Source organism: Neofelis nebulosa, chromosome 3, assembly GCF_028018385.1.
Source record: "Neofelis nebulosa isolate mNeoNeb1 chromosome 3, mNeoNeb1.pri, whole genome shotgun sequence".
NCBI lineage: Eukaryota > Metazoa > Chordata > Mammalia > Carnivora > Felidae > Neofelis > Neofelis nebulosa.
In genome coordinates, this window is record NC_080784.1 from 106129753 (window position 1) to 106273931 (window position 144179).

General features: G+C 36.0%; 3 protein-coding genes, 1 long non-coding RNA gene and 1 other non-coding gene across 7 annotated transcripts; 2 read left to right on the forward strand and 3 right to left on the reverse strand.

Annotated features, from left to right (window-relative positions):
* The first annotated feature begins 505 nt into the window (after window positions 1-505).
* LOC131507145 (uncharacterized) lies at window positions 506-2984 on the forward strand. Its single transcript, XR_009259356.1, has 3 exons — window positions 506-794; window positions 1198-1327; window positions 2544-2984. It is a non-coding gene; the product is annotated as an uncharacterized LOC131507145 (long non-coding RNA).
* Window positions 2985-3813: 829 nt separating this feature from the next.
* On the forward strand, window positions 3814-6844 carry C3H4orf3 (chromosome 3 C4orf3 homolog). 2 transcript variants are annotated; one of them, XM_058721507.1, is made up of 2 exons: window positions 3814-4022; window positions 5455-6844. In XM_058721507.1, coding segments are annotated over exons 1-2 (207 nt in total). In that variant the 5' UTR covers window positions 3814-3816; the 3' UTR covers window positions 5456-6844. The 2 variants fall into 2 exon arrangements, with proteins under 2 accessions (XP_058577490.1, XP_058577491.1); XM_058721508.1 differs by having other exon boundaries at window positions 5475-6844.
* Window positions 6845-7705: 861 nt separating this feature from the next.
* Window positions 7706-74316, reverse strand: USP53 (ubiquitin specific peptidase 53). 2 transcript variants are annotated; one of them, XM_058721498.1, is made up of 16 exons: window positions 74128-74315; window positions 58658-59339; window positions 46751-46843; window positions 43107-43241; window positions 41661-41774; window positions 41422-41504; window positions 38243-38348; window positions 37097-37243; window positions 36158-36307; window positions 28228-28390; window positions 26735-26887; window positions 25123-25269; window positions 23282-24017; window positions 21896-21972; window positions 13193-13289; window positions 7706-11209 (listed from the first exon to the last, which is right to left on the reverse strand). In XM_058721498.1, exons 2-16 carry the CDS (start codon window positions 58799-58801, stop codon window positions 10222-10224), a joined length of 3333 nt encoding a protein of 1110 aa, XP_058577481.1. In that variant the 5' UTR covers window positions 58802-59339; window positions 74128-74315; the 3' UTR covers window positions 7706-10221. The 2 variants fall into 2 exon arrangements, with proteins under 2 accessions (XP_058577481.1, XP_058577482.1); XM_058721499.1 differs by lacking the exon at window positions 37097-37243 and having other exon boundaries at window positions 74128-74316.
* On the reverse strand, window positions 51089-51153 carry LOC131508245 (U7 small nuclear RNA). Its single transcript, XR_009259945.1, has one exon. It is a non-coding gene; the product is annotated as a U7 small nuclear RNA (small nuclear RNA).
* Window positions 74317-90393: 16077 nt separating the features above from the next.
* MYOZ2 (myozenin 2) lies at window positions 90394-131970 on the reverse strand. Its single transcript, XM_058721509.1, has 6 exons — window positions 131803-131970; window positions 131154-131242; window positions 115238-115407; window positions 109670-109799; window positions 104278-104461; window positions 90394-90830 (listed from the first exon to the last, which is right to left on the reverse strand). The coding sequence occupies exons 2-6, from the start codon at window positions 131227-131229 to the stop codon at window positions 90596-90598; spliced, it is 795 nt and encodes a 264-aa protein (XP_058577492.1). The 5' UTR covers window positions 131230-131242; window positions 131803-131970; the 3' UTR covers window positions 90394-90595.
* Between the last annotated feature and the right edge of the window lie 12209 nt (window positions 131971-144179).

Sequence of the window (144179 nt, forward strand, 5' to 3'; positions counted from 1 at the left end):
ATAATGTTTGGTCACTTTATTCCTATTAGCATCCCTAAACCTTCTATTCCTGGATTGAGTGAACATTATAGGGGCTTAAGTGAAAAATTCGATGCTATTGATGTGATATGGGCCAGGAGTGAAAGATCAAGAAAGATTTCTTGAGATGGTACAAAAAAAGTGTTTTTATTATACCATGGTACAGGACCTGGGGGCAGAAGAGCTGCAATGTGACTGTGAGAAGTGATTATACTTTAAATTGGGGGGGAGGGGGCAGAGATAAAGGAAGTTTCCAAAAGGATTTTCATATCTTAAAGAAGACTTATAGGATTGTACAGGTCGGGCCAATGTCAAGCTAAGGTTGCTTTTTGCCTGTAGCAAAGCATTAACTTAAGGCAGCTGTGAGTTCCTGAGGAATGTCATACTCTGCCTGCCTCAAGTATTTTCAATGGGCTGCAAGTTCTAAGGAGATTTCATTTTATCTGCATTTCTTTTGCCTTTGTTCTCCACATCACCATGACTAGCTATATACAAGAACTAACTAGTTTAATTGGAGGATATCATCAGCAAGTTACAATGGCATGGCCTCTGCTGGCTGGCCATCCCTTTTGACCAGAAGATTAGATGTACATCAAGGCTTTTAGAAGAAAGCATTGTCACCTCACTGAGAAGACCATTATGATGTACTGCTAACCACTCACACTGCTATCAAAATAAAAGAAAAACCCTCCTAGACTCACACAAACCATGCCAAGTTAGACCAGGATTAGCACTCCCAAGACAACTGGAAGACCACCCCTTAAGTTGACCTTAAAGTAAGAATTTCCCGGGCAAATTCCCAGGCACCAGAAACAGACAGAATCACCAAGTACACAGCTTTTCCCAAGGTCACAGATCAAGAAACATTCACTTCCACCTATTTTCTCCCCCAATGGGTCTCCCTACTCCCAAAGGGAAATTTTAAAAGATCTTCCTTTTAACAAAGCCTCCCCCTTCTTTAGCCATTTATTAAAAGGCTGGCTGGAGATTGCTTGTCTCAATCTATCCCATTTTCACCCTGATCCTCCATTATGGGCTCTCTTTCCAGCTGGTGTCTCACTTACTAACCCTTACTGTTTTCTCAGCAAGTTATGCACAGACCTGACACCCCCTAAACCACTTTTCAAACCCTGGCCACATTAACTAATCAATCTGATTGCTGATTATATCAACATCTAGATCATGCAAAAGAACTTGAAATTAATTTTTATTCCTGCCAGTAAGACCAACTGGTGGACCAACTCTGGAAAATGGATGCATGACAGGGTATGGCATCCATGACCAGAAAAACACATCACTTCTCTTTTTGGTGAGTAAATTGTACACGGGAAAGCCTCTACAGAAGCTCAAGGACCGTCCTTTGTTCAAAGACATTAGAAGGGATCTCTCCCCCCTTAGCATTGAAAACTGTGATGGTACTGGGCTTTTCCCACCTGACATACCAAGACAATATTACAATCAAACCTTGTGGTGCACTTCCACAGGTAGCATCCTCAAGCCTCTCGTGAAGGTCAGAAATGGTCTCAATACTTACTGGCTCTTACAGTACAGACCCTTGCCAAACCACCAGATATTACAGCTGGCTCACAAGCCACCCTTGCTGAGCTGCCAAAGGCCAAAGATTACATATGGGGAGACCAAAACATTGCACTAAGTTGGTCAGGTAACAAGACCAAGCCTTACAGCGGCCAAGGCCTAACTGCAGGTCTCCTACATCAGATATTTCACAACCTGTTCTGCTCCTATGGACTGACAAGGATACACAGAAGACAAAGATGTGCAGATAACAACATGACAGGTGACAAGATACACCAAACCCCAATTTAGTAAGTCACAAGTTTCATTGTGACCTTAGCCATGAACAATACTGGTTTTTTTTTTTTTAATCTTATGTGATGATAAGGTATATATAGAGTTCCACCTAGACGGCCAAGATGATGGGGCCTCGGATTCCTGATGCCCTCTGTCATCAGGTACTCCACCTTAAATGCCAGCCAAATTACAAACTTGGGTTCCTTTGGTCATAAAGTAGTGCCACATAAATATACTAGACAAGATGTTACAGAATACTGGCTTGTGTATCACAATTCTAAGTTTTTTCTCAATACTGAGCTCCCTTTTCCCAGGCTTTGGAACTTGAGTTGGAAAAGATCGTTCTAAATCTTTCCATAGTAACAGAACAAGAGTTTAGTTATCACTACACAAACACTGGAAGCCATTCTACCAGAAGTTAGTAGTTTAGGCTCTATTGTACTCCAAAGTTGCCTTCCTCTATGCACACTGACAGCCCAAAAAGAGGAGCTTCGTCACTGGCGAAGGAGGCTGCTTCTGTGTAAATTGCTTGAGACAAACAGTGTCCAGAGCTGCACACTCTCGGTCAGACAAATGAGGTTCAGCCATTCTATACGAGGGACGTATTCCCAGATGGGAGACTGATTTAACAGGATATGGGGAAGTGTGCTTAGATTTGTTATTTCTTGTTTATTCATTCTTATTCTAATTTATGCTCTTCTTTCCCTTTGCAGATAGACTCTTGGTTGCTAATCCAATTCTTCCTTCCAGTGCCACAAATGCAGCTTTTACGTGAAACTTCTAAGAAACTTTCAGAGGAAATGAAGGAGTTCAGAGCATGTCACCCCAAAATATGCTGTTTTAGCATATCGATTATTTTAAGTTAAAGGAGCTTGAGAAACAGCAGGTACAAGAGGGGCACTCTGACCTTCCTTATTCTTCCTGGCAGGAGATAAAACTCCCATGTGAAAGATCCCCTCCCTCTACCAGGAGGAAGAAAATCAGTCCCCTCACCAGAGATGGGGAATCAGGCTGAGAAATCTGTACAAACAAGACTTGTTACACTAATGCTTATCCTCCTAGTCATTTCTCCACAGTTTACTACCCCTGGCCCAAACTCCTTGGCCTTACTTGGTTCTTTGTCTAAAAGATATAAAAGCGTTCTGTTCTGGTCACTTCCTCAAGTCTTCATTCTCTTGTGAAGGTTCTCATGTACATGTAAAAAAAATAATAATAAAACGTGTATGCCTTTCTCCTGTTAATCTGTCTTACGTCAGTTTAATTTTTAGGCCCTGCTGGAAACCCAAAGAGGGTAAGTATTGGAGAATCTTTCCTCACCGACAATGGTCAATAATTTTCTTTCTGCTAGCACTGTAATCTCGCAGGGGATCACATTCCCAAACCTTTGGGTTATTCTTATATTCACTCCCATGAGATACATGCAAAATTCTCATGATTTGCTCTCTGGCCCCCTTAGAAACTCACGCTCGTAATTACGACTTCCATCTCAGTATAGTGTTTCAGGATTAAATAAAGTAAGTGGAACGTGCTATATACACAAAACCCATCAGAGGGGGCCCCAAAACCTTGGCATATGGACCCATGCAGGGATAAGAAAAGGCGACCGTGGGGAGTTCCAGGATGGAATCCATCACCTGACAGGAATGGGACGTGAGGGTGACTTCCGGTCCGGCCAGAGAGTTTTTCTTATAGCGAAACTAGTTTCACCAGCTTTCCCCGAGGGCGCAGCAGGGCGGAGCGGACGGGCCCTCTTACTCCGCTTCCGGGTGGAGGCCGAGCTGCCTGCTGGCAGTCACGGAGACAGCGGACCGCCGGGCGGCGCCTGCGCGCTAGAAGAGGAGGGTGTTCGGGAGCCCTTTTCCGGGGGCGGGGAGCGCGCATGCGTAGGCAGCCAGACTGCGGCCAGTTTAAGGCCAGGTGAACGCGGAAGTACGGTACGTGAGTGTTTTCCAGCTCTTCTGACTGCGGCCGGGTGACGGGTGCGAGATGCAGGCGGGTGCGGCGCCTGAAGATGGGCGAGACGGTCCCCGGGAGCGGCTAGCCTTGGGTGAAGCTGGGAGGCAGCAGCAGAATCATGAAGTGCGGTCTCAATCGAGGGCAGAACGGTTTCCAAAACATTCCTACTGGTTGGATCTCTGGCTCTTCATCCTCTTTGACCTGGTGTTGTTTATCTTCGTGTATCTTTTACCCTGGTGAGTACTCTGAATACAACGTTGAACTGGTAGGGAGCTTACCACTTCTCCTTTTGGGGGTAGGCAAGGTAACTGAATTCCAGAGAGTATGGTATGTCCAAGGTAATAACGTAGCTGGTGAGCGGCAGGGTCGGTGGGTGGGTGGGGAGATTGGGATAAGGCTGGAATGAAAATGTTCTTCCTTGGCACCTCAGTGAGGGTCTTCAAAGAGGTAGAAACTTGGCTCCATGATTTTTTTTCTCATGTTATGGAATGAAACCAGCTAGGTTTGAGTTCCTGCACCACCACAAAGAAATCAGAGAATTTATTTCGCTTCTCTGAGCTTTATTTTTCCATTTACCATTGGAACCATAGGTGTGGAATGAAGATTAAATGAGATAGTAATTTATCTAAAAGCGATTTGCATTTTCCCTGGCTGCAGTAAGCGCTCGACTGAAGCTACTGTTCCTATACTACAGTTGGGCCATGAGTAGGCCACGTAGGTATCTCAAACAGGTCCAAACCTGAACTCTTAATAACTTATTACAAAAAATGCACTTTTGTGCCGCCATTTCAGTAAGTAACTTTTTTCACTCAGTACTCCTCCCAGAACCCTAAGGCTCTTTGACTCTCCTCTCTCTTTTATACACACCCACACAGCCCCAAACACCAAATTCTGTAGGTTCCACTTGCAAAATCCTTGCTCTGCATTTTCCTTGCCACTCAGTCTGAAAAGACAATTTTGGAAGGGGAGAAGGAAAGGAAATGTAGAGAAGGAGTAGGGGAGCAGAACAAGAAAAGGACACAGAATTGAGTTGATGAGGGAAAAGTTCAGGAGAGAAGCAGTGACCTGAAGATAGAGCCCGTGGAAGAAAAGCAGTGCAGCTCATTTAGACATTGAGGAGCTTTCTTGGAGTTTGGGGTTGTTTTCTCACCAGGAGTTAACCTCTCTCAGTCATGCTTATGAATTTGCAAGCCTTGATAGGCAATTTTATCTTCTTTCCCCATCCCCAAATTGTGGCAAAGATTTGCATAAGGTCATTGTATTTAAGGCCCTATCGCTGCTGAGTTGCTGGGTAGTGTGGTAAATTAGAAGGCAGAGGTTTGAGTGGGGTGAATGGAAGAGATGGGTATTTCTATAAAATCCTCTGCCAAGCCATTTATATTTATAGAGTTTCCACTCTCCTCTACTTCCCCTCCTGTTTTGGGTAGAGACTGATACCTCAAATATAGTGATTTTTTTTGTTTTTTTTTTTAAGTTTTCATTCCTGGGTAGAAAATGGAAGCCTTAGGAGAAATAGTCCAGGCCTTTTTTTTTTTTTTTTTCTCTGTCTCATCAATACGTAAATCGTTTAGGAATGTGCAAGTGACTGAGACAACCTAGATTTTCAAATATTAGGGTAAGTATTAAAATGGGAAGGAGACATTGTTGACAAGTATTTGGTTTTTACAGAATGGTTTGCCTATGTCTAGATTAAGAAGTTGGTTCCTGGAGTGAATTCTGAAAATGACTACAAACCTCTTGGAGAAGAAAGGATTGTGCAACAGAACTTCAAACTCTAAGCGACTTTTCTTTCATTTTACATACTCTTCATTTTGGGGACTACATAAAATGGGTGATGATCTCACCCATTCATATAGCTAAGTTCTTAAACTAGACTCTGATTGATGTTTAAAAACTTTTTAAACATCTGATGGCTTTACAGGGGCTGAATATTGAAATATTTATATGTAAGGGTTTATTGTATCCATTAAGAAATACAGTACTGTCTAGCCTATAACATCTTAAGGGTTAGCTAGGGTTTCATATGATGCAAAAATGATTAAATATTAAGGTGAAGTATTTAAAAATAAATTACTGAAAAGCAAGGGAAGAAGGGTTTTGAGAAAAAGGAGTTAAGAGCTGTACAGAAAATGCAGGTCCACGATATATTGGCTGTAAGTACCAGTTTAATTTTAGATTAAGTGGTCCTCTGTTATGGTTGCCAGTTTGATACAAGTGCAGGCAAAGTATGTAATATCCAACATTGGAAATCTAGAGTGCATGTCCTCTCACCTGGATGCTTCCTGCCGTTCATTCCCTTTTAGGCTTTTGAACTTCCCTAAGATAAGACTGTGTTTCCAACCTATTTTTTGTTGTTGTGGTTGCATTAAGAATGCTTGTGGCCTGAACATGTTTTTTAAAAATGTTTGTACATTAAATACGTCCGCAAAGTCAGCATATTTACTCATTTCAACAAATATTTGAGCACTTAACTCTGGGCCAGGTACAGCGGTGAGCAAAACAGACAAAAAAAAATCCTTGCCTTCATGGAGCTTACATTCTCTTACTTATCTAAATGTTAACAAGAATGTACATTCTAGGAGGATCAGAATTGTATTTAATCAGAAAGTCACACTCCCAAAACAGCTACTTTAAAAGCCCTTCAGAAGCCTTTCCTCTTATCTAACAGATACTCCTTTATGTAACGTTAGAAATGGGCTCTTGTTGAAATTGGTGACATTTGATACATGTGTATTGCCTCAGTATTTTGAGGATATTCCCTTCCCTTAGAAACAAGGCATAAATCTGGTAAACTCTACATCCTCTCCCTTTTAGGATGGCAGTTAAGAGTGAAATCTGGGACTGGTTTGGGGGGATTTTAATTGCCTGTTGCTGACTATGAGGTTAATAATTATACCTTCAGGATATTGTTGCATCTGCATGGAGAGAACCTTTTATGCAAAGGTTGAAGCATCTAAAGAAACATAGAACTGGGATTTCATTGAGCATACCAAGTGTGAACGATTTTTCTGCTGCTTGCTAATAATTTTGTCCAATAAACGTTTATTACATAATTAAATTTGGTCTGATTTGGATTTTGCATTTGTTTAAACAAATTACTTGATAGTATTATTTTGAGAGGATTAAGTTACCATGTAGCTTAATGGTAGGTTACACACAAAGATTTATGATCCTTACTACCTTTCTGAGCCTAAAATCTGAGCCCAGTACCACAACTATTAGATACTCTGAAAATTCTGATAGAGGGAAGGCAGTAAAGTCCTAGTGTTGTGACATGACTCTAAATGGTATACAAAAATGGTGGCAGCGTGAGGGTTGAATCTTTTCTATAGCTGATGAATAAGAAATTATGCCTACCACTGAACTGTGCCACCTCTAGTACAGTGACTGCTTACAGTACCCACACCTGAAGGCTAATTGGGTAAAAGGGGAAACGGGTAAGGCTAAAGGATGAATGGGGCACCAAGAAAAGTTGGCAAACTTGCTAAGACAAAAACAAAGACATTCAAAGAATAACATTAATGTGATTTTAATCTGATAGATTCCTTTATAAATTTCAAAAACTTAATTTCATATAAACCAAATGATTATTTTAATAATCATTTGAAATGAACTAGCTGACTAGCAGTTGTGAGGAAGTCATTAGGAGTCCATTAACCTGAAAATTTGCAATAGAAACTTCTTCTCCACGCTATCTAGTCCCTAAATGGCATGGGAATACATTCAGAGACTACAGGATATTTAGAGTCATTGAGGTTACTTAATGTAAATTATGTTCCAGGACAAGGGTCATCAAACAATGGCCAGTGGGCCAAATCTAGGCCATTACTCAGGCCTGTGAACTAAGAATGATTTTTACATTTTAAAATGGTTGAAAAAAATAAAAAAATTTCATATGAGAATTATATGAAATCCAAGCTTCAATATCAATAAAGTTTTATTGGAACACAAACATGCCATTCATTTACATACCATTTAGGGCTGCTTTACTTCTTTAACCAGTGGCAGAGTTGAGTAGTTTGTTACAAACACCCTATGGTCCACAAAGACCAAATTATTTACTATCTGGGTCTTTACAGAAAGTTTGCCAACTCCAATAGGAGCCCAATTTTAGACTTCACTACAGTTACATTCTTAGGAGCCTCCAGTGATAACACTTTATGATTAGTGATATTCCAAGTACCCTGAACTTTAAGTTGACTTACATTTCTTATAAAATAATAATCAACATGGGGGAAATCCACAGAATGTTCATAAATGCACAGAAAAGTCCAACCATGTTAACTTAAAAATCGGTTTATCTTTAAAAAAAAATGCTGAACCAGAAAAAAACTGATTTCACAGAAAAATAGAACAGTCTGAAGATACGTAATTTGAACATTATAACAATTATTGTTGCATTATTTCAGAAGTTATAATTTTATAACCAGAAGAAAACATCTATAAAAATTAGATACCCTAGCAGTAAAAATTTTACATGTGAATGATTAGTTAGTAATTATGTATTCAAATCTATATTTGGAGTGTTGAATCAACAAAAACAGTTCTAGTTTGTTAGTACTATGACAATTCAGGTGGTTTCAACTGAATAGTACTTTAAAAAGAGCCAAAATTAGATGTTGCAACTCATCTGAGTTGAAAATACAAATCTATGAGACTGCTGTTAAATATCAGAAATATGTTTATGTTTCAAATAATACATTTAAAATAAAAGCTACACAAAGTTTTTGAAAGATATTAAAAATACTTGAAGTCCATTTTCTAGTATTTTACAATGTTATAAAAGCAGTAATTAAATACAGACATTTCAAATACAATTTAAAAAACTTTACAGTATTTACAAACCCTCCATACTAAAAGTTATGTTAAAAATAAGCTTTCTTAAAAGATAAAAGTTTAACACAGTTCATATTCAAGTATTTCTAAAGTAAGAGAATATAGAGTAATAATCACCTACATTTACAGTTACGCTATTTAAAAACTTCTCTAGGTTTGATAACTGGGTGCGGTTATGTTTTTACAAGCAATTATTTTATATTTATCTAGAAATACTCATTTTAAATCATTTACATTTTGCAATATTTTAACAGTTTAAGGAATTGGTCAAAATGTTAAATTTATTCATCAGTTTACAGAATTAAGTTATATGTATAAAGTTTATTAATGAATGTAAGAAAAATTTTAATTATGTAATTCTTTATTTTAAGTGGACAATACAAAAACTCCTAAACCACAATAAGTTTACCAACTTAGTACAAAATAAAATGACAACTAATGAAATAAGGCAATTAAAGTAACTTATAAGCTCATCCTGATAATGGAAATCTTTATTTTTAAAATAAAGCCCTCTCCATGAAAGTAGTTAGGGTAAAATGACTATCCGTTTAGAGTAGAAAAATGGGAGAGCTGCTCAAATTAATACATTTCATTAAAATTAAACCCTCTATGAAAGGCAGCAATTAAATCTGGAAACCCAAAAATATTTTCAGATTCAAGAATCTGAAGATCACTAAAATGGGTTGACAACCTATAAAGATGTAAGGTTACAGCAGGGGAAATTTAGGCAGTCACAGTGAGATTCCCAATAAGAGGGCCCTAACTTAATTCCTAACACTGGTTATTAGCAGCCCAATGTAAACCAAACCAAAATAAAACCTTTCACATTTCATATAAAGTTAGAAAAAGTGTTAACAAATAAATATACTAAAGTTAAGAATTTCACTTATTTTTAGCTTACATGGCTGAAATCAGTTTATGAATACATACAGCAAAGGCCTAATTTATGTTAACTAGGCATTCTGTAGATAAAAGTTCTAGGAGCAAAATTAAGTTTCTTCTCTTCTGACCTTAAGAATTTAATTTAAAAATTGCTTTATCATTAAGGCTTTTTTTTTCTTTTTCAAATGCTATCAATTTCATGGGTTGATATTTTTTAAGACACTTAAAGGGATTGCATGTAATAGACTATCACAGAAGTCAAAAACAAATGGGTGAAGCCCTCTTTTGGTTCCTTACCCATTAGAAAGTGCTTCTTAGTAAAGCAAATACTGCTTTGACTACACAAACTATGTATCACCTGGTATTTTTCCATTAGCATAGTTTTATCAATCTACATATGTGAATATTGGTTAGTTTAATACTTATGGGTCTGTTAGCCACACATAAAGGAACAAAGTACATTTTTATTCAATTGCAGCAGTGACTTTTTGCATACCACCCAATTTTCTATTTTGCAGGCACGCCAAGGCTATTCAAAGGGAATTTCTAAAATATCCAATAAGTTGATCACAAAATAAAAAATATATATAGAAAGTTAAAGCGATTAATGACTTTAAAAATGCCATGGTTTTAATTTCATGTATTACCAGGTTTGGTCAGTCAATTCCTATTATTTTTAATGGCCTCTGAGAAGTATAAGCTTACCGGTTTCATCATTTATCTACTACAATGTATACTAGGTTTATATCTTTGCTCAGAAGGGCAGTTTGAACCAAGACTATTGTGTAACACCGGTCCTAGCCCTCTTTCACTCTGGGATAGCGAATTATCATTACAAAAACCACTGCTCTCCGGAACACAGAGCTTGGGTCTCTGATGGTATTTCAGTCTGTATGTATCAGTCATGCAGCTATCAACTGAAAAATAGGTAGTTAATGAAATGGTCTCATTTGGACAAGTAGAACTAGAGTCTATTTCTGGTTGGCAAAACGCATCAACAACTGTACCCAAGTCTGCCTGAAAATCTTTAGTTGAAGAGCCGGACAGGTAGTTTGGTGTGTTGCCAACATGCTCTTTTACTTGAAATGTTTCCTGAAGTCTTTCATCATTCATGTATGTACCCACTTCTGAACCTGGTTCTGGATCCGGACTTAAACTGTGCTTTGGAAGACTAAAAGAATTAGCTTTAAATGTCTCTGTAAGTTTGACATTATGTGTGGAACCATTTTTCTCTGACTGTGGCACACTGGTTATAGCATATTTCTTTGGTGGCAAAGGAGGCGGATTATGGCTAACAAAGTTTGGCATCTGACCATCAGATCTGCAGGCTGACTGAATTATATGTTCCCTGGATAGAGACTTCTCAGAGGAACACTGTTCCATCATAGTTTGCTGCTCGATGAGGGGAGCAGTTTCTGGCTTTAACCCGACAGGTCTCATGTGTGAGGACCACAAAGAAGATGGTAACACTATTTCGTTACTGTTCATTATCTTTCCAGAAGCAGAATTATCATCAATGTGAAGAAGTAAACCTGTTCTCTCAGAATTTTCTGTATTAAGCCACTCAGAAAATTTGCATTCACTTGATGTTTCAAGTTTCTGTTCATTTGACTGGTGGATATGCTCTCTTGCTGCAGTGTCCTTCAGTATCTGTGGACCTGACGAAGGGAACAACTTTCCATTCGTTTCATGTATAATATGTGACCTGAAACATAAAAACAAAGCTAAAACACCATATATAAATAGGCAAAACTGGGGGAGAAACAAACATTTGTCCTGCAGTTTAATTTCTCAATATACACTTTATGTTATTTTTGTAACAGAAGTGGGAAGATATTTATAACCATTAACATTTTACACTCTCTTAGTCCGAAATTTATGCTAAAATATATGAATGCCAGAAACACCTATCATTACCAAAATCAGATTTCTAATAATTAGAAGCATAATTTAAAAAAAACTCATTTCAACTTACAAGCATGGAAATTGCATTTATTTGTGATAAAATGTAGCACAGACTTAAAAAAAAAATGTTATAAGCAAACACTTCAATTCCCTAAAACACTTCTCAACCAACATCACAAAGTTTATACCAATAGAGACAACTTTAATTTTGACATGTAATGCTATAAAAGGCTGGCATACTAATTAAAAATAATTTGATCAGGAGTACCTTTAGGTAATGATTTTTTTTGGAAACCAGTTTTAGAATTTTTAATATATATGTATATCTGTTATTCTGTTATTATATATTATATAATACCAAGAGCTTCAAAAACAAATAGAGGAACAAAAGAGAAAAAATGGTCTGAGCCCTCTCTCAATTTCCAAGAGACCCTGTCTACAAAGCCATGATTTTTTGCTAATGACAAAATGCTATACATTCGACTCTAATTTGTTTCAATTATTAATCAGCCCTTAAGATCTTAAGTTGCACAGATAACAAAAGCAATCTGTAAGTAAAAATAATAGTTACTATTTAGTAAGCACTAACTACATGCTGGCCACTATACTAGAGCTTTTCTGTTACTTTCTTTGATCTACAACAGTATTCAGGTAAAGATTATTCAAGTAAAGACTACTATCCCCCTTTACCTGCATGTGGCCAAAATCACCTGGATGATAAACAGAAGAACTAGGAATTGAACCCAGATCTGTTTGTCTCCAAAGGCCATGTTCTCAGCCACTACTCAAAGATCATTTAAATGGCAGTTACCAATTTTACAAGAAAACTATAAGACACAACTGACACAACATTCCAGAGAGCATCTCCCTGAGTCAGTACTAGACAAATACTGTCAAACTCTTGGCCTCCCTTTTCTAGACCTCATGCTGACCAGCCCCTATCTAGCAGCTCAGTCTTCCTTCAGACAGGTAACTATAATATGGCTAAATAGACTTCAGCTTTCAATTTTTGTGTTCTCCTGAGGTTAGGCCTTGACGGGGGTTTGAATAATTCAGAAATTCCTCAGCACTCCTCAGCAACCCTTCAAAGACCACTGTTAGAGTGATAACCTTATAGGTAACGATTTTTTTTAAGTTTATTTATTTTGAGAGCGTGTGAGCAGGAGAGGGGCAGAGAGAGGGAGGAAGAGAATCCTAAGCCAGATGTCTGTGCTACTGTCAGTGTCAGCATGGAACCTGACGTGGGACTTGAACCCACCAACAGTGAGACCATGACCTGAGCTGAAATCAAGAGTCAGATGCTTACCTCACTGAACCACCCAGCTGCCCCTAGGTAATTAACTTCTATGGTGAAGATAAATGATATTACATTGTAAATTTTATTTTGCTATATGAAAATTATTTTTCTCATGTGAATTGCATGGAATTGATGAAAAGAGGCTCTGTAAGATAAGAGCTATATTCAAATTTCAGCTCCATTGCTTCAGGCAAATTACTTAATAAAAGCCCTTAATTTTCTCTTTGGTATAATACCATCTACCTCCTAAAAGTGCTGTGAGGATGACAACAATCATGTATTGTACCAGGTACTTTGTAGGCCAGGCTTTCTATTCTCTCAGGTCCTTTTAATGATCACTTTTAATGAACAGACAGGCATCAATAAAATTGTAGACCCATTGTTTTCAGAGCAGTAATATGAATGTACAGCCTATCTGATAAAGAGTTCCTATAATACATGCATTTAGTACAGAAAATTTTAGTTTTTCCAAATATTTTTGATTACCTCTTTATCAAAGGATTTTTTAGTTGTAGATGTGACTCTGGGTGGAACTCAGGAGATTTACAGCCTACTTCCAAATTCTTGAGTTCTTTTCTGAAGTCTGAGGTGGGGAGAGAGAAAAATTAAATTATTTAAGTGATCTTTTATAATTTACTCCACTTATACTTCTCCATAATTTACATAAGGTTTCCTATAAATAGGTAATTCTCTTACAACTAACAGAAATTAATTCTTCAAGGCCCAGCTCAAATAATACCTCTTTTCTGAATGCTTTATACAAAATAAATGGCTACTTCTACTACCACTTGGAAATGTTAGCAATGTTATTGGGGCTACACTGCGTGGAGCTATGTTGTTTCCCCAGTTATGTAAGACATATTCTTTGCCGACAAAGTGGTGGGGAAATCGTGCATCTGAAGACAGATGGCTTGGGTTGAAGTTTAGATTTGCTAGTTATGGGCTAGTAACTTTAAACAAACCTCTCAATCCCTTACAATCTGTTTCCTCATTTATATGAGATAATGACACCTCTTTTACCTTCCTCACATGAACATTAGGAACATCAACTGAATTAAATATGTGGGAAGGTATTATGATAACATGTAAGATGTTATGTCATCATCACTAACTAGCTACCATTTACTGACTGCTAAGTTGTTAAGAGGTTGATAATAATTATTTCATTTAATCTTTACAAGTGAACCCCATTTTTACTTGAAAGACAACAAACGCTGGTTACTCAGAGTTGGGTACCTGGCAGAAATTTTCTTAAAAATTAAAGACATGAACCTATCATTTCCAAGAAAACAACTAGCATTATTTATTGCCAATGATAGAATTCAAGCTTTTGGATGAAAATTAGAATTTTGGAAAACAGGTATCCACCATCATGAGTTTTGTAGCTTCCCGATAATTATACTTTCTGCTAACATCTGTGGCAATATTAACAAATGTGCTTTTTTAAATTATATAAAGAAATGTGTCAACATTTGGAAGACTTGCAAATTTAGCAAATCAATATTTTCCAAATGAGGTTAGTAAAAAAAATCATGCATGAGTAAAGTAAATCATTCTTTAAATACTTAAAATTTTCCATTTTAAAGCCTAATACAGTAATTATTAATATATATTGCCCATAAAAACCAAAGCTCTTTGAGGGCCTTAATATTTTTTAATAGTATAAAAATATCCTGAGATCAAAAAGTTTGAAAACTACTGCTACAATTGATTGAAAATAGTTGTCTTTTAAAATCTCAGTCACAACTAGGGGCGCCTGGGTGGCGCAGTCGGTTAAGCGTCCGACTTCAGCCAGGTCACGATCTCGCGGTCCGTGAGTTCGAGCCCCGCGTCAGGCTCTGGGCTGATGGCTCGGAGCCTGGAGCCTGTTTCCGATTCTGTGTCTCCCTCTCTCTCTGCCCCTCCCCCGTTCATGCTCTGTCTCTCTCTGTCCCAAAAATAAATATAAAACGTTGAAAAAAAAAAAATTTAAAATCTCAGTCACAACTGTTCTGTGAAATGATTCCCTCCCCTTTTTTTTTCTTTTCAAATTTTTATTTTTTAAAGTTTATTTGAGAGAGACAGAGCATGAGTGCGGGAGGGGCAGAGAAGGAGACACAGAATCTGAAGCAGGCTCCAGGCCCTGAGCTGTCAACATAGAGCCTGATGCAGGGCTCAAACCTACCAGCTGTGAGATCATGATCTGGGCTGAAGTCGGAGGCTCAACCAACTGAGCCACCCAGGTGCCCAAAATTTCCCTTTTTATACCCCAAGGAGGTTAGGTGACCCAACTGATGCTATGTAACTGGTGACAGCATTCAAACAAATCCAGGGTTAACTCCAAAGTCAGTGCCCTTTCCCCTACCTGCAAGCTCTCTTTCACATATGCTACTAAAATCTGAGATCATCATACAGAATCTCCTGTGATGAAACTAGGCCACTAGTTTGAACATCGAATAACATGATCCACTTTAATGTGCTGATGCCTACAGAAGATATCAGAATATATGGCATTAGCTTGAATTTTCAATTAATTGCCTATACCTCTATACAATTCTACTTAAGTTTTTCCTGTATCCTCCCTTATTTTTAGATGGCATTGTTATCACATTCATTTATGTTTTCTTTCATTCTCATGCTTTTAATTGTACTCCAAACCTATGAATTGAAGATTACAGAGAAGGGGCGCCTGGATGGCTCAGCCAGTTAAGCATCTGCCTTCAGGTCATGACCTCACGGTTTGTGAGTTCGAGCCCTGCACCAGGCTCTGTGCTGACAGCTAGGAGCCTGGGGCCTGCTTCAGATTCTGTGTCTCCCTATCTCTCTGCCCCTCCCCTGTTCCTGCTCCCTCTGTCTCAAAAATAAACAAACATTTAAAAAAAAAAAAAAAAGATTTCAGAGAAAACAAAAGTTATTAAAGCAACAACTTTATTTTTTAAACAATAACAAAGAACTTTATCTTAGATGGCTTTTTATCCCTAAGTTGATCTTCTGGGTGTCACTCAAAGTTCAGCTGGAATCTATAGTTGATTAAAACATCTAACTATTATCCTATGGAAAAAAATCTGTATTTGATTACCATCAGGCTTTGCAAATTAAATCTTCAATTTCTAAGAAAGAGTTGTGTAATATATATGAGAATTTAATACCCCATATGCAATATTGCTCACACAGTAAATGTTAGCTTCCAATAAAACCTAAGATAGTAGAACGAGAGGAACTACAGGTCTGGCATTCATTGGTTTAAGACTTAACACTCCTACGTCCTCTAGACTGCAGTAAGCTCTTCATTATTACACAATACATTCCCTTTTTGTTATTGTTTCCCTTAGTATAATATCTAACATATAAAATACATTCAATGAAAGTCTAGAAAATGAATAAACAATTACATGCAAAACATACTGTTTTTCTTCTCTTAAATTACCACCACCCTGTCCACAACGTTCCCAACTCACAGAACCAGAACTAGATAAGTATAAACTGAGTCAAATTCTTACCTTTCCTCTTGACCTATTTCAACTTTAACAAGTGCCACACTAATAAAATCTTAAAAATAAAAGGCAGTATCATTGATCCCAGGGAGTGTTAGTTGCTTGTAAGCCTGAAAGATTGCTGAGGCTCAAAAACAGCCTCTCTCTTCAGCAGCTACTTTATGATTATTTAAAAAAAAAAAAAAAAAAAAAAAAAGAAGGTAATGTCAAAAAGAACTGATAATTTTTTGGACTTGAAAAATTAGAAAGTTGAAGTTACATTATGATTTTCTACTCACTTTGATTTTAACTTCAGAATGTTTACTTCTTACCCTAATTTCAAGTTTATTATTCACAAACACCAGAAAAAATACTTAATTCTTAAAGAACTCTTTACTATTATTAAAGTATGTACAACAGACAGCAGGAGGCAGCAGAGGTCTTATAAATATGTTTGAAATTTTCATGTCACTATGGCAGGCATTCAACCAAGTGGTTTGACTTCAGAATTCCAACTAACTTAAAAATAGATGTGTTATTTTTCTCTTCTGCTGACATAGACATCCATGTGTCTTTACTGGGAATTTTGGCTCCAGGTCCTTTGCAAACCAAAATAGTTCAATTTTTACACTTGGCACAGAAGACAACACCAAGGTTTGAACTAATAATGCTAATTTTGATACTGTATTTTTAAAAAGCCCAACAGTCAAGAAATCAAAATATATACTTCATCTGAAAAGATGACCCTGGTTTAAAACAGGCTTAGGTAGCAATAAAACCAAACTGCTGGTCTAGACAATGTAATCTTCACTCTTGTTGTATGGGGAGATTTCAAAATATAACATGAGCACTACTATTACAAAGCCTAAACACATTCAAGAGCAATAATCCAATCAATGATCTGATTTACAATAAAACAAAAATTTTGGGGCGCCTGGGTGGCGCAGTCGGTTAAGCGTCCGACTTCAGCCAGGTCACGATCTCGCGGTCCGTGAGTTCGAGCCCCGCGTCAGGCTCTGGGCTGATGGCTCAGAGCCTGGAGCCTGTTTCCGCTTCTGTGCCTCCCTCTCTCTCTGCCCCTCCCCCGTTCATGCTCTGTCTCTCTCTGTCCCAAAAATAAATAAAAAACGTTGAAAAAAAAAATTTAAAAAAAAAAATAAATAAAAAATAAAACAAAAATTTTGTAAATAAAATTTGAATACTTTGGAAAAATCACAAAACTTTAACTGGCCTGTTTCTTTACCTTTGTTTCTTTTTCCACTCTGCCTCCAGAGATCTTATTCCACCAATTACTGTTCTGTTCTATTCTTATCTTCACACCTTTTTCTTCCTCTGTACATCATTAGTTCCTTACCCTCCATAACCTAAATGCAAAACTAAGCTCTTGGTTTCATCTTTCTCCTCTAGGTACTGCTTCTTCGCTATTCACAGCAAAGGTCTGGAGAGACATGTGCTAAATCCATTTCTTTACTTCTCTTTTATTAACTTATTATTCTACTGTAATTTCTTAAGACGTTTTATTTGAAAATGTCAAAAAGTCCAGAAAAATTGAAAGATTAAAACTAGTGCAAAGAATACCTGTATATCTTTACCCAGATTCACCTATTATTAACATTTTGCTCCATTTTTTTCTGAGCAATTTTTTTTTTACATTTATTTATTTTTGATAGAGAGAGACAGAGCACAAGTGGGGTAAGGGCAGAGAGAGAGGGAGACACAGAATCTGAAGCAGGCTCTAGGCTCTGAGCTGTCAGCACAGAGCCCAACGTGGGGCTTGAACTCACAAACCGCGAGATCATGACCTGAGCCGAAATCAGATGCTTAACCAACTGAGCCACCCTGGCGCCCCTGAGCCATTTTAAGTTAGAAACATCATGGCCCTTTACTTCTCAATAATACTTCAGTCCTACCTCAGCTTGCTTCTATTTCGAATGTCCTTCTAACACTGCTTTCTACTCTTTCACTAATGACTTACCGCTAAATCAAACCTGTGCTTTTTAATCCTTATTCTGCTTAATTTGTGACCACTTGTTTTCTTGAAGCTCCCCATTTTCCTGGTTTCCCTGTGATAATCTTATGTCCTGTATTTTCTCATACCTTTAGCTCTTCCCCATACTTTCCCAAAGTTGCTCCTTCTCTCTATCCTTAGTTCATCTCTCTTAGCAAACCCCAACTTTTTTCCTCTACTTTTTGCTCTGAAATCTCCAGTTTTCCTGAGTGATGTCAACTCCCATATATGTGGCTGGTTACCCAGTACATAATCTCTCCTAAATTGTAGACGTATGTCCCTAACTGGCTAATACATCTATTTAACCCAGATGATAAACAAAACAATCCCAAAATACTTTGGGCATCTCCTTTCATCCCCTGAAAGTTGTTTCTTCTTTCTATATTCTTTGATTTGGAAAGTGGTGTAACTATTTATGTAAGTCCCAAATACAGCTTCCTCCTTTTCCTCCCTTTTGTATATCTGTCATAAAAGCTGACTCCATTGTCTATAAATTCTTACAAACTCAAATCTTCTCTTCTGACACTGGTACTGTCTTAGTTTATGTCCTCACCCTTTCACTCCAGGCTTTAAAGTAGTCATCTAATTTTTCTCCCACTGCTCCGAACTCACCCTCTACATTGCCACCAGAGGTTTTCTAAAATGCAGACTGGAGTGTATTACTCTTCTTGTCCTCTGCTGCCTTTCCACTTACTGTAGAATTTAAAAATAGCATAAAAGTTTCATCATGATTTGGCTTCTATCTACCCTCTATCTGTCATCTGACAACTTCCACACATGCACTCAGCCTTGCATACACTAAACTACCTGTATTCTTCCAATGTGATACTTTCTCCTGACCATGTGAACATATAATTTCTTCTGCCTTGAATGTAATTTAAGGCATTTGAAATTCTCCTGATTAGTGACCCATTTTAAAAGAGGAGCTAAAATAATCTAAATGGCACTGTGAAATTCCAACAGTGTATCTGGACAATAGCTTTAGGCAGCAAAAACCATGACATAGGCAGAGAAATCTATGTATCTTTGTCAATGAAAAAACATCAATGAAATAATTACGATGGCATGGCACTACTGTAGATTCTTGGTTCTCTAACATCAAATAAACTTGTACAGGCTAATATTAAAAACTGACTTAAATATCATAAATAAGTAAAAATTTTCTAAAGCTCCTTAACTTTCTAAGTCTTATAGCATGTAACAGAAAGCGATTCTTTAGGTCGATACTGTAAGTGTGCCCCCATTTTATAAAGAAATAGGACAAAGCCAAGGAAATCATACCAAATCACAAAGAATTAAATTAAACTGTGCCTTACTTAAAACAAAAATCCACACAGGGAATGTGTTTAGCTTGGGGAAAAAACTCCTATACTATTTTAACATGTTCTCAAAGAGTAGGGAAGGGGAATCCATAGAGACACCATGGGCAGGGGCATTAACAAAGATCCTCAAGGCAAAGACCAGGTGAGAGAACTCTGGTAGACTCTGAAGTTTGTTAAATAAGAAATAATTTTAACATAATACAATTCATGAGTTAAATAAGTGGGTTACATAAAACCACAATAAGAAACCTACTTCATACCCATTAGTGATGGTAATTATCAAAACAAAACAAAACCCCAGAAAACAACAAATGTTGGTGAAATATAGAGAAGTTGGGACCCTTGTGCATGGCTGGTGGGAATGTAAAATGGTGAAGCTGCTGTTGAAAACAGTGTGGTGGTTCCTCAAAAAAAGAAAACAAACCACAACAACAACACATAATTACCAAAGAATCCAGCAATTGCACTTCTTGGTATATACTCAAAAGAACTGAAAGCAGGAATTCTCAGATATTTGTACACCAGTGTTCACAGGAGCATTACTCACTATACCCAAAAGATAGAAACAACCCAAATGTCCATCAATAGATGAATGGATAAACAAAATGTGTTGTGTTATACAATGTATTATTATTCAGCCTTTAAAAAGGAATAAAATTTTGACACGTGCCACAACATGGATGAACTTCAAAGACATTATGTTAAGTGAAATAAGCCAGTCACACACACACACACACACACACACACACACACACACACACACAAATACTGTATGGTTCCACTTATCTGGGGTACCCAGAGTAGTCAAATTCATAGAGATAGAAAGTAGAATGGTGGTTGCTGGGGGCTGGGAGGGAGGGGGAAATGGAGAGCTTTTTACTGAGTACAAGAATTTAAGTTTGAGAAGTTGAAAGAGTTCTGCAGATGGATGATGGTGATGGCTGCACAGCAATGTGAACGTTCTCACTACCACTCAACTGCCACTTCAAAATGGTTAGAATGGCAAACCTGTAATGTGTATTTTACCACAATAAAAAAATATTCTCAAGTAGGTTATATACATACTCTTTGATATTAAATGGGGAAACCCACTACAAAGCTCTTACAGCAATGCATTCTTGACCATCACAATCTCTATGACCTTGTGTTTTTATTACTATCAGGAAGCAAGCATAATTTTGTAAAAAGTACTGAACTTGCACTTATTGTTCAATTTCACCAACTTCTGCTGTTGATTTCTGGCCAACCCTTTACTGCTTCCTGTAATACTTGGTTACCAGACTTTTATCAGATTTTTAAACAGGCGAGACATTTTATATAGGAAAGGAAGGTTATTTCCTTAATATAAGTGTTTCCTTCTGATATTATACCATTTGATAAAAACAACATAATTTAACATTTCATCATATTCAATGTCTGTAACCTTAAAATAATCTCCACAAAAGCCTTAAGAATGATAAAGATTAAAAAACAAACTAAAAATTTGTTCTTCATGGCTATTTTTTATTGTGAAAAATTACCTTTTCTAATCCTCTGAATTCTAACATTTGAAAATATGGTCTTTGATTGCAACCTCAATAATCCCCTTGCTTATCATTTTCCTTGATCCTTCTCCCCCAGATCCTTCAGCTATATCCTTTCAATAGCAACCTGAATTCTACACACATTCATAACATCTAATTTTGTTTCTGGGCTATGTATGAGTAACAGATCACCTATAATAATGCCCCACACCATGAATATAATTACTGTTTCCAAACTGAACTTTTCTAACAGGGTGTTTCTCCATTTTTCTATCCTGTCCTTAACTCCTGTGGTAGACATCAGGACTGTTCACGCATATTTCAGTTCACCTTCCAGGCACTAGTAAGACTGCTTTTTTCCACCCTCTTTGAAATTAGGTTTGGCTGTAAGACATGCCTTGGCCAAGATGTGAGTGAAAGTACATTCATCATTTCTGGGTTGAAGTTTTAAGAGCTCAGGCGTGATTCTTGTGTCCTCCTTCAATCTCCTCTCCCCACAATACTGCAAGGATCAGAGAAGCATCTGTGGAGATGTAGTCTCATTAACCTGGGACCCTGAGTGACTTCTAGGAAGGACTCCATACTGACCTCCACTGGTCATGTATCATGAGCAAAACACAAATGGGTGCTGGCACACTGAGATCTTGAAGTTGTTACCACTGTGTAGCCTAGAGCTTAGCCTATCCTGACTGACACATTCCCCTCTTGGCCCAGTCCCTGAACTAGCTATCCCCATCCTTTAAAAGCCTTCAAGCATGAATTCTCCCAACTTGCTCATTACTCATAACCTTTCCAGTAATAGCACTGTTCCTAGCTTCTTTACTCTTATTACCACAACTTATTCTTTACAGCCACTATTACAATATATTTAAATAAAATTTTACCTTCCAAGTAGTTTTTGCTCTGTTGGGAGGAACAGTTGATATATTCTATATTTAGGTTGCTTGTTTTAACCTGGTCACTAGAAAACAGAACAAAACACACACCAAGTGTATCAGCTATCGTGGATTATTTTAGTTAGAATCTAAGAAAAAGGAAATAATACTTGTTAAAGAATTATTATATGCCATGTGCTGTTCTAGGGGATTAATGTACATTATTTAATTTACATCTCACAGCAACACTTAAAAGTAGCTATCATCCCCATTTTACAACAGAAGATTAAGGCTGTCACAGTCAAATTAATTTGCCCAATACTTAAAATCCAAGACTACCTGGTTACAAAGTCCTGACCTTTCTACTACCCTAGGCTACCCCTTTCCAAGAAGTGTTATGAAATTGCCCTGCCATCCTAAGTCTTTATGGCAATGATTATTTAATATAATACAAGCAGTTGATTTTTGTGAATCTGGCTTTTTAATAATAAATGTGGTAAAACACCAGCTAATAACAAATTAAGATGTTTTACTTGGATTAAAAGCAGAAATTGTGGCTAGACTGATGTAAGAAATCCACCATTTAAGCTGTGGATGTGTTTTAGAGGTTACACAGGAAAGGGCAAATGTGCTTCTAACAGAAACATAAAAATGTATTCAGAATTAATTGAACACAAACTTAGTTATTTGGCTGTATTCTTTTATACTTGCTAAAGGAAAAATATCTCTTCCATGGAATTGGCTATGAAAGTAGAAAATATCCCTATTTCTGAGTTATAGATGTTAGAAATGGGATAATGAACATTAAATAGATTGAAGAATTAAATAATTAGCTTGATGACAGAGATGCAACCAATTTAAATCTACACTTGAAAATCTGTAGTATAGAGGCGCCTGGGTGGTTCAGTCGGTTAAGCATCCCACCTCAGCTCAGGTCATGATCTCACAGTCCGTGAGTTCGAGCCCCGCGTCAGGCTCTGTGCTGACAGCTCAGAGCTTGGAGTCTACTTCGGCTTCTGTGCCTCCCTCTCTCTCTGCCCCTCCCCTGTTCATGCTCTGTCTCTCTCTGTCTCAAAAATAAAAACATTAAAAAATTAAAAAAAAAAAAAGAAAAAGAAAACCTGTAGTATATATTAATTCTTATCAGTGGCAACAATGATAATGTATTTCTGCACTTCTAAAATTTCCTAAAAATAAAGTTATTTTCAGAATCAGGAGGTAACTATTAAAAACAGAAACCTGAAATATCAAATAACTTGTGATATCCCAGGTTTCTTCATTCTAAAGTCAAGCTCTTTCCATTACACTTTATTGACCTCAGACTTTGAAAATCACTTCATATAACTAACAAGAGAAAATGATGGGGGAAAGGCATTCATTTAATTTGTGCATTACCTGCAGGATGCTGTTTCTTTAACACCACTGATATCCATTACTGTACCATTTCCATCGATAACAGGTGAATCCAAATTAGCAGATCCATTACTGACATGATCACTACTTTCGTATCCAGACTCAGTCCTCTGCATCTGCCAATTGTCACCGTAAACTTTAGTCTCTTTGAGGCCTTTATTTTTCTCTGCTCCTTTTCCATTTGATTCAAGGGAACTCCTGCCTATTTCCTGCTTCATTTCATCTTCGTATATGGTCATTAAACATTTCTGCTTTGGGTTCTCCTTTGGCCAATTGTTAAAACTCTGATCTCTGCTACATTTAGGTTTGTTACTGATATTTGATTTATGTCTTGGACTATGTTGCCTTTTTTCACTTTCATTAAAAATACTATCAACATTTAATGTTTCCCTCATGGGTTTCCAACCACGGTTCCGGCTTTTACTGCTGCCATTGTAACTGCTTCCTTTATCCCTAGAATCTTGGCTGCTGTCTGTATCATATCCAGTGCCACTGTCACTCTTAACTTTGCCAGTAACTTTCTCTCCTGGGGCAAGAATCTGGGATTTACTTGAACTCAGTATTTGTGCAGAAGCTCGACTCTGATGGGCAACTCGGTCATGCTTATATGGACCTTTTCCTTGACTATGATATAGATGTGGATTTCCATATTGCCTAAAGCCATTTGGGGCAGGAGGTGATCCAGACTTGAAATGTGGAAGGTCTTCATCAATCAAATCTTTAAAAATAAATAATCAAATGAAGATACAAATGAGTACTCTTCAGAGACATTTCTCAGTCACAAGTCAAACACCTTGTTTGTAAAGAAATGTTAAGCAGTAATAAGTAAACAATAAGATTTATAGGATATCACATAGAGGTTTGAAGTTAAAAAGTGTTTTTTTTCATTATCTTTCATGAGAGGCATTTATAAGATAAGTGGTTATATATTGATTTTAAAAAATGATCTCTAAGGTAGATCATAAGATCTAAAAAAAAATTTTAATACTTTAATGTAATTTAAATATTTTTTTTTAAAAAACAGTATTTTGTCTCATTCATAATTAATGAAAATCATAACAACAAGAGTATTTTCTACTTCTTATATTGGTAAAGGTTTAAAAGTTTGTTAAACCAACTGCTGCTGAGGGTGTGAAAAAACAGACATCCAAACAATGTCAGTGAGAGTGCAGAATGGCTCAGGCTTTTAGGAGAGCAATTGAGCCACATCCAGCAAAATTAAGAATAAACATACATACCTTAACCCAGCTATTCTCCTAAAAGAATTTTATGCTATTGCTATACATAAAAAAGTATACAAAAGTGTATGTAAAAGGATATCACTGCAGCAAAAATCTCAACTCAAGTTTTAAAGTCTAGCAGTATCATTTAAGTTAATGGCATGTCCATAACGAAAAGAGGATAAAACCATAAAGTGTAAGGCACGCTCATAATGAACTGGACACTATTAACGATGAAACAGAAGAAAGGTGAGGAGCTGCAAGAAAAGAAGCTCTCCTCACTTAATTTTATAACCTTCCTTCTTGTTTGAATGTACCATATGAGTGAAGTGAATCTATAATTACAAGGGAAGTTAAAACATCTAAACAACCACAAGTATTCCAGGCTAAAATTAAATAAGAACACTCCAGAATTTATTTTTATAGATTTAATAGGTGTATTAAAGAAATCATATTAAGATATATAACATAATATGTACATAAGTATATATGATAAATAATAAAGAAATTATATTAATTTGTATTAAGGTTACAAAATTTAGTTTAAAAGTAAGATTTTAGCAACCCCTTTTCTCAAATGAACACTATAAGCTCTTAGCTTACCTCTATGTCGGCCCAAATCTTTTCTTGGTCCCCTTTCCAAATCCTTCCTTTGTGACGAAAGTAAGTTTCTCTGTTCAATGGCCTTTAAAGCACATTCTCTGGAAATGTCTTTTATTTTTTCCCTTTGATCACTGTGACTTAACTTAACTGTAAAATAAACCATTCTTATAAATGATACAGATCATTTTTCAAATTGCTCAATAAAAGTACAAATTGAACTATATAAAATTTTTAACATGTTATATATTAAAAAGAAAATAAGAAGTATACAATGAACTCATTTTTATCCTTAGCCAAAAAACTCAGTGTGCTTTTATCCTGACACTGGAGATGCCTGTTGGCTTTAAGAACTTCTTATATAGCTCCTAAAAACTTGTGTAAAGAGATCTTATATTGAAATACTAAAAGCTAAAGGTAACTGAGTGATCACTATGTGTCAGACACCATTCTAAGTCTTAACTCATTTAATTCTTTGAGGTGGGTACAATTACCATCTCCATTGTGGATCAGGAAACTGAGGTACAGAGAAGTTAAAAACTTTCCCAGGTTCACATAGCTTGTAAATGTAGAACCAGGATTATGAACCCAAGTTGTCTGGTCCAATGTTTGTGTTTGTAATCACATACAGTTTTGGGGCTTACAAGTAGTTATCTTTTGACAAATAGGTAACAGCTTAATCTAAGAGTATGACCAATACAGAGGGTAAAAGATGGTCTCATTCAGAACTTTTAAAAGCATTTACTGTAATTCCTTGTTTTTGTTTTTTTTAATTTATTTATGAGAGAGAGAGAGAGAGAGAATATTCCAGGCAGGCTCCACACTGAACCCGACACAGAGCTCAATTCCATGGCCGTGACATCATGACGTAAGTAGAAATCAAGAGTTGTATGCTTAACCAACCAAGCCACGCAGGCATCCCTGTAATTCTTTGATGACAACTGTTAATTCGGGATCCTACCACCCTTGATTAAATGGGTTACTTTTATAGTTAGACATTATTTCATTAATGTACTTTAAAGCTGCTTATAAATTCATCCTGAACATCCACCCAATTCAAGTTTTATGTATTTCTAAACCATAACTACACACACCATGTGGCAATGTCTCGTTGTGGACCCAAGTCACAGAACCTGGTTTGTGAAAATTAAATCTGTGGTATGATGTAACAACAGAGAGTTGAATAAAAATGAAGTTAAATATAAAGTACAACTATAATAACTCTGAACTACTGCTATATTCACTAATGGTAAATTTAATTTTAGCCTATGAACCAAATTATTAACTCATGTTTTTCCTCTCCAAGTTAATATTTAACTCCTAGATTATGACTTTCTTTGGTAACAGTCCAGATTGCCTCCAGCCTATTACAGCGGTCAATATATGGAGAAACCCAAATAGTAGTCAATTGTTCAGATAAAACCACAAGTCTGAGAGAAATGCATTAAGTTAAAAGACAAAATGTTGTTATCTAGTTATTTTCTCTTCATGGCCAAGAATAGTTAAACACCCTCCTTCTGTATGGTACTTACCAGGAATTACAGATTCAGTAAACGAGAAAGGGGGAAGCATAATTACTCAGGGACAATATAAAAATGATAACTTAAACACATACCTGGCCCTCTACCACCACTTGTTTGAATGTGGTTCCGATTAAATGATGAAATATTATCTGTTGGAAATTTCTGAATTTCTTTCTGTTTTGCCTGATCACCAAATCCATTCTCTTTTGAATTATCTGACTTATAAATTATGGGCTTTTCACATCCTTAAAAGACAAACAAAAATGTATTATTCCCATCCTCCTCCCCACCAGAAGAAGTGAAGTTTGAAATTTTTTTATAGATTTTATTTTTAAGTAATCTCTATACTCAATGTGGGGCTCGAACTCACAACCCTGAGATCAAGAGGTGCATGCTCCCGACTGAACCACGCACCCCTGAATCATTTTTTTTCTTTTTTTCCCCCTGAATCATTTTTTTTTTTTTTAATTTTTTTTTTCAACATTTTTTATTTATTTTTGGGACAGAGAGAGACAGAGCATGAACGGGGGAGGGGCAGAGAGAGAGGGAGACACAGAATCGGAAACAGGCTCCAGGCTCCGAGCCATCGGCCCAGAGCCTGACGCGGGGCTCGAACTCACGGACCGCGAGATCGTGACCTGGCTGAAGTCGGACGCTTAACCGACTGCGCCACCCAGGCGCCCCCCCCTGAATCATTTTTAATACTGTAGACAATCACTTACAAACTCAAAGGATTGACATTGATATATATACATTTTTAAAGAGAACACTTGCCAGACTTTTTTTTTTAATTTTATTTATTTTTGAGAGGGGAGAGCGTAAGGGCAGCGAGAGAGAGGGAGAGAAAGAGAGTCCCAAGTAGGCTCTGTGTTGATAGCACGGAGCCCAACTTGGGCCTTGAACCTACAAATGATGAGATCATGACCTGAGCCGAAATCAAGAGTCAGACACTGGATCAACTGAGCCACCCAGGCATCCATATTATTATTATTATTATTATTATTATTATTATTATTTGAGAGAACATGTGTGCGTGGGGGAGGGGCAGAGAGAGAGAGAGAGGGACTGCAAGAATCCTAAGCAGGCTCCAAGCTCAGCATGCTCAGCATGAGCCCAACTTGGGGCTTGATCTCACTACCGTGAGATCACAACCTGAGCTGAAATCAAGAGTCAGACATTTAACTGACTAGGCCACCCAGGCATCCCAGGAGACATTTTTAAATGATTTCTGTATGTTTTGTAATGTATCCAAAAATGGGCGTAAGCTCCTTTGGACTTTTCCTGTGTATGACTCACTTTAAATCTCAACATTCACTGTTAGAAAGAGCTTCCAGCCAAGTATCCCCTTCCGTGCTTGTGTGACCACACAAGTGGGTAACTCCTGAGGGTGCTTTAGAGGCCATTGGTGAGGAAAGCCTTCTTTATAAAGATTAACTCAAAGTAATAAAATTTTCCTGAACTCTGTTTTACTGAAACTAAATTTTGAAATTATCCTCAAAATTCATTTTATCTTCAGTATATTAATATTCTTAGTGTGATTGTGATACTATTAAAAAAAACACTAAAAAGAACTTTTGAAAATTACCCATATTTTCTGCAACAGATTTATAATGTGACCAGTTGATGACCTGCCTAAGTGCATCTTCAGTGGAAACTGCTGTGCCATCTGGGTTTGCGTAAAACAAAAGCAGTGGCTGGAAGTGGCATCGGATACACTTGGAGACCACATCCTTCCATCTAGTTCCAACCTTCAAAAAAAAACCACAATGAAGAAAAACAAAACAAAATCTTTTAATCAATGTGTTACATAAATAGCAGAGACTGAATAAATTTGTATATTAAAAAATTTTTAAGAATTCAGTCATTCATCATGTTATCTGATCACTTTTATTTTAAACTAGTCTAAATAAAAATTTTTTAAACATTACTAAAAAATTGATGGGTAAAATTGTACACCTGTTATATCAAGATTTAGGCTATCAAATTTTAAAAAGCTTTTCCACATACATGGTTGATTGACTTTTGACAAAGATTTAAAGGCAATTTAATGGAGAAATACAAGAGTCTATTCAACAGTGGTGCTAGAACAAAGGGATGGTCATATGAAAAAATGAACTTCGATACCACTACACACACACAGCACAAAAATTAAATCAGAATGAGTCATACAAAAACCATAAAACTTACAGAAGAAAATAAAGATAAAATCTTAACAATGTTGGAGAAGTTAAAGATTTCTTAGGACATCAAACATACCACAGAAGAAAAGTGATAAAATGGGCTTCGTATCAAAATAAATTAACAACTTCTGCTCTTTGAAAGATACCATTAAGAAAATGAAAAAAATAAATAAATAACCAAGCCACATACATCTAATAAAGGACTGGTGTGCAGCACAAAGAATCTCTACAATTCCTTAATTAGTTAGATACTCCCATTTAAAATGGGCAAAACATCTGAAGACACTTCACCAAAAAAATATAAGAATGGCCAACAAGCACACAAAAATGTACTCAAAACATTATTAATCATAAGGGAAATGCAAATTAAAACCACACTGAGCTAACATTATACATTCATTAAAAGGGCTAACATTAAAGATTAACAATGTAAAATGCTACTGAGAATGCAGAGCAACTGGAACGCTTACACTGCTTGATGGGAAGGTAAACTGGTGCAAACACTTTGATGATCAATTTGCCAGTTCCTTGTAAAGTTTAACACACACTTATACCAACCAGAAATTCCACTTCTGAGCATTAGCTAAGAGCAATGGGATAAAAAATTATGTTCACATAAAAACTATTCATACTTCAGCAGGTAAGTAGATAAAGTGTTATATAGCCATACAATGGAACACAACAATAAAAATGAAGCGCAGACAGAACATGAATGAATCTTTTTTTTTTTTTTAACACAAATGAATCTTAAAAGACATTATGCTTGGTAAAGAAAGCCAAACACAGGGACTGTAAGACACCATTCTTACAAAACTGTAGAATGAGCAAAACTAATCTATAGTGAGATCAGTGTTCTTCTGGGGCCCAGGGTATTGACAGTAAAGGGACATAACAGAATTTTCTGGGTGATGTAAGTGCTCTATATAATGACTGTGTAGGTTACATAAGTATGTACACACTTGTCCCAGCCCCAACTATACACTTAAAATGGGTGTATTTTAATGTTTATAAATTACACCTCTATAAATTTCATTTAAAAATAAAACCAACCGAATAAAAAGAAAAGCATTCTAGAATACTGGCTTTGTAGAGAAGGAAGGGATCTTTAAAAAAAAAACTCCTGAGGAGTTTTTTCAAACTACACATATTTAGCTGTTTACCATCCTTACCCTGGATTCTGAGATACTTGAGGAACTAGGAACTTGTTTGAAAACCAAACAAACATAAAGCTCACAGGTAACTATATACCCAATTCTTCCTTCAAATTTTGACCAGTTAAACTATGTGGATGGAACGTAAGAGTGTCAAAACGTTGCTACACATGGACTCAAGGTGGAACTGGTTAATAAACTGCTATATCAAAGTACTAACTAATATGAGCAAAGTAATACCAAAAATTTTTCATTGGCTTTATTGAGTATACTTTACATGAAACAAAACTACCCAGTTACAGTATACAAGCCAGTGAATTCTGACAAATGTATACATACAATCATGTATCTCCCCCCCCAGAAAGAAAACTTCCCTGTACCCTCTTTGCAGTGACTGGCAACCGATGATTTACTTTCTGTCACTGTTTTTCCTTTTCATGAATTTTACATAAGACTCATAGTTGTTTATGTCTCATTCTCTAACATACAGCTTTTCAGATTTCACATTGTTGCATCTATCAATAAATAGTTCATTACTTTTTACTGTTGAGCATTATATTCCATTGAATGCTTATACCACAATTTGTTTATCCACTCACCTATGGATGGACATGTGAGTTGTTTCCAGTTTTGGTTATTATGAACAAAACTACTATAAACATTAAAGTACAAGTTTTGTGCGGACATGTTTTCAAAGGAGTGGAATTACTAGTTTGTATGGTAACTACATGTTTAAGTTTATAAGAAACTGATAAGCTGTTTTCTAAAGTGTTCATTTTCCATTTCCATCATTCTTCTGTGAGAGATCTCATCACCAACTCTTGGTATGGTCAGTCTTTTCAATTTTTGCTATTCAAACAGGTAAGTAATCAAACCTCATTGTGAACTGAAGGTCTATTTTCTTTGTACCTAATAATTTACTGAATACCACTTTTTTTTTAAGGGCGAGGACATAACTTCCTATGACTCTCCACTCTCAGGCTCTTCTAGAACCAAGTCCATGGATTTTTTTAGTTCCAGGATTTTTTAAATAGGAAAGTAAATTAAACCTTTATTTTGGTTATCCCAAAAAGCAATTATAGCCAATAATTCATGCACACAAAAATCTTGCAATTCCTTTTTTCATTTTGCTCTCTTTCCTTCTTCATACCTATGGCTGGGACCCCAAATTCTCGTTCATCCCAAACTCCAAAAAGACACTGTTTTACAAACTCAGACCTGGAAGGATCTCCAGTCTCTCACCCTTCTCATCCTTCCACTCCTGTTCTCTTTCTACAGTCAGTGCCTCTTTGCCTTCCACTACATTCTCTGGCTACTCAGGTCCTGATGTATTAGAAAGGTTCAGGAGCTGATGAGGTAAAACAGAATGCACATCATGTCACAGGAGAGAAGGAAGGCCCCTGAGAGGATTCTCCTAACTGTGGGGCAAGAAAGATACTGTGAGCCCTCTTCTCACCTTATCACTCTAGCCTTCCAGATTGCCCCTAATGCATTCCCATGAGCCATCAGGGCACTATGCAATGGATACACTCAAAGACCCAGGAGTCACTGTGGGTTGCAGAGTCACTCACAGCTAAATGAGCTCTTCAGTCCTCCTCCTAAGTCCTTGTACAGTACTATACACTTCCTCTGCTGACATTAAGACACCTTGGTCAGATTTACTTTTCTCATGATTTTCTTTAAAGGTAAATAAGGTGAGTAACTACAATACTGTGTGACCCTCAGGAGCTCTCTGTAGGGCTCCCCAGACCACAAATTTTCCTTTTATTTGACCTTGCTGCTAAAAATATTTTGATAGAGCCAAAAAACAAAACAAAAAACAAACAAAACCAATCCTGCAAGTAAACCCGTTAAATTCTTTCTGGAGCAAAGCCTCAAGAGTTTTGGAGTCATAGGGGAGAAGAGCTCTCAGGAACAGGCACACATCATGGTTGGGGAAAAAGTGAAGAAAAGGGATGCTGAAGTCTTCAAGCTAAATTTTACACGTCAAAGCTTTGTCTGAGAGTGCTTATTTTTTCTTTTTCTGTCCTTCTGTTTCTGAATTAGTATCACAAGTAAAAGGCTAGGCAAGTCACATGTGTATTGTGAGCATATTTTGTGTATGTGGGTGTGCTTTAGTTTATGTAATTAATTTTTTTAAGTGTTTAAATTCCAGTTAGCTAACATACAGTGTAATATTAGTTTCAGGTGTTCTCCTGTGTGATTTTTATGTTTTCAAGCCTCACATTTAATCCATTTTATTTTTGTGTATAGTATAAAAAAGTAGTCCAGTTTGATTCTTCTGCATGTTGTTGTTCCAATTTCCAAACACCATTTGTTGAAGAGACTATTTCCCATTGCATATTCTTTATTGCTTTGTCGAAGATTAATTACTCACATAGTTGTGGACTCCTTTTGGAGTTTTCTATTCTGCTCCATTGACCTACTTGTCTACTTTTGTGCCAGTACCATATTGTTTTGACCACTGCAGCTTGGTAATATAATTTGAACTCTAGAATTACGATGCCTTCAGCTTTGCTTCTTTTTCAACGTTGTGTTGGCTATTCAGGGTCTTTTGTGGTTCCACATAAATTTTAGGATTGTTTGTCCTAGCTCTGTGAAAAATGCTGTTGGTTTTTTGATAGGGATTGCATTAAATGTTTAGACTGCTTTGGGCAGTCTAGACATTTAACAGTATTTGTTTTTCCAATCCATGAGTGTAGGATGTTTTTCCATTTCTTTGTGTCATCTTCAATTTCAGGTCTTTCGCCTCTTTGGTCAGGTTTATTCATAGGTATCTCATGGTTTTTGGTACAATTGTAAATAGGATTGATTCCCTGATTTCTCTTTCTGTTGCTTCATTATTGGTGTATAGAAATGCAACAGATTTCTGTACATTGATTTTGTATCCTGCAACTTTACTGAATTTGTGTGTCTGGCAATTTTTTGGTGGAGTCTTTGGGTTTTCTATGTAGAGTATCACGTCATCTGCAAATAGTGAAAGTTCTACTTCTTCATTGCTGATTTGGACGTTTTCTTCTTGGTGTCTTATTACTGTGGCTAGGACTTCCAGTACTATGTTAAATAGTAATGGTGAGAGTGGACATCCCTGTCTTGCTGCTGACCATAGAGGAAAACCTCTGTTTTTTTTCCCATTGAGTATGATGTTAATTGTGGGTTTTTCATATATGGCCTTTATTATGTTGAGGTTTGTTCCCTCTAAATCTACTTTGTTGAGGGCTTTTATCATGAATGTATATTGTACTTTGTCGAATGCTTTTTCTGCATCTATTGAAATGATCATGGAGGTTCTTATCCTTTCTTTTATTAATGTGGTGTATCAGGTTGATTGATTTGAGACTATTAAACCACCCTGGCAACCCAGGAATAAATCCCACTTGATCACATGGATGATTTTTAACATATTGTTGGATTCAGTTTGCTAGTATTAAGTCCTACTGGTTGTAAGAACTCGTGAAATTTGGCCTTTTCGTTTTCAAAGCCAAATGTTATGGGGATAGTTTGTTTCTCTCCCTTCTCCTCACCTCCATGTCTCTGCCCTTCCTCCCCTATTCAATGTGGCCTCCTCTCTATCTTTGGCTGTGGAGTTTGTTCTGCCAGTCTTTGGGTAGTTTTCTGGTTATTTATACTGATGTGAGTATTATCTAGTTATATCCATGGGACAAGGTGAGCTTAGGGTCCTCCTACTCCATCATCTTCCCCTATTATCTTTTAATTATTGAGTTTATCTTTTAAATCTATCTTATAAATCTACTGATTTATCTTTTAATTATTGAGTTTTAAGAGACTTTATATATTCTGGATATAATCTTTATTAAATATATGCTTGACAAATATTTTGTCCCAGTCTGTCTTGCCTTTTTATTCTAACAGTATCTCACTGAAGAGTAAAGGTTTTGATGAAATCCAATTTATTGCTTATTTTTATGGTCCATGTTTATCGACTGTATCTAATCAATGTCTCTATACTGACACAGCAATCATCACACTCTTGTCTGATTATTTCCATCTCTGTCACTTTGAGTCTTTCTGACCTTGGAGATCACCTGGTTATTATTCAGAACCCTCTTTTTTGAGGGTAGGAATAGTGAAGCTGATGAAGTTCCTGACAGAAGAGAAGGTGTGCTCCATTTCCCTACCTTGCTTTCTCACCCCTTACCATGTGATCAGAAGAAACGGGAGTGGTGGAACAGGTCTGTTTTTATTAATATTCCTTCAGGGTATGAGTTGCATTTTTCTTCTTCTCTGCATAGTTGGTAACTTTTTATTGAATGCTATCTTGAAACAGCATATTGAAATTTAATTGAAATTTATATTTTTGAGTGAATTTTGTTGTGTTCCTTTAAAAAGTGCTGGGACTTCATTCTGGCATTTGTTAAGTTATGTGGGATCATCTTTGTCCTTTGAAGGCTTCATTTTAAGCTTTTTATGTCAGGTGCAGAGCAGTATTCAGTCTAGGTATAATTCAGGTGGTACTATTCTAAGGATTCTACTTGATGCTCCCCGCATTACAATATCTTTTTACTCTTACTGGTGTAAAGGCAAACTGGTCCTAGCCATATATGAATTTTTAAAATTGTCTGACTTTCTGTTTTCCAGTAATTCTCCCCCCCCCGCCCCCATCTTGTGCAGATCTGCCCCACACATGTCAGATCACTATTCAGGTAAAGATTAAAGGGGACCCCTTTAACAGTCTCTAGCACTTTCCCTCTGTGCAGTGTTTTTTTCTGGTAATCTGTCCAGCAATTTTAGCCATCTTCGCCTCTCTGAATTCCAATTTTGGTTTCCTCAACTCTGTGATACTACTAGGCTTTGTTTGAGTCCCCCTCCCTGAATTGCAACCTAAAAACAATCTATAGGCAGTAAGCAGGAATAATTGTAGGGCTTGTCTTGTTTGTTTTCCTTTTTTCTGTTCAACTGCCTACTACTTAATTTCTTAAAAAGTTGTCTCATCTATTTGGTTTTCTAATTTCTAATATTGGAGGGTCTATTTCCACTTTTTTTCCAGCTTATTTATTTTTGAGAGAGAGAGAGCGTGAGTGAGCACATGCACAAGTGGGGGAGGGACAGAGAGAGAGAGAGAGACAGAGAGAGAGAAGGAGACACAGAATCTGAAGTGGGCTCCAGATTCTGAGTTCTCAGTGCAGAGCCCAACGTGGGGGCTTGAACCGCAAACTGTGAGAGCATGACCTGAACCCAAGTCAGGTGCTTAACCAACTGAGCCACCCAGGTGCCCCTAGAGGGGCAATTTCCATAGCAGTTCATTGTTCATAGAAAGAGACAGAAAGTCACTACATACTAAATATATGAGCTTCTATTAACTTAGTAATTCATAATGCTGATAAATGGCCCTTTGTTATATATTAAAATGAAAGCAAATGGAACTGTACACCATTTGCTATAACAATGAAATAACTTACATTTTTAAGTCCATTTACTGCATAATAATAGGATTCTCAAAGCCCCTAAGCCTAGAAACAGTATGCACAAGATCAAGTTTTCAAACGTGGCAAAATCTGAATCTCCTGTAGAACTTGTAAAAAATTAAGATACCTGCCTCTATACTACTGAATCAAGAATTTAAGAATCCAGGCATGTACGTTTTTTCAAAAGCTCCAAGGGTGATTCTGATACATACTTCTTATTATAAACTATTATTCACTAGTTTGGTAGATATTATAATGTTTGAATAAATAATTCACCAAAGATAATAGTAGGCATATCTAATTCTGAATACCACGAAGTTTGAAAAGGGAGTCCTAATAATTAAAAAAACAAGCAAATTTTCATCACTAATTATACAAAGCAATTGTGAATCATTCACAAAGAAATACACAGAGCAACTATGCATCAGACAAAAGGGAATACATATGGATCACTGACAGTTGTGTATTTGCATTCTAACATTTATTAGTCACGTTTTTATTATTCTGGAAATAGACTGGTTTAAAAGGTGGCTTTAAAATAAACCAGGTTTCAAAAATTAACAAAAGTATGAACTTAACAATGCTATTATAAAGGTCATTTATTATTTTATATAATAATAATTTTGTAATAAGTGTTTACATACAGTCATTACTTCACATAATTATATTATGTGATATACATTGTATATATCATTATCTTCATTTATTCCTAAAAAGTAAAAATCACACTTATCCCAGTTAGTGAAAATCTCACTTACCTCTTTCACGGTTGCATCATCAAAAAATACCCACTTGGAACTCTTGGTATGAAAAGCAAAGGCACAATAATGTCGGCTGGTGTAGCAGATCATACCAACGAGGTGAAGTTCACTATTTTTGGCATTTTCATCAGTAACCCTATAAAAAAGCTGTTTAAAAAAATAATAACATGTAATTTAATACTGTATCTTTTTAAAAATGAGGAATAATAATTTGGTGAGTCATATATTAGACTATCTATGAAAAATACTTCTTATATAAGCTTCCCCAATCCACTATTATATTAGTACAGAAGGTACACTGACATTGTACTGAACAGAATTACTATTAACTATTAATTACTATTAACTATATAACTATTAATATTATTAGTCCAATAAAATCACTACAATTTAGTTCAGTAACACATTGTCTCCAATAACACAGAACTGACACTTTATATACATAAACTGGAAATGGGGGATAAATTACACAATTCCTAATAATTTTTTTACTGAATCACATATTTGAACAAACATTAACATACTTATAAAAGATAATTATCTAAAAGATTAATGGTGATATAAACCAATTCAAAATACATTAAGATGTTAATATGCATATTAAGAGATCAGTGCTATAGATGAATTTTGTATCTTAAACCTTTCTAGGTTAATATTTATATTGGTCATTACCCTACACACACACATATTTATCATCAATATCACCATTCTAGAGTGATATCGAATTAGAACACAAGATTTTTTATAACTAAAAGCCGTTCCTAGTCTACGCAAGAAAGGCATTCCACTTAGCCTGATTTGATGAACTTTATCAGCACTACATCTTTCCTTTAGAAAGATAATTTAATTCTGAAAAACAAAGTATATTATAATATATGAGTATGTTTTAAAAGAATTTAAAAACAAAAAGGAAGTGAATGAAAACAGTTGAGATACCCCAGGAAGATAAAGATGTGTTGCTAGATTCCGAACAACATCTTCAGTCAAGTCAGAATGCTCAGAATCCCAGACTAAACCAATTGTAACAATTTCTGGGCAATTCATTAAAACACGGCGAATTTTTATTTTTTGGCCACAGTTACTCTAAAGAAAAACACAAAAGGCAAATTTTGAAATTACTGAAACATATATACCATAGGTGATGCCTGACAGTTTGTACTATACATTAACAATCTTTACATACATCAGAAATCTATTTTTTCAGCATACTAAAATGGACTTTTATCAAACTAGTTGTCTTAATTATTGATTAAACAGGAAGTTTATTTTAAATCAAAGTACTTTGGTATCTTTGTAATTTTAAAGCAAGAAATCAATCTTAAAAAATGAGCCCTAAAACACTTGAAGTAATATTACATTAGAAAAAAGAATGATGCCACTTGTAATGTTTAATTTTTTTTTTTAATGTTTATCTTTGAGAGAGAGAGACAGAGACAGAGCATGAACAGTGGGAGGGGCAGAGAGAGCGAGACACAGAATCCGAAGCAGGCTCCAGGCTCTGAGTTGTCAGCACAGAGCCTGACGCGGGGCTCAAACCCACAAACTGCGAGATCATGACCTGAGCCGAAGTCGGACACTTAACTGAGCCACCCAGGCGCAGGGAAAAAAAGAAACTAACTTTCTCTTTAGTCAAATGACAGATGTCAGAACTTAAAAAAATTAATCAGCATACACTAAATCCTTCACAAAGAGTTTTTAATAGTGCTTAAATAAATAGCTCACATGGTATAAAGAGTTGCCTAAAATAACACTGAAAAAATAACATTTTAAAAAGCGTTTATTTATTTATTTTGGGGAGAGGGGTGGAGAGGGGCAAAGAGTGAAGGGAGAGAGAGTCCCCATCAGGCTCCACTCCATCAGCACAGAGCCCAATGTGCGGCTTGATCCCACAACAATGAGATAATGACCTGAGCCAAAATCAAGAGTCAGGCGCTTAACCAACTGAGCCACCTAGGTGCCCCTGAAAAATTAACTCTTAAAATTAATTCCATGTAGAATTACTATTTACATGGTAATTTCTGAATGTTTATTTTCAAGTTTGCAAACATATAAGCATACTAGCTTTCTCCAAATTATACTTACAGGACATTTCCTATAGTCATCAGTTGTATTTGCTGCTTGTAGCAACTCTGCAAACATTTCAGGCTTAAAACGTTCATGCCTTTCCATCATTCTTTCCACTTCATTGCTACAAAAGAAAGAAGCAGTCCCAAATGTGTCCTATGAACTTTAAAAAGATCTAACAAACTATGCATGAAAAGAAATTAAGTTCTCAATATGGGTATGATCATTTTTTCTGTTTAAGACAGGTTTTGTCTGAAAAATTAACCATAAAGTAAATTTCCATAAAGTGAAAAATTATGGAATTTGGCAGGTGCATGATGAAAAACATTTATTACCATGGTCTGGAACTACATGAACAAGATAATAAGATGCTCCAAGTTTTAAGTCAAATGTTTCTTTTACATTATTGTTTAACAAGTAGGGACTTGAGTTTAAACTCTGACCTAACCAGAACAACAAATTGTGGGAAAGGCTCCCTCTCTGGCCTCAAATTCTCAGAAACGAAGTTATCATTTTCAGCTAATAGAAGGGCCTTTTGCTGATTAATGCAGAAGTCCAAACCAAAACTAGTTAGGTCAGGTTTGTGCCTTATGAATGCTGACCATTTCATTAGAACGTAGGCAGGATATCTATGCCACTTTTTGTGTAGTCTCTCTTAGAATCTAATTTTTATATACCAAAATATTAAGTATCTTTAAACAACCATTTAAATATTTCCAAAAAGAAATGCAATGTAACCTTAAATATCCTTACTAGTTTCCATTCTAGATGTTCTGGTTCTGCTTAGTAATGTGAACTGTCCTAGAGTTGGATATACTTTACAGTTTCATGATTTAAATAATGTATAATATTCAGTAACAACTAAGAGCACCCATTCTTCTAAAGTACTTCATAAATGTATTAAAATGCACTAAATCTGACAAGCTCATTCAAATTGTACATTTAAAATAGTGTTTTTGTTAACATTTAAAATGACAATTTTTGGGGCGCCTGGGTGGCGCAGTCGGTTAAGTGGCCGACCTCAGCCAGGTCACGATCTCGCGATCCGTGAGTTCGAGCCCCGCATCGGGCTCTGTGCTGACAGCTCGGAGCCTGGAGCCTGTTTCCGATTCTGTGTCTCCCTCTCTCTCTGCCCCTCCCCCGTTCATGCTCTGTCTCTCTCTGTCCCAAAAATAAATAAAAAACGTTGAAAAAAAAAAAATTTATAAAATGACAATTTTTGTTAAGCCTGGAATTCAGTAACTGGTATTCAATACTTATTACCAATGAAAAGAAAGTGACTACAGTTAAACCTTAAATAACATGGAGATAAGGGGCGCTAACCTTCATGCAGTCCAAAATCCGCATACTAACTTCTGACCTGCCCCCAACCTAACTACTAATAGCCTACTGTTGGCCGGAAGCCTTACCAGTAACAGTTGATTAACACATATTTTATGTTATATGTAGTATATACTGTATTCTTACAAAAAGGCTAGAAAAAAGTAAATGTTATTAAGAAAATCATAAGGAAGATGTAATACATTTACAGTACCGCACATACATTTATTGAAAAATCTCCATCTAAGTGGACCTGTGCAGTTCAAACCTGTGTTACCGAAGGGTCAACCATAATTACCATTTAAAGTCTGGTTTCTTGCAATTTGTGGTGTAGACCTCTACAGAGAGACTGATGGAGCTCTAACTCTGTTACATAAGATACTGCCTCAGAGCATTGTCATTATATAAGAGTTTCAAAATAGACTTAAAGTTTTATAGTTTTTAATTTGTGGCCTATCCTTGTTCAGACACCATCCTACTTTTCATAAAAAGTGAAAAAAATGAACCTATAATTGACTGAAGTTTAGGGAATGTTTCCTTAAACCAATATCCCCAACTCTATATACTAAGAAAGATATTAAACACACTCAAATAACCAAATTGATATTATTCAATAGTCTTTAAGTAATATTGTGTTATATCAAAAAAAGCCAGGTAGTTTAATATTATAATGAAACAGATAAGCACCTGATATTCACTTTGTACAATGATTAAAATATTGATAGCATTTAAAAAAAAATTTTTTTTTAACGTTTATTTATTTTTGAGACAGAGAGAGAGCATGAACAGAGGAGGGTCAGAGAGAGAGGGAGCCACAGAATTTGAAACAGGCTCCAGGCTCTGAGCTGTCAGCACAGAGCCTGATGCGGGGCTCGAACTCACAGACTGTGAGATCATGACCTGAGCTGAAGTTGGACGCTTAACCAACTGAGCCACCCAGGTGCCCCTTAAAAATTTTTTTTAATGTTTATTTATTTTTGAGAGAGAGAGAGTGTGAGTAGGGGAGGGGCAGAGAGGGAGGGAGACACAGAATCTGAAGCAGGCTTCAGGCTCTGAGCTGTCAGCACAGAGCCCGACACAGGGCTCGAACTCACGAAGTGGGAGATCATGATCTGAGCCAAAGTTGTATGCTCAACCGACTGAGCCACCCAGGCGCCCCAATAGCATTTAGTAACTAACTGTTGAACTGATTTATTCTGATTAATAATTATTGATCCATGCTTTATTTTTTTGTATTAAAATACCTATAAACATTTATTCAATGTTTACCGTATATCAAATATTTATATTCTCAAATACCTGTTAGAAAATGTTCAAACAATTCTTATGTAAAGTCTAGGGATCATATGGATCCCTAATTAGTAATGTTTCATGCACAGGGAGGGAGGGGACAGCCAAGCATAGGCAAATTTTTATTTCAGGTTAATGTTGAGGCCTTAAACTCAATAAATCTAATGAAGAATTAATGTCACCATCCCCCCACCCCCCCTTTCTGCTTACCCTAGTTTCCATCACCATGATGGGATATGGAGCTGATGGGTCACTACAAAGATAGCACCTTAGCAAAAATGAAGAAATAATGTGCAGCTCCATTTACCATTGAGCTTGTCATTTTAAACTCTGCTTCACAATTCCAAAAACTTGGTGTAAATATAAACAGATACAAATTTTCACTAATATTTGGTACATTTCATTAAGTATACATTTTAGGCTAAAACAGAAACATCCAACTGAGACAGACGTCACTTAGTACTTCTGATGGCAGCATATTTTTTAAGTTTAAGACAGAGAGTAGATATTCACATATGTTATGGTTTTATAAAATAAATGCTCAATGTGCTTAAATGTATTATTAACGTCTCTGGTAAGGTTCTTACCATAGGGCTGTTGTAGAAATGTACCGCACAAATTCTGTAAAAGGTAGAGGATCTGATGATGCTCCACAGCTACGACACACACACTACAGGTAAAAACATGTTTAATTTATCAATCATAAAACATAAATGTAATACATATATTACATATATTTATTTATGTTATATATTATACCAAAGTACAAATGAATGAAATAAATATAACAAATACAATATCTAATAAGGTGGTTAAGCCATCTCACCTGTTCATACAGAGTCATGGCAAACTTCTGGTGAGTGATACAAGATTTAGAGGTACACATGTCTGCATCTCTGCTTGGCACTATATGAAAATGAATCCTCTCCAATATATTTTCCTAATTTAAAAATTAAAAGACAAATGACTTGTGAATCTTACAGAAGATACTTCATAATACAACTATTTTTAACTTTATAAATTTAAAAATCTTTTTAGGATTTTCCAAAGTGTTAAATTTAACAGCACCATATATATTGTCAGCTTTTCAGCTTTCCTCTTTAATCAACCCTTCAAATACCGTTCAGTTATTCACCTTTTGTAGTATTAGCTTTTTTAAAAAAATTAAATAAAAGAAACATTAATTTAATAAATATCTTTAATACCCTTTAAAAAATCAATTCATAGTGGCTGACATGTAGAATTTAATAGAAAACATAAGTTTCCCATATTTGCAGCATTCTCACATTGAAAAAAACAGTTGATCTTTTAAAAATCCTACTTGGGATATTTTAATAGTCTGTATAACTCACATTCAAATAGCAATGACAAAGGCTTGCAATACCTACACTAACATCCTAATGCAAGAAATCTGCTCTGCAAACAAATTTCATATTAAATTTCAAATTTATAATACAGATCAATAAGGAATATTTCTTTAACAATCCTTTTTAGCAAAAGCCTATCGAATGGATTCTTTATTTTTATCTAATGTTAATATTGAGAGACAGAGGGAGACAAAGCATGAGCAGGGGAGGGGCAGAGAGAAAGGGAGACAAAGAATCTGAAGCAGGCTCCTGGCTCTGAGCTGTCAGCACAGAGTCTGACTTGGGGCTCGAACCCACAAATCGCGAGATCATGACCTGAGCTGAAGTCGGATGTTAAACCGACTGAGCCATCTAGACACCTCCAATGGATTATTTTAATTAGCTAAACATCTGCCTCCTCTGCCCCAGGAAATTTAAAACCATTCAATTATTTAAGCCTAAATTTCTAGATATTCTATGAATTATCAAACCATGTACTAGGACATTTCACTTAAGTGAAAATAAACTATAAAATTTGGTATTGTACAAAATATATTTATATTTTAAATAATGGATCTATTATGAACATGAGAATTATGAAAAGTATATTTTAGGACTGTGTATGCTGTTTCGGACACACTTTAATCAACATGGAAAGTGTGTTAAGCAGTGCATTAGTCAAAGAGCTTTCCACCTGTCTGAGAAAATAGTAAAGATACTCATTAAAAAAATGATAATAACATATAAATGTCAAATCAAAAGTCATGAAACACACAGAGTTTTGAAGGGCGGGTAAGACAAGGATGCACTAAGCAGTATGGATTCCTTTCTATTGTTATAAATTTATGTTTCATTCCTCTCAAAATTCACATCACTTAAGGAAAACAAGCTAGTATCCTGATTTAGGGATTATCAAAAATACTTACAAAGCATTCTGCAGCATCATCCATAAGGCCCAGCTGAAATCGCTGCTCATCTTTGAAGCTTTCTGCTAGAGCGTGTCTTATATTATCCGAAGGAAGTGCTTTTTCTCGACTATGTTGAAACTGTGCAAATATTGTCTGGGGATCAACAAGTACATCAGTAAGCTTAAAGCCAACAACTAAAGAAACACTTAAGTAATTTCACTATAACAGAGTGAAACTCACACTATACCTAGAAATGGATATAGTCTTTTGCTCTACAATTCCATACAAAATTTATTTCTATCAACAATGCATAGAAATGGTTGCCCCAGTCTCTAAATTAAGTGTCAGTGTGCACAGAATTAAATGAGTTCTCAGTTCCCATCCTCAGAGATTCTGATTGAGTATGCTGAAGTCAGAAGTCAGGGCAATTTTTAAACTGTTCCCCAGCTAATTCTGATCCAAGTTGTTTAAGGAAAAGTTCTAAGTTGCTATAAATCTAAAAGTATGCTATAGGAATTAAAATTATGTTAACCAAAAATAAATAAACCTCAGAAAATGACAAATGCTGGTTTAAAAAGAAACAAAAGTTAGGTAAGTTCAATGGGATGACAACTTCCCACTAATTAAAATTGTCTTTAAAAACTGACACTGTACAATTTGTATGAAGTCAGACAAAAGATGATGACTTTTAATTTTTTGAAAAATGTTTTAATTTTCAAATTATCAGTTTTCCTCACTTGGAGCATTATTTCTAACCTAAGCCTAAAAAACGGTGGAAACACTCACAGAAACATGATTTAGGTATTAACCTGGTTTTCCATTTTCCTTATTGAATTTAAGGAAGAAAAACTAATAAGTTCCAATTTTATGACAATCACTTTAGGTGAGAGAAAGTGGGGGGAAAAAGGTTTTCAGTGACAACCCCACCAAGTAAGAATTGGTCATATTAAGTTCTTAAATAATTAGCTCAAGGGGTATGTCACCTCAAAATCAATTTTTTTTTCCAGATCAACATCTGATAGGCTAGGAAGATATTTCAAAAACCTGTTCCACTACTGTAAGAAAAATCTAATTTATAAATAAATAAGAAATTGAAAAATAAAGATGCCAAATGATATTAGATATCTAGAACTATAATTTTTAGGTATAATTACAAATATGAAAAAGCAAAAAATATTTTAGATATCATTTCTTATGTAAGTAATAAACTTTTCAAGGTAATGTTTAAGATATTAATCCTACACAAGAGTGTCATTTGTCATCTGTTTTTTGACTGCCTAGTGTATGTGAGGCATCTTCACTAGAATACAGACAAAAACACTGCCTTCGTGGAGTACACATTCTGGTTGTAGTAAGGGGAAGGCAAGTAACTAATTATATGTTGGAATATGATAGACACAATAGAGAAAAATAAAGACATAAAATAGAAGAGAGAAAAATAAAGTATTATAATAGAAATAGGGATGCTGAGAAAAGGGAGGTTAATTATTACCTAGGGTGGTCAGGGAGGGCCTCACTGATGTCCTCATTTGAGGACTGGCATAAAAGAAATAAGGCAGGGGGCGTCTGGGTGGCTCAGTCAGTTGAGCATCCGACTTGGGCTCGGGTCGTGATCTCACGGTTCATGAGTTCGAGCCCCACACAGGCTCGCTGCTGTCAGTGCGGAGCCTGCTCCGGATCCTCTGTCCCTCCCCCATTCATGCTCTCTCTCAAAAATAAATAAAAACATTTAAAAAAAAGATTTAAAAAGAAGAGTGTAAGCTACAAAAACATCTAGAAGAAAAGCATTCTAGACAAAAGGAGTAACAATGAAAACACTCAGATGGAAGCCAGCTCTGAGAAATTGGAAGGAGGTAGCCAGTTTGGCTAAAATGCAGTATGTGAGACAGGGAGTACGTTTTGGAGGCAGGTAAGTGATTATGTAAGGCTATGAAAGATTTAGGCTAGACATTTTAACTATACTAGTTTTTACAACTGGACAAAATATCCAAAATTTACTGTGGTGTAAATAAAATGCGGTATTGTAATTTGATCTAAGGTAATTCTTCATCCCCTAACAATAACCCTATTTTGCCATGTTCTAAAAAAGAGAGTGTAAAATTGCCTTCTTTGGTGATTTATATTCAGGAATATAAATCAAAATAAAGCATGAAAATCACTTTTTATTTTCTTGTATGTATGTGTGTGTAAAAATATTCAAGAATGTAAAAGAATGAAATGTTTCTCTCTGAAACATGTTAATAAAATCTTAATAATAATCTTAGTAATTTTTAGGTAAAAATCTCAACGACATAAATGAAATGCTACTATATACATGATTCCCTGTTTCTGTCTTTGTCTCTCTTCCATCTATTTTCATCCAAGTAGCCAAACAGATCCAGTTGAAATATTACATCTAATTAAAACAGATTATATCACTCTTCCACTCAAAACAATCCTGAGACTTCCTAAATCGCTCAAGAGGAAAGCCAAGGTTCTCACAAAGGTCTAGAAGGACGTACACAATATGGACTCCTGTTCCAGTTATTTATTGCTCCGTAGCAAACCACCACAAAATGTAGATACTACAAATAACATTTATTTTGATCACAAATCATCAATTTGGGTGAGAACAGCTCGATTCTGCTCCACTGGGAGTTATCTAGGACAGTTTGAATGCTGGAACCCAGAATCATCCGAAGGTTGCTCATTACATAGAGCAGTTGATGGTGGCTGTTGGCACTACCAATCAGCTTGGGACTTCTGATATAGCTGTGGCCAGCTTGGCCTTCTCGCAGCATGGGGGCTCACTCCCAAGAATGACACCCCAACAGACAGAGCCAGATAGAAACTTTACCAGCTTTTCTAATCTAATCTAATCTCAAATGTCTGCAGCATCATTTCTGCTACATTCTATTTCATTGGGATGAATCCTTAAGGCCAGCCCATATTCAAAGAATTAGACTCCACCTTTTGATAGGAAGAGTGCAGAAGAATCTGAAGATATGTTTTAAAGCCACGAAAATTCACCTTACTTCTGAGCTCCCCTCCTATCATTCTCCCCCTTGCTCAGAAAGCTTCCACCACCCAGATTACCTTGAATGTGTCACACATACTCACCTTAGGACCTTTCCAGTTACTGTTTCCCTACTTCCCTGGAATATTCCATTCCGTCACCTCTTCCAGGTTATAGTTTAAACTTTCTCAGTGAGGCTTTCCTGGCTACTTAACACTCTCTATTCCCTTTCCCTGATTTACTTCCCCTCCTTTTTTAATTATTACCACCTAACATACTTTATATTTTGCTTACTTATTTTCCCCTGTCCTACAAGAATATATAAGCTCCATGAGGTCTGACGCTTTATCAGACTGTTCATTGCTGTATCCTCAGTAACTAGAGGTGCACAAAATTCAGTAGCTCAAACGTTTTACAAAATGAATAAAGAATTGTTTCAAAATAGTGAAAAATATAACATTCCTAATATTTTATACTATTTAGAATATTAATTTTCACTGTTCTTCCATAAAAGGGGGGACCATAAAGCTGAATAAATCATATTTTAAGAATTCACCTTCAAAGCTCTAAGTCATCTTGACAATGAACTTTAATTTCAAATAAACTAACCAAATCTGTCAACTAAACCAAACAAGCTATCAAATACAATTAAATTTTAAAAGGTTACCTTCAATGCACAAAATATACAGGCATCTCCCTGACAAACATGTCCAGTTAGAACCCGTAAGCTTCTTCGGAATATATCCAATTGCCATAAAACCTAAAAAATTGTAAGAAAAAAAAACAGTGAAGAAAGAAATATAATAAAATTTTTCTTACTAAGATAAAAGACAGATTTCAGTATTTTTTTAATTGTAGAAGGCTAATAACTTCTTTTAATCTCTTGTGCACAGACATATACAACCCCTAAAACTAACAGCAACTATTAAACTGCTACATACATGTAGTGAATATATATAAAATGGGTTTAGAAGACATTCCTGTTGATTCACATGCAAAAACTGACAGACACAGAATAAGAAAAAACTAATTCCTCAGTTAAGGATTTTATATGAACAGGAAACATGCGACACTGAATGGAGAACTTGGCAGTGACATGAAAAAGGAAGTGATTATAATACTTGGAACAAACTGAACTTTAGCAAGGAAAAAAATTGGAGTTGAAAGGTAGGGTGTATCAAATAAGGGTCAGTATGTAACAGCAAGAAAAAAAATGAGGAGGCCTCTGGTCACTGTATACTGAATGAAAAAAGGGCCAGCTGTGTGGTAACGGAGACAGCACAGTAAAAAGCATCAATTAAGGAGTAATATGAATATATTTGCTGCAATTATGCATTTGTTAGTTGTTACTAAAAGACAAGGACAAATAAAAACCACTGTAACTGTTTCAATAAATCAATCCAGTACTTAAAATCATTCTAAAAAAATCTGAAAAATGTACAGTGAGGATAATTTTGCCTGCTTCATTGCTGTTCTTGTAAGGATTAAATAATATGTAATAATACATAAAGTATTTAGAGGAGTGCCCAGTACATAATTGGCACAAATGCCAGCTGCTATTTGTTGCTATAATTACTATTACAAGAAACAGATAAGATCTCCAAGTTTCCCTTTAACTTTCATTTTCTCAAATAATAGAATTTAGAAAACCCATTAACGAGCACTTATTTCTCCCAACTAGAAACAAAGATTAATAAAAACAAATGATTTTAATAAGTTCCTATATTTTCAATTACTCAATAACTAAAGGTCATTTCAGAATTTCCCTTTGACAGTTGCTTTTTCTTAAAGAAAACTAATAGAATCCATTTATCTATAATAAATAATTAGGTGTTTTACAAAGCACATGAAAATGTTTAATAATTTTCTTGCATATCATACGTATCAAATCATACCATAAAATACATGGTGTTGGAATTCATTCATTCATCCACCAAGATGAAGACCATGACAGTACAACCTCGGGATGTGTCACAGCACTTTGCTTAATAATATAACATCTGAAGGTGGGCTACCTGGGTATTAATTTTGGATTTACTGCTTACCAGCTCTTGGGCTGACTTGAATAAAATATTTTCTGAAACTCAATTTTCTCATCAGTTAAATGAAGATAAAAGCAGTATTTACCTCTTAGGATTGTTGGAGGAATTAGATAAGAGAGAACATACAGTGTTCAGGTTAAGTACCAACACACAGTAAGAACACAATAAATGTGAGCTATTAAAGATTATAACTTTGTTTTCAGAGAATTTAAAACCATACCATATGTCATAACTACTTAATTGTAGTTACATCATCAGATAAAATTCTAAACTATTCAGCCAAAAGAGAATACCTTCCATAATCTGCTTATAAGGCTAGTGATGTGATTCTTTTAAATGTAACTGGAATGGGGGCGCCTGGGTGGCTCAGTCAGTTAAGCGGCCGACTTCGGCTCAGGTCATGATCTCACGGTCCGTGAGTTCGAGCCCCGCGTCGGGCTCTGTGCTGACAACTCAGAGCCTGGAGCCTGTTTCAGATTCTGTGTCTCCCTCTCTCTGACCCTCCCCTGTTCATGCTCTGTCTCTCCCTGTCTCAAAAATAAATAAAACGTTAAAAAAAATTAAAAAAAAAAAATGTAACTGGAATGTTTTCCGGGTTAGCAAAATGTTTAAATTACACTAGATCTAAACTATAGAAAAAATACTTTGTGTGACTTCTCTATACATTATTCAGTGTAATAGTTTAACTCTTATTTTAACAAAATAGCAAAAATTATTCTAATTGTAGTTAATCCTTATCCTACTTCATTTTAAAATGTTGACTACAAGCAACCAATGGATCCAGGGAGAAATCAAAGAAAAAAATTTAAGTGATATCTTGCCATCTGCAACAACATGGATGGACTTAGAGGGCAATAATGCTAAGTGAAATAAGTCAGGGAGAGAACAACAAATACCATATGATTCCACTCATATATGGAGTTTAAGAAACAAAACAAACAAGGGAAAAAAGAGCCAAAATAAAAAATAGACTCTTAAATACAGAGAACAAACTGATGGTTGCTACCAGGTCAATGGGTCAGGGATGGGTGAAATAGATAAAGGGGATTAAGAGTATATTTATCTTGAGCACTGAGAAATGTACTGAATTGTTGAATTCTTATATTGTACCCCTGAAACTAATATGCAAGTTAATCACACTTGAATAAAAAACCAAGGGGAATGGGGCACCTGGGTGGCTCAGTTAAGTGGCCCATTCTTGATTTCAGCTCAGGTCATGATCTTGTGGTTTGTGAGTTCCAGCCCCGCATCGGGCCCTCTGCTGACAGCTCAGAGCCTGGAGCCTGCTTCAGATTCTGTGTCTCCCTCTCTCTCTGCCCCTGCCCCATTTGTGCTCTGTCTCTCTCAAAAATAAATAACATTTTTAAAAAGTTAAAAAAAAAAAAGGGGGGGACTGCTTAGAAATGTGGAGTGGGCGGAACCCCTAAGACAAATGAAAATGGAAACACAATGTTCCCAAATCTAGGGTATGCAGCAAAAGCAGTTCTAAAGACATTCACAGCAATACAGGCCTACCTAAAGAAACGAAAGTCCAAATAAATTAACTTTACATGTAAAGACTCTAGAAAAAGAACGAAACCCAAACTTAGTAGAAGGAAATATGATAAAGATCAGAGTAGAAATAAATAAAAGACAGACTAAAAAAAAATTTTTTAGAAAAGACCAGTGAAACTAAAAGCTGGTTCTTTGAAAAGAAAAAAAAAAAACAAAAACCAATAAACCTCAAACCCCAGAATTAGTTTAACAGGTGAATTCTACTAATCATTTAAAGAGTTGGTAATTATCTTTGTCAAAAATTAAAGAAGAAACACTTCCAAACTCATTCTACAGAGCCAACATTACCCTCATATCAAAACCAGACAAAGATACAGCACACAAAGAAAGAAAATAACAGGCCTATAGTTCTGATGAATACAGATGCAAAAATCCTCAACAAAATACTAGCAAACCAAATTCAACAGTACACGAAAAGGATCATACACCATTATCAAGTGAGATTTATTCCAGGGATCCAAGGGTGGTTCAATATCTGTAAATTAATCAACATTATGCTACATTAACAAAACAAAAATCTTATGATCTTAATATATACAGAAACAGCATCTGACAAAAATTCAACATCATTTATGATAAAAACTCTCAACAAAGTTAAATGTAAAAGAAACATACCTCAACATAACAATGACCATATATGACATAGAATAACATACTCAACAGTGAAAAACTGACAGCTTTTCCTTTAAGATCAGGGACAAGACAAAAATACCCACTCTGGTCATTGTTATTCAAGAAGTCCTAGCCACTACAATTAGATAAGAAAAGAAATAAAAGGCATCTAAGTTGAAAGGAAGTGAAACTGTCACTATTTGCAAATGATGTGATAATATACATAGAAAACCCTAAAGACTCCACCAAAAAACTTAGAATGAATTTAGTAAAGTCACAGAATACAAAATTAACATGTGGAAATTAGTTGTTTCTATACACTAATAATGAGCTATCAGAAAGAGAAATTAAGAAAACAATACCATTTAAATTGCATCAACAAAAATAAAATACCTAGGAATAAATTTAACAAAGGAGTTGAAAGACCTGTACAGGCATACTTCTGAGATATTGCAGGTTCAGTTCTAGACCACCACCATAAAGCTAATACTGCAATAAACCAGTCAAATAAACTTTTTATTTTCCCAGTGTATACAAAAGCTATGTTTACCCTATACTGTCATCTATTACATGTGCAATAGCATTAGGACTAAAAAACGATGTACATACCTTAATTTAAAAATATTTTATTGCCAAAAATGATAACCATCATCTGAGCTTTCAGAAAGTTGTAATTATTCTATTGGTGGAGGGTCCTGCCTCAATGTTGATGGCTGCTCACTGATCAGGGTAGTGGCTGTATAAAGCTGGGGTGGTTGTACAATTCTTTTTTTTTTTTTTTTTTGGCAGTGGTAGGGTGGGGTTGTCTTCCAGTAAGGACTGGAAACCCTGCCAGACAAATTCTAAAAGAGCTGTAACACTCACAATTTCTTAAAATAAGACCATAAACCTTGCCACATTGCCTTCCTTTCGCCAACTATTTTTATGTAGCATGCAATACTGCTTGACAGAATTTTACCCACAGTACAACTTTCAAAATTGGACTCAATCTTCTCAAACTCTGCTGCTGCTTTATCAACTAAGCTTATGTAATATTCCAAATCCTTTGTTGACATTTCAACAATCTTCACAGCATCTTCCAAGAGTAGATTCCATCTTAAGAAACTACTTTCTTTGCTCATCTGTAAGATGTTCTCATCCACTGAAGTTTTATGAGATTGCAGCAATTCACATCTTCAAGCTCCACTTCTAATTCTAGTTCTCTTACTTTTTCCACATCTGCAGTTACCTCCTCTACTAAAGTTGTAAACCCCTCAAAGTCATCCATGTACTTCTTCCAACCTATTAATGTTGATATTTTGACCTCTTTCCATGAATCATGAATGTTTTTAGTAACATCTAGATTCATTAGTCTTCAAGAATATTTTTTTTTTTTTTTTTTTTTTAAATTTTTGGGACAGAGAGAGACAGAGCATGAACGGGGGAGGGGCAGAGAGAGAGGGAGACACAGAATCGGAAACAGGCTCCAGGCTCCGAGCCATCAGCCCAGAGCCTGACGCGGGGCTCGAACTCACGGACCGCGAGATCGTGACCTGGCTGAAGTCGGACGCTTAACCGACTGCGCCACCCAGGCGCCCCTAGAATTTTTTTTTTTTTTTAATTTTTTTTTTTTTCAACGTTTTTTAATTTATTTTTGGGACAGAGAGAGACAGAGCATGAACGGGGGAGGGGCAGAGACAGAGGGAGACACAGAATCGGAAACAGGCTCCAGGCTCCGAGCCATCAGCCCAGAGCCTGACGCGGGGCTCGAACTCACGGACCGCGAGATCGTGACCTGGCTGAAGTCGGACGCTTAACCGACTGCGCCACCCAGGCGCCCCATCCCCTAGAATATTTTTAATTTACCTTGCCCAGATCCATCAGAGGAATCAATGCCTATGCCTATAGCCTTATGAAAGCTGTAGCCTTATGAAATGTTTTTTTGTTTGTTTTTTTGATGGAGTGCCCAAGCAGGGGGAGGAACAGAGAGAGGGAGAGAAAGAATCTTCAGCAAGCTCCATCCCCAGCACGAGCCTGATGCAGGACTCAATCTCACCACCCTGAGATCATGACCTGAGCCAAAATCAAAAGTCAGATGCTCAAATGATTGAGCCACCCACGTGCCTCTGAAATGTATTTCTTAAATAGCAAGACTTGAAAGTGAAAATTACTCCTTGCAGAATGGATGTTGTGTTAACAGGCATGAAAACAACACTAATCTCACTGTACATCTCCATCAGAGCTCTTGGGTAACCAAGTGCATTGTCAATGAACAGTAATATTTTGAAAGGATTCTTTTTTTCTGAATAGTAAGTCTCATTAGCAGGATAATTTGATAAACCATGTGGTAAACAATGCGCTGTCATCTTTGTTGTTCCATTTAGAGGGAATGGGCAGAGTAGATTTAACATAATTTTTAAGGGCCCTAGAATTTCTGAAATGGTAAATAAGTACTGGCTTCAATTTAAAGTCACCACCTACATTAGCCCATAACAAGATATCCTGTCCTTTGAAGCTTTGAAGCTGGGCTTTGACTTCTCTTTTCTAGCTACGAAAGTTCTAGGTGGCATCTTCTTTCTATAGAAGGATGTTTTGTCTACACTGATAGTCTGTTGCTTAGCGTAGCCACCTTCATGAGTTATCTTAGCTAGATCTTCTGGGTAACTTGCTGCAGCTTCTACATCAGCACTTGCTGCTTCATTTTGCACTTTCTGTTATAGAAAAGGCTTCTTTCCATAAACCTCATAAACCAACCTCCACTAGCTTCAAACATCTCTTCTGCAGATTCCTCACCTCTCTCAGCCTTCATAGAATTGAAGATAGTTAAGGGCTTACCTCTGGATTAGGTTTTGACTTAGGGGGATGTTGTGGCTGATTCGATCTTCTATCCAGACTGCTAAAACTTTTTCCATTTCAGCAAGAAGGCTTTTTCACTTTCTTATCATTTGTATTTTCACTGGAGTAGGACTTTTAATTTCCTTTGAGAACTTTTCCTTTGTATTCACAACTTTGCTGTTTGGCACAAGAGGCCTCACTTTCAGCCTCTCTCGACTTTTGCAATGCCTTCCTCACTAAACTTAATCATTTCTAGCTTTTGCTTTAAAGTGAGATACATGAGGCTGCCTTTCACTTGAACACTTAGAGGGCACTGTAGGTTTATTAATTGGCCTAATTTCAATGTTGTTATGTCTCAGGGAATAGGGAAGCCCAAAGAGAGGGAGAGACATGAGGGAACAGCCAGTCAGTGAAGCAGTTAAAACACATACAACATTAACCAATTAAGTTTGCTATCCCATATGGGTGCAGTTCGTGGTGCCCCAAAACAATTACAATAGTAATATCAAGGCTAGTAATTACAGATCACCATCACAAATATAATAATGAAGAAGTCTGAAATACTCCAAGATTTTAAAAAATGTGACTAAGCCACACAAAGTGAGCAAATGCTATCGGAAAAATGGTGTCCACAGACGTGTTTGATGTAGGGTTGCACAAACCTTCAGTTGGTAAAAAAAAAAAAAAAAAAAAAGAAAAAAAAAAAAGGCAGTACCTGCAAGGTGTAATAATGTGAAGCACAATAGAGCGAGGTATGACTGTACTCTGAAAGCTGCAAGACATTTGTTGAAAGAAATCAAAGATGACACAAATGGAAAGATATTCCATGCTCATGGATTAGAAGAATTAATATTCTTAAAATGCCCATACTACCCAAAGCAATCTACAGATTCAATGCAATGCTCATCAAAATAGCAATGACATTCTTCACAGAAATAGAACAAATAATCCCAAAATTTGTATGGAACCACAAAAGACCCTGAGTAGCCAAAGCAATCTTGAGAAAGAAGAACACAGCTGGAGGCATTATGCCTCCTGATCTCAAACTATACTACAAAGCTATAGTAATCAAAATGGTGTGGTAAACACAGGAATACAGAGACACATAAGTCAATGGAACAAAGAGCCCAGAAATAAACCCATGCTTATACGGTCAATTAATATATGACAAAAGAAGAACATACAATGGAGAAAAAAACAGTCTATTCAATAGTGTTGGGAAAACTGAACAGCTACATGAGAAAGAATGAAACTGAACCACATTTACACAACATACAAAAATAACTTCAAAATGGATTAGAGACTTGAATGTGAAACCTGAAACCATAAAATTCCTAGAAGAAAAGATACGCACTAAGCTCTATCTGATATCAGTAATACGTTTTTTTTGGACCAATCTCTTTAGGCAAGGGCAAAAAAGCTAAAATAAACAAATGGGATTGCATTAAGCTAAAAGCTTTTGCAGAGCAAAGGAAACCATCAACAAACCAAAAAAGGAGGACACCTGACTGGCTCAGTTGGCAGATCATGTGACTCTTGATCTCAGGGTTGTAAGTTTGAGCCCCACACTGGGTGTAGAGATTACTTAAAAATAAAAAATATTTAAAAAACAAAACAAAAAGGCAGGGGCACCTGGGTGGCTCAGTCAGTTGGGCGTCCAACTTCGGCTCAGGTCAGGATCTCACAGTCTGTGAGTTCAAGCCCCACATAGGTCTCTGTGCTGACAGCTCAGAGCCTGGAGTCTGCTTAGGATTCTGTGTCTCCCTCTCTCTGTGCCCCTCCCCCACTCGTGTTCTGTCTCTCTCTCTCTCTCTCTTGCTCAGAAACAAACACAAAAAGAAACAAAAAGAACAAAAACAAAAAGGCAACCTAATTAATGGGAAAAGAGATTTTCAAATCATACATATGATAGGGGATTGTTATACAAAGTATATAAGGAACTCATAAAACTTAATATCAACATCAACAACAACCCAATTAAAAATTGGGCAGAGGACTTGAATAGATATTTTTCCAAAGAAGACATACAGATGGCCAACAGACACATGAAAAGATGTTCAACATGGAAATGCAAATCAAAACAATAAGATATCATTTCACAAGTATCAGATTGGCTATTATCAAAAAAGACAAAAGAATAACAAGTTTTGGTAAGGATGTGGAGAAAAGATAACCGTCATGCACTGCTGGTGGGAATGTAAATTAGTGCGTCACTACTGAAAACGGTACATTTTAATAATGTCTACTTTTAGGGGCGCCTGGGTGGCGCAGTCGGTTGAGCGTCCGACTTCAGCCAGGTCACGATCTCGCGGTCCGTGAGTTCGAGCCCCGCGTCAGGCTCCGGGCTGATGGCTCGGAGCCTGGAGCCTGTTTCCGATTCTGTGTCTCCCTCTCTCTCTGCCTCTCCCCCGTTCATGCTCTGTCTCTCTCTGTCCCAAAAATAAATAAAAAATGTTGAAAAAAAAAAAAAATTTAAAAAAAAAAAAAAAAAAAAAAAGTCTACTTTTAGTAATTTCTTACAAGACATACTCCACAATTTATTTCTCAGTGGTTTTTAAAAGTATTCATCAAACTGCATAACAATATTTACATTCTGAATTCTTAAAAATGAAGTCAGGCTTTTTCTAACAAAATCTATTTGAATAATTGTTTTGTTAGTAAGGATTGGTTTTGAAAATTAGTTTACATGGCACACATTTTAACATCCGGGACAACAGATCTCCTGAATTGAAGAGATAGAGGTGGAAGTTCAGGGACACCAAAGCAGCTAGAATTGGCAGGGCAGAGAACTGCAGAGGAGAGAGCTGCACAGAGCAAATACCAGAGCTCTACAGAGGGTCCCCTTTGAGTATCCAGGCAATACTGTGAGAAAACCACCTATGGCTGGGGAAAGAAGTATTCCAAAAGATTAGAGGGGATAGTGCCCAGAACTCAAACCCACGCAGGACAGTGCCTGCTCCCAACAGCCGAAGTTGAGTGCTTCATAATTCACAGATAATTGATTAAAGAAAGAAGGGTCTTGTCCAGTAGTAGATAAATTAATCCTAGGTTAAACACAACTCTGGGACTGCCTGACAAAGCTTAAAAGTAAAATGATCAGGGGCGCCTGGGTGGCGCAGTCGGTTAAGCGTCCGACTTCAGCCAGGTCACGATCTCGCGGTCCGTGAGTTTGAGCCCCGCGTCAGGCTCTGGGCTGATGGCTCGGAGCCTGGAGCCTGTTTCCGATTCTGTGTCTCCCTCTCTCTCTGCCCCTCCCCCGTTCATGCTCTGTCTCTCTCTGTCCCAAAAATAAATAAAAAACGTTGAAAAAAAAATTTTTTTTAAAAAAATAAAAATAAAAAAAAATAAAATGATCAAACTGTTTCCAAATAAAGTATACCAGAACGAAGTTCAAGAATATTTCTAGGAATATAAAAATATCCATCACCCAACAAGATAAAACTCAAAATGTCTTACATCCAATAAAAAATCACTAGACATTAAAATAAACAAGAAAACATATTCCCAAATGAGGATAAAAATCAGTTGAAACCCATAATTTGCAGAATGACAGAATTAGTAGACAAGTACATTAAAACAATAACTATATTTCAAATGTTCAAGATGCTATAGAAAAGACTGAACATGTTAAGTATAGACTTCAAAAAGATTTTTAAAAGACCCAGATCAAACTTCTAGAGGTAAAATTACAATGTCTGAAATCAAAATACGCTGGATGGGATTAATAGATTAGACACTGCAAAGGAAAGGATTAATGAAGTTGAAAACATAGTAATAGAAACCATACAAAATGAAATCAAGAGAAAGAAAAAAAGATTGAGAGTGAAAATGAAAAGAGCATCAGTGGGCTGTGGGACAACCTGAGGCAACCACTTTTATATATAATTGGAATCCTCCAAAGGAAGAGACAGACAAAAAAGTTTGAAGAAATAATGGTTGGGGAGCCTGGTAGCTCAGTCAGTTAAGCATCCAACTTCGGCTCAGGTCATGACTTCATGGTTCATGAGTTCAAGCTCCGCGTTGAGCTCTGTTCTGACACAGTCAGAAATAATAGTCAAAAACTTTCCAAGTTTGATTAAAATCATAAACCCACAGATCTAAGATGCTCAATAAGCCCAAACACAAGAAACATGAAGAAAACTATGTTGAGGCACATCAATATCAAATTGCTTTAAGCTAGTGAAAAAAAGAAAATTTTATAAGGAGCCAGAGAACAAGGACACATTACATACAGAGGTACAGAGAATGACAGTTTTTCATTAGAAATAATGCAAGCCAGAAGATAAAGGGCCAAAATCTTTAAAGTACTGAAAGAGAAAAACTGCCAACTTAGATAGACTTCTTTAATGAGTAAAAATATCTTTCAAAAACAAAATTGAAACATTTTTTTCCAGACACACAAAAGCTGAAAGAACTCATTAACAACAGATCTGACCTACAAGAAATGTTAAAAGACTACCTTCGAGGAGAATAAGTGATACCAGGATCTACACAAAGGAGTGATGAGCAACAGAAACGGCAATAACTATGTAGAGGAGTATAAATAACCTTCATGGTAAAGAGCAATGGAATGTTCATTTAAAAAAAATATATTGCCACTGGAATATTTATCCATTTTCTGTACCATGTGAGTATGCTTTACACAACTACATACTGCATTTTGGAAGCCAGAGAAAAGGACAGAAATAGAAATATATATACATATATGTTTAAAAAAAAAAAAAAGACCTAGAAAAGGGTTAACAGAAAAATATTTGTGATAGAAGCCCTTTCTCACAGCTGATTTAATTAAAAGCATTTCATTCCACGTTTTTTTGGTATACAGTATTTCCCTATATCCAGTGCCATTCAATAAATATTTTCCTGCACTTCTCATAGCACTTAATGCCAGTGGGATCTTTAGGCCAGGGAAGAACAGTGACTGCCATTTAAGGGTCCCAATGTATATCAGAATGCTGATAGAAAAGCAAGGTTAGTACATATTTGCTAATTAAAAGAATTTCAACAAGGACTGAAGCAAAATGGATTAATTTTCAATTCCACTAAAATAGTGGTGTCTAAATTATGATACCACAGAGACGATTTAAGGCCGCAGTGGAAGGCGAAGGGAGTTTGAATCCTGAGAATTAACTGTGCATTCTCATCTCAACCCAGGCTATCTATGGGGATTCCACTAGATTCCTTTTAAAAGAACGGGAGGGGGGGGGGGGGGAAGAGATTAGTTGATTCAAAAAAACTATTTTATGTATTTCAGAAACATATTTTTAACTTACTAAATAAACATTTTAAGTCAAAAGATGTTTTTATAGCGTAGATATGCATTATTCTGTTGCAAAAACATTCCCATTTATATTAAACAAATAATATTCACTTCTGTTTATAATAAAAAAACAAAATGCCAAGCCAAAATATTTTTGATACAATTAAAAGTAATATTAAAAAGGCTTTCCAGTCAATAATAACTTTACTCTTAATTTACAGTATAAGAAACATTAAACAAAGGACTTCTTGAAAAGCACTTTTGAAAATTAAACAAGAAATTATGGTCTCACCTGTACAGCACTATTAAGAAAGCAGCTGTTTTGTCCTGGTTCATTTAACAAGCCTTTGGTAGGGGCTAGGGACAGCATACTTCCAGGTTGATAAGCTTTTCCAAGATTGCCACCAGGTTTCCGTAAGAATTTCACCCATGCCATTTTCAAGAAACTCTGTTTACATTAAAGCTAAGAATTATATATTTTACATGATGTTTCTGATGATAAAAGGGATGATGTCTTGAATTGTCCACCTAAATTCAATGCAGTCAATTATAATAACATAAGTTTCCAAGTCCATATCTTTCCTGTTGCTGTAAATTTTTGATGACTTTGTCAAGCAAAAATAGGGTACACAAACACTGAAGTTCTAAAAAAGAAAGCTATTTTAAACATGACCTTAAAATTTTTATATGTGTTTAATTTTATAAGAGAGTTGTATAGTTACGGTAAAAAAAAGATTTTTTTTTTTAAACTTCTAAAAACAATGTCAATGAACAAATAATTTTCTTTGAAGTACAAGCCATTTGTCTTGATGATTTAAAACCCAGATGATACAAAAAGATGTTGAGTTCGCATTTGGCACGATTCCTTTGGTCATCTGTTTTCCTTATGTTTTTTTAATAAGAAGATTCTCTTTTCCAGGTGAAGTTATCAAAGGTGACTCCATATTTGTTATCAACGTGACTTCAAAGCAAATCTACAAGAAAGAAAATAGATGTTTAAATAAAAGTAAAGGCTAATCAAGAAAATTGCTACCTTACTATTTGAACACAAATACCGAATATATACCCAAGGAAGATTATAATAATGTTCTAAAATATAAAAATGAAAACATTATTCTTCATTAAAAACTTTAAAAAAATATCCATGTGACATCAATCACAACCTACTTGAACATTTCAATGGTGAGTGGTTTCATAAGGCAAATATTTTACAGAAAACTAGAATTAAATTAGATCTCAGGTAGTATTTTCAAAAGTACTAACTTTGTTGTCAACACTAAATTGCCTTGTTTATTAAAACAAATACTTATACAGACATTCTATGTTATCTTTCTTACACAGAATCATATCATTTTCCCAAGAAACCCAGGAGATTTTACACAAATTGATATGCATTAAATAACTCAGAAGAGGGGCGCCTGGGAGGCTCAGTCGGTTAAGCTTCTGACTTTGGCTCGGGTCATGATCTCGCGGTTCGTGGGGTTGAGCCCTGCGTTGGCTCTGTGCTGTCAACTCGGAGCCTGGGGCCTGCTTTGGATTCTGTGTCTCCCTCTCTCCCTGCCCCTCTCCCACTCATGCTGTCTCTCAAAAATAAGTATTAAGAAAAAAAATTTTTAAATAAAAAATAAATAAAATAACTCAGAAGAAACCTTAAATTGATAAACAAATCTTGGTGAACTAAAGTAAATTTCTACATTATTCACAAATGCATGTTCTTGACTAAAAGGACTTTAAATTTAATCAAAAGCAATTATCACTGAGGTGCCTGGCTGGCTCAGTCAAAAAAGCGTGCAATTCTTGGTCCCAGCGTCATGAGTTCGAGCCCCAAATTGAGTGTAGAGATTAGTTAAATAAATAAAATTTTAAAAATAAAACAAGTATTATTAATAAGTTTTGTTTAATCAATTAAACTTCCTTCCTATATTCATTCACTCAACAAACATTTACTGAGCCAGGTATTCTGCCAGGCACGGGGACTAATAATGAGGAAAGGCAGACAATAATACAATGAGTAACAACTTGTAACTTGTACTAGAAGAGCTATGTGCTGAGTGCTAACAGAAAAACAATGCAAGGAAAGAGGGTGGAAAATGCATATAAGGTGAGACAGTTTGCACTTTTAAACAGGATAGTCATGGAAAGTTTAGTTGCGAATTGTTACCTTTGCACAAATGTTTGAAGGAGGTGAAGATACCACCCGGGAAAAAGACATCCCGAACAGAGTGAATTTGAATAGCATGCTTAGCATGTTGGGAAAATGGTAAGCTATTCAATGTGGCAGAAGAAATGTGAACAAAGAACAGACAAGATGAAAAGGAGGGATGGGAACAGATCATGTGGGGCACTGAAAAACCTCTGTGAGGACTTTGGCTCTAAACTCTTTTTCAAAGCACAAAAACCTACGAAAGAATGAGATAGATCAGTTCAATACCAATGGTCAAATGCCCACTAAGGAAAGCATTGAGGAATAAAGAAGCATCTTATCTAAAGAATTAAAGCCAGGGCTTACTTCCAGCCCAACATATTAGCTCATCACTTATTAGCTGTTCGGTCTTAGATAAATCCTTATCCTCTCTGATTTACAGCTTCTTCATCTATAAAATGGAGATAACAATAATAGCCCCAATTAACATAGATTAAATGTTTCAAGAATTCTAAAACACTATACTATGTTAGTTGTTTCCTTTTTAACTCTGTGGATTGCAACCTTCCCTAAAGTGATCTAAATGATCCCCAAATATTTAATATAAATTAAGTTTTTAATAAATGCATATTACAACATTAAAGGAGCTCTACATTGGTAGTAAATTTGTATTTTTAATGAAAGAATCCTATTAAAATGATACTCTTTCATCATTTACTAGGCACCAGGTTTGCATCATGAACTGTGCTGAAGTATATAAAACAACCCCTCCCTTTAATGAGCTTACTTTGGTGAAGGGCAAACACACAAACAGATAATTTTAAAATACTGTGGCTTCCACTCTTGTGCAAGATGTCAAACTAGTATATGCCCTCTGCTCCCTAACCCCAGCCCAAGTCTGGAGATTATACAAAAGGAATAGGTAGCCAAATGAGAAACAGGAAGAAACCTTAAGGACACCAAAGTAACTGGCTTCTAAAGTGGGAGGGAAACAGCAGCCAAGAAATAGAGAGGGACAAGAGCTACAGACTGGAAAAGAGCTTTCAAGTTAGGACCTTTTCCTTTCTTCACATTGCTCTCGGCAGAGAATTCCCACCCCACACAATGCAATGAAACAGGAAAGTTCAGCTACCCCGCTAGTGCCATCTGGAGTGTAAGGGAGATTATAACATTATAACAACAGGAAAGCACTAGAGCACAACCAGTTTGGTTACCAGTTTGGGAACTGGTAACAAGTACGGGGACCTGCAAGGGCCCTGTGTGTTCTCTCATGCCTACTTCACAAATAGAACAGAGATTAGTAGGATCTGGAAAAAATCATGCCGCTAGGCTGGGTAACAGTCTCAGGCTGCATCACTCCAGATCAAGCCCCTCTACTCACATCCTACCTCTACTCACTGAAATCATTTGAATAAACACAAATGAGAGTTCACCCTTCTCATGTAAACATTATTAGTTTGTAATTTGGTTGTACTCCAGGAAAAAGACAACCAGACACTTGAGGAGTAGGAGCAAACTGAACATTTTACAACATAGGAAACAGAATAAACAGACCGAAGGAAATACAAATTTAAAATAAACAATAAATATCCACCAACTGAATATGGCAGCTTTTTAAAATACTGCAATTTTGCAAAAGAATGACTTAACTAGCAAAATGGATAGAAGTGAAAACCATATTAAGAAGCAATAAGCTCAGATCAGGAAATTTTCCTGCAAGTACTAAAAAAGGAGTAAAGAAGTGGAAAATATAAACATTTCAAAAAAGCTAAAAGGCATGAGTGAAATCTAAAACTATCAATACTATCTAAAAGAATTCCCAGAAAAACTAAATTGAGTGAACACTTTTAAAAATGACTATGATTTTTCCACAATTAAAAGCCAAAAAACTCACAGACAGAGAATACATAACTCAAATAAATCCACACATGATGTGGGGAAGGAAGTAGGATGAAAGTTATGAAGCCTTAAACTGAAAAGAGAGAGAAAAAAGAGATTTTCAAGCCCATTTATTGGCAAACAATAGAAATAGAGACACCTGGGTGGCTGAGTTAAGCCTCTGACTCTTTATTTTGGCTCAGGTCACGATCCCAGGGTGGTGGGATTGAGCCCTGTGTCAGGCTCTGTGCTGAGTGTACAGCCTGCTTGGGATTCTGTCTCCCTCTCTCTCTCTCTGCCCACCCCAACCCCCCCCCCCCCCAACATGCAAGCTTGCTCGTTTGCTCTCTCTCTCTCTCAAAATAAACATTTTAAAAAGAAAGAAAACGTGAATCAAAAAATAAACTTTTGTAAAAACTAATATAACAGACAAAATTTTCACAAGCTTGATTAAGGAAAAAAAGAAACATATATAAACACCAAGGAAATTGATAAATGAGAAATGACCACAGATACAGAAGCAACCAAAAGAACTATAAACGAATATCACTTAAGTTTTATGGCAATAACTTCCAAAATCTAAAGGAAAGGGTAATTTCCCCAAAAAATACAAATTAACAAAATCAAGCCAAGAAAAAGTAGAAAATATTTTCGAAACCTAGAACAATGTGGAAACAAAAGTTCTCCCACTGCAAATGCCATCTGGATCACATGGATTCAAAGTTCAATTTTATCTAAAAGTTAAAGAACTGTTAATTCTAATGGTATATTATTGCAGGGCACAGGAAAAATAATATACAAAGTATCCCAAATCATTTCATGAAGCTAACATAACCTGAATATCAAAACACGATAAATTTCAGACTAATGTGACTTGGATATAAAACTCATAAATAAAGCACTAGCAAACATAATGCATCAATGTGTCAAAGAATAATATACACTATTGAAAAGAATAGTCAAGGAGGGTTTATTCCAGGAATGCAAATGTGATTCTATATTTATGCTTTCAATAAATATTCGGGAGGTTATGCAGAAAAGAGCTAACAAAGCAATGTTTGCAACAGCCAAAAGGTGGAAACCCAAATGTTCATCAACTAACGGAAGGGATAAACAACATATGGTATGAGCATGTTACATGTGTATACATACTCTAACAGTGGAATATTATTCAGCTATAAAAAGAAATGAAGTTGGGGCGCCTGGGTAGCTCAGTGGGTTAAGCGCCTGACTTCGGCTCAGGTCATGATCTCGCGGTCAGTGAGTTCGAGCCCCACGTCGGGCTCTGTGCTGACAGCTCAGAGCCTGGAGCCTGTTTGAGATTCTGTGTCTCCCTCTCTCTCTGACCCTCCCCTGTTCATGCTCTATCTCTCTCTCAGTCCCAAAAATAAATAAATGTTAAAAAAAAATTAAAAAAAAAAAAAAGAAATGAAGTACTTTTCATACTACCATATGGATGAACACCGAAAACACTTTGCTAAGTGAAAGAAGTCAGTCATGCAGGACCACACGTTATGTTTCCATTGATACAAAATGTCCAGAACAGAGAAATCTAGAGACAGTCAGTGATTGCTTTGACTGTAGAAATGGGGGTTATAGAGATGAGAAGGGAAGAGTAACAGCTAAAGGATACAAGGATTCTTCTCGAGATGATGAAAATGTTCTAAAATTGTGGTGATAGGTCTGCCTAAAAACTACTGAATTGTACTCTTTCAATGAGTAAATTGTATGATATGTGAATTATATTTCAATAAAACTACGTAAGAAAAAAGAAAAAAGACAACATAGCAAGACCAGAGATTGCCATCTCAGAAAGGCCTGTTTGCAAGGTTTTAGGCTTTTGGAATTTAAATTTTTGAGAGGATTCCCACCACAATAACTAGTGAGTGCTGGTTACTGTGCCTGAACTGTGTTTTATCCTGAACACCTGTTTTCCTTCTGGAAGTATGGAATCTTGATAACCTATGAAGCAGAGGATAACTATGTGACTACTCCAATAAAACCCTACGCACTGAGTCTCTAAACAGCTTTCTGACAGACAACACTACTTGTCACCACAATTTGGTGCTGGAGGAATTCGTGTGTTTTTTGTAACTCTGCTGGAATAAAATTGTGAGAAACTTGTGCCTGATTTCCATCAGACATCACCCCATGATCGCTCCCCATTTGCTGATTTTGCTTTATTTCTTTTTGCCATAATTAATAAAGCATACCAGGAAATACTATATGCTGAGTACTCGGAGTTTTACAAAATCACCAAACCTGGGAATGAGAGGGATCTTGGAGACCTGAACACAGAGGCATTATGAAAGTACTTTGTTTCTATCAGGCTTGCAAAGTTAAAAGAGACACTGTTGGTTGGGATAAATGGAAAGAAGTGCTTTCTCTTCTTGTTGACTAATAAAACATGTGATTATACTGTACTACCCTTGCAGAAATATTATATCAACCTGGCAACAACCGTTAAATTTAAAAACAATTATTTATTTATTTATTTTTCATTTGAGAGAGAGAGAGAGAGAGAGAGAGAGAAGGGGAAAAGGACAGAGGGAAAGGGAGAGAGAATCTTAAGCAGGCTCCATACTCAGCACAGAACCTGACACGAGGCTTGATCTTACAACCCTGGGAACGTGACCTGAGCCAAAAATCAAGAGTTGGACACTCAGCCAACTGAGCCACCCAGGCACCCCAAAACAAACACCCTTCAATCTAAAAGCTCTAATACTGAGATTCTATGCCCCCCCAAAAGTATTACCTTTTTGAGCTATACTATGTAGGTGCAATAAATAAGGAAAGAATCAAAATGAATATCCATAAACAGGAACATAATTATATAAGAGGGTGTTTTTGAGTGACAAAGGCAAAATGCAGAAATGTAATATAATCCCATTTTTGTAAAACATATGTGAAAAAATATATATGTTTTACATGAACTTCTTAACAAGGAAGAGTGTGTATATGTTTTATTAAAATGGGGATGGACAGCCAAACTTGAAAATAAAAGTGAAAAAAAAAAAAGCCTGTATGAAAAAAACCTATAGTATGTATCTTAATTACATTCACACATTATATAAGTTATGTACGTGTATACACACACAAAAAATTTAAATAAATATGACATACCAGAAAACAACAAATGAAAAGAAATTTGATATTGCAATTTTAGGCTCAGATAAAATTGACTGAATAAAAATACAACTGATCTCTCTACATTGATTTTGTATCCTGTAACTGTACCGAATTCGAGCATTAGTTCTAACAGTTCCTGCTGGAGCCTTAATAGTTTCACTTCTTCTTTTCCTATTTGGATGCCATTTATTTCTTTTTCTTGACTAACTGCTCTGGCTAGGACTTCCAGTGCTATGTTGAATAGGTGTGGTGAGAATGGGCACCGTGTTTTGTTTCTGATCTTAGAGGAAAAGCTTTTGCCTTTTCATAATTAAAAATGATGTCAGCTGTGTAGTTGTCATAAATGGCTTTTATTATATTGAGGCACATTCCCTCTATACCCACTTTGTTGAGCAATTTTATACTGGAAGGGTATTAAATTTCGTTAAATGTTTTTCTGCATGTAATTTTTCCTTTCTTTAATGTGGTATATGACATTTATTGATTTTCAAATATTGAACCATCCTTGCACGTCAGGAATAAATCCCACTTGATCATAGTACATGATCCTTACAATATGCTACTGAATTTGATTTCCTAACATTTTGCTGAGAATTTTTCCATCTATACTTGCCAGGGATATTGGCCTATATTTTCTTTCCTTGTAGTGTCCTTATTTATCTTTGTTATCAGGGTAAAGCTGGCCTCATAAAAAGGAGTTTGGACGTGTTCCCTTTTCTTCAATTGATTTAAAAATGAATATTAAGCTAGAAAACAAATTGAATTGTATTCACCAAATGGCATATTAGAGTCCTAACCTCCAGTGCCTGTGAACACTTGGAAATAGGGCTTTTGCAGATGTAATGAGGTTAAGATGAGGTCATTAGTGTGGGCCCTTATCCAATAAGGCTAGCAGTTATCATTAAAAGAGACAGAAACACACAGAGAGAATACTGTTTAATGACAGGCAGAGAATGGTGCGATACAACTACAGGTAAGGGAACACCAAGGATTGACAGCCACCACCAGAAGCAAAAAGGGGAAAGGAAGGCTTCTGCTCAGAGCCCTTGAAAGAAAACAACTCTGCCAACCTTGATTTTGGACTTCCAGACTCTGGAGCTGTGAGAGAATAAATTTCTATTGTTTTATGTCATTCATTTTGTTCTGCTTTGCTACAGAGGTCCTAGAAAACTAATAAAAGCGCTAATAAAGCTATGAAATTCCTTTGTTCTTTTACGTTTATTGGGATTTGTTTTGATTATAAAATATTACATAGATTTTTAAAATAACATAGAAGTACTGCATAGGGAAAATATAGAATACCCATAATCCTACATAAAATCACTGCTAATAAAGCTACTGAAATATATTTTTAATAGTATCCTGGCCTAACCATCAAACTATACAGTAAAATTTCATTTTAACATCTTTTCACTAATAAGCAATACAGCAACTCAAAGACACGCTGAAGACTTTTTATTGGTACACTACAACTGTTCACCTAACTAGTAAAAGTATTCAAGGTTTCATTTTCAATAACTCGATAGCAAGGTGAAGAGGTATAGCAAGGTGAAGCAATTAAAAGCCTAATTCATTATAGAGGTATCTTGACTTCTGTAAATTGAAGGATTAGAGTAAGGAAGATACAACTGAAGAACAGATATCCTTTGACACACAAAACCACTGTCACCCCACAAATGGAGGTATTGGAGAAGAGTGTACTAGAACATTTATAAAACAAAGACAGAAAATGAGATTAAAGTCATAAGAAAATACTGTACCACCACAAACAAAAACAGCAAATTTTAAGTAATTCCCAATGTTCTGTACTTTTTTGCACTATTTCTTTTCATCTAAAAAAGAACTATGCTTTATCTCTCATGGCTTTTACCTACTCACTAGTTCCCACTGATAACTAACCAGAGAAAGACATGAGTTCATGTGTATCCAGAATATAGAGTATGAACATTAAAGACAATGGCTTATAGCAATCTGTTTTAAGATACGACTTCAGAAGCCAATTATGCCAAAGCAGGCATAACCTAACATTTCTTTGCCTTGACAAAGGCCAAAACGGAACTCTTGCTTTGCCTATATCTTCCCCCTCATCTCATTTGATGGTAACTTTGTCTTTCCAGTTGCTGAGAACAAGTATCTTGCTATGATCTTTGACTCTGCTTTCTCACCTACCTCTGTCAGAATGTGACCAATTCTCACCCCCTCTGCTTCTACTATTCTCGCTTCTACTATTCTCGACGTATCCATCATCAAATCTTGCCTGGATTGCTAGAATAGCCTAATTGTCTCCTAGATGCTGCCCTTACCCAACAAAACCTACCCTCAAGAACAGGCAAAAAGAACCATCTAAAATTAAATCATAATGTCATCCCCCTCCTTATAATCTTTCAATGGGTCTTTATTACCTTCAGATTAAAACCCAAAAAGTCTTTACAATGGACTGCAAGGCCCTATACTACCTGCCAAAAGTAAAAAACACTTTTTTCTATACTCTCACTGCACTAATGAGACCAGATGTGTTCTTCCACAAGCCATTCTCCAATTCTCAGTGGACACCAACACAATACCTACAATTTAACTCAATTTTGACATTATCTACCTGCAGTCAGTGTCAAATCCCAAGACAAGGGCTCAGTCCCAAAAGACCATCCCCCTCACTTCAGCTGCTCATCACATGTCCCAAGTTGTTACCTGTACTTCTGATTAATTGCCTATAATTTGGAGGTTCCCATGACATTCTCCATGGATCCAATTAATTTGCTAGCATGGCTCACAGAACTCAGGAAAACAGCTTACCGACTAGACTTGAGGTTTATTATGAAAAGATACTCGGAAACAGCCAGATGGAAGAGAGGCAAAGGGTAAGATATGTGGGAAGGGGGATGGAATGTCCATGCCCTCTCCAGACATACGCCCTCCCGGCACCTCCCTATGTTCAACAATCCAAAAGCTCTCCAAATCCCTTCAGTTAGGATTTTTTATGGAGGCTTCATTACACAGGGCACAACTGATTAAATCACTAGCCATTAGTGATTAGCTCGAAATCCACCGCGCTCCCCTCCCTGGAAGTGGAGGGAGGTGGACAGGCTGAAAGTTCAATTCCTCTAATCACACAGTTGGTTCCCCTGGCAACCAGCGCCCCCTCCTAAGGCTATCTAGGAGCTCTGAACCACCAGTCATCTCATTAGCATGCAAAAAAACACATTTATTGCTTCCAGAGATTCCAAGGGTTTTAGAAGCTGTGTGCCAGAAAATGGTGCCAGAGATCAAATACTGTATATATTTCTTACTATGTCACACCTGCCCATCCCCTCACCTTCACCTCTAAATACTTTTCCTATACTTTCTCCACTGCAGTTGTATCACCCTCCTTGTTTCTGAACACACCATGCAAACACCTGCTTTAAAGTGGCTATTCTTTGGCCTGAAACACACTTCCCCTTGATACCCACGTGACTTCTCCCTGGCTCCCTTCGGGATTGCTCTGTTCAAAAAACACCTTCTAAATGAGGCCTATATTGATTTAAAATTGCAACCACAACCTCCACTCCACACTCCCAACTCCCCTTACCCTGCTCTACCACCTTTCTTTTCTCCTTGGCATTTATCACCATCTTATATACTATATAACTAACTTACTAGGATTATTATTGTTTCTCCTCTCAATCATCTTAGAATGTAAAGGGAATCCCAGGCATGTAAAACAGTGCACAGTACACGGTAAGTACTCACTAAATATTTATTAAAGAAAGCTCAGGAAATAAAGTGAAACCTCAATCAACAAATCAGTGCTCCTATAACAAAGATGACCTAGGCAATCAGGACTCAGGACAATCTCCCACCAAGTGGCAGCTACATCACTGTCAGTACTATTGCCAAGGAGGTAGGATTATTTCAGGCCTATACAACATACTATATAGGAGGAAAAGTCTTCCAGAATTCAAACATCCTGCTTGAAACGGAAGGCCACCATGAGAGGGGCAAGAGTTTTACTTTGCAGGCCAAGAAGTTTAGAAGACATCTGGTGGACAAAGAATGCCCTGATAGGTTCTTGACAAGGACAGAATCTATGGTCTGATACTGACCTCAAGTGTCCCACAATTATTTATTCCACCAATGATAAAGCTTCTAGCATCACAGAAAATTGCTCAACTATTCAATCATTAAAATCATATCAGTTACATAATCTATAATCATAATGATATAAAAAGGTTCATAGTTGTTAAATATCATAAACCATGTATAAAATACCTAATAAATGCCCAAAATAATCAGGCATTCAATAAATGTAAGCTAACTATAATGATAGCAGCAACACTACCTTTGAGGTAAATGGTCTTTAATAATATAAAGAAACATTTGAAAAGAAAGTAAAAGCTGTATTATATATATCTCATTTTGCTATCTTTCTCCATTTCCTTACACTGATGTATCAATCTTGACTATAGCCTTAGTTAGGTCAGATAAATTGTACAATAAAGTATCAATTTCTAAATTTTAGTATCTGTGAATAAGTTATTCTTAGTAGAAAATAAAACAATTTCATTTACAGAGCTATCCTACTGTAAGAAACTTAACATGAAAAATTCTAATTTACAAAAAAAAGTGTTTGGGAATGCTTCACTTTACAAATGGATTCATCACAGTATTGTTTTAAACATTCATTACAACCTTTTGGACTAGAGAAAGAGAAATTAAGTTAAAACATTAGAAGACAATGCATCGGAAATAAATGGAAAGCAACTCTGGAATAACAATGCAAACAAAAGAGGTTTAATTTAGAAAAATTCAACCTATGTACCACTTTTCAGAAAAATAACTACAAACTTCCTTAATGAGAACTTTAATTCGTAAATAACATGATCCATCCAGCCATAAAACATAACTAGAGCACCCAAAATACATCTGGACACTGCTCTCATCATGTCTCTGGGTCCCGGAGAAAGCTCCTCTGCCCGCCTACCACCCTTCATGGTGTCCATATGGTACTCTCCGTACACCTGAGATGACAGCACACATACCATCATCTCCAGGTTCTCTTACTCCGCGTTCCCTCTACAGAAACACAGTACAGAGTTTTAAAAAAAATGTACATAGTGCAGTGGTAACACAAAAATGAAGTAATCTACTGTCCTTTGCTGGCTTAGAAAATACTTCACAGGTGTGGTATGGGTGACCAGTAAGTTGAAAGGGTAATGGGGGGGCGCCTGGGTGGCGCAGTCGGTTAAGCGTCCGACTTCGGCCAGGTCACGATCTCGCGGTCCGTGAGTTCGAGCCCCGCGTCAGGCTCTGGGCTGATGGCTCGGAGCCTGGAGCCTGTTTCCGATTCTGTGTCTCCCTCTCTCTCTGCCCCTCCCCCGTTCATGCTCTGTCTCTCTCTGTCCCAAAAAAAAAAAAAAAAAAAAAAAACGTTGAAAGGGTAATGGGAGGAGGAGAAGCGGTATCTTACAAAGGTAAGGTATAAGAAAACATGAACTATTGGATCTTTGGAAACTCATTTCAGTTTGGGGGAGGATTGGGAACAGGCTGAGATGAGGCTCAGAAAAGGAAGACCTCCTATTTCTGACTACCTTTGTCTCATTGATTTTTGATTCTCTAGTGCCTAGCATACAATAGGTCAATAAATGTTCACTGAATAAATTTGCTAACTCAGAAAATCACAAAAAGTAAAAAAAGTTTGGAATTTGGAGGCTCCAAATTCCAAAGGAAAAGTATTTCTTCAAAAGGCTTTCTGCAAGTCAATATTTACAAAATAGAAGTAAACAGTGGTTACATTTACAAAATGTGTTCAAAAATACCAAATTAATTTTAAAAAATCACAATTCAGATAACTGAAATGATAGTTTAGGTACTGAAACATGGTTTATGTTGCATAATATTTTATTTTCTGATGAATTACAAATATGAATATAAGCAGCAACTTTTCTGAAGTGACTCATAAAACAAAAATTCTTCAACTACATCCAATGGTTTGTAGCATTTTTGTGTATGTCAGAGACACTTTTGGTGGCCTAATGAGGCCTATGGACTCCGTGGGAAAACGTTTGTAAATGCATAAAATAAAATTCATAATATAATTCATCAATTATGTTAAAATTCAGTTCTAACCACAGACTACAGTTCTAATTATGGACCCTCCTTTAAGAATTCTTGATAGAGGATATCGGTTAACTTGGAAAAGCATAGACACTTCTTACCTAAAGAGCACCCCCCCATATATATGTAATATTCCTATTATCTTAAAAAAGCCCATAATAAATTACCATAATTAGGATATTATATAAAGTTAATATTTAAAGTTTAAATAACTTTTGAAGGTTTTTATTTGTGGTAGAACAGGCTGCTTCCATTTCTTGTTCCTACTATGTGCATCTGTTGTAATGCAAAATTTTCTAACATCATTTCATCTGTACAAAATTAATAATAATATACTAATGCTATATTTGTATCATCACTAATCTCTAGCTAGTTCTCCAAACATGACATCTAGTACACTTCCTCCCTTAATCCAAGAGCTCATGAGTACTAGTAGGCTAGACTGACAATCTTCTGGGCCCCAGCACACCTAGCATGCTCTGTATTCAGAATACTTTCAGATGCACTACATAAACGACCTCACTGTAGGTTGTCTTTGGGATCTATAATTAAGAAACACCTTATAGTTAAAGCTGTCAAATAACAAGATCTGCTCAGTATTGTAGTAACTAAATGTCTTTGTAGGATAACTTAAATCTACCACTTTATAGATTTCAAACATACTTTTGGAAAATTGTAGGGTACAGCAACATCCTCCCTAGCATGGTAGGTGAGTGAGTTCCAAACAGTATCAACAGGGAAAATAAAAATAACTCTGATTTTGACTCTTTAATGGGCATATCACCTTAAAATAAATCAGAATTTTTATTTTTTAACTCTTTGTCTTGCTAAAACTTCTAAACCATAATTCTAAAATTGTGTTTGATACTACAGTTTAAAAGAAACATTTATTTGACACTAAATATAATGCAAAAAAATCCTGAATCACAGTACATTGTAAAATCATAAAAAATTTTGAAAAGAGATTTTCTTTTTTAAGGAAGAGAACAAACACGGTGGAGAACGGTACCTCTCCCATATTAAAATAGCTATCTTTTAAAAAACTTCTTTTTGTATCTTCTAGAGAACATTAATGGGTTGACAACTAGTGTCAAGTTTCATGAACAATATACAATCTACATATGTTTATGAAAAGTTTTTAACTAATAAAGAAAAAAGGTGTTTTTGATTACTTATTTTCTACACTGCAGGAAAAAATACACATAACTACCAATGAGTTTAATTTGTGAACAAACTTAAATAAATCACTTTATAGTTTATTACCAGTAATCATGAACCTAGACAAATTGTCCAAAAAAGCTCATTTTAAGAGCCTCCAAAATGTAAAACAAAAACAAAACCTGTGTTTTTTCCAGACTGTAATTAACTCTTACTTACAGTTGAGTTTGTCTATTTGAATTCTTATGACAATGGCAGATAAATCATGTATTACTTTTACAAAGTAAGTTTTATTTTTCTAATTTCTCCTTCACAGGATGAAGGAGCTTTGCCTAGGCCATCATCAGGAAACCAAAAATAGAAAATTAAACTAACAAGTACCCATTTAGCCAAAAGCTCATTTCAATCAGAATTTTGTGTTAGTACTTGTTACTTCCTTTAAACACTGAGAATTAGCAATGTTCTTTTAAAGAACAGAGTTAAAAGCGAATCAGACCCAATTACAAAGAACTTCCGAAGTTTAAACATCCCTCACAATAGCCTTGAAAATCCAGTGCAAAAGTATATATATATTTTTCCAGATAAGGAAACATTCTGGCATACTCTGCTGTCTAACAAATAAAGCCTTCCAGTACATTTTGCAAGCATTAATCAGACTTTGCATTGATACAGAAAACCTTGCAGCAAGATAACAAAACCTCAGAACATGCTCAGATTGCAGTCTTTAGAAGGCCTCCCTAGTACACCTGTACAAGTACTTCCTGTTCTCCAACGATGTTTAAAAGTAGTTTGGTAAATGTCCCATAAGTTGTTGTCTAAAAGCTAAACATTAACTTGATAAATTACTACTACCAACCAGAAACCACCAGCCCAAAGATTCTTACGTATCCAGTCATCTCTCTTCTCCAAGGAGGACAACATAACCATCTGGACCCCTTTACAGAGCTGCTGCTCGGGAGTGGCAGTGGCTTCGCAAGCAAGGCGCAGGGGCCAAGTAAGCTATATTCACAATCCCAACGCACCCAGCGGGACTCCAGGTTCTGCCTCTTGCCCGCCCTCAAACACAGCAGCAAGAACAGCCACGACCCAGTAAACAGAGCACCTCCTTTCGCCTCCCGCGCGCCTCCAGCCTGCCCAGAGGCATCTCCGCCAGGCCGGGACATGACGGGCAGGAGGCGGGCAGGCTGCGTGCCCTCGGGCGCCTGAACCCGGGCGAAAAGTCCGCGGAGCAGGAGCGGAGGATGTCACAGGGCTGCTGCTAGGGGAGAGACAAGGTCTGGCACTGAAACTGGGGTCTCCCACTCAGGCCCGGGGTCTCCAGTCGTTGGATCTCTATCTAGAGACTAATTTCGGAGACTTACCTTGAGCTCTGCCCTCCTAACGAGAGGAGCGTGCGGTCCAGGTAGAGAAACACGGGCCTTCCACTTCCACAGGGCTACCTCCCGCTGGCCCAGCTCTGCCTCACGCCAACACCCGGCTGATACTAACAGCTGCCACCGTAGCCGAGGTTCACCGGGAACTGGAGCAGTGGCGTCTGGTATCGCCGCCCAGAGCTCGACCCGGAGCACGGAGCATGCGCACACGCCCCAACACCCAAGGGCCAGTCAGGACAGTGACACCTGCGATCAACAGGTCCCGGGAGACCCGCCCCAATCTCCGCCTCGCGCCCGCCCCGCCTCCTTGGGAAAGGCTCCGCCTTCACGCTCACGGAGTTAACCCCGCCCCGCACGCGATTTCCCGGCTTTCCGGACCTGGCGAACTGTATTCCCGCGGGGGTTCGATTGGGCGCGCGATCCAGTTGACTTACTCCAAGGAGCGAGATCCCGCGAGAGCAGGAGCTTGAACATTTCCCCTAAGGCAGGGGCGGTGTGGGAGGGCTTGCTGAGCTGTTGGGAAAGGTGCGTGCAGGTTGGCTCTGTGGTGTAGAAGGAGGGCTAGTTCTCCTCAAGTGGAGGTGATTTTTCCGGTGCTCTTGATTCTTCCGGTGCTTTTCTAAGCTCAGGAACGCGGACCTACCAAGGACTGGGCTTTAGGTTAGTTAGGCATTGTTACCTGAGAGGGAACAATCTGTACTGCCTGGCACCGAAACTACTTGCGAATATGCAATTCCTTTAGCTTTCTGTGAATCATTATGATCTGTTTGCAGTTAAATGGCTTCCATTGGCATGAATGTATATTCCCTAACTGGTTGTTTCGTGACTGTTAATAAAATCAAAGCTGTAATAACCGTGTTGACTCGGTTAATGGTTAATTGTGTTAAGAAAAATTTGGCTGTCTCCTTACTATGCTTTAGAACAGGTTTGAAGTTAGAAGCTACTGCTTGGGAACTGGGCTAAACTTTGTTTTGTAATACACTTTTTTAAAAATAGAAGTTAAAAAAAAAACACTACCATCTTTAGTATCAAAGATCCCTCAATAAGAATTAAATAAAATTTTGAAACTCATTTCAAAGCTGGTGCCGGCAGAACATACAAATTATAAAAATTGATTTAAGTAAACTCATGGGTAACTAGAAGTTTATTTGAAGAATTAGAATGAAGAAACATTTTACATTGATATGGGTGCATTGTGCTTAAGACTGAATGAGAATGTATTGAGCGTTTATAGATTCCCTTCACTGAATTAAACATGAAATAATAGTGAAAGTGAAGGCAGTTGCCGCGTTCAAGAAATGTAAAACTTCTGGAGGAGGAGGAAAAAACCTCTGCATTAAAAAATGATGACAGCATTAACTCCCCCTTTGGTTTCCCCAGCCCCACTAAATCTTGGTTCTGCAACTGTATCTCTGATACACTTTAAATATTTTTCTTAAGGCCCTCTGTTCCCAAGCTCTTCATTTTCTTTTGTTAATTTGACCTTACTCCTCTTGTATCCTTGAGCAGTCTCTTTGCCATCATGGACTTGGCTACCAGCTTTCCCAGTACACCAAGTATTCCCAGATGTATATCTTCAGGTTAGACTATTTTAAGCAACAGCATCTGCTTTGGATATCACACAGATACCTTAATTAGGTCCTAAATTGGCATTGGTATCTTTACCATTACCTATTCCTGATCCCATGACTTTCCCCACCCATCTAGAAACTAGCCCATTTTCATTCCCTATTTCAGATAATGGCACCCAGTTACCCAAGACAGAAATCCATGAATACCCCCCTATATTACAGTTCCGTCACTTCTTCTATCCTAACATCAAATTCTATTGACTCTTATCTACTTAAGTATCTCTCAAATCCACTCCTCTTCAATCTTCACTCTCACTGTCTTAGTCCATCAAGTAATTAACACCTCTCCTGACTCATCTTCCTTGGACAATTGCAATCACTCATTATTTCCCACTCCAGTCCAACCTACATGCTATTAATAGTTTTTCTAACATGAAAATATGATCACAATATTCCTCTGCCAAGATTTTTTCAGGGACTTCCCATCACCATGGGGACCTTTCATGATCTGGCTCCAGACTGTTAACATCATCTGCCATTTTTGCCCATTTACTCCACACTAGCCACACTGAACTTGCTTTTCTGTGATCCTACCAGGTTCTTTCAAGATCCTTCAGGTCTCATTTGAATTGAACACTTACCTCCTCCATTGAATTTTTCATAACTTTCTAAGACAGACTTGCCTTTCCTTCACCCGTTTTGGACTTACTTCTATGATAACATTTATATTGTACTATCATTATTTGCAAATGTAACTGACAGGGCAACCCCTATCTCCACTCTTGAAAAATAATTTGAACTGTGGATAATAAAGTCTCATACTATCTCCTTTCTTCATTTAGAGATTACAGAAGAATGCCCTTTAGTTCACCCTGCTTGAGAGTTTGACTAAATCCTGACTGAACACTTTTTTAATCCTGTAAGTTCAAACTTTCTACCAGTTCTTGGCATATCTAAGAACTGAGTTTTAAATTATAGGCTTGTAATAGGTCACAAGTTAAGCATCAAGAGAGCAGTCTGAAGCAAACAGATGAGAAAAAGGAAAACTGACATTGCACCACATATCGCACCCAGAAAACTTTGTAGCTAGGAATGTCTTCTCTTGCTTTTAATAATAACACATCCACAGGTTTTAATAATAACCACAGGGTGGGCATAGCTCCATGTCGGGCATTTTGCCTTTTCTAGCCCAGTGATTGGTGTATGGGTTGTTCAGGTTAATCAGCATCCTTTCCAGGAGTTTCAAATTGGATCTTTTCTCTGGTTGCAAAGCTGTAAAGATGGGAGCTGAGAGCTGCTTGTAACAATGTGTGTTGCCTTTTAGAGTCGCTGGTCTAAAAGAATAATGTAAATATGTAAATATGGGAGAGAGAGAAGAGAGTCCCCGAAGGTCCTCTATCCTCTTCCAAAATAGGGAATTAAGGAGTTAAGTGTTCACTGAATTCCTCAAAGGTCTGCAGCATGACATTTTGTTAAATATCAGAAGATCAAATTCAATATCCTTAGTATCACAGCCAGCTCTTCCTTAGCCAAAACTTTACTAGCCCTACATCCCCATCCTTTTAGATCTCTGCTATACCAGAGTCAACATTTGCCTCCTTAATTTTTGCTGAGTTACTACCAGCTTAGGCAATTTCATTATCCTTGTATATTATTTCACCTTGAAACATTCTAATTTTCTTATCTGTAAAACTGTGATGAGAAATAATACTTATATACGATGTCTTTTGATACTGACCCAGATAAAAGCAAGTAAAGTACTGTACTGTGTTATTATGGCCATTAGTGCTATTATTATGATTACCAATACTGTTATCATCAATGTAATGTGATGCTATAAGAACCTATATATTGTTTTTCTTGCTGCCTTATGTATTTCATTACAATCTCAAAGATGTGGGAGGCATTAGATTACATCTGGCCCAGCCTCCCACTCACTGAAGGATCATCCCCACCAGTGGTTGTCCAAGTTCTGTTCAAATATAGTAACATGATAAAAAATGTGATGCTTTGTGGGACAGCCTATTCCTTTTTAAGACTGTTAAGAACTTTTCATCACAGGGAATTGAAATCTAAATGTAATTGAAATCTACCTGTAATTTCCATACATCTGTCCTTTGTAGCAACAGAAATCTATATTATCTTTTCCATAAGACACTGTTTAACTTTGAAAACACTTGTTTTTTCAAGGTAAATATACTCAGTTCTCTCAATAATTTTTTGAGGGCCTAGTAAATATTAAGCTAATGAATTCATTCATTCACAATATTTGATATCATCCTACAAAGGATTTAAAATGAATTCTAAAAAATAATAATAATAAAATGAATTCAAACATATAACATAATGATCAAATATAAATAATAAGAATCAGAGCTATGAGACTGTAATACCAGTAGAACATAAAGAATGAGAGCAAAAGAACAAAAATATGCATGAGTCTGTACCTTAAACTTGTTTGGCTCCAATCTAAAAATCAAGAGTGGATATGATATGGAAGTTATCAGTAACAGGAAAACATTTTTCTGTCATCATCTGCAATGTTTTTCCCCTCATGTGGGCCTTCATCTAAGGAGGCTCTTATCTATGTTCATGGGCAATGGACTCATCAACATGTCCCTGGAAAATGCAGTAACAGATTTCATATACCATCCATAAAACTGAATTCAGGATGCACTTTTGGTGTTAACTTCTGAAAAAAAAAATGTGACGCCCAAAAATTAAAACAGATTTTTTCAATTAGCCCAATCATGGTTTGTGTGTAAATATAATTTTTAAAAATTTTTTATAAACAAGTTTTATAACATGTTTTACTTGTAAGTTTCTTTAGATGGAAAGAATAAGTCTCTTAGAAATGGAAAGGATCTGGGGCACTTGGGTGGCTCAGTCAGCTGAGCATCGGGCTTCAGCTCAGGTCATGATCTCATGGTCCTTGAGTTCAAGCTCCACTCCGGGCTCTGTGCTGACAGCTCAGAGCCTGGAGCCTGCTTTGGATTCTGTGTCTCCCTCTGTCTATGCCCCTCCCCCACTCCGCTCTGGCTCTCTCAAAAATAAAAAAAAATAAAAAATAAAAAAAAAGGTCAGAGAGGGAGAGACCCAAAACATAAGAGACTCTTAAAAACTGAGAACAAATTGAGGGTTGATGGGGGTGGGAGGGAGAGGAGGGTGGGTGATGGGTATTGAGGAGGGCACGTTTTGGATGAGAACTGGGTGTTGTATGGAAACCAATTTGACAATAAATTTCATACTTAAAAAAGCCAATAACCCAATAAATAAACAAATAAATAAATAAACATTAAAAAAAAAAAGAAATGGAAAGGATCTTAGAGATTACTTTGTTAAAGTCTCTCATTGTACAGATGAGAAAACTTAAGCTCAGGGAAGTAAAGTTACACAAGCTCACGCTGGATGCTGGTAGAACCAGAACCGAAACCCAATTCCTAAACACTTGGAATTGGTCTGGTGTGAAATATTTTCCCTGAAATATTCTGAGGTTTCATAAGAGATAGTACTCTTTTGTTTCTTAGAGTGCAATGAAATTTCTTCTAAATTCAAGTATGGTGATAAATATACTTGGCATCTTTGTACCCTTTTGAAAGACAAGGGAAGGGGCATATAAGAAGGAAGTCAAGAGCATTCCATAAGATTTTCCTTTTCTGAATTGTGGTATCTATGCTAGTACTCTGACTTTATGAAAAACACTAAGATGTTTGGAAATTTACCAAATTTATTTTCTCACCCCAGGGAGAAATCCAAGCCATGTATACACACACACACACACACACACACACATACACACTCACACACACACACACACACACACACACACTTTATATCTTGGACTGACTGTGTTTAAAGTAGGTCTTAAAGAAATACAATAGTAGAATAACATTGTGTCTTTTGCTCATAGCATATTGGCTGAAGCACTGAACCCAAAGGAAGTTGCCCTGGAGAACACTTTTCTTTGTAAAGATGACAAAAATATTCAGGGCACCGGTGTTTTCAAGTTGAACTTCCTTATTGAAATTCACTTCACAGTCAAAAGAAAAAAGGAAATAAAACATTTTTTAATAGAGTAATAAAAATTGTTGGAAAATATTCAGTGATAGAAATACTTCAAAGAATTATAGGTATATCTAAAACAGAAAATCTAAAGTACTGAAATTATTTCTAATTCTCAACTATTATTGTTCTTGAGTCTTTCATTCTCTTATCTCTAAAACAAGCCCGAAAACTGAAAGTGTGCTGGGGAAAAACAAACAATCTAACTCTTGGCAAATAATATCCCAGGAATGTATGTTAAAGACTTTGTACATTTTAAAATCAAAGTTTTCTGATTAAATTGTTTTCTACACATTTGTTCTATTACTGTTTCAAATTCTTTTAATTCTGAATAACTCTCTTTATCTAATTAGAATACCTCTCTTTATCAAATTAGTATAATAGTTTTAATATGACAAAGAGAAGTCATTTCAGTTGTCAAAAACTGTGCTGACATTTCAGTTTCAAACGGCAGCTAGCAAGAAGTAGAACTGTAGGTCTCAAACACTGTGGACTGCAGCAGAGAGAAAGCAGTATATTTTACACTATGATTCAGTTCACATGGATATATAGAAAACAAAACCAGTAGGTTTTTTTTTAATATATTTTGATAATAAAAGTTTTTATTTTTTTATTTATTTTTTATTTTTTTAAATTTACATCCAAATTAGTTAGCATACAGTGCAACAATGATTTCAGGAGTAGATTCCTCAGTGCCCCTTACCCATTTAGCCCATCCCCCCTCCCACAACCCCTCCAGTAACCCTCAGTTTGTTCTCCATATTTAAGAGTCTCTTCTCTTTTGTCCCCCTCCCTGTTTTTATATTCTTTTTGTTTCCCTTCCCTTATGTTCATCTGTTTTGTCTCTTAAAGTCCTCATATGAGTGAAGTCATATGATATTTGTCTTCCTCTGACTGACTAATTTCACTTAGCATAATACCCTCCAATTCCATCCACGTAGTTGCAAATGGCAAGATTTCATTCTTTTTGATTGCTAAGTAATACTCCATTTTATATATATACCACATCTTCTTTATCCATTCATCCATCAATGGACATTTGGGCTCTTTCCATACTTTGGCTGTTGCTGATAGTGCTGCTATAAACATTGGGGTGCATGTGTCCCTTCGAAACAGCACACCTGTATCACTTGGATAAATACCTAGTAGTGCAATTGCTGGGTCGTAGGGTAGTTCTATTTTTAGTTTTTTGAGGAACCTCCATACTGTTTTCCAGAGTAGTTGCACCAGCTTGTATTCCCACCAACAATGCAAAAGAGATCCTCTTTCTCTGCATCCTTGCCAATACCTGTTGTTGCCTAAAACCAGTAATCTTTTAAAACAAGATTATTACTATGAGTGACACACTCTGATATTTTATTCTCTTCTATTTCATTTGAAAAGCTTCTGATCATAACCAACTAAATTGATTCCCAGACCGCCTAACAGACACAACTATAGTTTGAAAGCTGTAACCAAGAGGGCTTTAGTAGAAGGAACAGTTTATTCTTCAATATAGTGTGGAAATTTACTCCCATCTGGTTAGAACAAATATTCATTTTTGTTTGATATTACCACATCAACAATTTTTCACTGATTAAAAACTTCCTAACATTGTAAAAAGGCCGTTACTCTTTGGCTCCACATTTTACTAACATTACCCCTATTCACAGTTTTAATTCTCTGTGGTTAATAAATGAAATGTACAAATTATATAAGGCTGTATCTATATAGTTATAGATCAACATGAAATTATTTACAGTATGCTGCCAGAAGGTGTGTGGATGATGTCTATGGATTGTATTCTTAACTGAGATAGTAGAGAGAATATGATAGTGGAAGGAACGTGAGATCAGAAGCAGGATTCTTGGGTCCAAATTTTATTTATTTATTTGTTTGTTTGTTTGCTTGCTTGTTTATTTTAAATAAATTCATTTTTTAATGTTTTTATTTATTTTTGAGAGAGAGGTAGTGGGGGAGGGGAAGAGAGAGAGGGAGACAGAGGATCCGAAATGGGCCCTTCACTGACAGTAGAGAGCCCAATGCAGGGCTTGAACTCACAAACCATGAGATCGTGACCTGAGCCGAAACTGGACGCTTAACTGACTGAGCCAGCCAGGCGCCACTTGGGTCCTAATTTTAGATGTGCAATGTGAGATTGGGCTAGTTTCTTAACTTCTCTGATCTAAGTTTCCATTCTGTAAATGAGGGAATTGATCTAGAATATTTTAAGACAGTGTCTAAAGTTCTTTGATGGTTGTTTATTTAAACCAAAGAGTGTTTTATTATGCTATTAACATAGAACTAGTGGCTTAAATTTGGCAAAATAACAACTTGTTCATTGCTTATTCTTATTATTGTATCTAAAATATTAATATTCCTTTGCTATGCTAACAAGAGAACACAAGTAAATATCAAGATATGGAATTATACAAATGGCATAGTCTAATACATTCCGATAATTATGATCATTAATCATAATTGATACATTTATACATATATGCATCTGAAAATGTGATAATTTTTCTGTGTTGCTACACGTGTTAGTGTGTTTGGACTACTATAACAGAATATCATAGACTGGGCAGTTCATAAACAACAGAAATTTATCTTTCAAATTCTGGAAAATGGGAAATCCAAGATCAAGATGCCAGTAGATTCAGTGTCTGGTAAGAACCCGCTTCCTGATTCACAGATGGCTGTCTTCTCACTGTGTAGTTACACAGGGGAAGAGGTGAGGGAGCTCTCTGGGGTCTCTTTTATAAGGGCACTAATCCCATTCATGAGAGCTCCTCTCTTAAGATGATCCAATCACCTGCCAAAGACCCCACCTCCCAATACCATCACAATGAGGGTTAGGATATTAGCATATGAATTTTAAAGGAGACACTTACATTCAGTCTATACCTTAATAGGTTTGGTAAGTTTATGTTAAGTTTGGTGTGTTTTTATTATTTTGATCAGTTTGTAAGAAAACTGTAATCATATACTGTGTTCACATCTCTTTCTATATATCATAAGTAAAGAATATTTTTCTTAAATAAATGTGGCCCATGTTCACATTTGACTCTATGTTCCAAAGTAAGTGCTGAGCCTGGAGTGCTGTATGGCCCAGAACAGAGTCTTGCTGAGGAGGCCTGGGACCTAAGGCAAATCAGCTATGTTGTAGAGTCTTCATTAGTCCCAATTTTTCACATAGGTGGAATTAAGGTAAAATAGATATTAAAAAGTGACTTTTAAAATTAAGCTTGACAGTGGAATTGGAAAGTATTCCTGCTTGCTTTTTCAAGGTAAGGTGGAAAAGAAGAAAAGGTTATTTCAGGTAGATTGCATTTAGGTGAATTTTTCATTATTTTAGCATCAGCTCATAGGGGAATTAACTCCTTCCCCTATTTATGACCTCCAGATGCCTAATTTCTTTGAGCAAGACAGACTGTCTCAGCCCCCAAAGGGACTTGGGAGTGATTATTTTTATTAATTATATTCTAGAGATAATTGTGCCAAAACATTAGAATCCAGGGGCAATATGGCTCTTTTTTTTTTTTTTTTTTTAAATTCTGTTTTTATTTTTAGGTAATCTCTACACCCAACATGGGGCTAGAACTCAGAACGGTGAGATCGAGTTCCAGGTTCCACCAACTGAGCCAGCCAGGCGCCCCAGGGGCAATATGCTTCTTTCTTTGAATATTCCAAACAAGAATTTAAATGAAAAACTCATTTTAGTTGGGGGCGGGGAGAAGGGTTATGTAGCCATCAGATCCATGGGAACTCCTTTTTGATTACGTAATATGTTTTCTGAAGAGGTAAGAAAGTATCCACCATATTGATATTTAAAAATTAATAATAGGCAACCTGGGGCCATAGTGAGGCTTTGCTGCCTGGGATGAGGACCTTTCTCCCTCTTTTTTCAGCAAATTCGCTGGTCCCAGCTATCAGCTTACCCCCCACCCTGAGTGGGAGTGCAGCACAGAGCAGTCTCAAGATTCTACCAAGAACATTTTGCCATGATTGAATAGGAATCCCAGATAAAAATGTAAACCATTGACCTGTTCACTCTGATATCCCTGAAAATGAATCACCATTGAAGCAAAAGCTAAGAGAATTAAGGCAAGAAACAGAAGGATGGAACCAAAAGTTCTGGGCAAACCAAAATCTGACTTTTCATAAGAAAAAAAGAACTTGTTCACTCAAGACTAAAAGCTTAAGGCCTGGGAACTGAAGCAGAATCGGGTCAAACAGCGACATTGAATGAGAGAGAAATGGCTGACTTTTACAGGAATTTTTAAGTAAAAATTTTCAGAAGCACATGTATTATAACTGAGACTGGTACAGCCCAATTTTGCCATCACCTTCTTCATGGGGAAAATAGCCCTGGAGGTGATTTGGAACAAGCTTAGATTGAAATAAAAAAGACCAGAGCCTACCCTGACCCACCCATCCAGTGTCCGAGTTTCCACAAGAAGCAGCTGGTTTAGGAACTCACATTATGAGGGTTCTAAAAACCTGTAAGTGATCTGTGAAAACCTGTAAGCCCCACACCTTCGTCATGCAGGCCCTGTGTCTTATGTCAGTGAAGGGTGGGCTGGGAGAAAGTGGGTCCTGGTGAGCCGTGGGCCTTCTGGCTGTGTGCTGACTGTGAATTCCAAGCTGCCTCTTGGTTACAGATGTGATATTAAATAGAGCCCAAGCACTGTGAAAAAAAAAATCTTAATTGACATACAAAATATGTGAAGGATCACAGGAAATAAGACTACTCTATCAAGATCCTAAAAAAAACTATCTCATCTGCAATTTTGAGTCTAGAGAATTGAGCTAAAGCTCATGCTTATCTTAAAAAGTAGTCAGGCCTATTTACTGTTTCTGACTATGTCTATATTTAATAAATTCCTTATTTCAACATATATTAGTTCCAAATCAGAGCCTACTCTATCCCAAAGAAGTTTCAATGTAACCTCTAATCTAACTTAGTTCTAAATGCCTTTGATTTCTTAATGCATGATGTTGATAAATTTTTATATTCATAACAATAGCTAACGTTTATTGAGCACTTACTGTGTATGTGGTAGTATACTTTATAATGCATTTATTTTAATATAGATTCTAATATTATCCCCATAATTCAGAAACATTTATTCATTTAACAAATTTTTATTGTTCTGTACTACTCACCAGGCATAGAGGGTAGAGCAGTTAAAAAAAAAAAAAGGAAAGTCTCTACCCTTGGAGAACTTTCATTCTGGTGGACGAGATAAACAGTAAAGGAACAAATACATATATTATATGTGGTGGCCATAAGAACGCTCCTTGCAGATCTCCAACAACATTACTGACCAAGGGTTCCAGTTCTGGTGCACTGCAACCCCATCACTACATTTGTGCCTAGGCTGCTTTCCATGGTCGGCTGCCAGCCAATGACTGACTGTCACAGTGACACTAAAGTGGAACTGTTTCAGGGAAACACAGGGCCTCTCTTGCAGGTGACTTTGACTCCAGGATCTTCCAACAGCTTTGCTGCATCTTCCCTAGACTGTATGGCAGTGTGGGGCAAGTCCATGCACTTCCATTTGAAGTCTCTTGGCTCTCCCAGCCTGCTAGACTCCTTCCCCTTCTTCACTCTTTTTTTTTTTTTAAGTTTATTTATTTATTTTTGAGAAAAAGAGAGAGAGAGAGTGCAAGCAGGGGAGGGGCACAGAGAGAGGGAGAGAGAATCTCAAGTAGGCTTAACACTCAGTGCAGAGCCTGATACAGGGCTCAATCCCATGACCTGAGCCAATGAGTCTGAGGCTTAACTGCCTGAGCCATCAAGGTGCCCCTGCCATTTTCACTTTTGAGGGCATTTTCCCATTAAATTCTTTCAGATATAACCCCATCCTGGCATCTGCTTTTCTGAGGCCCCAGACTAACATGTTATGTTAGGGGGTAACAAGTGCTATTAGAAAAAATAAAATAATAAGGGTTAGAAATAGATGCTCTTAAATAAGGATGGCAAGGGAAGGTCTCAGGCAGAGAGGTAGCACTTCAACACATAAAGAATTGGGGAAAACTGATGCACAGAGTGAAGTAAATTGCTTGAGATGACATCACTGATTGGTGGTAGATCAGTAGATAGCTAGCACCTTCAAACAACTGCTTTTGTATGTTATTTGTAGGTAAGTGATGATAAAGAAAGTGTAATGGGAGCATCAGTTTAGATGACATTTCACATTACACAATTGGTACATGCAGAATCAGAATCTACTTCCAAAGATATGAGGAAAATCCTGCAGAAACCACAGCATAACACAATTAATTCCTGTACAGGCTAGCCCATATTTCCTTTCATCCTGCTTCATTCTGGTGTTCCCATTTTGCCCTGTTCCTTTGTATTTATTTTGCTAGTGCTGTAACTTCTATACTAGTTTTTTCAATCAACAGTTTTAAAATAGGGTATGACATTGAGTTTATCTTTTTTCCTTCTTTTTCCGGTCTTGTTTCCTGAAACATCTCCATCTCCTTCAGTGCCTAAGTTGGCACTGAAATGTGTTTCAAAATATAATACAAGTTAGAAAAATAAGCACATTCTTTTTGGATCTTAGCTATATAACATCTTAAAATTAGCATATTCCCCCTTTTTGCCCATATGGGCCAAATCTTCCTATTGATGTCACATTATATTGAGAAAGCGGAAGAACTTTCTATTCTAGGTTAAAATCTAGCCCTTCCATCTAAGGAATTCTAAGAGACACACCCTTTTATTTATCTAATAACACTCCAGCTTAAGCCAGGGAAATCTTGACACAGTTTTACTTACTTTTTTCTTAGTTTTTGAAAGTTTAACTTTTTTATGTATTATAATTTTCTAAATATTCTTTGATATATTTATGAAGTGCCCTGATCAGTTAGTTCAGAATCGATTCCCCTTGCTTGCTCTTTCGGCAAAAGCTGGCACTCTTCCATCTTTCATAGAAAGCAAAGTGCCCTTCTTCCTACAGAGTAGAGCATGTGGAGGTTGAAAGTATTTTTCATAAGAAAAGAATCGTTCAAAGCAACACTTTCCTAAGCTTAATAAAAAGCAGTCGTAGCTGAGAAACTGCAATGATGTCATGCAAGTTTTATCTTGCATAAGCAGCAGAGTGAGGAAATTCCAGAATTAATAAGTCTGCTGGTACAGCTGTGCCCTGAGTTGGAAAGTTCAGGATGTTCTTTTCATACTCACGACTGGACATTTTGCTCCACATTAGCCTTTGTGAGAATAATTGGCTCTCTCCATTTCCAAGCTGCTAAAACATTTATAAATGGGCCTATTTAGAAAATGTAAAAGTTTAAATGGATTCAATAAATGGTCATTCTGACTCAAAATGATTGTTTTTATTTGCCTTGATTCTGTAATAGCCAGTAATTAGTTATTTTAAATTATCAAGTACTTTTGAATATTGAGTTAAGAAATGCAAAATCCTGACTTTGAGAAATGATTGAAGAGAGTGGCCTTTTAACGATAACTCTAGTTATTAATGTGGCTGTAGTTATTATCTAGAGAACAATTGGCCAGCTGATCATCAGGAAATTGGCTTACATAAAATAGGAGATATAATTTCATGATCCAGAAGTCTGTTGAACAGTATAATGGAAATTGAGTGGGTTCCTTCTAAAGTTTTGAAAAGCAGAAAATATTTTCATTTAAAGGAATGGCTTTGGCGTATTATCACACTAGATGACTTCTTTCAACCTTATGGTTTCTTAGTGTCCTGCATTTCTTTCCTCTTTCTTTCCTCCTTTTTTTGCCTTTATAGGGGAAAGAAAAGGAAGATGACACAGATTAAAAGCAGAAATGAGCAAATTTAATCAGAATGCACTTTTGTGTTTCTCAAATTTCAGAATTAAACATGCATGTTGCTTGTTTTATTTAGTTCACTTTCAACACAGTCTGAAAGCTCAGCTTCCTCTGATCATGAGTGCCTGAAGGACTTTGGAGGGATACTTGGAAATTGCTCAATTTATAGCTATATTTTCCCCAATTGAGATAATGGAGATTTATTATTATTTTATCTAATGTAATAAAATAGTTTAAGGCTGAATTTTATTCTGAAAGACAAGACGAACAATGACTTTTTAGAGCATATATTTTAGAGCCAGACTTATCAAGTTCTTTCCCTTTTGAGCTAGAATTAAGCAAATCATCTGAGTTCTCTAAGACTTAATTTTTCTATATACAATTAAGATTACTTATAATACCTTTCTCACAGGATAATTATGCAAATAAAATATTTCGAATATATGTTAAAAAGTCTTTATAAAGCCATGAGTATAGTACCTGGCACTTAGTAATCTATCAATAAAAGTTATTTTTATTCTTTTACTTTTTCTTTTAATTTTCTTTCTCCTTTCTTCCATTTTTCATGTATACAAATCTGGCTGGAAAAGATGCCACAGTCTTTTTGCTGTTCCAAAAAGACTATTCTGTTTCTTCAGACTTTGAAATATTTAGCTGTTTTCCAGGTCAGTGGAAACCTAGTCAAAATTGCTTTCAAATTCTCGATTGTGTAGCAACCAGAGTGTGAAAATTTGGCATTTCTAAAGGTGTCAGACAGCTGAACTAGAATTAGCAGATACTTCCAGGAAAGGAAGAAATACAATAGTGAACAGAGTTATTCCATCATTTTGTATCCAATCCTAAAAAAAATATTTAGGATTTTCCCTTTTTAAATATTCCTTTATGGTACTGGGGGGTCGGTACTGTTATCACTGGGCCCCTTTTGGTGGTTGACAGAATGGGGATACTGAAGATAGAGTTTAGTTATTTGGACATAGCTGAAATCATGCAATAAATTTCAATTTAATGAAAAATAGTGACTCATCTCAAAATACTAATAAAAATTAAACCATTTCATCATAATGTGTCATAGAATATGACTCATTTTTATTTTTTAAAACATTAAAAATGGACAAAAAATGGTATGGTGGGAGCCTCACATCTAGCTTATCACAGATGCCAACATTACTATTTTAAAACAGGTAAACACCAAGACATAAGTAAAACTAAGTTATATTTTAAATACACATTTAAAGATATACTTTAAATTATACAAATTCTCTACAACTTTGGTATATGTAAATACAATACTTTGATATTGCTACTTTCTAAGGATTGCATTTTTTCATAAGCAATTCAAAAAAAAATTCTCTGCCTTCAAGTCTAAAGGATGATTAAAACAAGCACCAATTCCAACACCACATACATAGATTCTTTTGTAAATATGTAATGTTGTTAGGTGGCATTGCTTTGACTATGCACTCTCCTGCCTAAATTTAGTCTGGTGCATAGTTTTCTGTGGATGAGACATTCCTTCTTTGGTATAAACATCTATTACAGAACTCTTAACTAAACTAAAATGACAATTGATTTTTATTTCTTTTTAAAATTTTTTAATTTTTAATTTTTTAATGTTTTTATCTATTTTTGAGACAGAGAGAGACAGAGCATGATCAGGGGAGAGGCAGAGAGAGAGGGAGACACAGAATCCGAAGCAGGCTCCAGGCTCTGAGCTGTCAGCACAGAGACCAACGCAGCGCTTGAACCTACAGACTGTGAGATCATGACCCGAGCTGAAGTCAGACGCTCAACCAACTGAGCCACCTAGGTGCCCCTGATTTTTATTTCTTACTAGCTCAGTCTTATACACTTCCTCTATCATTTTTTAAAAAAAAATTTTGATGTTTATTTATTTTTTTCAATGTTTATTTGTGTGTGTGTGTGTGTGTGTGTGAGAGAGAGAGAGAGAGAGAGCGAGAGACAGAGCGCGAGCAGCAAAGGGGCAGAGAGAAAGGGAGACACAGAATCTGAAGCAGGCTCCAGGCTCTGAGCTGTCAGCACAGAGCCCAACGCAGGGCTCAAATTCATGAATCACAAGATCATGACCTGAGCTGAAGTCGGATGCTTAACCAACTGAGCCACCCAGGCACCCCTCCCTCTAAAATATTTAAGACACATCTATATATTAGTTTGAGCCATTCATACCAATATGTTCACATATATCAAGATTGATACGTTACTACATTGCTTTCAGATACTTTTGTGCTTATCCATTTCTTGTTTTCATTTGTGTTTTATAGCATATACTCCCTAGTACTTAAGGACTGAGTAGAATTTAAAGATTCAAGGAAAAAAAGTCACTAATTCTAATTATATTTTCTTCCTTTGTATGTATGTGTATGTATATATATATATATAGGCATATATGCATATATATATAGGTATATATAGGTGTATATATATAGGTTATATAGGTAACCTGGTGATTCAAAGCCAGTCAAAAATTACAAGATAGTTTAGAAATTTTAAGAATGACTAATGAAAAGACTTCATCCAGATGTGCTATTTTATCCTGGTCACCAGAAAGGAAGAACCCAACCCTTTCCTCCATAAAAAATGTTTGTGCATTGTCTTCCATAGCTTTCATCCATTAAATAAAACTCCAAATGAGTCTAAATATCTTGCACTGCACTTTGATTCTACATCATTTTGAAAATTTGTTCAGGAATAGCAAATATTAAAGGAAAAAGAGATGAAACCTTTTGTTGTCAGTTACTCTTCTGGACTTTCTCAATGAAAAGGCCGGATTATTTAGACCGAGTGAAAACAACATTATGAATAAAGACAAGTGAGTTGAAAGTTTTTAAAACAAGATTTCAAGTTGTTTATTAGTGTTTGAGATGAGATCGAATTTAAATGTCATAAAAGGAAAATTGCTAAATTGCTATTAAATTATTGCTACTAATGAAGAGTGTAAGTGGCTTTGCCAGTAGGTAGAATAATAAAACAGCAACATTTATGGTTCGAAGTTTTTGTGGCACATACAACTTTCTTTTCATAGGTCTTCTGTTTCTGGTACAGTGGTATCCTCTGTAGGTTCAGTTGTTATCACTATAGGAATATTCTCAGATATCCATCCCTTAGGAGTCCTATTAAAGGACCGTCTGCCAGAAAGAGGATTGGCAAAACCCATAAACCTGGGATCTGTTAGGAGTAGTAGCTCAAAATCTGGAACCTTGAATTTAACCATCTTTGATGCTTTTTCAAAACCTCCAAATGGGGTAGCAACTCTGTAGGAAGTGAAAAGAAAAGGATATGTTAATTAATTTTCGAATTCACTTGCCAATAAATAGAAAACAATTTAATTCATGATTTTATGGGCATGTCGTTATGTTATATTCTTTGTATGATTTTCAGGTTTTGACCTCTGGGGCAAGCATTTTTTTTAAGGACTATGCTTTTAAGATAATAAATTGGTGTAAATTCCTTTGTATGTACTTTTAGTTGATGACTAAATTATCTTTTCCTTACACCCTGAACTCCCTGAAAACATTTCTTGCCTTTGTGCCTTTGCTACCAGTGTTTCCCCTGCTTAAGATATTTCTTCCTTGCCTTCTCTCCACCTGTGTCCATCTTGTGGCCTTTAAGTTCCAACTCCCCTCCAATTATTCTAGCCCACACACCCTTCTTTAGCCAAATTCCTGTAGCATCCATTGCTTTATGTCAGTTATTTGGTGCTTACGATATGGTACTTTGTATTGTCAGCTTTTTTTTTTCATAATGTGATTTGGTTTGAGTTTGGGTTTTAATAATATGGTTTGGTATAATTTGTGAATTATAAACTCTTTGAAGACAAATAGTATGTCTTTTGTATCTTTCTAGCTCTACCTCAAAACTCTCAATATTCTGTTTTTATTTTGAATAAAGACCAACTTCTTATCTTGGCATTCAAGGTCCCACATAAAATTCTAGCTGTGTTTGATTTAGCCACTAATTTATTTATTCATTTAGTGCCAGCCCTAACATTTTCAGTGTTAGGGGTATAGCAGTGAACAATGTAGTCAATGTTTGAGCCCTTATATTCTAACAAAGGAGACAGACAATAAAAAAATAAACATATAGACAAAACATTCAAGACTAATGAGAGCTATGCAGAAAATTAAAGTAGTATGATATAATAGAGCATAAATGAATGACTAGATAGTCAGGGAAGACTTCTCTGAAGAGGTGACATTTAAACTGTCATCTGAGGATGAGAAGTTAGCCATTTGCAGTACAGCTGAAGCACATCAGCATTTCAGGAAGAAGGAGTAGTTAATGCAAAGAATCTAAGGCAGAAATAATGTTCGGGAAAAGAAAGAAAGCCTACATTGGTAGACCAGTAGGTAAGGTGTTGGTAGAGAGAAGAGAGGACAGAGGGGTTTATTGTACAGGACTTTGTCCAAGTAAGGAATATGAATTTCATTGTCAGTGTGAAGGGAAACACCGTAAAATGTTAAACAAGGAGTAGTGTAACCTGATTACATTTTTGTAAAGTTTACTCTGGCTGCTCTTTCTCTGCAAATAGATTATAGGAGGACAAGAGTGAAAGGAGAGAAGACATTGTGACAATTCAAGTGAGACATGATGGTGGCTTGGATTTCAAGTGTTTTCCATGAAGATGTAAAGAAGCAGGTGGTTTCAGGATGTGTTGAGCAGAGTCAACAGGATTTTTTGATAAAATGGATAAAAATTGTGGGGGAAATAAAGAAACCAAGAATTGGTTTTATGTTTAGAGTTTTAACAACTGGCTGGTGGAATACAGAGAGGAACAGTTGGGTGTGTGGTTGGAAAACAATGTTGACATCCTAGTGAAAGGTGAATCATGCTGGTTTGCCCTCTTCTCTTTCATGCACCCTTTGTTCCAGCCAAACTGAATGCACGGCTTGCTCTTCACCTTATTCTCTCCTACCTTTACTCATACTCCTTTTCTTTGTTGGTATACTCTTACACTTCTTGCTACATTTCTAAATCTCCATTAGGTTATAACTGTAAGTTCTTTTTTTTTTTTTAAATCTTTTTTAACATTTATTTATCTTTGAGAGAGAGAGAGAAAGAAAGAGTGCAAGAGGGGGAGGGGCAGAGAGAGAGGAAGACACAGAATGTGAAGCAGGCTCCAGGCTCTGAGCTGTCAGCACAGAGCCTGACGTGGAGCTCAAACTCACGAACCGTGAGATCATGACCTGACCCGAAGTCAGATGCTTAACTGACTGAGCCACCCAGGCACCCCTATAACATAAGTTCTAATCTGCACTTCCAAATTATCTAGTTCTTTAGTATGTTATTTAAGTAACATACGTAGCTTTCTTCTGGAAGCTTTCTCTGATCTCCCACAGCCAAAAGTAGTTCTTTCCCCTCTAAGTTTTCATGGACTCTATCTTTACCTCCCATCTCACCCCATTTCCTATCTTCCATTATATCCATTGATATATCTGCTTTATTTTTTGCCAAACTGTACTCCAGGAGGACTGGAATTCTCTCTCATGTATCTTTGTAACTCATTACAATATACTTGTGTAATGCATTGTACCTAGAAGATCCCCATACACATCTGGACAGTGCAAATGGCAAGACTATACAGATTCTCCAATAATGTGGAAATTATTTTAAAGCCTGGAAGAGATCTGATTTTCTTTGTAGCTCAGTCACTCTGTGATCTTTCTTGAATATCTTAATTTCTGTGTGGCAATAGTGAGGGGCCATGGACTCTAGTTAGGTAAGGAGAAAGTGATTGATGGACTTTGAGAGATGGGACGGCTTTAACATGTGGGGCTAAAGTATTATTGAAGGAAAGATGAAGAAATGAAAGGTAAAATTACAATGTGATAGAGAGTGGAATGCTTGAAATTGAGATTTTGAAAGAGACACAGGTATTGGTGATGACAAACTTTAAGAAAAACCAAGAGTGACTGAGGTGGGATTGAGAAAGCTATCCTTAAAATGAAACAAAGTCTTGAAAGGGCGGAGAGTTCAGTGGCTCGTACATGGATCCTGAAGCCACAAAGAAGTAAGACAGGAATAGTACTGGGGAGGAAGACAGGGAGCCAGACACTAAAATCTTCAGTGAGGGGAATGTCTACAAAATGAATAGATCACACTCAGATATCACCTCACGCCAGTCAGAGTGGCCAAAATGAACAAATCAGGAGACTATAGATGCTGGAGAGGATGTGGAGAAACGGGAACCCTCTTGCATTGTTGGTGGGAATGCAAATTGGTGCAGCCACTCTTGAAAACAGTGTGGAGGTTCCTCAAAAAATTAAGAATAGACCTACCCTATGACCCAGCAATAGCACTGCTAAGAATTTACCCAAGGGATACAGGATTACTGATGCATAGGGGCACTTGTACCCCAATGTTTATAGCAGCACTCTCAACAATAGCCAAATTATGGAAAGAGCCTAAATGTCCATCAACTGATGAATGGATAAAGAAATTGTGGTTTATATACACAATGGAGTAATACGTGGCAATGAGAAAGAATGAAATATGACCCTTTGTAGCAACGTGGATGGAACTGGAGAGTGTTATGCTGAGTGAAATAACCCATACAGAGAAAGACAGATACCATATGTTTTCACTCTTATGTGGATCCTGAGAAACTTAACAGAAACCCATGGGGGAGGGGAAGGAAAAAAATAAAGAGGTTAGAGTGGGAGAGAGCCAAAGCATAAGAGACTGTTAAAAACTGAGAACAGGGGCGCCTGGGTGGCGCAGTCGGTTAAGCGTCCGACTTCAGCCAGGTCACGATCTCGCGGTCCGTGAGTTCGAGCCCCGCGTCAGGCTCTGGGCTGATGGCTCGGAGCCTGGAGCCTGTTTCCGATTCTGTGTCTCCCTCTCTCTTTGCCCCTCCCCCATTCATGCTCTGTCTCTCTCTGTCCCAAAAATAAATAGAAAATGTTGAAAAAAAAAATTAAAAAAAAAAAATAAAAACTGAGAACAAACTGAGGGTTGATGTGGGGTGGGAGGGAGGGGAGGGTGGGTGATGGATATTGAGGAAGGCACCTTTTGGGATGAGCACCGGGTGTTGTATGGAAACCAATTTGACAATAAATTTCATATATTAAAAAAAAAATGAATAGATGACCTCAACAATGGCTGAACAGATAGTACATGGTGTCACATTGTATAGAATCTCTGTCTTGTTTCCCATAATTTTGTCTTCCAGTAATTTTCTCCTCTGAAGAGCAGCATGTTTTATTTTCTATTGCATCTATATTCAAGATGACTCACCTTATGATATTTTCCCCAAATTGCTGTGGAAGATATGGATAACAACAGGTCACTGATTGGTTCAGTAACCTCAGCCTAAGTTAGTACTCAGCAATCATATCAGTATAGACTTTCATGTCCAGAGTAAAACTGTTACCCTGGAGGTATAAGAGAGATCGGTTTAGAAAGAACTTGAAGAACTTAGATTATCATTCAGGTCCTTTATGATTATTGAACTTCAGAAGGCATACTGATGATGAAAGCTAATATTTATTGATTGAGTACTATATACCAGACACTTTTTAAAGTGCTTCTCAAACTCTCTTGGTAGGGGAGTCACATTGGGATCTTGTTACAGTGCATCCACTAATCCAGTCAGTCTAGTGTATATCCTGAGATTCCACATCTCTAACCAGTTCCCAGGTAATGCCATTGATACTGGTCTGTGCATCATACTTTGGGTACAAAGACTTTACATGATTTTTTCATAAATCCTCACAACCTTATAAATTGGTTCTACTTCTATCCCTATTTAATAAATAAGCCTGAGACACAGCTAAGCTAAATGACTTGCTCAAAGTCACCTACCTATTAAGTTATAGAACTAGGATTTATACCCAGGCAGCCAGACTCATGGGAGGCCTGCTTTTCTAGTCACTATCCTATACCACACCTTGACAAGAAAATTCTTAAGGAATATTGGGCCTTCTGAGATCACTTTCTAAGTAGAGATGTGTGTTTAGGAATGTCAACCTACCTGGGCTTTGTTTAAGTGATATAAAACCAGGTTGCTGTCACATTCACGATGCAACTAGCTGATTCAATATCCCACATTTTGTCATTTGATTTACTGAACTGAAGGGTCTTTATGACTCAGATTTGATTTAAACTTCTTATTCTTGGATGTCCAAGATGTCCAAGACAATATTTTATCATTTTAGAAGCTGGCTATTATATAGCAATAGTTTGTTCATTTGAGATTCATTCATTTATTCATGCAACAAATTACGGATGGTTTATTATGTCTAAACACCCTATCTGTGCTAGGAGTTCAAGGATGGAAAGATTGCCATAGGTCTTACAGACAAGTAAAAAGTGAAACACGGGGAAGAAACAACACATCATTGAATATGACAGTTGCTCCAAGGGAAGAGTATCCATGCAGAGAAGCTTAGGGTAAAAGCACCTTAGTCTGCCTGGTTGGTCAGTAACCACTTCTTAAGAAGCCTAGGGTAAGGACCAGCTACATTAATTTGTATGGTCCAATGCAAAATAAAACCTTAGAGATTCTTATTAAAAAAAATTGTTAAGAATTTCAAGGCAAAGACAGCAAAGTACTGAAACCCAAGCAGAGCCCTTCAAAGTGTGGGCACCCCAGGTGACTGCACAGGCTTCACATCTATTCCTGGGAGTTTAAGAATAAGCACCTGCTCACAAAACTTAATGGGTAATCATTTCACAGTATATACACATATCAAGTCATTATGTAGTACACCTAAAACTAATGCAATGTTATGTGTCAATTATATCTCAGGAAAAAAAAAATGATTAGCCATGAGTTGACTGTTTAAGCAGAATGGCTGTTACATAGAGGTTCATTATACCATCCTCTCTTCTTTTGTATATGTTGCATATTTCCCATCACTAAGTTGTTTTGCTTGTTTGTTTAAAAAAAATATATGTTTATCCATTGGATGCAAGAGGCTGGAGTTGAACATTTCCAGAATTAGGCTGAATTTGGCCAATTCTTAAAAAACCTTAATTTCAGGGGCACCTGGGTGGCTCAGTCGATTAAGCCTCTGACTTCGGCTCACGTCATGATCTTGCAGTTCATGGGTTCAAGCCCCATGTCAAGCTCTGTGCTGACAACTCAGAGCATGGAGCCTGCTTCACATTCTGTGTCTCCCTCTCTCTCTCTGCCCCTCCCCTGCTCACACTCTGTCTCTCTCTTTCTCAAAAATGAATAAACTTAAAAAAAAATCTTAATTTCAAATCTTAATTTCAGAATGAATTTTGCTCATTTATTTATTTTTCTAAATCAAAGAATAAATGTTCTTCTGCCACTGAAATCTAACATTTGAGTTTGACATTTAATGCATCACTTTTTACCTTTTTATTCAGTTCAGTTTTGTTTTTCCTTCCCAATTTGTAGGTCATTTTCTTCTGTTATAAATGAAAACATTCCATTCTGGTCCACCACCCATCTCCTACCTCCTACCAGTGATCCAGTGAAAGATTGTTGTTTGAAAAGCTGCGTTTTCTTTTCTTTGGCACCAGAGAGACTGTATCCTGTTTGTTTGAATGTTTATTGCCCTCAGCATACAAAGTAAAAAAAGTCTATCAACAGAGATGTTGAAGAGTCAATGTGAGAGATCATTTGTAAGATTTTTAAGATATCTGTAAATAGTGTCAAGTTTTAGTCAAAGGTAGTGAAGCAAAAATTTCCACTTAAAGATTTGGAATATTCTATTAAAAGATGACTGCGCACCTCTATAATTCTTGTAACATAAATTCTTCAAACATAGATCTGACTTAAAAATGATTTTTACACTTTGTCATCTGTGCAGTGAATAATAAGCATGTTTCACTCAGATTCACAGTTAATAGATGCTTTCTTGATTATTTTGATCGATCAGTAATAGGGTTGCATTTGTTAAGACTAATAGTGCTTGACATATAATATGCCCATAGTAATTACTGATTATTCTATAAGGTAAAGAATTATGTAAAATGGTTGTATAGAAATTAAAATAAATATTCTACTGAATACACATGCATGTAATACATTTAAAGCCACTTCTATAATCATAGATATATACAGATGAGGAAACTAATATAAGGAGGGTTTAAGTGACATACTCAAAGTCATACAGCTTTTTTAAGAAGAGCTGGAAAGCTCCTTGTTCCTAGTTTACTTTTCTTCACATGTTAAGAAGGCTTAACATAGTATTACTTGAATAAAGCATAATATTTAAATAAACTAAAAATGAGTACAAGAATACAAAGTTGTTTTAAACCATGGGCCATTTTGAATATATGATTAGACTTTGGAGCCAATTCTTACCCAGTTCATTATCACTGCTGAATGATGTTAGACTGTGTCTTAACCTTATATGCTTTATTAACAATATCCAGGGATCGAGCCCCACATTGGGCTCTGTGCTAAGCCTCTCCCTTCATCTGGCCCTTCCCTTCTCTCTCTCTCTCTCTCTCTCTCAAACACACACACACACACATACACACACAATATCTAACAATTATGTATAATAATATGGTGTTACCAAATAATATTATTTTACTCTTTGCAAAGGAATTAGGGAATATTTGGAGACTGCTTATTTCCCTTCCTTCCTGTTGCTCTATTTTATTTTTGCAAAAGTGAAAGAAAAGATATATTAGAAGTCTTATAATAACATTTAGTTAAGAAATAGAAGGGAAATGATATATCTTATTACATTTTATTTTTAAATAAATGTTTTTTTTTTCTCATAATCTTGAGTTTTGTTAAAATAAAGTCTTGGTAAATAACCTATAACAGAAAAGGTATTAACCCAATTCGTACCTGGAAATTATTTTAACCTCTCTATTACATGGCTGGAATGTGTTCTAGACTAATTTGATGAATGGCTTTTATCACATCTAATTTATAATAGATATCTATTGAGATTATTTTGCCTATGTGATTTTTAAAATTTAGTTGAAGTGTAAGATACACTAAAAAAAAGTATACAGATCATAAGGCAAAATTTAGTGAATATTATTTATTTTCTAATTATTTGATAGTAGTATAAAAATATAATTTTTATGTTGACCTTGTACTCTGTGGTTGTACTAAATTTATTTACTAATTCTGATTACTAATCTGCTTTTGAATTTCCTATGGACATAATCCTGCCATTTGTGAATAAGGATAGTTTTATTTTTCCTTTCTTATTCTTACACCTTTTGTTTATTATTATTATAATTTCATTGTCTGAAAAGTGTCAAAAAACAACTTCTCTGTCTGAAAATGTGTATGTAAGTGTGTTTTTCATTTTAACTTTTACCTTTAAAGAATATGTTCACTGGAAATAGAATTATAGGCTGGCAGTTATTTTTTTTTTTCATTTTTAAAGTGTTATTCCATTGTCTCTTATAATTCCAGTTGCCTTATTTTTACCCTATCTGTACTATCTGTGCAAAGCCTGATGTGGAGCTTGAACCCAGGAGCCATGAGATCATGAGCTAAAGTCAGACACTCAAACAACTGAACCACCCAGGCACCCCCAATGTTTTCTATATTTAAGTAATCTCTACACCCAATATGAGGCTTGAACTCACAATTTTGAGATTAAGAGCTGCATGCTCTACCAACTGAGCTAGCCAGGCTTCCCAATTTTGAAAACTTCTTAGCTATTAACTCCTCAGATATTGTTCTGGCTTATTTTCTCTCTTATTCCCTCATAAGACTCTATTGGCATTTTTTATTACTGTCCCAAGTGCATCTTCTGCTATTTTACTGCATTTTGAGTCCTTTTGATCATTTTCTGTATCAGTTTATGAATCCACTCTTCAGCTGTGTTTCATCTGCCATGAAGGCTATTTGTTTAATCTTTAAAAAAATTTATCATTAAATATAATGCAAATATAGAAAACTGATTAAAATGTACAATAGCTTATTATAAAGCAAATAACCTTGTAACTACTACACATGTGAAAAGTTTCTGCAGAAGCCCACATGTGCCTGCTCAATCCCAATCCTCTCCTGATGCTAGTAGTAGTAAATGTTTTGACTTTATGGTAATATAAGTTTATAAAATATAAAAAAAACCCTTTCTTTATATGTTAATAACCCACATCTGTATCTCTAAATACTCATGGTTTAGTTTTGCCTGTCTTTTTAAAATGTCTTTTAAATCATTTTTACATATGGGATTTTTCGTTAATCTGTTCCTTGCATTTATTTATTGAAAATACTGGATTATTTGTCCCATAGAGTTTCCCACAGTCTGAATTTTACTGATTATATTCCCTTGGTATTTTTAACATGTTTGTTCTTTGTATTTCCTCTAACTTTTATATGGGGCAGAGAGAGGAAGAGAGAGAGAGAGAGAGAGAGAGAGAGAGAGAGAGAGAAAGAGACAATCTTAAACTATGAGCTCAGCACAGAGCCTGATTCAGGGCTCAATCTCATGACTCTGATATCATGACCTGCGCTGAAATCAAGAGTTGGGCGCTTAACTGACTAAGCCACTCAGGCACCCCAGTCCTTTGACTTCCTCATTTCAGTTATTATATGAATACTTCATTTTATTTTGCTTCATTTTACTGAGCTTTGCAAATATTGAATTTTTACAAATTAGAGGTTTGTGACAACGCTGTGTCAAGAAAGTGTATTTTTCCAACAGCATTTGTTCATTTCATATTTCTGTGTCACATTTTGGTAATTCTCACAATATTTTGAACTTTTCATAATTATTAAACTTGTGGTGATCTGTGATCAGTGATTACGACTTGCTGAAACCTCAGATGATGGTTAGCATTTTTTATCAATAAAGTATATTTTAATTAAGGTAGTACATGTTGTTTTACACATAATGCTATTGCATGCTTAATATTTCATTGTATAGTGTAAATATAGTTTTATATGCACTGGGAAAACAAAAAATTCATTTGACTCGCTTTATTGTGATAATTTGCTTTATTAACAGTGCTCTAGAACTGAACCCACAATATCTCCAAGTTATGTCTGTATATTTTCACTTTTGTAGAATTTCCATTTGATTCTCTTTTTAAAAACATTTCCAGTCTGCTGATATTCTTTGTCTTGTTACCTATTTTCTTGAACATATTCACAATTATTTTAGAGTATCCAACATTCCAATAATTGGATCTTTTGTGTGTCTGTTTCTTTTGTTTATTATTTTTCTCTTTATTTTTAGTCATTTGGTCTTGTCTCATAGTATGCTTGTCTCATACTATGTCTCATAGTAATTTTAATTGACTGATAAGCATGTGTACAAAAATTGTAGAAATAATTTGAGTCTTGGAATGGTGTTCTCTTCCCTCCAGAGATGATTTACTTTTGTCCATGGCAGGCAGTTTGACATAAAGGAATTGATTTTTATCCAATCTAGGATAGGATATATATCTTATATCTGCTAGGCCTCTCCCCTTAGCAGACCCTATATTACTGTTTTTGGCCTTCCCAGATTCAAGATTGATAAAGGTTTGCTCACTATTTCTGCTTCTTCTTAGTTGTTGCCAATAAATCAGCAAATGCCTTAAGAGGAAAAGTGGTACCAAATGTTGGGTTTATATCTCTAAATGTCCCTCATATCTAGGATTTTGGCCTTCAAGTCCTTACTTCGTTGGTAGCGCTTTTTTTTGTTTGTTTTAATGTTTATTTATTTTTGAGAGAGAGAGGCAGAGCGCGAGCAGGGGAGGGACAGAGAGAGAAGGAGACACAGAATCCAAAGCAGGCTCCAGGCTCTGAGCTGTCACACAGAGTCCGATGTGGGGCTCAAACCCATGAACTGTGAGATGGTGACCTGAGCCGAAGTCAGACGCCCAACGGACTGAGCCACCCAGGCTCCCCTCTTGGTAGCTTTTTAATCACTTTATAATAACTAGCTTTTCTACTTATTTTTATGAAGTTGTTCTAATATAAACTAGTCTTCCATAGCTGGAAATAGATTTCCACTTCCCACCTATGTAACTTTTTATACTCATTTATTTAGCAAACATTTAAGACAAAGATCATGATTATGTTGTTTGTTTCTTAAGTAGGCTTTTAAAGCAATGTGTGAAATAGACAAGGCCTTAAACTTGTGTAGCAAGTTACATATACTTTAAGGACAAAATGAATCTTAAAGCTACCCGTTAGGGATTGCCTACGTATCATCCTATTTTGTTTCCTCTATTATTTGACAGTAATAAAGAATCTAAGAATATTGCAGCATTATTTACAACAGCCAAGATATAGAAGCAGCCCAAGTGTCCCTCAATAGATGAATGAATAAAGAAGATGTGGAATAAAATATACACAAAGGAATACTACTTGGTCATAAAAAGGATGAGATCTTGTCATTTGCAACAACATGAATGTGCCTAAAGGGTATCGTGCTAAGTTAAATAAATCAGAGAAAATTCACTTATATCTGGAATCTAAAAAAACAAAACAAATGAATAAACAAACAAACAAAAAGCAGAATCAGACATATAAATACAGAGAGCAAACTGATGGTTGCCAGAGAGGAGGGAGGTTGGGAGCATGCGCAAAATGGGTGAAGGAGAGTGGGAGATACAGGCTTCCAGTTTATGTAATGAATGCCATGTGAATAAAAGCACAGCATAGGGAATATAGTCAATGGTATTATAATAGCATTGCATGGTGACAGATGGTAGCTATACTTGTGGTGAGCATAGAATAATGTATAGAGTTGTTGAATCACTATGTTGTACATGTGGAATTCAATAACACTGTGTATCAACCATGCTAAAATTAAAAAAAAATTATCATTACTTATTTGCTATCTCATAAAATCAGTGAAAGTGACTAAATAAATATTGGCATATGTGTATGAAATGACATTTGTACACATTAAAATGATGTAGATGCACATTTACTTATATCAAATTATGCTCATAAAAGAATCTAAGAATACAGTAATATTAACATTAAGCTGTAAAGTTTTTATTTCTATATTGATGTATATATAACAAAATAAAATTGTCTCAAGTAAAGGAGAAATATTAAGAGGTTCTCTTTCTCTCTCTCTCTCTTTCTCTGTCATACACACACACGCACACACACAATGTTACATTTACAAAAGCCTTGATTTAACACAGGAAACTACAGTTCCTAATTGGATGGTATTGTGTTCGCTGAAATAGCATTCACTTGGTATTTATACAATCAGTAAGCATCTGTTTATAGCCAGCCCAAATGTACCAGTGTGTTTGTAAAACTGGAAAACAAACTGTTCAGCAGGCATGGGGTGGTAAAGCCACAAAATACACCAGAAGTCACACAGCATCTCTAAAGCACTAATCTCAAAAACAAGCCTCAATTATTTCATTATTTTCCATTTTCCCTTAGTGTTTTACTTTTTATAATTTTCTACCCTCCCATTTTGGAAAAAAGTTGTATCATTGATTAGAAAGGGCCTCCAATCTCCTTTCCTTGATACATCTCAATCCCTCCTTAAATTCTATGGTATACCTCATTTATGCAACAGAAATATACTAACTACTATTAGTAACATATATAATACTATTAGTATTACTAACAATGCTAATAAGTATTAATGGTAATAATAGTAATAGTAGTAATAATGCTAATGTTAGGTGTAATCCTAGTAGCTCTATTACTAATAATAGGCATAATATTAACACCACTATTATAGTAGTGTGTGAAAACTAAGTATAATTTATAAGTACTGAGGAAGGTCACTAAATGCAGGCTTTGTGGTATTCTTTTGTAAATAAAAAAGTTACTCCTTAATTTATTAATTTTCAAATGAATCGTCATTAAGCAGTCTATTAATTGGTTCTGCTTTTCTGTGGGTCCAAAACAGCATACTGGAGATACTTTACTCTAAAATGAAAATCAGGGGCACGCTCAGTCGATTAAGTGTCCGACTTCCGCTCGGGTCATGATCTCACGGTTTGTGAGTTCAAGCCCAGCGTGTGGCTCTGTGCTGACAGCTCAGAGCCTGGAGCCTGCTTCAGATTCTGTGTCTCCCTCTCTCTCTGCCCCTCCCCCATCACACTCTGTATCTGTCTCTCTCAAAAATAAATAAACATTAAAAAAAATTTTTAGACAAAAATCAAATGATCAAAGAATGGATTATAATACCATTAAAAATATGTTTAAAATAGCCATGGGAATTATTAAAATTGGATAGCAGGGAGAAATAAATATCCATTGTGAATACTATCATGCAGATATTATTTGGCAATAATTTTGGTAGCATAAATTTTGGTTTATCCATGTGCTGGAGTCTTGAACCACAAATCCTTAAGTTACCTTTAATCTGGTTTAAAAAATGTAAGTTGGGACCTAGAGTTACACAGTAATTCGCATTGTGCTATATGTAATTTCTGAAATTCTTGAATAGCATTGTCATTTGAAACAACACATAAACACTAATATCAACCTTTGAATGAGAAATTATTAGTTTTTGGAAAAACTTTTTAATAAAATTATGTTAATAAAAATTTTTTTAAAAACATTCTATAATGTGGGAAATAATCTTGATGTTGTAACAGTGATAGTTTCTGAATCACTGCCTTCATTTTTATACTAAAAAACCAAGATTTGCCATATTAATAATATTGCAAAAATGAGTCCTTGCCTAGGCTTAGGAGTTACCCTATATTGCCATTTTGAGTCTCTTCTTAAAAGAAATTTTCTTTTTCTACCAGAAAATTCAGTTCTCCATACCATGATATAAAAGCCTTGGTGTTACACGCCAACAGCGTCACCCAGGATAATTGGATTACCTGTTAAAGCTCCTGTAATCAGGCAGTTCTGCCTTTCCTTCAGGCTTGAAAAATTTAGGGTATAAAGCCTCTAAAAGCTCCGGATCACCGCTAATGGCTTGTTCCCAGGGAGACTGATAGTACTTAGGGACAGCCGTGGTGTTGAACTTTTCAGGAGGAATTTCCTTCAGTGGTCCAGAATATCCTTTGGAAAAATATAGCAAGAATAAATAAACACAGAGTGCCTAGGATTACAGAACTCCACCTAACATTTTACCATGTTTAATTTTTCAAGCGGGGGTGAATTTACGAAGAATGCGTCCTTTTTATGATCTCTCAGACAACAGTCTGAAACTGTAAGACATTTTTAACCCCTTTAAATTTGTGGAATTTTCAGAAGAAACCACTTTTGTCAACATTTAATTATACCAAATCATAGTTATTTCTTTCTTGATTATCTTTAGTATGTATTTGTTCAATGAAACTATTCATTTAATTTTAAAAAGTTGTTTCCCTTACATTAATTTATAGTAGGCTTTAGTTACCACAGTGAATGAATTAAGTTAAAATTATACATATTGAGTGCCTACTGTGGTTCAAGTGCTGGGGAAATAGCCATGAAGAAAAAACCTCCCTCCTCTGGGAGCTGATTCATTAGAGGTAATACTTAGGTCTTGTCTATCTTAAATCGCTGAGTGATCTGCAAACCGTTTAAGGTTCAGAATGGTGAAGTAATTTGTTTTCACCATCTTAGTCAAACCCCGATCTTATTCCCTGAGGAGTCCATCCTATGATTACTTTGTTCCTCAAGATTTCTTACGTAACTTTTCTGCTTCCGGTCTCACTTCCTCAACTTCTCGCGGGAGCTGGAAATTTTTTGTAAGTGCCCTTTAAAAATCACACGAATTTCTGGCATAAACTTTAAATCATGTTCACATGCATCAAGTGACATTCTTCAAGTTATTCAAAGGCAGCTGTGTACTCTCCATCTACACTACCATACTACCTCATTGTGTCGTTTGCATAATTCTCTTTTCCACTGTCAAAACCCTTTACCATTTGGTCACTCTTACTTTTTTAAGTTTCTCTGATTCTCTTCTCTAAAATGTTTTCTATTTTCTTCTGTCAAATCACACCTATCCTTTCTTTACACTAAAGAGTTTATCTCCTCCAACAAATCTTGCAGTTATTTGTTTGCACTATTAATTTTCTTCTGATTGCCTCCAGTATCTCATGATAATCCCTTCCAATAATCTTTTTTTCTGCTTGCCACTTAGTTACTCAAAGCTCTTTTCTTATATTATACATGCTGCCTAAAAAAATTCCATTTATATTCATGGCTTTGTAGCCTACATATTGATGATTGCACATTTTTAAATCCCCAAGACTTTCTGTTGAACCACCCATTACATTTGTCCAAACAAATATTCCCCTGCCATCCTTTATAACCTGTCTAGACCTATATGTGCCTGTTTCTAATATATTTAGCTTCTTCTTCTATACTGGTTACCTTAATGCTATCACTACCCTCAGATGCCCAAGACAGAAGCATTATGCTAAACTTTCCCTCATTCCCACAACAAATCACTAAGTATTACCATCTGTGCTTTTTAAGGACTTTTAAAATAGTGGCTCTTAAACTTTGTTGCTGAATAACTTTGGGCACATATTTAAAATGTGGATAGTGGGCTCTTCCCTCCAGAGATTTGATTTCGGTAAGTCTCAAGTATGGCTTACAAGTTTTAGGGAAGGGATTTGCAAAAAGAACATTGGGAAACCTTGCTCTAGAAAATTCCCTCTATCTTCTTCATTTTTGTTACCACTGCCTTGGTTTTAGCCTTGACCATCTCTTGCCTGGGCTTTCACAATAGCCTTCATACTAATCCTTTAGATCCCAACCCTTCCCCCATGTCCCACACTGCTGCCTGACTGACCTTTCTAACTGGAAAACCTGATCCTGTCACTGACTTCCCTTTCTCAGGGTGCTAAGATGGCTCCCCATGACAAAAGTCTAAATTACTCAGGACATTACCCTGGATGGGGCCCTAGCCCCATCCAGGGTAATGTCCTGCCATTCTCTTGTCCCTTTAATGCTCCAGAACTTGGGTCCACTCTACCTGAAGCTTGTTGTGTCCCCGTATGATTCCCTACTTGTTCCATTAGTTCCCTGTGCCTGGAATGTTTTTCTAATTCTTGCCACCTGCAAATTCCTATTTTAAGCCTTAGCTTGAAGTTACCTCTTCTATCTAGCCTTTCCTGTCTCCCTCTGAAAAGGAGAGTTACTTTCCTGGCATTTTGCATTTGTATTGTAAACATAACTCCATTATCATAACTATTACATTTTAATGTCCTCTTCCTTTCCTAAAAGTGATCAAATGTCAGCCATCTAGAAACTGGAAATTTTAGAATTTTATATTTTTAAAAATTCCTTGAAATCCCACTACCCCAATACAGTTATTTTATCTATGTGTATTTTGTCTCAGTATTTTTCCACCAATAAACATAATGATCACATAACTATAATTCTAGTGTACATTCTAGTGTATTTTATTCCTAACCAACTTTGCTCAGGATACTTTTGAAGTTTCTACATCATGTTTGTAATAATTTTAAAGGTTTTATAACCTTTATTACATTGAAGGATGACAAGGGGTCTAATCATTTCACATTTTTTTAATATTCCAAGTTTCCCAATTTCTTTTTATAAATAGAATTAACTAATAACTCTTTTCTGATGTGCTGATTTATAGGAAAGAATGTGCATATGTTTAAGCTCTCAGATACATTACATTTCAGCAATGCTACATAATAAAATTTCTTGTTTGATTTTAAAATAATGTCTTTAAGATAACATTTCAGTTCAAAGGAACTTAATTCCTGCAGTATTATGGCACTGTAATACTCTTATTGATTCATGTTTGAGAAAAGTTAGATTTTAGATACATGGCATGTTAACCAATAAATCTTTTTGCTAAATTAGGATAAACTGAAGTTTGCTTCCTCAATTATCAACCAAGGAGGAAGGATCCATTACTCTTGCTTCAGGACAAACTATCTGATAACCTCCAAAATCCTCCTTTTCTTAGTCTGTGTTACATAGACATTTCCTAATATTTAATAATTGGATATATAGATTTAAAGAGCTCTATGAGTTTATACTTTTAAACTTTCTCTTTATATTTATTTATATTTATATATTCATATATATATTTCATTTATTTTGAAATAAATAAAATGCACATATGATATTGAATTATATATGCAAAGGCAAAGTGAGACCACAAATATAATGTGAACTGTTTCCTGTCTCCCTATGCATGAATTCCTTGAGGGTAGAGATGAATTTTTTTTTTATTCCCTTTGTAATTACATAGTTTATAAAGATGACCACATAATAAAAGTTCTAACTTCGTGCTGAGAGTACTGGATTGAACCAACATAATAAGCCTTTCTATATGTCTTCTCTTTGCTATTTAAAAAAATAAACAAAAAAACACTCCAAACATTAGAAGGCAAGTAGTTGCCACATAGTGGTTGGAGCTAAAATAATATGTATGTATTCTATTATGTTTTAAGGATATAAAGTTGATAAGGAAAGGATTAACTTTAGCTAAGTACAATGGTACCCCACTTATCCTTTGTTTCACTTTCTGCGGTGTCAGCTAAAGGCAGTTATCATGGTCCTGTCCCCAAGCGGGTGCTCCTCCTTCTGATACGTGGTCAGAAAGTCAATAGTAGCCTAACACAAGGCCTGCTTCACTCACCTCACTACACCTCCCCATGCAGACATTTTATTATCTCACATCATCACAAGAAGACAGGAGAGTACAGAATAATAAGATATTTTGAAAGAGAGACGGAGACCACATTCACATATGTTTCACTATAGTATATTGTTATAATTGTTCTACTTTATTATTGTTGTTGTTAATCTCTGACTGTGCCTAATTTATAAATTCAACTTTATAGTAAGTATGTATGTATAGAAAAAACCATTGTATACATAGAATTCACTACTGTCCACAGTTTCAGGCACCCACTGGAGTCTCGGGCATATTCTTGTGGAAAAGGAGGACTACCATACTTTATTATATGTTTGGGACTATACTTATCAAACTTAATTCTCACAGCCCTGTGCAGTGAGATTTCTTCTCCTTATTTTACAGATTGAGGGAACTGAGATTCAAAGAGATTTACTTTATTTCCCAGCACAATTTTAAAATAGGCGGGGATGGAAGGAGCAAGGAGGCTGAACCCAGGTCTGTCCAATTCTAAAGCTTGTTTTTCTCCTGTGTGCTTAATGCTGTATATGTAAATCTGTTACCTGCTTTCCTACCATGAAAAAGGCTACTGGAAAACTAAGAACTTTATCACGATGCTTTACTTCAGAATTCTATGCATTCTAATTGTGTATTTGGTCTCCTTCAGTGTTATTTTATTGTATATATCAATACTTTTTCTCATTGTGGTGTTCAATAAGAGTGTCAGTAAATCTAAGGTCATCAATGACTGGCATTCAATTTACTTTTAAGTAAGATTAAATATGATACAGTTGTTTTACTTACATATTTTCAAAAACTATTGCTGTTGTTTGAGGAGAATTCTAGAATTACTTTTCCTAAATTTACTGTTTATAAAAATATGACATAAGTATTGCTAATTTCAAGATAAAAGTATTTGAACCTTTAAAAAATCTATACATTCTCTTGAGGAAATAGTTGAAGGTACTTGCCATCAATTATTTTGAAAAGATGTTGTCTAAATAGATAATTTTTGTGATAGATTTAGTATTTCAAAATCTAACAGAATTTCTAAATAACATACACTGACTGGATAAGGATTTGGTTCTCTTTTAAGATATTAAACAAATATGCAATCTTAAAGAATTGCATTTAAAGTCCTCTAAGAAAGCAGAGAATAATAAAAGCAATCTCCACAAGGTCACCTTACAGGAGGCATCTGTAAATCTGGATTTAATTCTTGATCAGTCAATATGAGCTTATAGCCATTCATAACCTCAGTTTCTTAATTTGTACAATGAGGATTGTAATAAATGTGTCAGAGTTATTTTGAAATTAAAGAAGACAATATATATCATAGCCCTTGATAAATTATAGTCCTATACAAATAGAATGTCAATATCATTACAAGTGATTCAATTTTTAATATAACAGATGATTGCCAACAAATACAATGAAACTTTTGAAAGAACATAGGAAATGTTTTATATGACTTCTTAGAACTAAATCTTTATGTTCATATTGAACTTAACCACAAAATAGACGTATGATAACCAAAGCCATGTCATTTAGATACCATTCATTAAGGGGTCCAAATGACCTGAGTCATATATTTAAGTACACACCAATTTTATTCTATTTATTTTATTTATTGTCTGTAAGGGGACAGTTACCTGGTGCAATGTTTTCTGGATTTGGGGGACTTCGTGGATCCGGGGTGTTGGGAGGAGTAAATGGGGCTTGTTGTGAGCCACCTTCCAAGTTGCTTCCATCCAGTTTTCCGTTCTGCATGGCAATGTTGTGCTGTATTTGATCAAAAGTAAACTCTGCTGAAAACTCAAAAATGTTGGACACACTAATAGGAGATACCGTATGTGCAAGACTCCATTTGTATATTTAAAACTTAAACACAGTGCCACTTTCTTGTTTCTTGGGGCTTCAATAATTTATATGTAGTTGGTTAAGTTATTGAATGAGAAATTTGACTGATACTAACCTAGGATCTGTTTTATGACAACACTTCAGTTAATAATAATTAATTGAGGGGTGCCTGGGTGGCTCAGTCGGTTAAGCATCTGACTTCCACTTGGGTCATGATCTCTGAATTCGTGGGTTTGAGCCTGGCCTCGGGCTCTGTGCTAACAATTTAGAACCTGGAGCCTGCTTCAGATTCTCTGTCTCCCTCTCTCTGCTCCTACCCTGCTCGCCCTCTGTCTCTCTCTCTCTCTCAAAAATAAATAAACATTAAAATAATTTTTTTGAATAATTAATTGAGCCTCACTATGTGCCAGACACTGTGTCTAAGGCTTGGTATCACTTATTTAATGTACTATTCACAAAGTCCCTATAAGGTGAATCTATTTCATTTTTAGGTCTTTACAAATCTAATACTATAGAGCATCCCGGGCAAAGATTTGGCTTAGTCACAGTTACATTACTATTTTGTTTATACTGAGATTTAATTATATTCTTTAATTTGTCTTGTTTAAAAATTTAATCTAAAATTTGAACTCTAGTTGTGTATAAAAAATATACTTGGAGCTGCATAGATTTATAAAAGGAAGAATCTGGGATTTCTAGGAAGTAAAATGCTTAAAAAAGATGTTCATCTTTTAAGTTTTAGGTGAATTTGTTTTACTATTATAATTTAGGATTTATTCTATGGCACTAATATAGCACCTTTAAAAACAGTTAATTTGCATTTTAACAGAGAAAAAGACATTGTAATAGGTGATGTCTTCAGAAGCAAGGCTAGGCATTATCTCTATAATAAAGCGTTGCTGTAATTTGATATGAGAAATATGTGTGTTTTAAGAAGAAGCCAATCTAAGAAGTACCTAGTCATTTTTTTTAACTTTAGAAAGAAAAATTTAGTGAAGAGCATAGCAAATAAAAGCCAATTTTGACTTTATGTGACAGAAGCAGAAAACCTTTTTAAATGCTTTTTCACTTTTACATGTATTTCTAAGATGATCTGGTGAAAAATAATTTTACACTTTAGTACTTAAATAAATTTTATCTTCGTTTTCAGGCTTTCCCTGCCCACAGCCACTCTCCAGGTGCCTTTTACATTCAACTTACTCTCTGCAACACCGTGGATAAAGCTGCTGTGGAAATGAATAGGGCACATATTGGCAATGGGAAGCTGGCTTGTGGAAAGGAGCAAAGACATGAGAGATAATGTTTATTAGGTGAGCACAGTGTCTTGATTACTGAGCAGAAGAGTTGGCATTTTATTCCATAGGCAAAAAGGAACAATTTCTAAAGACTAGAATAATGTTATACTCAGAAATATCAGTATTTAGCTTTTTGAATGTAGCAATTATCTTAAGTGTTAGACATTTAAGTCTAGACTAGACTGGTATCTTTTCTCACTTCTGAACCTACATCACCTCTCAAAACTTTAATTATAAATAAAAAGCCAACTGAGATAAATATAGGAACATCACGAATTTAGAATTCTTTTTCTAAGTACCTGAAATTTGTCCATGAGATACATTTCACCTAAACTTGCAAACCATTCTACCTACAGTAATTTAAGAATCATAATACTGATGTTCTTTGAAGACTTCTTCCTGGGGATTATTGAACAGGAAAATCAACTGTGTCTAGCTAGTCATTAATTATCAGGCGACATCCAGTACCTCTACTGTCATCGTTAAATATACAAAGAAAGCCTAATAATAGTTGAGTAGCAACTTACTTTAGTTATGATATAAGCCTTAAATTACAGAGTTCCATCCTGTGTGATTCCCTTCAGGAGAAGTTGAAAAGATAAATGAAAATCTGTTTCTTTTTATTTCAGTTAAGTTGACCCTAAACAAAGTAAAACTAGAGCAGCATCTTACGGGTCATAAACATAGAAGTTATAAACACATGGATAATGTCTATTACATGATTTCTGTTGAAATATCAGTAGAAATAAAAGGTATTAAAAAAAAACATGTTTCTATAATTTTTGCCAAATACATAGAGGTTATTTTTTGCACAAAATAAATATATGTTAGGAATCTCAGTATATTTAGTTTGGTCTTATTTCAGAATTATTTTTTATTGTACACTTCCCCTTTCCCCAGTATTATTTAAGATTTCTAAGGATTTAAAAAAGTCCATAATTACCAAAACCATATGTAGTCTTCACCATAAAATGGAGATTGTTTTCCTCAATATCATTTTATAATGATTTATAGAAGTTAATTTTAATTATCATGAATCATTCTTCTATTTTATTTTTCCTTAAATGCTTGTTTTCTTCATCCATTTCAGTTTTTGCCTACTGGTGTAAGAATTTTATCAATTCATGAACTAGGGTTTCAAAATTGGCTTTGTAGCAAGGAGTGTATTTTCATTTCTTTTCAAGACAGCACATTTTCTGCTGTTATTTATGTCATAAGGTTTGTGTGGCTTAATCCTGACGGTTTCTTAGCAGTAGAGTAAGCTCAAAGCTGCCGTTCGCTTTTTCATTTTTAAAATGGTACTTAGAATTTGGACAAATGGCATTAAATTACCAGGGAGTTGGCTTATATTTTCATCTAATGATGTCCTAAAGATTATAATAAAATAAGACATTTATATAGAGTTAAACAATTATTTTGACAATATTTATTGCTTGAGGGAACCAGTAAAAGTAAAAGCTCATTCCAGAAAATGTAGTTAATAAATTAGGAAAATGTGATATAAATCATATAAAGATGATTCAAGAAGTAGATTATAAGTAATAGCTGTTTTCTTTCAATGTTACTTTGTTTCTTCTTCACTACACAAAGGCTGTATTTATTTATCTATGAGTTCCCAGCATAGTATCTAGAACACAGTAGACATTCGTTAAATATTTGTCAAAGTATAAATAAATGAATGGAAATAGACCTGAGCCTAATATTGTTTTTAAATTCCCATCATATGAACAAGGCTTGCTCCAAGTTGCAATTTAGTGCCTTGATTAAGCAAATATATCATTATATAATGTGGCTCACTCTCTCCTCCTCAATGATTTATTATGCAGGTCATTTTTAGAATTAAATACAGATCATTAAAGAATGCACTTTAGAGAACATTTTAGTCCATTCTCTTATTTTCTAAATGAGAAAAGAGGTCCAGGAAAGCTAAAAAAACTTTTAAGTGGACTCCAAATTGCACAGCTTGTGGGACAGCCAGGACGGAACCCTGGTCTTCTGGTTTCTAGCCCAGTTTCCTTTAATTACACCATGATAAGTTTCAGTGCCAAGAATTCTAAAATTCTGAGAGCTGGATTTCAATCTTATTTATTATAGTGTTGCTTAAGACAAATTAATATACTTCCTTGAACATTACTTTCCTCATTTAGAAAAAAGAAAGAGTAGATTTCAACAGACTTTGGAGTGGGTTATGTAACTCAATGACATACTAGTTCATTGCATACGTTATTATTGTTTATTGCTCTAAGTTACTTATTGGCATTTGATTGTTTATTTCAATATGCTTGTTATAGACTATTTTATTTATTTAATGTTCAACCTTTTAGGAATACTGAAAAACTATCAAGGCATATTCTTACCTTTTATGTATAATCAAAACATTTGGCTACAGGCTGTTGTCAGTAATTTGAGATACTAGTGATGAAAGAATATATTGTGTTCATAAAGACATTTAAAAACTCATCGTGCCTTCCTCCAGAATTGTAGTTAAGGCATGGACTTAGAGATGTAAGTATACGTTATGAAAACTGGATTTATTCATTTATTCAGGTGCCTAGACTTGTAGATGACTTTTCAAAGAATTTCCTTAACCACCTCATTTTATACTACTCTTTAAAGCTGCTCCTCTGTTGTCATTAATGGAAGAATATGATTATATAATTAAACATCATCAGGTGTGATAGGGATTATTTTAGGCTCACACTGTATTAGCCACATTTTTGGATGTAGATACTGGACATAATTATAGGGTAACATAACATTATATTTATCCATGACTTCAAGTGAAAAATCATCCCTCACAAATGTAAACATTATAGTTCAGTAAGATTTGATGTCTAAACAAATTCATAGTTATAACTAGACTTAATCCATGGATGTTAAATGATGCTCATTAATGTGAAAAAGAAATTATTTTATTTAAGAAGTCCCCTCACATTTATTGTTAACCAGGGAAATAGAAATTTCAGGAATGAATAAAATTTTAGTGTTTGTGGGTGTGGATGTTAGTTCTGTAATGTATTTTAGTAATTATAATAAAAGATCTCAGTGAAACCAGTCTATTTGTTGTAAAGATGTGAGATGTCCATTCAAAACAACTTATTAGTGGGGGCAGCTGGCAAATGTTTGGGTTGAAATGCACAGGTAAACTTACAGACTTCCCATAGTTACAGGAAGAAACCTTTAGAAAATAAAACGTATTTATTGTAGTCTCCACTACTTCTTCAAATTTAGAACCAATGCTTTATTCCTTTTTGATTCTTCATGACTGGTATTTTATTTTTAAAGCCATTTTCCCAAAGCTAGTTGTTTTCCTACTATGAACTTCTTCCTCTATAATCTCCCCATAGAATATATTGTGTTCATAAGGACATTTAAAATATATATAATATAATAAATATGTATATATATATACACATAATATAAATATATGAATAATGTAATATTAATATAATACATAAAACATAATTTAAGTCATTAGTTTGTTCATTTGTTTATTAACTTTAAGCTGAGGGAAACTTTTGCCTGAAGAGTTTTGTCTACCTTGGTTTGTTGTTAATAGGAATCAGACTTCCCTACACAATGTGGAATAAATGCTTTGAGTGAGAGGAGCTCAACTGTGTCTGTAGTCCTCAGGCGCATTTCAGTGCCAGGATGTATTCAGCCAATAAAATGCTTATACTTACTTTGTGGAGTGCTGTGTGCTTTGGAAGTGTTTCCATCCCAAGCATTTAACTAGCAGTGATAAGACCATGGAAACTTTTAGTTACACCAACCTCCACTCCCTCTCCCTCTCCCTCCTCTTAGTGAGCAGACCAGCTTTTCAGTGCCAAATTTACAGGTTTGCAGTGTCCCTACTGAACTAAAAAGATACTCATAACATATACAATGCTTCTTTTGTTTATTCACCTCAACTATTTATTATCATGAGAAAAAAAAGTCTAACAGCATCAATGGGAAAATATGTCAAATAAATATGTAGAACACTTGTTTGGGAATCTAGTGATACATATACACTTAGAAATGCGGCCCATTTATTTAGATACCACATGATCAGGTTATACCTACATTTATTTGTGCTTTAGATTCATACTGGAAATTTTCAAATGTGTATTTATCAGATCTTCTTTGTCGCATCTTAAATAGTCTGGCACCACGGTTACTGAGGTGGGATAATTCTTCCAACATGATGTCTCTGGGGATGCTGACTTTTTTGCCCAGGTGCATGCCATCTACATCTGTAAAACAACATTCATGTGTATGAAAACCCCAAGGTAAGCATTTGTAAGTGCTTTGCTAAATTCCATAATTTATTGCCTGCTATGTAGTGGCTTAAATAAAGACTCTTTATTCAAATTGCTTTAGGTTGAATCCTGGCTACCTTATTTTCTAACTGTATGATTATGGATATGTTACTTATTTTTCTAAGCCTTGGTCTCCTCATCTGTAAAGGAGGGCTAATGGTAATAATACCCACTGAATAGGGTTGATAGGATTAAATAAAATGCTTCATATAAATCACTTAGCAATGGTAACTGGCACATAGAAAGAATGACTGAAAGTTAGCTAATAACACTGTTATTATTTAGTGTTTCCAAATTTAATGAGTTTTCAAACAGCACTGCTTATAGTTGTTTTAATGAGTTTTATTTGGCACTCCACATTTTTATGTGTTGGTTTGAATTATCCCTATCACTAGAAGGCCTACCCTTCCACTCATGCCATCCATTTCCCCATCACTGTCAAAATACCATTCATTCTGCAGCCACCACCAAGGAGCCTAGTATAAAGTAGGCAGGTGGTGAGTATTGAGTGAAGAATCCTTCCCAGCCCAGCTTAAGTGCTATTTATGTGAATTCCTTCACTAAAATCTGTATTCATAATTATTCATGCTTCTTTTGTTTATTCACCTCAACTATTTATTATCATGAGAAAAAAAAGTCTAACAGCATCAATGGGAAAATATGTCAAATAAATATGTAGAACACTTGTTTGGGAATCTAGTGATACATATACACTTAGAAATGCGGCCCATTTATTTAGATACCACATGATCAGGTTATACCTACATTTATTTGTGCTTTAGATTCATACTGGAAATTTTCTGTATTCCCATCACACTGAATCACAATTACTTGATTCCATTTTACTGATTTAATAGTTTGCAATTTTTGTTTTGTTTTGTTTTAATCTTTGTGTCTTCCATGCCTTAAATATGGGAGATGTCCAGTAAATGCCTGTTATTTTTTATTTCTAGTACTGGATTTTTTTAAAACTCAAAAGAGATCAAACTTTTCTCTCTACTTTCTCCTTTAATCAAGAATATATTTCTGTGTCATGCACAGAATACTCTTGCCACTGTACACTGTTGGTAAATGCACAGGAAGAAAAACTGGGCCACTAGTAAAATAAATAATTATGCTGATTGATTGGGATGACATTCTTTGACAATGGGACAAATTAACCTTAGTAGTTGGGCTTTTGGTGGTATTTAGGGATGAAACAACAGAATTACTTAAATTTTCTCCTTATTTTACTTTGGAAAAAAAATCAGTTTGTTTACATATTTTGATGTTACATGAAGAAGAGCTCCACTAATCATAAAACTAATAATATAAAGACTTCTGTTTCTGAGAAAGTGGATATACTTTCCCTATACCTCTGCTAAATACAACTAAAAATCCTGAGCATTATGTATAAAACAAACATGAGATGACTCTGAAAGATGGGGAGAAGAAAGCAACTAGCTAGGGACCTCACAACTCAAGGAACAACATGGTGGTGAATTCTCTGAGTTTTCTTTTAGCTACAAAATCCCAGACTTGGAGCTAAGATGCTAGCAAGCCAGACAGACCAAGTGCAGACAAAAAAAAAAAAAAAAAAAAAAAAAAAAAAAAGCCCTAATAAAAGACTGTTATTGGCAAAAAGACCAGGAAAGGAGCAGCCTAGAAAAAAGAAAACTTTTAGATGATAGCCATTCTACCTCAGCAAAATACCAAAGAAAAAACTTTGGTCCTACCCACATCAACAAAAGCTAAGTGGGGAGCCTAGAATTTTACCCTTCTGAGGCTGTAAAAAGGTGCCACAATATTCCCACTGGGGTGTTGTCAGAGAAGCCAGGGAAGAAACTGGGACTTTCATTACTATTGGCCAGTAACAACCTTCCCTCCCTGCAGTGTTAGTGGAGACCATGTGGGGATTTCAAATGACCACTCCCCCCCCAGCAGTAACAAAGCGTTCTTCCCCTCAAGTTTCAATGGAGGACAAGCAGGAAACCTGTATTACTACTTCCACCCGACGGTGATGAGGTGGCGCTCTCCTTTCCCGCTGAAGCAGTGTTAGACTAAGATAAATGAAAAAGAAGGCTTAAATAAGAGCAAGGGTCTTAGAACATAAAACGAAATTTTCTAAGTTCAAATAAAAAAAATCTCTTATCATACCAAGAACCAGGAAGATCTCAAACCAAATGAAAAAAAGACAGATGCCAACATGAGATGACTGAGATGTTAAGATTACACAACAAAGATTTTATTTTTTTTTTTAATTTTTTTTTTTTTCAACATTTTTTATTTATTTTTGGGACAGAGAGAGACAGAGCATGAACGGGGGAGGGGCAGAGAGAGAGGGAGACACAGAATCGGAAACAGGCTCCAGGCTCCGAGCCATCAGCCCAAAGCCTGACGCGGGGCTCGAACTCACGGACCGCGAGATCGTGACCTGGCTGAAGTCGGACGCTTAACCGACTGCGCCACCCAGGCGCCCCAACAACAAAGATTTTAAAGCAGCCATGATTAAAATGCTTCAAAGAGCAATTACAAAGCTCTTAGAAACAAATGAAAAAATAGAAAGCTTCAGCAAAGAAATAAAAAGTCATGGCAGCAAAATAAAAGATGTAAAGAACCAAATGGAAACTTCAGAACTGAAAATATAATAACCAAAGTAAAAGTTCAGTGGATGGAATCAGTAACAGAATGGAGGGGAGAATGGAAAAAAAAAAGTCTGTGAACTGGGAGGTAGAATAATGTAAATCACCCAATAAGAACAACAGAGAAAAAAAAAATAGACTAAAAAAGAAAACAAAGAAAGCCTTAGGTATTAATTGGGCTAGAACAGAAGATACAGCATTTGTATCATTGAAGTCCCAGGAGAGGAGAAGGAAGTAGGGCTGGAAAAGTACCCAAAGAAATAATGGTTAAAAATTCCCCAAATCAGGCAAGAGACATAAATCTACAGGTTCAAGAAGCTAAGAGAATCCTATACAAGATAAATTTATAGAACTTCATAACATTATGTAATCTTCTAAACACTAAAGCAGCCAGGAAAAATGACAACTTACCTTTAAGGAGGAAAAAAAGGAGAATGACAATGAATTTCTCACCAGAAACCATTGAAACCAAAAGGAAGTAGCACAAAGGTACTGAAAGAAAAAGTTGTCAACCCAGAATCTGATACCCAGTTAAAATATCCTTCAGAAATAAAGGAGAAATTGAGACATCTTCAGAAGAGGGGAAACTAGGAGAATTTGTTTCCTGGAGTCCTATCCTAAACAATGGTTCAGGCAGCTATACCAAAATACAAGACTAGTGGTTTCTAAACAACAAATTTATTTCTCACAGTTCTAGAGGCTGGAAGTCTGGTGAAAGCCCCCTTCTAGGTTACACACTGATTATTTTTTGCTGTGTTCTCACATGGTGGAAGGGACAAAATAGCTCTCTTGTACTTCTTTTATAAGGGCATTAATCTCATTCATGAGGACCCCGCTGCATAACCTAATCACCATCATGTAATACCATCACAGGGGCATTAGGATTTCAGTATATGAATTTGTGGGGGACCCAAACATTCAGACCATTGCAAGAAGCTAAGGGAAGTTCTTTAAACAGAAGGGAAACAATAAAAGATGGAGCAAAGAATACAGTAAGCAACATAAGAATAAGAATGCAATAAGCTTCCCTTCTCCTCTTGAGTCTTCCAAATTATGCTTGATATTAAAAGCAAAAACTATAAAAGTCTCTGATATAACTATAAATATACGTATAAGAAAAAGTTAAGACAATTATATTATAAACAGAGGAGGATAAAGGGACATGAAAGTAAGTAAAGTTTTCATACTTGAACTGATAAAGTAACAACATCAGTAGACTTTGAAAAGTTAGGCATATGTAATGTAATTCTTAGTGCAACTACTAAAAAAGCTATTACTGATAGACTTGAAATCACAAAGATAAATAGAAATGGAAATATTAAAAAATGTTTACGTATTCCATATAAAAATAGGAAAAACAAAGCAGAAATGAAAAATAGAGGCAACAAAAAATAAAATGATAGAGTTAAGCTCTAACACATCAATAATCACATCAAATATAAATGCTCTAAATATACCAAAGGACAAGACTAGTAGATTGAATTAAAAAATATGACCAGACTATATGATGTCTACAAAAAACTCATTTCAAATAAGTGAGTTGAAACTACAGGTAAATTGAAAGTAACAGGGTAGAAAAATATATATCAAGATCAAATATTAATCAATGGAAATCAGGAGTGGTCATATTAATATCAAATAAACTGAACTTCAGAGCAAAGACAATTACCAGAGACAGAGAAGGCATTATATAATGATTAAAGTATCAATCCACCAAGATGACCTAGAAATTCTAAATGTGTATGCACCAAACAGCAGCAACAACAAAAAGAACTAAAGAAGTGAAAGGAGAAATAGATAAATCCATAATTATAGTTGGAGACTTCAACATCCCTCTCTTAACAGGATGGAGCAACAGACAGAAAATCAGCAAGGATATAAAATAACTCAATAATACCATTAACCAGGAAGGTCTAACTGACACTTATAGAATATTTTACTGAACGACAGAATGCATGTTCTTTTCAAGTGCCCATGGAACATATACCAAGGTAGACCGTATCCTGGGCCATTAAACAAACCTCAACAAATGTAAAAGAGTAAAATTGTACAGAGCATGATCTCTGATTACAATGGAATCACACCAGAAATCTGTTACAGAAAGATAATAGGAAAATTTCCAAACATTTGTAAAGTAAACAACATACTTTTAAATAATCTATGTGTCAAAGGGGAAGTCTCAAGGGAAATAAAAAATTCACAGACCTGAATGAAAATAAAAATAGAGTATGGCAAAATTTATGGGACACAGATAATGCAGTGCAGAGAGGGACATTTATAGTACTAAATGCATACATTAAAAAAAGTCTCAAATGAATAACCTAAACTTCCACCTCAAAAACCTAGAAAAAGAAGAGCAAAATAAACCCAAAGCAAGCAGAAGGAAACAAATCATAAAGATAACAGCACAAATTAAAAACCTGTTAAGCATGGAGTTGGCTTTTGAAAGATCAATAAAATTGACAAATCTCTAGCTAGACTGACACAGACAAAAAAATAAAAGACACAAACTACCAATGTTAGGAACAAAACAAGGGATATCACTACAGACACCTCAGATAGCAAATGGATATTAAGAGAACACTACGAAAAACAAATGGATATTAAGAGAACACTACGAAAAACTTTATACATAAATTCACATAAATTTGAAAACTTAAAAAAATTCACCAATTTCTGAAAAGCACAAAGTATCCCATCCCACTCAATATGAAGTAGATAATCTCATTAATCCTATAACTATAAGGCAGCCAAATTTATAATTTTAACATCTCCAAAAAAAAAGAAATCTTCAGAACTAGATAATTTCACTGGAGAATTCTACCAAACATTTAAAGAATTACCACCCTATGCTACATAATCTCTATCTGGAAATAGAAGATGAGAGAACAGTTCCCAATTCATTATTAAGCTAATATTACCCCCATACCAAAACCAAAGATAACACATAAAAAAGAAAGCTAAAGACCAATTTTCCTCATGCATATAGAAGCAAAAATCCTTAACAAAATATTAGTAATTAGAATTAATATATAAAAAGGATTCTATGCTATGAATAAGTGTGATTTATTTCATGGATACTGGCTGGTTCAATATTCAAAAATCAATGCATTCCATCATATTAACACGCTAAAGAAGAAAAATCACACGATCATAACTTTGGGATCTAGGGCTCGGCAAAACACTGTTAAACTTGATGACACAGGCACAATTCATTAAAGGAAAATTTGATAAATTGGACTTCATCAAAGTTAAAAATTTGTACTCTGAGAAAGATTGTTATGAGGATGAAAAGACAAGCTACAGAGTGGGATACAGTATTTGCAAAACACCTATTTGACAACAAGTTAGAATATATAAAGAACTCTCAAAACTTGCCAGTAAAATGCAAACAATCCAATTAGAACATGGGCAAAAGACATGAAGAGACATTTCACCAAAGAGGATGTACACATAGCAAATAAGCATACAAAAAGATGTGCAACTTCATTAGTCAATGCAAATTAAGGAAATTCAAATTAAGACCACAATGATATGTCACTACCAGAATGGCTGAAATGAAAAATAGTGACAGTTCCTAATTCTGGGGAGGATATGGAAAAACTGGATCATTCATATATTCTTATTGGAAATGTAGAATGGTATAGCCACTGTAGAAAGTAATTTAGTAATATCTGTTAAAAAATGAACATAGAACTAACAGTAATAATGGGCATTTATCCCAGTGAAATGAAAGCTCATGTTCACACAAAAACCTATGCACAAATGTTCATAGTAGCCAAATTCTTAATTCAAAACAAAATGGAAACAATCCAGATGCACCTCAATGGGTAAATGGTTAAAAACACTGCAGTCCATTCATACCATGGTACTCAGCAATAAAAAGAAACAAACTATTGAAACATACATAACTGTAGAAAATTATAGTAAGTGAAAAAAGCCAATCTTCAAAGGTTACATACTGTATATACACATATGGTGTCTATATAATTTATATAGTATTCTTGAAATGAAAAAAATAGAGAGAAAAAAGGAGTAGATTAGTGATTGGTCAGAGTCTCTTATCTGTATTAATGACAATATTCTGGTTGTGACAGTGTATTATAGCTTTGCAAGATGTTACCTTGGGAGAAATTGAGAAAAGGTACATGATGGGAGAACTTTGTATATTTGCATATGAACTACAATTTTCTCAAAAAAAAAAAAAAGAAAAAGAAAAAGAAAAAAAGAAAGCTACCAAGCTATGAAAAGACATGAATAATCCTTAAGTAAAAATTGCTGTAAAGTCTGTAAAAGCTACACACTGTCTGATTCCAACTATATGACATTCTGGAAAGGGCAGAACTTCAGAAGACAGGAAGAACAGAGCAAAGTAAATGATGGTGTTTTATAACAGTTTCCTAGGATTTGTTTGCCAGCCCTGCTGAGTTCTACAGGGAATATTCACCTTCATTTATTTACAAGTGTTTGGAATCTTTGTTACTGTGTATTTGGAACATGGAAAGAGAAGCCGGGTTAATTTTCAGTGTATTTTTCAGTATACATATACATATATATATGCATATTATATACTGAATATATATATTCACTCATATATATTCAATATATTCTAGAGGGAGTGACAGGGTGGGCTGTTTCAACTTTTTGTTTCTATAATCAAAACAGCAATTCCCTTTAGATCACAAAAGACACAAGAAACAGTATTGCTTATACTAACATAGTGAAATCACTATGGGGGGGGGGGGATCGCCTTTAAATGCTTCTCAAAACAATTTAATTAGCAATGAGAGAGACAGAGAGAGAATGAAATAATAACACAAAAAATTGAAATCCACAGATTTTTTTCCATTAACCTTTTCCAGAAATAACATATTCCACATAATATAATTATATATTCCAAATAATGTTTTTAAACAAATTTCGGTTTTTCTGAAAAAACTTTCAATGGGACATTTTCAGGAAATGAAAAATGCTCCAAGGCAGGCAGCCACTAGAAAATGCAGAGATGACAATCTTCATAGTAATGGAATCTTTCTTCTTACAATTAAGACCACAAGGCTTTTCCATAAAGAAACCAAAACAGAAATGCAACTTTTTTCTTCCTCCTCATTTCTGTTACTGATTTGTGTCATTACAAACAGTTAAATGAAAATAGAGGTGTTAGGATAAAGGACTGACATATTATTATTACCTTCTGTACCTTCTAAAATTTCAATCTACGGCATAAGTCTAATTTTGTGACTCCAGACGCAAATTTGAGAAAATGTTTTTTATCTTATTTCCCTTTTCCTAATGGCCCCTGATATTAGCTGATACCACCAACCTTTCTGAAATAGCCACATGACAAATTAGATTCCATCCTGCTGGCCTCTGTATTTGATGGTAGTCTTCTAGGGTGGGTTTGACAGGAGTTGATCCGCTTTGTGATTGATTCAGAAGCAAGTATGTGACCTGACTCAGGCCAATGAGAGTGAATATCAGGACTTGTCTCTGTAAATATGCCAAAGATGCTTTCTGTATCCTGCTGCATGAAAACATGGAAGTATATCATCCAGGAAACTTTTGGCAGGTACATGGTAGAGTATTGAGCCAGGCTTGGGATGAAGCTTATCCCAAGGAAATCAAAACAAAGACAGAGAAACAGGAGAATCCTTGGTGGCATACTTGAGTTGCTAGATGAAGAAGCCCTACCAGATCACCTCTGAACTTTTCAGATATGTGAGCCATAAATTACCTTTATTGTTTAAGCTAGTTGGCTTCTGACTAAGAACCTGCTGGTGTAGTTATTCTCTCTAGATTTTCATCTCACTGATGTAGGTCCAAAAAGTATATTAGGATTGGGGTCATAAGGATGAGTGAGGAAGGCCAGCCAGAGAGCCCAGAAGCGCGGGCCTCAAAGAGGAAAGAGAGCAGAGAGCAGAGCTATAACAAAAATGGATATACCCTGGCCACAGACTCATCTGGTTTCTAAGAAGCATTCACTCCTTTTTAGCAAAGCACTAGAACCATCATTCAAGCTGCTACAAGGAATAGATGTTCAGTAAGAGCCACGAGGAGCTTTGAGGGTCAGGGTGTACAAAGAAATAACCAGCTGATACAGTCTGTTATTACTAGCAAATTTATACCATGAGAGAGGGGAAGTAAGAGACAAAAAGGAAAAAGGAGGAGAAGGCACACAAAATAATAGCCCAACCTCTTATTCTTCATGCTCCATTCCACTTCCTCTAAGTCTACATTTTCTCCCTTTGAGAACCCATCTGTGACTTTGAGTGACCATCTGACAATATTAAGGATCTCTGGAGCCAGAAGTACTAGGTGATAAGTCAGTGCTACAGCAAGCTTGTATGTGGCTCAGAAGAATCAAATGATAAACTTTCAAGAATTCTGTGAGCCAGTAGTTAACTTCAACGAACACAACCATATTAAAATTTATATAAATAGTATTTAGATAAAGTATATTTAAAACAAAGCAATAAATACTCAAAAAGTATTACTTTCTGCCTTTGTCTTTTATTGCTTTTTGCTATTATCTGTGCTCCTGATGTTATTTATATCTATCTGTATGTGAATAGTGGAAATACTATATAATGCACATCTTTTTCTAATTCTGCATTCAGTGTCTTCTTGATGGTAGCTTGAAATTGGCCGTTGTGGGAATATTTATACCATAGAAATTGGCAAACTCTACAAACCAAGGCATTCTACCCCCTAAAGAAGCAGTTTTTAAATATTTACTAACAAAGACCTAGATAAAGGAATATGTTAAGTCAACACATTCTGCATAAAGAAACAAACAATGAAAGGCATATCTAAATTCTCCAAGGTTTTCTTCCCTTCCCTTCCAATAGCTAAATTTATTAGGTAAATGGAGCAGGAGTTCCAGACCATCTGTGAGTTGGGGAATCTAATATATGAACACTTTCATTACTGAAACTTTCAGAGTGAAGAATACTGTCAACTGAGCACATAGAATTCAAGTTCAGCTGTTCTCTGCCCCTTATCGCAAACCCGTCTGCAGGGTCTTAACAGTGTGTTTAATCTGGATGCCTGATAAATGATATAACTTGTTCAGGATACATATCTTTGCCCTGATGGATTAGAAGCTTGTCTTTGTGGCATTAGATCATCTATTGAAAATAATATTACTAAGCATACTTTCCTATTGATGTCATTTATAATCATCCAGAATTTTCCCTTTATTCTTTAAAGATTTTATAGGATTTGGAATATAGTATTTTGCTACTATTTCAATTATTTATGAATAGTTGATTATTTAATTATAATTTGATATAGATACATAACTGGAGGGTCTTCACCATAATCAAATTAATTTCCACAAAAATCCTACAAGTTTTAATCTGCTAGAAATATTAAATAATTGTTACTAATATTCTTCCTCAGTAGTGTCCTCAAATGTAAAATATTTTGTGGTTAAATTAAGATCCAAAATCTTACATTAAAAAGTTCAAATATTTTGGGGCACCTAGGTGGTTCAGTCAGTTATGCATCCGACTCTTGATTTCAGCTCTAGTCATGATCTCACTGTTCCTGGGATTGAGCCCCAAATTGAGCTCTGTGCTGACAGCGCAGAGCCTGCTAGGGATTCTCTCGCTCTCTTCTTCTCTCTTTGCCCCTCCCCTACTTGCGGTGCACTCTCTCTCTCTCTCTCTCTCTCTCAAAATAAACATTTTTTATAAGTTCAAATATTTGGTTTTTGAGTATACTCTCCTACTTTTCATACTGAGGAGCTCCATTACTGTGAGTATTAGAAACCAAATGGAAAATTGCATTTTATTGAGAGAATATGTAATCTTCGAAAACATGAACAGTTCCTTTTTCAAACCTTCTGTCAGTGCATAGTCTTATGAACAAAACTGGACTTCAGTTCCTCCAAAGGGAAACATTCTTTTTTTTCCACATTTATTTCATAGGTTGACATTCTGAAACTTCATCAACAATGATTGCGCACAGGTAGTCCTACATATTTAAGACGAAATTTTGATCATACCAAAAGCTACATATTTAGTTAGACCCATGAATCTAGTTCATAGTCTATAAAGATACCACTTATACATAATTGTACTAAGACAAAAGATCTTTTAAAAATCTACTTCCCCATGATTCCCTGGCAGTTGCCATTCTGGTGGAATAGACAAAAAGAGTGGAGGGAAGTTAATGGAAATTGACTTGCTTTAGGGTGGTCCTATTGATTTACTAAGAAGTCTGAGGCCATATATTTTCTCTGCACTTGTACAGGTCTCTTCTGACTGCTTATAGATGGCCTGTTTTAATTGAATATAGTCCATAAAATATACTTTATTTTAAAATGTAACAACCATATATACATATTACATGAAAGATAATAGTCCAGACTGTGATTTTGAATAATGCTGGAAAAGTCTGCAATTGATAATGTCAGTAATAATTTTCTTTACATTAAAAAGTTGATTTTTAAAACCTCTGAGATTCTTTACTTTCCTATTTTATATCTCTTTGCCTTGATTTGAGTTCTAAGACTATTTTGTAAAGTTTTCAAAAACTTGCCATTAAAATATTATTGTTTAATAACTATAAATTTATAAACATTTAAGAAATGAGATTACCAATGTATTGAATTCTACAATTTGAATTATGCAACCATTTAGGACTGTTTATGAGATGTACTTGTAGAGCATTTTAGAATGAAAAAGACAAGAAGGAAATTCAGATGATAGTATACATATAGTGTGGCTGGATTTATTCACTGTGATTTCAATTTGGGTATTAGCTAAAATTTAGCCTAGCTCTCTGCAGCCACTTCTCTGAAGGGTCTTATCAGAAAATTAAGAACCTATGGCATGCTCAGAAAATCTATGAATTTACAAGATGTTACTGCACACAACTTTTCAAAATAAAACATGCTTTTTTCTTGGAGTTTTGGAATGCTAATGTCAAAATTGAAACCAAAGAAAACTAATAAACTTGTACACTGAAGCATTAGGTTAAAATCTTTTTCTCCCGCATACTTTTTGTATTTTGTCTCTGGTATTTAAGGCCTTCTTGGTGTCCTTATTTTGACACTGATGACTTGGTTAATTACAGTTTAAGATAGGCTGATACAGGAAAAGCAAAAAGAATCTTCACAGTCTTCCATCTGAATTTCTAGATTTTACACTCTGGACTTTTCAAAGTGCCCTTACAATTTATGTCAATATTATCATCGTCTTTGTTATTGGTGGAGAAACTCAAACACACTGATGTTTGACTTTGGCACAAAGTTCAGTAAATTAGAATCATGGAATTTTAGAATTAGATGTATTGGTTGGGGCATCTGGGTGGGTCAGTTGGTTGAGTGTCCGACTCTTGATTTCAGCTCAGGTCATGATCTCAGAGTTGTGGGATCAAGCCCCACATCAGGCTCTGTGCTGACAGACCCTGCTTGGGATTATCTCTCTCCCTTTGTCTCTGCCCTCCCCCCCCCACCGACTCTCTCTCACTCTCTCTCTCTCAAAATAAATGAATAAAAGCTAAAAGAAAAGAATTAAATGTATCAGCAAATCCAACCTCCTCATGTTCAGATGAGCAATCCAATGGCTAGTCTGGAACCCAGGGCTCCTGGTACCCTATCAACAACAGCACTCCCTTTAGAACCTGGGCTTCCTGTTTTCAGACCACAAAGCTAAACTCTTTTCCTGAAGTCACCAAAACAGTCTGCTCAGTCCTCTTTTGTGTGCCGGGAAAAGCTATTCACCAATCATGAGGGGAAAAATAAAGAACATAAACAGAAAACATACCAAAAAAGCCTTCACAGCACCCCAGTGAAAAAACTGTAGGATGACTGAAGCAGCCTTCTGAGGCACTGTGGTCTTCCCTGTTTCTGAAGTTCTTCTGAACTGTCTGTTATATCTGTGTGTAAGACCAGGGCACAGCATATGCGCAGTTCTGCTTATGGCTATTTTAATTACAATTCTTTCCCCACCCCTCCTCCCACTTCTGGTCAGATGCCAGTTATTCTAGAGAGCCTCCCCTTCTTTTATTCTTATTCCCCCTCCTCTTTTCTCTGTCAACTTATTACTCCCTTATTACTCACAACTCATTTCATGCTTCCCTATCTCTCTTTCTCCTCTCCAGTAGTCAAGTCTCAAATGAGTTCCTGAGTGAGAGAAAAACATGATTTATACTGAAGAATATTGACCAATTAAGGATAAACAACACAGGGCTGTTGTCCATGAAACTTTTATAAGCCAAGTTTTCTTTCCCCCACAACTAATTCATGCACAGATAATGGCAAAATATTTTTGCGTTTTTGTCTGTCTTTTAGAATAGCACTTGTTAGATGGCAGCAACATGGCTCTTCATACTCCTGTAAGAAGCACAGAAGTTTTGTATCACAGCAGTAACACAAGACTACTACCACTGTCAACTCTACTCCTTCTAACATTGATGATGATGGTCATGATATAATGATAAGGATGGTCAATGTGAAAGTACACAGCCTTAGTGTCAGGGAATACTCTCTATTAATTATTTGTTGGGAGTGTGGTAGATTTGCTGCTCATGCATAATTTGACACCACAAATGTAATGGATTTATACTGAGTAAAAATTTAGGGCATAACCAGTAGAGGCTGGAAGCTATCTACATTTTTACTTCTTCTATCCAGTTCTATGTATTTTAGTCTACAGGGATAGGATTGCTCATCAATTCTTTGAGGTTGATTCTTCTTCAGATGAAATGAGTACTCTGATATAAAACTCTCCTTATTTGATTCTTACATTTTTCTACTGTTTTAATCTCAAAGGCTCACTAGCTATAGTCTCTCCCAGACAACAAGAACTGGAGTGAACTTCCAGTTCATGTTAAAAGACAACACATTTAGTCATCTCATTGCCACGTTTCATTCTCTTCCAGGCTAAATGTTTTTGAAAAGTGATGTAAAAAAATAAAGAAGTTATAACACACAACAGAAAAAAGTCCTGATGCACAAGGGGAAAAGGAGGTGGGAGAAGGACTTGAAAATATCTTTCTCTGTTCAGTTTTATAAAGGAAAATGCAATCCAAGTTTGATTTACTTAGTCTTATTATTAAGATAAAAACAGTTGAATGTTCTATCTTAAATTATCCAGATTTTTACTGCTGTGATGTATTTGAAAATTTGGAGGATTATTCCCAAGAAAGCTTCTCCGCAGTCTATGTCGCATCTCTGTATCCAGGATACTTTCCTAGCTCCAGATCTCTAGACGCTGTATCATATACAAATAGTAAAGTTCCACATAAGATATCAGAGGAAATAAGAGAGGAAATAAAATAGGGAAATTATTTAAGCTATTTCTTAACGTACTACAGCTATTTTATCTGAGATGAGTTAGGAAAGTCTGTGATCATCCTGTGTTATCTGGATACTTGACCTCCAAACAAAGGCAGAGCATGTGACTCCACTTAAGGGGGCTGGAAATCTACCCGTGACTTGGGAGGAGGCTTCCACAGACTTTTCATGGCCAGGACCTACTGGTGGTAAGATAATAGTTTTGAGGGTCTTTTCCCCTTGAGATATAGTTGTATTTTTTATTTATATTTCATAAACATAAAAATTATGTTGTAAGAAAAAGAAAAAGATATTCTTACCCTTGTAGGTTAGCAGGACTAACATAGAGTAGAATCCAACACATGATTTAAACTGGGAATACATTAAATGGATCAATTGATTAATTATTGTGCTGCAATTAGAAAATAACTTATCTCAGCTAGTTGTAAGGTAAATAATTTATTCTCAAATTCAAGTGTTCACCCCTTTTTCCTTATTGGTCAGGAAAACTATAAAAACAATTTCAAGTAAACTACCTGAAGCAGGAAATATAAAGAAGCACAAAAATTTAAAAGAAGTATGAGTTTTTGAACTGAACTGATACAAGTTTAGTTCTGGAATCTGATTCAGAATTATTCTCACTGTATCCCAAGCTAGTCTAACATCATAGTAAAACTAAATTGAATCCAGTATGGTAATTGTGTATTGCAAAAGATAGAAAATGAAACTTAACAAGACTGACACTGTGATGGGGAGTCACAGATATGACACTGTGTGGGGAGGGGAGTTCAAAAAATCTTTGATTCTATTCAGTGTGAGTTATGGAAGGTAAAATATGAAAACACTATACTTACCCCTGTACCCAGCTGCCCTCACCAGATATCATGCCTTTAGGTATCGATAGTGTTCAGGTGAAAGGTTACATTCCTTATCAATGGAGGGGAAATAAGGAGGCATTCTGAAAACCCCATAGATATATCTGGAATGGCTCAAATCAGCCCTTAAAAGCCTCTGAATATTTTACCTATTCACTTTTAATTGATACTATCCTTTGCTCATAAAGTTGAATTTCCTTTATAATAATCAAAATGCAATGTATAAAGAATTGCTTTCCAGAGTTACTTGCTAGAACTTAAGGAAAAGGAGAGTAGAATATCATCTTGTATCTAATTTATATTAAATTTTGGGGGGCCGTATGCTTTGAGACTACATAAACTTTACATTTCCTTAAAAATTATAAATAAAAGTAGATTTCTACAGAAAAATGTCTTAGTAAACCAATTACTAAATACGAAGACTGGTTTCAGGGTTGGAGAAATTCACAACATGGATTCCAACTTAAAAGCTTTCATACAAAAAAGATAATAGAATATATTTTGAATGTTTTATGCAGTATAAGGTAAAAGAAATCAAGATATGCCATGCAGGTTGGACCATCAAGATAAATATGAGACCTGGCCAAAAAAAGGAATTGAGAGGGATATTAATTTATAATGTGAAATGTGAAAGGCAAGCCAAACAGAATGTACATCAGCTGTCAGATTGCTTCATTCCTTTAGAGCAGTTGTTCATCTGAAAATAGCTTTCAAATGAGAAAGGATGACTACAAAAGGATTAGTTACCATAGGCTTTTCTACACTCCCTAGAGCTCCAGGTTTGTTATGACAGAATAGCAAGGATTTAAAGGAAGTAAACTATAGAATATTAAATAACATCAGGAAGGATCTATGTTAATGGTGAGCTATGTTAATGCTACAAAGGATTTTTATTGATACCATTTCCATGGATTTCCTTCATGATGGCTGATGCTTGCTGTTTTCTCTGCTTCACCATGGTATTATGTGAAAGCATGGTTTTTTGTTCCCTATAGAAAATAAAGGAACATTATTGAAACATCATGAAGAACTTGTCTGGAGTGTTTTATAATCATCCTTTTGAAAGACAGCATCTTTGTTCTGTATTAGGAATTTATCATTGCTTCCTACTGAGTGACTTTAATATGTATTCTCTATCTAGTGACAGAGCATGTTACTCATTGACAGGCAAAGTCACACTGTACAGAGGATAATACTCAGAGTTTCAGGCCCAGTCTTATCTATACACTTGTACAATGGTCACCAGGCAATGAGAAACAATGAGAGAGCTGCCTCCTTTCCCCTCCCTCTCTCTTTTCCACAGTTTATTTTAATCTGTCATTATTTCCTTATTGGCCTTCACTTGTACCAGCATCACAGTACATCAATTCCAGCAAACTGTAAGAATGAAGAAAGGACACTAGATTAAACCAGGACTCTTTGGTGGTGACATTTTAATATTGACATCAACAGCTGCCCTTTAAAGCAAAGAATGCCCATTTATGAGTCACAACTCTGAACCTCCTTGGACAACTGACTAATAAAACATTTTAGGAAACAATATACTCACCTTGTTCTTAGACTGTGCTTTTCAGCAGGGTTGAATCCCAATTTGTGGAGGAAAGAGTGGAGATGGAGTATGGATGGCACTTGGGCCCGATGGTTTTTATCCCTGAGCCTGGGACGGCATGGTCCCTAGCTCTGACTCAAACTGGGGACTGAGCCTTTCTGAAGAGACTGGCATCCAGCTGACATCAACTGACTATATATAGCACCAAATACTTCAGCTACTCATATCTTCCTGGCGAAAGGGAGGAACAGAGAAAGATTAGGTTTTCTCCATTGTGCTTCTAGTTTGAGAGATGGTTGAATGAACATACAGAAAGTTTTTATGGAGCACCTTCTCTTTGAGAAGATAGTAGCCAAAAGGGATTTTGAAAACTTTTTGACATGTAGATCTCATGCTACCTCTTAATTGAGGCGGCAAGAGACACATAACATGAATGAGAACAGAATGATCATTAACTATTAAAATGAAAGTCTGGACAATAATATCTACAGAGTTTCAAGAATAAAGAAAGGAATGTGGAGCAGAGTCATCCCTTAAGCAGGAGTGAAAACAGATGCTGGGTTCAGAAAAATGGGTAATATTTGAATGCTGAGGCAGGTGAGCACTTTGAAATGGTGTTAAAGTTGAGCCATGAAGCTATTTGAGTAAAAGCTTAGACTCATAACTGGGTCACACTTTTTGAAGAAACCCTGTGAGGAACAGTGCCTACAAAGTTGACTAATCTTTGCAAGGTCTGGAGTCAAGGAATCCTGTTTGGGAGAATGACAGGATAACAAATTTTGAAGGTGGGCCTTGTTGGCCTCCTTGCTGGTCTTTGAACACAGAAGAAGCATGTTCCCATTTCTGGGCTTTTGCTTTTACTATTTCCTGCTTGCTGTAACATGCTCTTCGTCTATGCACATGGCTCACTCTGTCATGCAATCAGGACTTTGCTCAACTATTGATTCTTTACAAAGTTCTTCCCCAGTCCCCATGTCTAAAATATCGCATGGTGCCACTCTCTGTTCCCCTAATTCGGCTTCATTTTTCTTTATATTTTTGTATTAAAATTAAAGTCGAATGGAAGTGAAAGAAAAACCCCTAAAACAGAAATTTTAAAAAGATGGAAGTTTGTTTTTCCCCACATGTAAACTTAGTCCAGAGGTGGTCATCTAGGATTAATGTGATTGACATAATCAACAAGGGCTCAATCACCTTCTAATTTTTTGCTCCGTTTTCCCTAAAATGCAGGTCCTTTGGGCCTATGTGGCTGCTTCAGCTCTAGCCAGCATGTTCATATTTCTGTTAGCAGAAAAAGGAAAAAGTAATGAGAAAGGCACACTATCTCTTCTTCGGAACATGTCCTGATGTTGCTCAGATCTCTTTTGCTTATATCCATCTATCCAGAACTTAAGTCAAATAGCCATACAGAGAACTTCAAGAGAAGTTGGGAAATGTAGATTTTCTTCTGTGTGGCCATTTGCCTGGCTAAAATTTAGAGGTTAACTTACTGGCAAGGGAGATAAATGGTTATAATATCAACTCTCAAATTTTGACACTAGAACATGTCAACATTATTTTATCTATCTAGTGTCTCTTTTTCCTACCAAAAATACAAGGAACTCCATAAGGGCTTGGGCATTAAGAATTGTGTCTAGTGTGTGGCAGGCACTCAATATTCATTGAATGTATGAAAAAAATGAGTGGGCTGGAGATTAATTGTGGAATGCATTAAAGGTTTGGCATGATTTTGGAATTCCCTTCCTGTTATGTCAAACACTTGGGGAAAAAATAGAATTGTAATACATGAATAGTCACTTGAATATATGATGGTGGCCACGTACGAAAGAAATTGTTTTGTATGAGATTGAAATAGGTTATACATTTTGGTGACTGAGCATGGGATCGATGGTTCAAGGGAGTAGGTAGTAGATTTAAGCTGACCTATTGCAATTGCTTCTAAGCAAATGTTTGTATTGAAGATTTTAATTAGACACCAATGAGACACCATTTTGCTGGAGCCAAATCAGTTTAAATTCCCTCCTAAGATTCTCCAATTGCCCTTAAATTCTTGGCTTTGGCATTTATTGTAGTATGCTATTAGTTAAGTCTCTTAAACTCTTAGCTTTCTTATCTGTAAAACGGGGATTACAGTTTCTACCACATTGTGTCATGAACATTTTACATGTAACAACAATTTCAGAAACTTCTGATACTTAATAAAAGTTTAATGAATGTTAATTTTTGTCTTTTACTATTATTATTCCTGCAATATGAAAGGATTAGAATAATCAACTGCATTATTCAGTAAAAAAGAATATACTCAGAAAGCCCCAGTTTTCCTATTTGGTCACCTTAATATGCTTCCAATTTTCTGTTATGTGGTTCTACAGGTTGAACTGATGTCCTCAGTAGATAATAATTGTTATGTTAATTTTGGCTTCCAAAATGAAAGGAGGTATTTTAAACAATTTTTTTTTTTTTTAAATTTTTTTTTTTTTTTCAACGTTTTTTATTTATTTTTGGGACAGAGAGAGACAGAGCATGAACGGGGGAGGGGCAGAGAGAGAGGGAGACACAGAATCGGAAACAGGCTCCAGGCTCCGAGCCATCAGCCCAGAGCCTGACGCGGGGCTCGAACTCACAGACGGCGAGATCGTGACCTGGCTGAAGTCGGACGCTTAACCGACTGCGCCACCCAGGCGCCCCATATTTTAAACAATTTTTAAAGTTTTAAAGAATATAATGACTTACTTATTTTTGTTTATTTTCCAATTATACTTAACATTGTTTTGCCTTATTTTTAAAGCTCATTTATACATATCTTTGACAGGTTTCTGGTATCTGAGTTATTGTTTGTTCTCAAAAGAAGAAAGAACAAATCACTGGTATTGTAACTTTTAGGCAGTGTATGCTATCCATGTGCCCCTTGACAAGGCTAAATTTTAAAAAAGAACATTAAGGGTTATATTAAAGCATTTTAATATGGTCCATTCTGAAAGCCAATGCATTCAAATTTTAAATTGAGTCATAATGTCATCTGCACAGAGATCTGACTCTAGATTAAACTTCCCTCAAATTTGTCATATTGTGATCTCCCTTTGTCCTCAACTCCAACTTTTCCATTCCCAAGACCCAGGACTGTCCCCTTGCCACACACACACACACACACACACACACACACACACACCATATACTAAAAATTATCTCTCCTACCCCCAGGATCTCCGTACTTACACTTGCCTTGCCCTACTAATTATTCTTGTCTTTGATGCTTCTTCCTAACCCTAACATAAGCAGAGTAGTCTTTAAGTTTCCATCAAGGCCCTAAGTATTTTTTTTTTTTAATTTTTTTTTTCAACGTTTTTTATTTATTTTTTTGGGACAGAGAGAGACAGAGCATGAACGGGGGAGGGGCAGAGAGAGAGGGAGACACAGAATCGGAAACAGGCTCCAGGCTCCGAGCCATCAGCCCAGAGCCTGACGCGGGGCTCGAACTCACGGACCGCGAGATCGTGACCTGGCTGAAGTCGGACGCTTAACCGACTGCGCCACCCAGGCGCCCCAAGGCCCTAAGTATTTTAGATTAATTGGAGCTAACAATGACAGATGAGATCTTTTCTTGTAAGCAAAATAATGGGATCCTAATGGTAGAGTCTGGTGCCTTGGGAGACTAGTGAGGAAGAAGTTTTTGGCAGAACTTCTTAATGCCCCTGTAATCAAACTATTTCTTCTGCTTGGGCTTCCAGTTGTGTTTCCAACTCCTTCACCACTTGCTAAAAGAGAAAAAGAGATTAAATAAGGTGAGTTTCACTGCCAATATACCACCTAACAAAAATTCACACCATGAAGACCCATGAAAGGCAACCTTATTTAGCCAGTGCAGTAAACATGAGCCCTTTAGCCAAGTGGTAAACAAGGTCTACATTGATCTTCCTCTCACTGAACACTTGTTTTTTAGTTCTGTGTTTCTCCTTGTCCCATTTTCAGTCTATATTAGGTGACTGTGGGCAGTTAGAGATTAGGGCAGGATCCGGAGGTGCCCAGGATGTGGGAACTGTCTGCTAGATGGGCAGACAACATATCACCATTATTGAGGTTCTGGTTGGATGCACACATAACTCAAAAAGGGCAGCTGCCAGGCTAGTGTTTAAATGACAAATCCAATAGGATGATCAGTTATTTACCAGCCTTCAGGGCATCATATATGGTGCTAACCCTCAGAAGAAAGAAAGGATAACAAATGTATAAAAACTTACAGCTGGTAGGGCCGTCTATGGGCGCGTGTGTTTTGGTTTGTGCGAAAGGCTTATCCATTCTCGATGGCTAACTGGTTTGCCATATTTTCACAGTTTCTATTTTCCTACATTCAGGAAGGTCCAGCTTACATTCAATCTTATTACCCAACCACAGCAAGGGCAGAATAGTTGTAAGCAGTGCTGTGCTGATCACCCCACTGGCCAAGGTGAGACAGTACAAGACAAACAGATGAGTTTGCAATTGGTCTCACTGTAGTATAGGCTTGAGGGCATTTACAGTATTTGAGCGGAACTATTACAGCCACCATTTAGTTAATATTTGCTAGGCATTGCTCCTGTTTTACAGATGAGGAAATGGACATTCTGAGAGATTAAGTAAAATCCCCCACGCAACATAATCTTTGTAAATTATAGAGATGGGATTAAAAATTTGTTCTGTCTGAGCCACAGGCTTCTGTATTTTCACTATACTGTGCAGAAATCTCTGTCTTCCTAAGATAGAGGAAGATATCTCTGTGTTGATATCCTCATAACAAAAATAAAGAAGCAGAGTTGAAAATTGTCAGATTAATTATTTCAATGTGCTCCTTATTGATTCCTTTTAGAATGTAGCATCCCAACACTAGGTTTATTTTGGCTGGGGTACTTTTTACTTGTAACATTTGTGGCTCTTTTCCAACTCATGTTTTTCTCATTTGCAAACTTGTACAGTTCCTCATGGTGTCTGTTCTCAGGGTGCTTTCCTTTCCTTCAGCTGTGCAAATACTAAAGTTATTAAAATGCTGAACATAAACAAATGGAAACATGTGCCATTTGCTGTGTAGACCTCTCCTTCCTTTCCTGGCCAGTAAACCACACACTCAAACACACTTACCACCTTTAGGGCCAAAAATAAGAATCAAATCCACCTCTATGAAAATAGTCCATTTATAGGCAAACCAGTGTTTTACCTGTCTTCCTCTGAAAATTTATTTCTTTTGCTTAAGCATTTCCTTCTAGGTTCTTAAATTAAGACTTAAGGTAAACTGGGGTGAAAAGGAGAGTTAAACAGAACCCGATGACCAACTTGTCAAGGACAGCTAACGTAATAGGGCTGGGAACTTGGAAAGAAATAAAGTTTCATATACAGGAATATTAAGAAACAAGTTGCCAAAGCAAACCCGCAAATCATTTTTTTTCCTTTGCTTGCATAATCCCAGCATTTATCCAGAACTTTGTCACATTTCCTTTCATGATTCTAGCCAGCCTGTATTTTTCCTACAGTCTATGGAAGCATTTTCTTTGACAGTTCTCTCACCTGCAGGAAAATTTACCCCTGCTTTTATATACAAATTTAGCATGACCTAATTAAATAAAAGTTTATTAAAGAAAACATGAAGGTTTTTAAAGAATATAGAGTCAACAAATGTAGTGACAGAACCTGGATTTCACAGCCATGTATCACATGCTAGAGTTATCAGCAGCATTGACCATAAAATAAGGACAATCATAGCATCGATGTTATAAAGCTGTTACAAGGCATGGTGCTTATCACAATGCCTGGCTCATATTAAGTGTGTAATAAGTGCTAACCATTATTATTATTATTTATTATTATTTCTATTGTTAATATCATCATCATCATCATCAAAAGTTTAAAAATTTTTTTTCAATGTTTATTTTTGAGACAGAGAGAGACAGAGTATGAGCAGGGGAAGGGCAAAGAGTTAGGGAGACACAGAATCTGAAGCAGGCTGTGAGTTGTCAGCACAGAGCCTGATGTGGAGCTTGAACAGTAAGATCATGACCTGAGCCCAAGTCGGTGCTTAACCGACTGAGCCAGCCAGGTGCCCCCTCAAAAGTTTAAAAGTAGCATAAACATGTGAAAAGATGACAAACAAAATATGGGAAATCACCTTAAACAACAATAGCTTAATCCTCATTTGCCAATGAGATACAGAGAAGTTAAATCACATGCTGAAGTTTACACAGATAGAAAAAATGGAATGGTTCCTTAACTGAGAAAGATGGATATGACTTGAGCTGTGGTATTAATACACATAAGTAAAGCATGTGTGGATCAGAAGAGGAATTGCTCAGAAATAAAGTATCCAGAAATGAACAGAGAAGGTTCTGGTGAACTTGATAAATATATATTCCATGTGAGAGTGATTTATCAGTGTATCAGAACCTAATGTCATTAGTAAAACCTGAATTGTATAAATAACTCTCCATATTCTGAGTCTGCTCACCATCCAAATGTCCAGTAATCTGCTGGTTTCCCATGTAGTTTGCCTAAATCCAAACCCACCTAGTACTTTTTCTCATTAAACTATGACACATTTTAGGAGTAAAAAATTCAGTGCCTAGTAATATTTGTTGAATGAATAAATGAATAAAAATATGAATAAGAAATAGTTAAAGAATTGGAAAAGAACCAGGAGAGCAAAGTTCAAAAGAGAATTTCCAGGCACTGTCAAGTTCTACAAAGAGATCATAGAGAATGACATATGAGAAAAGGTCATTGGATTTGGCAAGAAGTAGGTCTTTGGCAGAATAGAGACATCTTTTTAATGTGGTAGTCACAGAACCCAAATAGAAAGGGTTTAAGGCAATAATGAGTGGTTAGGAAGTGTAAGCTGCAAATGGAAACTATTTATTTGAAAGGACTGATCATGAACTGAAAGGGAGAGAGAGATCAGTTGCTAAAAGCAAGTTGCACGTGGATACAATGCACATGCATGCATGCTTTGGAAGAAGAAACCTGAACATGTCTGGAGATAAAAGAGAAACGAATACTCGTTTTTAAAGTAATAAAAATTCTGATAATTTGAGATTTGGAGTTGTTCACATCATGGTAGAGGTAGGTCTCTGATGGTTGATTGTTGGGAGAGAGATACTGGTAGAAGGAAAGAAATATGTAACATACAAGGTTTAAAAGGAAATGTGCAGGAGAGCCTGGGTGACTCAGTCATTAAGTGTCCAACTTTTGATCGCAGCTCAGATCCTGGTCTCAGGGTCGTGAGTCCAATGGGTTCCATGCTGGGCATGAAGCCTACTTAAAAAAAAAAAAAAGGAAATGTTCAGTGAGGTTTGGTATCAGAGCCAGGTTGTGCCATCAGGAGAGTTTCCAGCATGCCATCACCAGGGTAAATTTACAAAGGACCAGTTCTGAGCAGGTCCAGACATGCCAGCTTCCCAGTTTCATTAGTCTTAGCAAGGCTGTGTCCCATCAGTTTATGAAATTACGTTTAAGACAGTCATAAGTGACCTCCTAGCTGGCTGATCCTGACTGCCCTTCTCACCTTCACCTGTATTTCCTAATTGCAACCAGAACCCCAATTTTGGTGTCCTACAAACTGCATAACACTAACATATCCCAAACTGGACTCATCATCTTTCCTCTCAAATGAGCTCCTCATCCTGAATTCCCAATATAGACACACAGGGAATGACAACATCCCTACCTACACTGCAGACCAAGCCAGGAATCATTATAGAATCTTCTTTTTTTCCTTTCCTGCTTAAAATCTAACCAAGCACTTAAATCACTTTTAGGTTGGGGAATGGAAGTCTACCTCAACCTCCATCCCTCTCACCTGAAGGAGGAAAGGAGATAATAACCTGAGTGTTGTCTCTCAAGACACAAATCTGGCCAGGTTGGGTTTTGACTATAGTCATGGTGTGCTGATAGGTTATACAACCAGGCATTGTTTCATGTTTTGCTCTCTATTCCAAGCGCACAGCAACAGTTGTAAGGCAACTTGAGTCCTAGCTTCCTTGTTCTACTCTCTTTTTTTCATTTCATACGAAATGAAATCATTATATTAAATCATCATATTAAAGTTATGTTTGGGCTTGAGGTTGATGGGTTCTTAGGTCTCTACCCACGTTCATTGTTTTGGAACCCAAAATTTTGCTCACAGTAGGTTGTTTCCTCTACCTGATGAGCTCTCTTACTTGGCAAGTTTCCACTGATTTTTCTATAGCCTCCACCTACAAATAGTTTCACCCCCTTGTAATCTTTTCTGGCCTCTCCAAGTGGAGTTAGTGCGTGTTCTTGGGTTACTTGCTCTTCTGGGTTTATATTGTGTTGTGTTTAGATGTGCAATGTATCTATTATGTATTCAATTTCTTTGTTCTAACAAGACTCTAATGTTTTATTCCCTAGTCACTTTGTAATCCCAGTGCTTAAGATAGTGATGGTATAGGGGCGCCTAGGTGGCGCAGTCGGTTAAGCGTCCGACTTCAGCCAGGTCACGATCTCGCGGTCCGTGAGTTCGAGCCCCGCGTCAGGCTCTGGGCTGATGGCTCGGAGCCTGGAGCCTGTTTCCGATTCTGTGTCTCCCTCTCTCTCTGCCCCTCCCCCGTTCATGCTCTGTCTCTCTCTGTCCCAAAAATAAATAAAAAACGTTGAAAAAAAATTAAAAAAAAAAAAAAGATAGTGATGGTATATGGTAGTCAGGCTGCAAATATTGACTGGATAACATCATATAATGCGTGGCATGTAGCAGGAATGTAAGGAATATTAGTTTCTTTCACCACTGATAGCTTAACTGTCCATTCTCCATTCTTATCTCCTGATTCCATGATATGCAGTGATAGGTCAAGAAGTGATGTTGGTTAGGAGAACTTTAGCTCCTTTATTTCATATCATTGCTCTTGAAGCTGAAATAGTGTGCATGCCATGCAAACACGACCTCAGTACAACTCAAATAAGCACGTATATCTTCAGTCAAAAATGCATCTTCATTATTACCTCTTTCTTAAAAGGCTTTTCTTCTTTTTTTTTTTATTGAAGTAATAGTTGACACACAATATTACATTAGTTCAGCACAGTTATTTGACAACGGTATACATTGTGCTGTGTTCACCACAAGCGTACCACCACCTGTCACCATATAATACTATTATAATATGAAAAGCTTTGTTTCTTGATTCCAGAAAACCATATACTCCTGGTTTCCTCCTCTGTTCCTTCTTAGTTTCTTCATTCAACAGATATTTATTGAGCACCTAGCATGTATTAGGTACTATTCTAGGCACTGAGTAGTGAATAAAATTTTAAAAATTCCCATCTTCATGGAGTTCACATTCCAGTGGGAGAGATAGGCATAGGACAAGATAAACAAGTAAAATATACCATATGCTAGATGATAAGTACCAAGAAAAACAATAGAGAAGTCAGGCAGCATTGTTGGCGGGAGGGATTTTTTCAGAATGACCGAAAAAGTCCTCATTGAAAAGGTGACATTCAAATAAAGATCCAAAGGAAAGGGAGAAGGAAGTCATATGCAAATGTTAGGAGAAGAAAATTCCAGGCAGAAGGAGCAAGTAAAGGAGCAAGTAAAAGGTCCCAAAGTGTTAACATGCCTGGCATATTTGAGAAAAGTGAAGAGGCTAAGGTGAAAGGCAAAGAAAGGGAAAAAGAAGTCGGGAGATTGGTCAGCAGTAGAATGGCCTTCTATTTCCACATGTCTATCACTTAAGTGTCTTCCCAAAAGGTAGCTAGACCCTTTAAAAGTTAAAATCAAATTTAACTCCTTTGCTCAAAATGCTCTAATGGTTTTGTATCTTAGAGTAAAATCCAGTCCTAAGAATAGCCTAAAAATATCCTCCACATTGTTACCATCTGATAACTCTCTAACCACATCTTCTATTCTGTCTCTTGCTCTTACTGCTCTAGACCTCTATGTTTTTGTTTGTTTGTTTGTTTGTTTTTTTGTTTGCTTTGCTCAAACATTCCAGGCTGTTCATTCTGCCAAGAACACTTTCTTCCAGATATCTGTGTGTCTTTTGCCCAAACCGCTTCAGGTCTTTACTCAGTGCCACCTTCTCAGTAAAACATTCCTTGTCTACCCTGTTAAAAAAAATATAACACTTCCCTCCAGAATTCTGCAACCTCCTTGATTGCAGATTAATTTTCTCCATAATACTAATCACTGTCTTCCATATTAATGTAAATGCCACGAAGGCACAAACTATTATGTTTTTTTCTTTGCTGGGCTTCTAACACCAAGCATAGTATCTAACACATTTTGGCACTTAATCCACTTTAATAACTGGATAGATGGATGGATGAATGAATGCAGTACGCATACAATTTAAACAAAAAATCTGCTTGCTATGCAAATGTTGCTTCAGTCTCCTCTACTCTCTTCCCTCAAAATTCCCTCCTTAGTGAAATGCTGAAACAACCATAGAGGGTACAGTAGAAAGTGTATGTGGTTGGAGCTCACAAGTCATATTGAGGGCTTATTTAGGTCATACCTATGGTAAGCATTTACAAAATGAGTAAAATGTGGTTTTTGCTTTTAAGGATTTCATAGTCCAATTGAGGATAAAGTTGTATACAATGCAACTTGCATAAAAAGAAAAAAATGTAATGTAAATACTCACAACTTTCCCTTTGTATGGCAATACCCAAAGAATTTTTTGAGCATAAGGCAGCAGGGAGCCGGGGATTTGAAACTTGCTTGATTTATGTTAAAGAAGAAGAGCAGTGCTTCAAGAAAATGTTTCTTCATCAGAAGGAAGGTCAAATTGGAAGTGAAGGAATTGGATAGTGACCGTAAGATAGATGGAGTGTGATCAAGCAGTAGTATGGGTTGAGGTTGTGGCAGTAGGGTGCATGGGAGGGGAATGAAAAGAAAGAGTTTGGAATAGCTTTGGAATATCCTTTGGAGGAACCAAGTGGATAAAGAAAAGTTTTAGATATTTGTGGGTCAATCAAAGGAACTGTCCTTTCCTCTAGAATATTTCAGTTTTATGTCCAATTTTTCTTTGTAAGAACACCCAAATGACTTGGCTGCAAATGCACCTCTAAGAAGCTGAATCAATTCATCTAACATTGCTATTTGGTTTGGAAAATACATTGTTTCAAAATGGTAATTTCAGTTTTGCCTAATCACTCTACAGGAACTCATTCTGACTACAAGTAGCAAAGAAGTTCAGAGGCTGTTCTTGGTTTTTATTAAACCATGCCATCAGTACAGAGGAGAATATTTGTTAGAGAAACTATTGCATCTGTAAAAGTACAGTCGGAATCTATGAATCTCTACATGTATAGGAAACTCCTTTTTATCTCAGAAGCACTGCATTTGTACTTTCATTAGTTACTCTCTTGAATACTTTCCTCTTTTTTCCTCTTTTGTTACTTTCCTTCTTTTGAGGGGCTGAAATTTTATGTTAAGTCATTTTTACACCATAAAAATTATAAAATTCCATTAATGTTAAATATCTTTCCCGTTCCCCCCCCCCCATCTTTTTATGCAGGAGCTTATTAACTGATTGATGAACTGGGCCAAACAAAGGCTAGAAAGACCCTTTTCTACCTTCCCTGTTAAGGGAACTCTGTGTGGGATTTCTGTATCACATAAGTGGATGATTATTGGATCAATTGGTGGGTGAGGATATGTTATGAAAAAATCTCCCCAATTCATTCTTATAATTTCCAAATTGAGCATTATTAAAGAGAATTGACTAGAACGCTGGGGCTCTGAGACTATTGGGGGAATAGTCAGAAGATTATAGGCAATTCTAAGTACAGGGTGAAGCATAAATAGAGGGAAGCATTGTCATTATCGCCACCACTACCATTATCATTGTAAGAACTATCACTTCTATACTCTTTATGGCATATCAGAGACTGTTCTAGGTGTTTTGTATAAATTAACTCATTTAATCCTCACAACATCCTAGATAAGTGCTATTATTATCACCTCTTTTTTGCAGGTAAAGAAACAGAAACATAGAAGACTAATTAACTTGCCCTAGCTCAGAAGCTATGTTGCCAGGACTCAAACCCAGATTGTCTGGCTTCACTGTTTCTAATGGTAATGAGGCTCCAAACCATCACAATTAATATCTCCTCATTAAATTTAAAATCTTGAATATCTTTTACTCCTAGTGAGATGTTTGTTGCCTTATGTATACCTGATGCTATAAAAAACTTGATGCTTTAGGAATAAAGCCATTAGCGAGAGAGAGAGAGAGAGAGGGAGGGAGAGAGAGAGACCTGAATAACTAATTTAGCTGATTCGGAGACAGATTCTGCTTCCTATGTGCAGAAAATTTACAAAACCATCATGAATTGGAAACCGTCATTTTGGAAATCTAGGAGCCAAACATAAATTCCATAGGTATTATCTTTCCACTCCT

What these genes read in the sequence shown, in the direction of transcription:
- C3H4orf3 (XM_058721507.1), top strand. Translation starts at nt 3,817, where the DNA reads ATGCAGGCGGGTGCGGCGCCTGAAGATGGGCGAGACGGTCCCCGGGAG.
- USP53 (XM_058721498.1), bottom strand. Translation starts at nt 58,801, where the DNA reads ATGGCATGGGTGAAATTCTTACGGAAACCTGGTGGCAATCTTGGAAAA. An exon ending in ATGACTATAGGAAATGTCCT is followed by an intron (nt 37,244 to 38,242) that starts GTAAGTATAATT and finishes GTTTTTCTTTAG; the next exon opens with AGTAACTGTGGCCAAAAAAT. An exon ending in CACATCTTTATCTTCCTGGG is followed by an intron (nt 36,308 to 37,096) that starts GTATCTCAACTG and finishes TTTTTTAAACAG; the next exon opens with CTTTTTTATAGGGTTACTGA.
- MYOZ2 (XM_058721509.1), bottom strand. Translation starts at nt 131,229, where the DNA reads ATGCTTTCACATAATACCATGGTGAAGCAGAGAAAACAGCAAGCATCA. An exon ending in TCCAGAAAACATTGCACCAG is followed by an intron (nt 104,462 to 109,669) that starts GTAACTGTCCCC and finishes ATTTTTCCAAAG; the next exon opens with GATATTCTGGACCACTGAAG. An exon ending in GATTACAGGAGCTTTAACAG is followed by an intron (nt 90,831 to 104,277) that starts GTAATCCAATTA and finishes CACTTCCTACAG; the next exon opens with AGTTGCTACCCCATTTGGAG.